This window comes from Malania oleifera, chromosome 5, assembly GCF_029873635.1.
Source record: "Malania oleifera isolate guangnan ecotype guangnan chromosome 5, ASM2987363v1, whole genome shotgun sequence".
In the NCBI taxonomy this organism is placed as follows: domain Eukaryota; kingdom Viridiplantae; phylum Streptophyta; class Magnoliopsida; order Santalales; family Ximeniaceae; genus Malania; species Malania oleifera.
The window spans coordinates 5872205-6016383 of record NC_080421.1 but is presented as its reverse complement, the minus strand read 5'-3'; the positions used below and the strand labels follow the sequence as shown (position 1 = coordinate 6016383).

At 36.7% G+C, this 144179-nt stretch overlaps 6 protein-coding genes across 8 annotated transcripts in view; 4 read left to right on the top strand and 2 right to left on the bottom strand.

Moving 5' to 3' along the window:
• LOC131155360 (uncharacterized) overlaps nt 1–4403 on the bottom strand; it is an 8308-nt gene extending 3905 nt beyond the window's left edge. The window contains exon 1 of the mRNA XM_058108432.1: nt 3876–4403. Within this exon, the coding sequence (XP_057964415.1) occupies nt 3876–4350 (475 nt within the window). The 5' untranslated portion in view covers nt 4351–4403. The remainder of the gene's footprint in view (nt 1–3875) is intronic.
• A 1215-nt stretch (nt 4404–5618) lies between these two features.
• Nucleotides 5619–10641, bottom strand: LOC131155359 (probable alkaline/neutral invertase B). Of its 3 annotated transcripts, none has more exons than XM_058108430.1 (5): nt 10288–10641; nt 8585–9073; nt 7601–8032; nt 6652–7210; nt 5619–6185 (listed from the first exon to the last, which is right to left on the bottom strand). In XM_058108430.1, the coding sequence occupies exons 2-5, from the start codon at nt 9011–9013 to the stop codon at nt 5890–5892; spliced, it is 1716 nt and encodes a 571-aa protein (XP_057964413.1). In that variant the 5' UTR covers nt 9014–9073; nt 10288–10641; the 3' UTR covers nt 5619–5889. The 3 variants fall into 3 exon arrangements, with proteins under 3 accessions (XP_057964413.1, XP_057964412.1, XP_057964414.1); XM_058108429.1 differs by having other exon boundaries at nt 8585–9044; nt 10288–10561; XM_058108431.1 differs by lacking the exon at nt 5619–6185 and having other exon boundaries at nt 6553–7210; nt 10288–10567.
• A 51297-nt stretch (nt 10642–61938) lies between these two features.
• On the top strand, nt 61939–72283 carry LOC131155215 (DNA-directed RNA polymerase I subunit RPA12). Its single transcript, XM_058108193.1, has 6 exons — nt 61939–62107; nt 63144–63279; nt 64908–64948; nt 71518–71601; nt 71700–71756; nt 71869–72283. Exons 2-6 carry the CDS (start codon nt 63162–63164, stop codon nt 71944–71946), a joined length of 378 nt encoding a protein of 125 aa, XP_057964176.1. The 5' UTR covers nt 61939–62107; nt 63144–63161; the 3' UTR covers nt 71947–72283.
• Nucleotides 72284–73680: 1397 nt separating this feature from the next.
• Nucleotides 73681–116059, top strand: LOC131156202 (uncharacterized). Its single transcript, XM_058109715.1, has 10 exons — nt 73681–74028; nt 74185–75847; nt 76475–77956; nt 78183–78568; nt 79399–81170; nt 82242–82683; nt 114431–114593; nt 115201–115304; nt 115451–115542; nt 115649–116059. The coding sequence occupies exons 1-10, from the start codon at nt 73793–73795 to the stop codon at nt 115723–115725; spliced, it is 6417 nt and encodes a 2138-aa protein (XP_057965698.1). The 5' UTR covers nt 73681–73792; the 3' UTR covers nt 115726–116059.
• A 1731-nt stretch (nt 116060–117790) lies between these two features.
• On the top strand, nt 117791–118667 carry LOC131155949 (uncharacterized). The gene has a single exon (XM_058109403.1). The coding sequence runs from the start codon at nt 117993–117995 to the stop codon at nt 118377–118379; it is 387 nt and encodes a 128-aa protein (XP_057965386.1). The 5' UTR covers nt 117791–117992; the 3' UTR covers nt 118380–118667.
• Nucleotides 118668–132109: 13442 nt separating this feature from the next.
• LOC131156676 (translocon-associated protein subunit alpha-like) lies at nt 132110–140901 on the top strand. Its single transcript, XM_058110540.1, has 8 exons — nt 132110–132354; nt 132932–133096; nt 133200–133250; nt 133534–133622; nt 139426–139503; nt 139672–139875; nt 140255–140326; nt 140544–140901. Exons 1-8 carry the CDS (start codon nt 132294–132296, stop codon nt 140592–140594), a joined length of 771 nt encoding a protein of 256 aa, XP_057966523.1. The 5' UTR covers nt 132110–132293; the 3' UTR covers nt 140595–140901.
• Nucleotides 140902–144179: the final 3278 nt, after the last annotated feature.

Below are 144179 nucleotides of genomic sequence, written 5' to 3'. Positions count from 1 at the left end.
GTAGTTTTAAAAACTGAGGAGTTCGGTTCCGTTTTCAGTTTTGGCAATAACCGAACCGAAAAAAAAACCAAGTACACCCCTAGTTGCATAGCCATATCATTAACACCAATCAACACCAAGATTTGCACATTGGTATAACTGAGGGGTTACAATCATCAAATTAGATACGAGTTAAGGTCACGCAACCATCATTTTTTCATCGAGTTAAGGTCACGCAACCATCATTTTTTCATTCCTTTCTTTCATTCTTTCATTTTACTTTGGAAGAAGAAACCTCTGAGAAACCATAGAACTGGTATGAAACACTATGAGAAATTTACATAACCTGAAAAATCCAATAGAACTAGCAAATAGAATACAATGCTAAAAGCTCTTGTAACTCTTCTTTTCCTTTTTCTTTTTCTTTCTTTTTTGGGAAACGTTCAAAGCTCATATAACTCTTAATAATACTGATTTCAAAAGTTGTCAAAACAAAAATATATCTACAGATTCAAACACAGATTACAAAGATGACATATGAGAGACCCAAGGCTTGGTTTTGGTTGTCGTATTACAATATCACAAACATAAAATCAAATTCTACACCAAGAAAACAACCAAACTTTTGTAATCCTCAACAACAACAACAACAAACCAAACCTTAAGTATTAGTAAGTGGGGTCAGTTACATGAATTTTTTTTCACCAACTTACACGATTATGGGCAATTTCCTCCGACAAATTCAAGGCTATTAAATCATTATTCACTATCTCATTCCAAATTACTTTAGGTCTAACCCTACCCTTTCTACTGCTCCTTACAGAAACTAACTCAACTCACTCCTAACCGGCGCACAATTTGGCCCCCACTACTAATGTCCCAACCATCTAAGTCATCTCTCCCTTATCTTCTATAGGGGTTATGCTAACTTACCACAAATATGTTCATTCCTTAATTATCCTTTAACATTATACCACTCATCCACCTTAGTACTCTCATCTCAACAACTTTTACTTTTTTGATATGTTATTTCTCATCTGACCAACATGCTAATATATATAGCATAGTCGAGTCTGTCTTACAGCCGTCATATAGAACTTTCCTTCTAATTTTGAAGGTATTCTATGATCACACAATATGCTTGAAGTCCTTCGTTTTACCCAACCTGCTATAGCCCTATGCATTGCATCTTCAATTTCTCCTTTAGCTTAGATAATTGATCCAAGGTATCAAAATCTACTAGTGTTATTGAATTATTGATCATCAGGCATCAAGTTTAACCTTTTCTCCAATATTCCTCCTAATATAAGAAAAATTACATCATATATTTTATCTTATTTGAGGGCGGGCCTTAGATTAACAGTGAGGTTGCTATTTTAAGACCGGTTGGTCGTGAGTTCAAGCCCAAGGAAGTAGTCTCTTTGCATAAAAGCAAGGGTAAGGCTATGTACACTGTGACGACCCTCCCCCTACCATAGCAAAGCAAGAAGCCTTGTGGCCTGAGATGCCCTTTTATATTTTGTCTTATTTCTCCAAGTTTTAGCTTTTGTAATGTTCAATAATAAACAAATGCGAATACTCACTGAAGTATTGACATATAATTAAGTTGCCTAGAGAAACAACCAAGCCTCTTAAATTCCATTATTGAAAGTCAACTACATGATTACTCTTCTTTTGCTACTCCACACAATCTAGGGGCAAGGCTGTCAAATTCTTACTCACTATCTCTATACATGTTATTCTAAGTCCTACCCTCCCCTAGCTCACTACTCATGTATGTTATTGGCACTGTGACCCATCTCCAACCATCTTAACAATTCTTCCCTTATCTTCTACAAGTGCCATGCTAACTGCCCACAATGTGTTCATTTGTAAATTTATATTTTAAAGGTATACCACTCATCAACCTTAGCATTCCCATTTTGGAAAATTTTACCCTTTATTTTGGGATATTTTGCCTCTTACTTGCATGACATTTTGATCCATATACCGCAAATAGTGTTACAGCCATAGCACTTCTCCCTTTTACTCAACATGCTTCAATTTTATGCGTTACATTTTCTCCAATTTCTCCTTCAGCTTCGATAACAGATCCAAGGTATCAAATTTACTAGTGCTAATCATTTCTTAAACAAGTTTATTACTTTTTTTATCACAAAAAAGTTAAAACAAAGAAAGCAACACCAAACCGTGGAGCTCCAAAACCAAGTTTAATATTTTCTCCAATAATCCTCCTAAAATTTTATAAAACTACATAGAGAAATAGAGACAAATAATTTTTCAACTACTTTTTCAAGCATACTAAATTTCAATAAATATAAGAGGGAAGAAATAGAATTCAACTCAACTTGGACAAAGAGTCATCTTAGACTCCATTGAACAAATGGATAATTTTGTTTCCTTGGCTCTTTAATGTGAAGCTTCAAGATTCAAAATTTGATATCTCTTAGTTATGAAAGCTGAAGGAGAAATTGAAGAAGATTTAATGCATAAAGTTAGAGCAAGTTGGGTAAAACAGAGAAGTGTTTCGGCAATAAGACTAATTACATTATATGGATCAGAATGTTGGGCAACTAAGAGGCAACATATCTAGGGGAGGAAAAAGGTAAATTTTGCTTAAATGAGAATGCTAAGGTTGATGAGTCATATAACTTTAAAAGATAAATTTGAAATAGGAGTTATGTTGAGCATCAAAATTATCTTGTTGAATCTTGAAGCTTCACATTAAAGACCTAATGAAACAAGAGCATCCATTTGTTCAATGGAGTCTAAAATGACTCTTTGGTTAAATTAAGTTGAATGTTGTTTCTTCCCTCATATATAAATCATGGAAGCCTTCATATGGTTGGCCCATCATAACAAACCCCTATTCAAGGAGAGGAGTTATTTGTAATAAATAGATAGCTTTTTTCCTCATCCAAACAGGAGCTATTTGTAATAAATAGGGGGTTATTTAAGGAGAGGAGAAAAAAACAATTTTTAAAAAAAAAAAAAGGATAAAGTTGAGTTCAAGGAGGGTTAATTTGCCTCCCTAATTTAAGAGAGAGTTATTTTGCCTCCTCTAATTTGAGAAGGGAGTTAGTTTGAGGAGATGTATTTATGGGTCCTTTTTGAGTCTTTCTAGATGATGACAGAGTCTGCATTTTGGATGCTCTTGTATTTTAACTCTTCCACAATAATGAAATTCTCCTACTATCTTCCCCCATGGATGTAAACTATAAGCCAAACCACGTAAACCTTGAGTCTATTCTTGCGTTTCTCTTATATTATTTACTTATTTCCCACTTATTGTACTTCTAGCCCTACATATATATAAGACAGAAGAAACAACATTCAACTCAATTTGGCCAAAGAGACATTTTAGACTCCATTGAACAAATGGGTACTTTTGTTTCCTTGGGTCTTCAAAGTGAAAAAAAAAAAAAGAGTATTACATGCAAATCAATTTCAATTCAAGAAATAAATGAAATAAAAATCGCCAAAGCAATAAAAGCACTGGAAATATAAAAAGTAGGCTACTTGCAGCAATCCGGAATCATAATGCAATGTAAATTCGACGATAGAAATGAATAATGAAAGTAATTTATAGGTCAGCAATCAGCATGATATCGACAGCTAATACAGCGTATCTGCAGCATTACCCAGTTCATCTCCACGATAATTGGGTGCAACACACTCTTCAGTGAAGCTAAAAATTACCCTTTTAAAATAAAACAAAAAATAAAAACACAAATTTTCAAAAAGAGACTGAAATCTACAGTAGACAAAGAAACCCTAAGTAAGACTGTAAGAGAAAGAAAACCGGAGATGCAATCAAGAAAAAGAAAAAACCGAAATATCACACAGCAACAGTAATTCTGCTATCGTTTTGTGCTTTGGTCAATTAGATATTTTACCAGCACAAGTTTTCTCCTTCATGAGCTTGTAGATGAGCACGCAGATTCCGATGGAGTGAACAGCTTCAGCGGCAACGAAGAGGTTGTCGTGGTCGTGGACGATGAGGCGCAGCAACACCAGCGCCGCCATACCGGAAACCACCGCCAGGAAAGCCTTCACCTTCGGAGGCTGCCTCCTTACCCACGCTGACACCGCGTGAATCGGCCTTCTCGGTGCCTTCATGATTTCTTTCTCCGATGGCGTAGAGGTGAGAAACCGAGGGAAACCGAGAGAGAGTGCGTGCGAGAGATCGATTAGTTTAACACAGGCGATGAATAGATGGATGGAGTGGAAAATTGGGGAATGAGGAGAGTGTTTGGGGGGCGAGAAAATTTTGGGGCTTTGGGAGTATCTGGGACCAAATGGAGTTGGACTGATGCACGTTTTGTTGCTTCTGGTGTTGGTGATGGTAGTTGACCAATCGCGACCGTCCATCTTGTCATGGTCCCACTTTTATGTGGGGGCTCGCTTGTGAATCATGCACAGCCATTTTTTTTAAAAGCCTATAACTCCTTTTTTATTGGTTAACAAAAGACAAGGCATAATTTTATTTTATCATATTTAAATAATAATTATATTCTTTTCAAAGGATAAATTTGTGATTTTATCACAAAAATAAGAGATAAATTTTTTTATTTAATACATAAAGAATGAATATTGAGTGCCAATCGTATTTTTTTAATTATCAATAATATTTTTTTAGTAAAATGGTATTGAATTGGGTTTTAATGATAATCATAATAAAAATACATCATTAATTTTTTTTTATTACATAGGAATTCCAGCAACCAACAAGCCCTTCAGACTCCCTCGTGCGGCACCAGACCTACGGATCAGCATCCTTCGCCCCCAGGTCTCGCTGATCAGGATAAAGTTCGAAATGCGGGCACGATTTCCGTACATCAATTGGACGTTCGGCCAACCTGACCCCCAGGATACATCTCCATTACCATCTACGATCCCCACTGACTCACAGACAACTCTCACCATCCACGATTCCCGTTGACTCACAGAAAACTCTTTATATAAATGCATCGTATTAATAATCTTAAAAAAGAAAATATTCGATCCTAATTAATCACTCTTTAATGCCTCTCATTGATGCTTATGTCATTTTTTTTCATCTTTTTACAACTTGGTGGGCAATACATTTGCATTTTCACTGGTAAATTAATTTCATTGAAATTTCAACCAAGTTCTCCTCGTATATTCGGACACCTCTGGTCTCGTCTTTCAAGCACTAAGGAAATCACTTTTTGAAATATGCATGATACATAATAAAATAGAATATGAATTCGCTATAACAAGATATGTATAGAATAAAACAAATATAATAAAATATGAATAAGGAACACAAGCCCACCCCACAATGGAGTTATCATCATAAATTCAAGTTGATCCTTTGTGCTAACTAAACTTCTATAGAATATAGTTAATTATTCTCAAACATGGTTGCATCCTAGGAAGAGAAAGTATACAACCCCATCATCATTGCAATACACTAAAATAAGAACTTTCCTCAAAAGATAAGAATACCTTTTATTGCTTTGGCGATTATTCTTTATTGCTTATGTAGTTTTTATTTCCTTTATTTTACTTTTTCGATTTGGATTGTATCCACTACTTCTTTGAGAAAAATAATAACAATAATAATAAAAGTACACTCTCCCAAACAAAGCAAAGCCAAGCCAAACAAAACCACAAGAGAGGAAAGGTTTCCATTTGTTGAGTTGTTCCCAAAATAATTGTTTGGCTAAAGCTGAAAGAAAGATAGGAAGCTTATTAATGCCTTTCTAAAAAAGCATGAGTACCCATTTGTTTGCTGCCTATGCTTCATGCACCTTATTAGTGGCAAAATGGTCCCAACCTGAATCTCCATTTCAGCTCCCTTTCTCCAAATCATCTTAGCAGAACATGTTTAAAGCTGTAATGGGCAAGTGGATACAGGAAAAGGAGAAGAAGAAGATGACTGTCTCAGGCAGTCCATGAAGCTGATCTTTTCATGAGGGGTTTCATCTGTCTGTCCTCTTCAATGGACACCATACCCACATGAGATGGGTCTTCAAGCATCATCTTTGCCACCAAGTAGCCAGCGATCGACCAGGTCTGGGATTTTCGAGCTTGTTTCCCAATGTATCGACCGAGCTTCCCGTCGTAGTATTCGGGCCAGTTGTCTTTTAACAACTTGGCTTCTGCAAGTTCGATGGCCCGTCTTGCAATTTGTGGGCGTCCAGTCTTGATACATGCAGCAGTGAGGAGCCATAGTAACACTGGATCCATGACAACAACCAAAGATCATGTCAAAAGGGGATTGGAAATTTTTATGGCCAGAATATAAAAAAAAAAGAGTTTCTACTTTCTAGCACTTGAAATTATTATATAATTATCGATTGTGGATATTGACAATTTGGAAGAATTGTCATGTCAGGTATTCAATAGGACTGGGACACATGAAAGTTTTAGGAGCATAGTCAAGAAATTAAAAGTTCATGAGCATTGAAGATTTGTTCTATGGCCATTGCACCAATTAGTTAGCATGAATCAGAATCTATTAGAAACACATTCTATCAAGCTGAGTGCCATGTCATAAATATAAAATTTTCAAGTAAAATTGTGATTATGCAAAAAGTTGATACAAAAATTTGTTCTTGGATTGACAGCTCAATTAAACAGTGTATTAGCAGTTTCGAATCAATCTTGGATTATGCCATAAGAGCTATCAATGCAGAAGTATACCTGGCCAAGACCCCCCATTGTGGTAACTCCATCTGGTATTTTTTGGGTCACATCCCGTAATAATCCGCCATTCATGGCCTTCTATGGCTGGATAACAAACCTTTAGCGGCATTTCCCCCACCAATTCTTCCCACCGTGATTCTATAAGATCCATAATTGCAGTGGCTTGTTCTGGGGTTGCCAGAGACGATAGAATTGCTATACAATTGCCCAGGCAAAACCAACGAAAATCCATTCTTGCAGGGCTGACATTCCCAATAAAATAGCCACCACGAGATGGCATAAAATCAAAAATCCATTCTGGAAGAGAATCAGGTATTACATTGAACTTGTTAACTGCAGTGTGAGAGTACTCCTCTGTTTTATATCGATATATGTCGTTCAGCTGCTTCAAGTCAAGCCAAAAATAACTTCTCATATGAAAGGTTAAGGCATGAAGGCGTTTAGCTATTCGCTCCACAAACTCCTTCCCTTCAACATCTTGCTTAAGCAAAAGCGAAGCACATCTTAAAGCCATAAAGAAAAGGGTTTGTATCTCAATGGGATACCCATAAACACCCTGACAGCACCCAAAGAAAAAAGTGAGACCAAAATATTCTAGAATAGCTTGCAGATGAACACGGTTATAAACACAAAGCATCATACTTAGAAGTTAGAAACCAGTAAATCAACAAGAAGCCATTGAGCAGATACAGTATATGCGGGGGATTGGAACACCCACCCACACACACACACAGAAAACCCTTTTTTTATCTTTCTTTATCCACTAGGTGTCATAGTGTTCCTTCTCCCCCTTCTTGGATTGGAAGGATGGAAAGCCATGATACTGTTAAAACAACATCATCTCATAATATAAAGTGCTGGAAAACAGTATATAGCAAACTTCATCCAAGAGTGTCTGCATCAAAATGGCTAACACAACTATGTAAAAGAATTGCAAGAAACTCACCATTCTACGATCAATCATACAGCATCCATCGGCACAGAGAAGTGTTGGGAATGTGTCAAACCCCTCAGAAAGGCATAAACTTAGAATAAGCCGCATACCCTTTTGGCATTCAGGTAAATCAGCCAAGGAAGAGTCTCCTGTCGATTTTGTGTATGCGCGAAGCAATATAATCCACCAAAATCCAGAATCGACAGGTGCTACTCTTCCTATTGCACTCTCTCCAAAATCAGCCATCAAAGTTTCATAGTTCCTGACTGGGTCATGTAATACCTTGAAACTAGCTGGCATCACTCCTTCTCCTAGCTGGAAGCGATCAATCTTTTTCTCCCAAGACTGAAGTCGAAGAGTCTTTAAAATAAAATTCTTGACGATTTCTGGCTCCCCATTCATCAGAAAAGCAAATGCACTGGGGACAAAATCTCTCACAAACACCTATCCAGACAAAAAGAGTCAGTGACCGTAGTGGACCAATTTCACTACCCCTAATTTTAAAATAAAATAAAAGAAAAAAAAAACACGATTGATAATTAATAACAAAGGAAATCTACATAATTTTTTTCAAAAAAAAAAAAATGTTGTGCACAGAAACACTTTTAAGTATCTGAAAAGGTTTGACATTGCCAGAGGGGAGTCTTAACACAAACTAAATGGAACGATGAACTGGATAACATAACTCACAGATTTTTTTCAGCTATCACAAATGAATTTGTTCTTTCTACCAAAAATAAGAACTAGCTGTTAAGTCATTTGTGTGAGCATAGCTAGGTTCTAAGTGTGGTACATCACCTCTCCATTAAAAAAACATGTGTATGCATGTGAACAGTCCCCGATAATAAAGATACTCAAAAATATTAGCTAATGAACCTTCAGTTTGTTGATTCGTCCCAAAATCCAACATAATGTTCTTTCAAATTGTTGTAAATAGGAAAGCCAACACAAAGATTCTAGCTATTTCACATAAGGAAACAGAATCAAGATGTACACCTGATCATAGTTAAGATTCTCATCAGAACTGTCTAGTGCAGCAATAGTCCCCACTGGTCGACCACGGAAAAACACCAAAGAACGCCTCAAAGCATCCCAAGCTTCAGCAACCATCGGATGCGGATCAAAACCCATTAGTGACCTTGGTGTATTAAACCCAGACCTTCTACCCGGAGAAAATACATTATCGAGATGGTCCATTGCTCGAGAAGAATTCTCCGCATTCCGCAAGGAGTGACGAGGGGACAGCCCAATGGATAATTCACTGAGCGACCTCTCATCGTATGACCTCTGTCGTTCCATATTTAGAGGTCGTGGCTTCCCCAAAAGCCTCGATAAGTCACACTCTTCGATTTCATCAAGAGTACAAAGAGTATCAATATTCCTAAGGTTTCCATTCTGGGACAGGTCTCCGGATTGGGTAGACATCCCAATTTTTACAAACGTATATAAGAGCAATCTGATGAAGGGGGTTTAGAATTCAAAAATCTGCATTTTTAGTAACAAGAATTAAACCATCTAACAAAAGATACTTACGAAAAAGAATACAATAAGCCTACTCATCAAGAATTTCAGCATCAACAAAACCATGGTAAGATTTCCAAAAACTGCATTTACTAAGGAGAATCAAATCACAAATTAAGAGATATAAGTAAAAAGAATAAAATATGTTCACACATGAATCAGACCATATCAACAAAACCCTAACCAGATAACAACTAAGACCTAGCAGAAGCACTCTTCTTTGTAGCAATAAACAACAATTTACTTCGCATGACACAAACCGATCAGAATCAAAAACCCAAAGCCCTAAAAAATTCTGTTGAATCAAGCATTTACCATTTTGAAAATGTAGATTACAAACATTACATAAGCTCGCTATGCTATTTTGCAGGACTAAGAGAAATGAATCAAATTTTACCATCTTCAAGAAAAGCACTACAAATTTTTTTCATCATTGTTTAAAACTATTCACCACCACCAAATAAAAACCTCCACTCATCAGCTTCTCTTTTCTTTTCTTTTTTTAGTTCAACATGTTTTCTTGACAACCAAACACCTGAATTTCTTCACCCTGTTTTCTTGACAACCAACGAAACACGGAGTTTCCAACAAAACAAGGAGGAAAATTCAAATTTCTTCAACCGGAGAGCTAGAGAGAGTGAATTAAACATCAAAACAAGCAAAAATAAATAAACCAAATCTCACAAACTGGCCTTTGCACGATCAATCGGAGACTACAGGCAACTCAATCGTCAGAGCAAAAATCCCAACCCATCTAAGTTTCAACTGAATCCAAACATCTCCCATTTCGAAAATGCAGACCACAAGAGCACACGAACTAAAAGAATGCGCGGAACAGAAATGAACTAAAACTTCCCATCACGAAGAAAGGAAGCAAACATTTTCTATGTTGGGTCTCTAACCATTTCCTCCTCCCCCACCCCCCCCCCCCCCCTCCCCTCCCCTCCCCCAAAAACAAAAAACTCCACTAGCTAATCCCAGCCCGAAACAAGCAAACAACTCTGCAAATGGCAGAGGATTCCTTTTCTTTTCTCTTTCTCTCACCATGCTTTCTTGACAACCAACCGCAGAGTCCTCAACAAAACTAAGAAGAAAAACTCAAATTTCTTCAACCAGACAGCAAGTAAAGATTGAATTAAACATCGAAACATGCACAACCAAGGAGACCCATTACTCACAAAAACTGGGTGTTGCATGATCCGCGAGAGGCAAGATGCAATTCAATCGTCAGAACACAGAAACCCACGTCAACTTCAGAGTCTTCAACATCAGCAGGAAGATACAGAGCAGCCTCCGGGACCAACAATAATAAAAATATGGAGAAAAGAGAAAGAACCCAAATTCTACAGCAAGAATCCAAATTTATCCAGACCCCAAACGGGGCCGTGACTCACCGGCTGAGGCGGTAACCCTCCGCCGTAGATCGGTAGAGGGTGACCGACAGCTGGGTCACCCATGTTCATCCCAAAGCAGCTCTCCCCACCACATACATAACACATGGGCATGCGAACCTTTTGCGGCTTTGCATTGCCAAATGCCAAAATTTAGGTTTTTTAAAAATATATATAATAATATTATATTTTTGTATATTTAATTCTTTAATTTAATATAATTATTAAATTCTTTAAATGATTTAGCAAATTGTTGCCACTTTTTTATTGGGATCATTGTGAATCAATTTCTTAAACATAATTGTTAAATTCCTTTAACGGTTTAATAATTATTCCATATTAATTGTGATTAATCATATCAAAACATACAATGTTTAGCAAATGTATATATATAATATTTTAAAATTTTAAAATTCCAGCCATCAAAATCACAAAATATATGCTTTTTATAATTTTTAAAATTAAATAAAAGAGTCTTTCGATACCATAAAATTATAATTATAATTTTTTTCTATGAATTTATATAAATTATAAATTTATAATACAGATTTATAATAAATTTTACCAAAATTAATGTAAATTCAAAATCATTTTCTAAATTAAATTATTCAAAGAAGAACTTGAAAAAAAAGTTTGTTCAAATCTCCCAAACTCATTTTGGAATAGGAAAAGACATACAGTTAAACTTCCTTATACAAAAGACTTTATAGAAGATAAATTACCTACAAAAACAATACCTATATAAATGAATTAATAATTACTTGAATTTTGTAAAAAAGAAATACAAGATTTACTTGATAAAAATCTTATTCGAAAAAGCAAATCCCCATAGAGTTGTGCTGCATTTTATGTACAAAATCAAGCAGAAATTGAAAGAGGTGCCCCCAGACTAGTCATTAATTATAAAACGCTTAACAAAACTTTACAATGGATTAGGCATCCAATATCTAATAAAAGAGACTTACTTAATAGACTTAATACTACTTTGGTTTATTCAAAATTTGATATGAAATCAGGATTCTGGCAGATACAAATTACTGAAAAAGATAAATACAAAACTACTTTTACAGTTCCCTTTGGACATTACGAATGGAATGTAATGCCTTTCGGATTAAAAAATGCCCCTTCAGAATTTCAGAACATTATGAATGAAATCTTTAATGCATATACAAAATTTACGATCGTTTATATTGATGATGTTCCTGTTTATTCAGAATCGATTAGTCAACATTCCAAACATCTTAATATTTATCTCAGAATTGTTAAGAAAAATGGATTGATTATTTCCCAAGTAAAAATTAAATTATTCCAAACTAATATCAGATTATTAGGCCATCAAATTTATCGAAACAAAATTACTCTAATTCAAAGATCTTTATAATTTGTTGATAAATTTTCAAATGAAATTATGAATAAAAATTAATTACAAAGATATTTAGAATGCTTAAATTATATCACAAATTTTATTCCAAACATCATAATCCTTATTAAACCATTATTCAAAAGACTTAAGAAAGTTGTTTAAGGATGATGGCCTACAAAACTTTTGTTCATTTACAGAAAGAGAGGTTAATAAATTTTACCAAAATTAATGTAAATTCAAAATCATTTTCTCATTTAAAAATGTAAGATATTTTTTAAAACTATAATATAATCAATTTCTCATTTATGGCTTCCTCCCAATTTTCTTTCTCGCTCCTCCCCCACTTGCGCGTTTGGCAAATTGATCTTTGCGTCTTGGGAAAGGGGGATTTGTTGTTTGGGTCACTGGGTGTTCGTACGGACGAATGGCGACGGATGCGATGTGATGAGTCAGTGCTCAGGGCAATAGAAAAGGAGAGATTTTTGGCGAGGACGTGAACCTCGGGAGCAGCGGCGGCCCCCTTGCGAACTGGCAGACTTCAATAATGCCCGAAAAGCGCCGCAGATCCGACGTGGATGTGGGCTCTCTCAGCCGTCATGCGGCAGTAGGCGGTGGCCCCCGGCAGCATCTCCGCCACCCGTGTCCGCCTGAATGGGCCTCGGATTCTTGAGGGATGTGGTGGGGCGTGGGCTTACCCAAATATAATGATAATAAAATATATATATATATATATATATATATATATTTACACTGCTTTAGAAGCATAAATTTTATATCTTAAATTTAGATTTAAGTAAATTTTAATATAATTTTATATCACATATTATTTAATTCTAATATAACTCTAAAAAGCCAATGTCTCTCTAAATATACATTTTCAAAAATTAAAATCTTTTTCAAATTTTATTTTGAGTTATGTAAAAAAAAAATTGAGATTCTTGGAATTTATTAATTTTACAATTAAGTCCTTCGAAGGATTATCATGGTATTATAATAAAATTTCATCAAGTAATATGGTGTACTCACTGACTTAATATATGTGGGCCCTACCTAAATGTTTTGTGTAGACCTAGTTCATCAAGTCTCATAGACCATAATAATAATAATAATAATAATAATAATAATAATAAATGACACACATTTTTTTGAGATTTTAAAAATTTTACAAGCAAATATAAGATTTGACAAAATACACAAATTAAAATAACAACCACAAAACAACAAAATCAAGCCTGATGTGAGAATAAAAGTTATGGATCAATATTACGAATACCCAAAAATAAATGTACTTTTTTAAAAAAATATTTTCAAAATAGTAAATAGAAGATAATGGAGAGTATAAAATATAATCCCAAAAAGATTTTGCGATAAAAATATGAGTGGGGGAACTTTGATGAGGAAAATAATTTAAGAAGTTTTTGAAACTAATCAAAGTCACTATCTTGACTTATGATGGGGTATTTATAGATTTTCTGAAAATTATGACTGTTAGAGACACGGGGGGTATTTTTTAAATTGTTTAATTAAAAGTTAATTACATTTAAGCCCTTAAAAAATTCAGAACCCAAGAGTTTCGGTCGACCATGTTCAAGGTTCAATCGACCACATTACTAAGTTTAGTCTAAGTTCAGTCGACCAAGACAAATTTGAACTATGGATTTGGTCAACCGTATCAAGGTGATTTTGAACCCTTCGTAGATTCGGTCAACCAAGAGGCTTAGGTTCTGTAAGAACCCGAACTGTGGTAATGGGTTTATATATATAAAGAGAAGGACATTTTGGTAAAAGAGTAGATTCATCGACGAAGCCGGATTTCGTCGACAAAACCTGTGTTCTTCTCGTCGACGAAATTTAGAGATTCGTCGACGAGGAGAAGCCAAGGGGTCTCAGAAAAACTGGCGATCTCGAATTCGTCGATGAGGCCACCGATTGGTTGACGAAGCCAGTGAAAGATTCGTCGACGAAGGCACCATTTCGTCGACGAATTCCCCCGGGTCAAGGGGCTATAAAAGGAAATTCTTTTTTCTTCTTCATTAAGTTTCTCAAATATCTCTCTCTCTCTCTCTAAACCTCTCCCTACTCTCTCTCTCTCTCTAAATTTCTTCACCGATCGTTGATGGAATTAAGAAACGGAAGTTACCACGAGGATCGTAAAAGGATTCTCTACAACTTCTACGGATCGGAATCTCGCTTCGGAGGTTTTCGAGTTTTGGTGAAAAATCGAGGTAAGGCTCAGTTTTCATTTCTGATCTAGTAGTTTTGAAGAGTATGGTCTTGTGAGTATATTCTGTACTGTGATTTGTAGGTTTTAGAACTCGTTTCACTGTTTAGGAGCCTTGGAGTTCAGGATTTGTTATACAGGGTTAAGGTAAGGGGAACTTTGTTTATATTGGTTCTTTTCGAAATCGGACTCCGTGGAACTGTGGTCCACGGTCTTGTATGTGTTTTGGCTACTCATTTGGGGGGATTTAATGGGGAAAACTATGAGTTTTTCATTATTGAAGTTTTGGGAAAAAGGGGGCGACGAGCTGAATCCCAAGTTTTGTTGAAAACCGAGTATTTGTGTGATTTATACTGTAATATTGAGATGGTCGTGCCTTAACTTTGTTTAAACTATATTTTTTTGGAAAACCATGTTTTAGATTACCAAATGAGTGTAGTTTGTTTGGTTATATGAGCATGCATGTGTGTGTGATATGCGGAATTGCTGATGGGACCGCGATTCCAATGATTCCAAGGACTGAGAGTGTCCGGCACTATATTCGAGGGCATGTGTTTATCCCCTACCACGTATAAACACCTGCCACGTAGGCAAGAGTGTCCGGTTCTATATCTAAGGGCGTGAGCCTATTCTAGCAGATCAGGCCGAAAGGTGTGGATCTACTAGTTAGCATCGGTACAATGTCATGGGAGTCGAGGACTAGCCATGTGCCGGTGGTGTCACGCCCCGAACCATGAAATGGAACCCAGGGGTGAATTTAAGTAACCTAACCTGTCTCTGTATCAATTAAAATATTAAATGATACCATATACAAAGAGGGTCCGACCCCGTGGGGTGAATGGATGCCCTATATACATACATACACATGTCTATACTCGTCAAAATACGTAACGGAATACGGTCTTTCTATACATCAAACTGTACCATACCAGAGTCTATACCATACAAGGTTATACCTTCCCACAATACTATACATACTACGGGTGTCTACAAAATCCATCACAACAACCCGGTTACAAAACACATACCTATCAGGTACTAGCAGTAACTAAACACACCCCTCGCTTCTGAATGCTAGGATGCTAGTTTCGGCTACCCGAAAGACCTGAAAAACATTTGTATATATTCGGGGCGAAACACCTCTCAATAAGGGAGAAAACGGGTTATATCAGTGTGTGGCATACCAGTGTCATTTTCATACTTCATAACACATACATACGATACAGTTTGAAACACATATGTACAGTTTCAAAACAAGTTCCATAAATTCCCATACAATTCCATACAGTTCCAGTATTTCCACAAAATCCATTCCAGTTCATACGATACTCAAATACATACAAACATACATATGGTCAGTGTCGTCACACTACTCACAACTGCACAAGTCACCTAGTCTCACAGCGATTACGTTCCAACACATTAAACTACAAAGGTTTCCGACTCAGACCCAATAATGAATTCATTGCTACATATGCAACTACTTAAGGTCACCTGGTCTAACCCCGATTACATTATAATGTGCAAACTACGCTGCGTCAACCTAGGCCCACTATGGTCCGTTGCTACATTCGGTGACCAACCGAATCATACTGATGATATTTCGCACCCCGGATATAGAGTCGGCCACTCTTGCCCACAGTAGTTAACCGTTACAGGGCACAGCGTACGGTAGTTAGCTGCCCCTAGCTGTTACAGCGTACGGTAGTTAGCTGCCCCTAGCTGTTACGGCGTACGGTAGTTAGTCACCCCTAGCCGTTATGACGTACGGTAGTTAGCCGCCCCTAGCTATTACAGCGTACAATAGTTAGCTGCCCCTAACCATTTTTCACAAAACTTGGAATCACTTTGGAACTCACGTTCCTATACATTTCAGCATACGGTAATAAGCTGCCACATAATTGTTTTTCACAAATATCTGGAACAACACACATACATACACACGTACCACACTTATTTGGTTTACGAAAAATCATATCGTTTACAATTTCAAGTATACAGTTTATGCAAATATGGATTACGGTCACCTCAATAATACAGTTTAAACAACATAAACGGTTTTCCACTCAAATAATAAATGATACCTGAAATCCCCAATTTTCCCGAAAACTGTAACCCAAAAATTTCGTGTTTTTATCCGATAGATTTCCCCAAATAAGTAGCCAAAACATACATACAATCGTAGCCTACAAGCTTATCGATCCCGATTTCAAAAATGAACTGATATAAACAGAATCCCCTTACCTAAACCCGAAACCAAACCACGAACTCTACGGCCCTCAAAACTATAAACCGAGACTCCGAAATCTACAAACCACAATACTAAACATGCTTATGATCCATACTACTACACATATACCGAATCACAAATGAAAACCGAGCCTTACCTCGATTTTGGCCCGAAATCCAAAATTGCTCGAACCGAGATTCCGATCCACAGAAGTTGTAGAGAATCCCTCCATGATCTTCGTGGTACCCTTAGATTTCTGATTCTATCAACGACTGACGAGGAAATCTAGAGAGAGAGAGTAGAGAGTAGAGAGAGTTTAGAGAGAGAGAGAAGTTTAGTGAAGAAGAAATCCAAATATCCCTTTTTTAAGCCTTTGACCCACCCGATTTTCGTCGACGAAAAGTACCTTCGTCGATGAAAAATCAAAAATTTCGTCACGGATGTCGGCAGCCTCGTTAACGAAGTCTAATATTTAGAATTTTCCAAACCTCTCGGCTTCTCTTCATTGACGAACCTTTGAATTTCGTCGACGAAAAGTCTACTGCCTTCTTCGATGAAATCTGGCTTCGCCAACAAAATCTGTAGAAGTCCTTTTATATTTTTCGGGTTCTTACAGGTGGTGTCGTGCTTCGCGGGTTGGCTACGGGCCAACGCTGGAATGCCGGACCTGCTTCGAGCTGATGGGGGCGACGACACTATGTATTACTGATCATATGTGTGTATTGTGACGGGGTTGCGTATAAATGGTCGTCGTATGTGTGCGTGTATGCACTGTGTGAATTAGTACTAGAATGCATTTAACTGTGTGTATGTTGCGTCATGATAACACTCAAATGCCACACACCGATATAACCTGTGTTTTTCCTTACTGAGAGGTGTCTCACCCCTACTGTACGTACATTTTTACAGGTCCCTTGAGTAACTGGAACTAACATCCTAGTGTAGGGAGCGTAGTGGCCGGTGTACTGCATTTAGCGTTGGGTAAGTGCTAGAACTGTAATTTGATGGGTTGCCATTTTGGGATGTGTTGGGCACCCAGTTGTACGTTTTTTTAGAGCCATGTTTTGCTCTTGTATAGACTTTGGTATGGTACAGCATATGTTGATATAGAATGACTTTTTTCGCTACGTATATAATTGTGGTTGGATGTGTTTAGGATGCCTGGGAACCCCACGGGGTCGGATCCTCATCCATTGTACTGTATCTGTGATGATTTGTGTGATACAGGGACAGGTTAGGTTACTTTTTCACCCTCGTGTCCCATTTCGGGGTTCGGGGCGTGACAGCTTAGTATTAGAGCTAACCAGGTTACTAGATCTTATAGACTTGGTTAGGCTTAGTTATGAGTACATACTAGAGCATAGGATGTGGATGTGGGTAAATTTGGTTGAGGGTTGTTCGATTGCTAGACCAGGATTTATTGACAGTATTCCATGTTTTTCCTAGGATGATGATTCCAGTAAAAGCAAGGCAGATCATTGATGACTTTTGTGTCGGTGTGATAGGACAGACCTAGACCTGGCAGGGAGTAGTTAACATAATTAGTGTAGATCATTGTGTTGACTATATGTGTTGTAGGGATACTGATAGATTCATATTGCGTTGCAGAATGGAGCCCAAGGATAATAACCTGGGAAGTGGCTCCGAGGAGATTGCGAGTGATGAGTCTCTTTCTGTGCCTTGAGGTTTAACGAGGCAGGTGTTACAGGAGATCGGCGGAGTGTGAGGAAACGCGAGCACTCTCCTACTGCTACGAGGTGCACCATTGAGAGGTTCACATGCATGCATTCTCTGACATTCTCTAGAGGACCCGACCCAATGATAGCAGAGGACTGGATGTAGAAGACTAAGAGGATTTTGGGAGTCCTGCACTGCACAGACAGGCAGCGAGTCCTCTGTGCTACTTTCCAGCTGTTTGGGCAGGCGGGTCGATGGTGGACTGCGATGAGTCTGCTGAAGAAGCAGAGAGTCAGTTCTGAGGAGATGGTGTTGAGCCATTTCAAGGAGGTGTTCTTTGACAGATACTTCCCGGCGTTAGTACGCGATGCGAAGGCAGATAAGTTTTCTGCGCTAACTCAGGGGAGTATGATGGTGCAGGGATATGCGGCACGGTACATAGAGTTATCCTGCTTTGCACCATGTATGATCTCGAGCGAGTATGAGAAGACTCAGAGGTTCGAGAATGGTTTGAGGAAGGATATCCGCAGACTGGTGGGTATGCTTCAGATTCGCGAGTTCTCGGTGTTGGTGGATAAAGCTACAGTGATTGAGACTAGTATCCGAGAGGATGAGGCTAATCAAGAATCAAAGAAGAGGATAATACCTTCTGGTTCTCAGACAAGATCTCTTTAGGGATCGTGGAAGAAGAGGAGTAAAGGCTCGGGTTACCGCCAAAGTACCGAGCGCCAGGACTTTCAGGGGAGCTAGACTGGTGGTCGTTGTACCAGATGTCACATGTGGCATGAGGGTGAGTGCCGGTTATTTAGGGGTAACTGCTACAATTGTGGCCAGCCAGGCCACATGTCTCGTGATTTTCATGCATCGAGGCGAGACGTGCCTGTAGTTAGTGGGAACAGAGGGAGCAACCAAATACCTCGGGGAACCGTTCATACGAATACAACTCCGACCAGAGTATACTCTCTTACTCCAGCGGACGCTGAGCATGCAGGTAACATGGTGACAGGTACCTTATTATTGCTTTTGAATAAAGCTTCTGTTTTGTTTGATTCGGGTGCAACCCACTCCTTTGTGTCTGTGAATTTTATGGGATGATATGGGGTTGAGACCTGAGACATGAATGAGGTGTTATCTGTTACTACACCATCTGGGAGTGTATCTTTCTGTAGGAAGATGTTGATAGATTGCCTAGTGGAAATTCAGGGAAAACTGTTACCGGTGAATCTTGTGGTATATGACATGTCAGGGTTCGATGTCATTCTGAGGATGGATTGGTTATTCTCCAGTTATGCTGTGATTGACTGTTGTAAGAAGATGGTAGTTTTCAGACCTCCTGGGGAGCAGGAGTACGAATTCGTGGGATCGTGTGTGCGTTATGCGCCACAGATTCTGTCGGCACTACAGGCGAGGAAGCTACTCTTAGACGGGTGTCAGGGGTACTTAGCTTGTATGAAGGAACTGCCGCGGGATAAGTTGAGACTCGAGGACATTCGGGTAGTCAACGAATTCCCAGATGTGTTTCCAGATGATTTACCCAGTTTACCTCCGGATCGTGAGGTGGAGTTTGCGGTAGAATTGCTGTCTGGTAAGGCACCAATTTCTAAAGCTCTGTACCGGATGGCTCCAGCAGAACTTCAGGAGTTGAAGGAGCAATTGCAGGAATTACTGGACAAGGGATTCATTCGACCTAGTGTTTCGCCCTGGGGAGCTCCAGTACTATTTGTGAAAAAGAAGGACGGTTCGATGCGTATGTGCATTGATTACCGTAAGATCAACAAAGTGACGGTGAAGAACCGTTACACTTTGCCTCATATAGATGATCTTTTTGACCAGTTGCAGGGGACACGGGTCCTTTCGAAGATCAACTTGCGGTCAGGATATCATTAGGTGAGGGTTAGAACGAAGGATGTAGTACAGACTTCTTTCTGAACCAGATATGGCTACTACGAATTCTTAGTCATGTCTTTTTGGTTAACGAATGCTCTAGCAGTGTTCATGAATCTGATGAACAAGGTTTTCCATGAGTACCTGGATCAGTTCGTGGTGGTATTCATTGACGACATTCTGGTATACTCGAGGAGTACGGAAGAGCACGTGGAACATTTGAGGTTAGTGTACAAATTCTAAGGGAGAAGAAGTTGTATGCTAAGTTGAAGAAGTGTGAATTCTAGTTGAGTCAGATTGCGTTCTTAGGCCATGTGGTTACTGGGGATGATATATCAGTTGATCCTAGTAAGATTGAAACTGTGGTCAACTGGGTAAGGCCGAAGAATGTACAGGAGGTTCAGAGTTTTCTAGGACTGACAGGTTATTATCGTCAGTTCGTAGAAGGTTTCTCTAAACTATCAGGACCTCTAACACAATTAACCAGGAAGGGAGTTCAATTTGAGTGGACCAGTGATTGCGAGCAGTGCTTTCAGGAGTTGAAGCACCGACTGGTTACTACTCCAGTGTTGACCATTCCTTCGGGGAATGGTGGGTTTGTGATTTATAGCGACGCGTCTCTGAAAGGTCTGAGATGTGTGCTTATGCAGAAGGCTAAGGTAGTAGTGTATGCTTCTCGGCAACTGAAAGAATATGAGAAAAACTACCCTACACACGATTTGGAGTTGGCTGCTGTTGTGTATGCACTGAAGATCGAGTGACACTATCTGTACGGGGTGCAGTGTGAGATCTTCACTGACCATAAAAGCCTCAGGTATTTCTTCATACAAAAGGAGTTGAACATAAGGCAAAGGTGGTGGCTAGAGTTGATTAAGGACTACGATTGTACGATCAGTTATCACCCAGGGAAGGCTAATGTGGTAGCTGATGCGTTGAGTTGAAAGTCAGGGCCTACGACTGTATTTGTGGTTGTAACTCAATGTCACATTAGATGGGATTTGGAAAGCTCAGGTATAGAGTTGGTGGTTGGTGATCATCAAGCTTATCTTGCTAGGTTGGTGGTCCAATCGACTTTATTTAAGCGTATAAAAGTCGCGCAAGCTAGTGATACAGAGTTGGCAGAGGTTAGGAAAAAGGTACAGCAGGAATTGGCTACAGAGTTTAACATCTCCGAGGGAGGTGTGTTAAGGTTTGGGACCAGACTATATGTTCCGAATGATGATGAGATCAGAAGGACGATTCTGGTGGAAGCGTATCATTCTATGTATACGGTACATCCTAGTAGTACGAAGATGTATCGGGACCTGTGCGAGACCTTTTGGTGGTTTGGTATGAAGAGGCAGATTGCTCGATTCGTGGAGCAATGTCTGACATGTTAACAAGTGAAAGCTGAACATCAGAGGCCGGCAAGGCCGTTGCAGCCTTTGCCTATTCTGGTGTGGAAATTGGAGCATATTTCCATGGATTTTGTGACAGGTTTGCCACCAACGTTTTACGGGCAGAATGCTATCTGGGTGATCGTGGATAGATTGACAAAGTCTGCTCATTTCATAACGATGAGAGTTAGCTATCCTTTGAGTAGGCTAGCAGAGTTGTATGTGCATGAGATTGTGAGAATGCACGGAATACCGGTGTCCATTGTGTCAAATTGAGATATGAGGTTTACTTCTCGATTCTGGATGAGTTTGCAGGAGGCATTAGGGACGAAGCTTACTTTCAGTATAGCGTTCCACCCCCAGACTGATGGACAGTCAGAGAGGATGATACAGATATTGGAAGATATGTTGCGAGCGTGTGTGTTGGACTTTGGTGGTAGCTGGATACGGTTTATGTCACTTGTAGAGTTCGCTTATAACAACAGCTTTTAGTCTAGTATCAGGATGGCACCGTTCGAGGCTTTGTATGGTCGGAGGTGTCGATCTACCTTATGTTGGGATGAAGTTGGTGAACATCAGGTGTTAGGACCTGAACTTGTGCAGCAGGCATCTGAGAAAGTGGGTTTGATCTGGGAGAGGATTAGATCAGCTCAGAGTCGGCAGAAGAGTTATGTAGATGTTCACCGCCGTGATTTAGAATTCGAGGTGGGGGGTAAGGTATTTCTTCGAATTGCTCCGATGAAAGGGGTGATGAGATTCGACAGAAAGGCCAAGCTGAGCCCGAGGTATATTGGACCATTCGAGGTACTTGAGCGAGTGGGTCCAGTAGCCTATAGAGTTGCATTACCTCCAGCACTTTCGAGGGTCCATGATGTGTTTCACGTCTCCATGTTGAGGAGGTACGTGTTGGATCCTTCACATGTTATTAGTTATGATGAGTTGGAAATTGGGGATACTTTAGCGTATGAGGAGATACCTGTTCAGGTTCTGGACCGTAAAGTTCAGAAGCTTCGTACCAAAGAGATATCGTTAGTGAAGGTATTGTGGCGAAACCACAAGGTTAAGGAAGCTTCTTGGAAACTGGAAACGAAAATACGCCGGAAGTATCCATAGTTATTTTGAGCACTTGTACATGATCGTACTATGGGTTGGGATAGGTGGTTAGTCGTCGAGAGTGTGTGTGTATTGTGAACTCCTGAGACCATTGTATATGTAACCACGGTATTCCTCCGCCATAAGTGAGGGTATGTATGTGTATGTGTATGATGGGACTGCATTGTGGTGATCACCAGTTCGCTCTTGAGTTGTGTCTATATATTCGATTGTATATATGAATTTGTGAATGAGAGATGGCAAATTTTGAGGACGAAATTTTTATAAAAAGGGGAGATTGTAAGAATCCGAACCATGATAATGGGTTTATATATATAAAGAGAGGAACATTTTGGTAAAAGAGCAAATTCGTCGACGAAGTCGGATTTCATCGACGAAGCCTGTGTTCTTCTCATCGACGAAATTCAGAGATTCGTCGATGAAGAGAAGCCGAAGGGTCTTGGAAAAATCGGCAATCTCTGATAAGTCGACACGGCCACCGATTCGGTGACAAAGCCAATGAAAGATTCGTCGACGAAGGCACCATTTCGTTGACGAAGGCACCATTTCATCGACGAATTCCCCCGGGTCAAGGGGCTATAAAAGGAAATTCTCTTTTCTTCTTCATTAGGTTTCTCAAATATCTATCTCTCTCTCTCTCTCTCTCTCTCTCTCTCTCTCTCTCTCTCTCTCTCTCTCTCTCTCTATCTCTAAATCTCTCCCTACTCTCTCTCTCTCTCTCTAGATTTCTTCGCCGATCGTTAATAGAATCGGGAAACGGAAGTTACCACGAGGAACGTGGAAGGATTCTCTACAACTTCTACGGATTGGAATCTCATTCCGGAGGTTTTCAGGTTTTGGCGAAAAATGGAGGTAAGGCTCGGTTTTCATTTCTGATCTAGTAGTTTTGAAGAGTATGGTCTTGTGAGTATATTCTGTACTGTGATTTGTAGGTTTTGGAACTCGTTTCACTGTTTAGGAGCCTTGGAGTTCAGGATTTGTTGTACAGGGTTAAGGTAAGGGGAACTTTGATTATATTGGTTCTTTTCGAAATCGGACTCGGTGGAACTGTGGTCCACGGTCCTGTGTGTGTTTTGGCTACTCATTTGGGGGGATCTAACAGGAAAAACTATGGGTTTTTCATTATTGCAGTTTTGGAAAAAAGGGGACGACGGGCTGAATCCTGGGTTTTGTTGAAAACCGAGTATATGTGTGATTTATACTATGATATTGGGATGACCATGTCTTGACTTTGTTTAAACTATATTTTTTTGGAAAACCATGTTTTAGATTACCAAATGAGTGTGGTTTGTTTGGTTATATGAGCATGCATATGTGTGTGATATGCGGAATTGTTGATGGGACTGCGATTCCAATGATTCCAGGGACTAAGAGTGTCCGGCTCTATATCCGAGGGCGTGTGTTTATCACCTGCCACGTAGGCAAGAGTGTCCAACTCTATATCCAAGGGCGTGAGTCTATTCCGGCAGATTAGGCCGAAGGGTGTGGATCCACCAGTTAGCACTGGTGCGATGTCATGGGAGTCGAGGACTAGCCATGTGCAGGTGGCGCCGTGCTTCATGGGTTGGCTACGGGCCAACACCAGAATGCCAGACTGGCTTCGGGCCGATGAGTGTGACGACACTGTGTATTACTGATCATGTGTGTGCATTGTGATGGGGCTACGTATAAATGGCCGTCGTATGTGTGCGTGTATGCACTGTGTGAATTAGTACTGGAATGCATTTAACTGCGTGTATGTTGCATCATGATAACACTCAAATGCCACACACCGATATAACTTGTGTTCTTCCTTATTGAGAGGTGTCTCACCCTTGCTGTACGTACATTTTTACAGGTCCTTCGAGTAACCGGAACTAGCGTCCTGGTGTAGGGAGCGTAGTGGCCGGTGTACTGCGTTTAGCGCTGGGTAAGTGCTAGGACTGTAATTTGATGGGCTGCCATTTTGGGATGTGTTGGGCACCCAGTTGTACGTTTTGTTAGAGCCATGTTCTGCTCTTGTATAGACTCTCGTATGATACTGCATATGTTGATATAGGATGACTTTTTCCGCTGCGTATATAATTGTGGTTGGATGTGTTTAGGGTGCCTGGGAACCCCACGGGGTCAGACCCTCATCCATTGTACTGTATCTGTGATGATTTGTGTGATACAGGGACAGATTAGGTTACTTTTTCACCCTCGAGTCCCATTTCGGGGTTCGGGGCGTGACAGGTTCGGTTGACTATCTTTGAAGCTCGGTTGACCAAGGCTATTTTGAACTATGAGTTCGATCAACCAAGTTTGTAGAAAAGTGAATTTTTATAGTTCGGTCGACCAAGGCAAGTCAAACTGTTGACTTTTCAAGGTTCAATCGACCCAGACATTTAACACACCAAGAGGTCGATCGACCGAGTTATGGTCAACATTTTGACTCTGGGGCAAACAGTGATTCGGTTGACCATCAGATATGGTTGGTCTACCGAGGGCTTTTAAAATTCCAATTTTGCCCCTAAATTTGACCTTAATTATTTCTAAACCTTTTGTATGATTTTAATGTTCATAAGAAAGGTTTTTCTTTGATTCCCTATGGTCTAACTATGGTAATGTCTGAGCATTCAAATCATATCATGCAAGGTGTATACATTATTATAGACCAGATATGAAAACTAAATGCATTTACAAATTGAAACATGTCTTTTTCTTCTTCTTTTTTGCTCTCCTGTCTTTATGGAATATGTTAGACAATATCGCCCTCTGACATCCATTTTCCCTTGATCTTATGTGTGATATGAAATATGTACCTATTCACGAACTTAAATGCACACATAAGATACACGTTCTTTGTCGGCATCAAAATAGGGATCGGATTCAAAAAGTCAACAATTTCAATTTATATCCATTTAAATAAAAGTTAATATAATTTCATATTACATTTTATTCAAATTCATAAAAATTTAAATTTAGAAATCAAGTTTTAAGAATTTTATATAAAAATAATAAAATTATATATTTTTATATTTTAAAATTTTAAAATTTAATCCCTCTTGCATTTTTTTAAACTAAATTAATTATGAGAGGACCATAATGTTGTCATGAGAGGGATAGGGATCCAACTTTAAAGTATATAAGACAAGATAAAGTTTTCAACTCATTTAGTAATATGATTTATGTCTCAACTTCATTGTAATGGTTAAAGGTGACCTATTATTAATGGAATATATTAAGAGATTTAGGGAGTCTTATTGTAATATAAATACTAAATATTAAAATTTTAAAAAAATAATTTAAAAAATTTAAAATCATATTATAATAATTCATCACAAGCTTTGAGAGGCATTGAATTGAGATAAACTGATACTTGGAGAGATAATGAATGTTATCATATGGCCGAAGCTTTTCTATTGGGCACAACTGTATAGCACTCGTGATTGCATTCTTAAATAATTGTCATGTAATAATGGCACATAATGTATATTGATTTGTGATCTTTTGAGGAACCAATGTATGGTTGTATAATTTCTTAAAAATATACAAAAGTTCAAAATTAAATAACTTATTAAAAAATAATACAGGATAATAAAAAATAAATGGGGATAAACAGAAAGTAACGAAGACAAGTAGAAAAATAAATAAGAAGTGAGACCGAATTTACGTGGTTCAGTTTATACCTACTCCATGGGTGTATGGGATCAGAAATCCACTATGTTATGAAGAATTACAACATATACTTGACTTTTGTACAAATATCTCACCTTCTTACCTTACAAAACATCTCACTTTCTCTTTTCTCTTTTGCTTCTTTCTTCTCTATTTTTTGTGTGTTCTTTTCTTTCTACGTTCTACACTCAGTATTCTACACTTTGTATTTTGCACTTTGTACTCTTAGTTTCTCCTCCTCCTATCTCAATCGGCTAATTCCCTTTATATAGCCGTGGGAGGAGCAAGTAATATATTTAATTATTCTTTTATAATTGAAAGGGAAGGTGGGTTTGTCTGATAATAATAATGGATTCACATGGGAAACATGAGGGAGATTGGAGATGGGGCAGGTGTGTTAAAGACATTTATGGTGATGGTGAGATCCACCATTCATTTCACAACACTCCCTATTGGATGTCACCTATATATTAATTTATCTAGTTAAGATCTTTAAGATGTCTCATTCTGATAAGATGAACAAGTCTCTTGAATGTTGTAGTTGGCAAAGCCTTGGTGAATAAATCATTTATATTATCACTTGATCGGATCTGTTGTACAACTATATCGCCATTCTTCTAGAGTTGATGTGTATAGAAAAATTTTGGAGAGATACGCTTTGTCTTGTCACCCTTTATGTATCCTCATCTCAGTTGAGTTATACATGTAGTGTTGTCTTCATACAAAACTGTTGGAATATCCTTGATTGATTGAAGGCTACAATTTTCTTGGATATGAGAAATCATTGATCTGAACCACACGCATTCTCTACTAGCTCCATGAATAGCTAGTATCTTAGAATGATTGGAGGATGTTGTTGTAATCGTCTGCTTCACTAATTTCCAAGATATAACAATTTTTCCATAAAGAAATACATATATAGTTTGAGATTTAGCATTGTGAGGATTAGATAAATATCCATCATCTGCATATCCTACTAGTTGAGATTTGGAATCAAACGAGTAAAATAGACCCAAATCATATGTACCTCTCAAATAACATAGACTGTATTTAATTCTATTCCAGTGTTGCCGAGTAGGAGCAGAGTTATATCTTGCTAGTAGATTTATAGCAAATGCAATGTCAGGTCTTGTACAATTTGCCAGATACATCAAAGAACTAATAGCATTTAAATATAGTACCTTAGGACCAAATAATTCCTCCCCCTCATCACAAAGTCGAAATGGATCTTTCTTAACATCAAGTGATCACACCATCATTAGAGATCCCAGAGGATGAACTTTATCCATATAGAAGTGCCTTAATACTTTTTTGGTATATTTAGATTGACGAACAAGATTCCACCATTTAAATGTTCAATCTGTAGGCCAAGACAATATTTTGTCTTTCCTAAATCATTCATCTCAAATTCTGTCATTAAATAATTAGCAGCTTCAGTGAGCTCTTCAGGAGTCCCAACTAAATTCAAATCATCAACATAAACAGCAATTATAGCAAATTCAAATTTTGATCCTTTAATAAAAATGCATGGAAAAATTGGATTGTTTATGAATCATTCTTTCACTAGGTACTCACTTAATCGACTGTACCACATGCGTCCAGATTGCTTTAATCCATATAAGGAACGTTGGAGTTTGACTGAATATAAATTACTAGGTTTTGCTTCTAGAAATTCAAATCCTTCAAGGATTTTTGTGACAACCCGAATAAAAATGATATTTAAAATAATAAAGAGAAAGGAGAACTATCAGAGGCCTCATCGACGAAGCCAAATTTCATCGATGAGGAAATACCGAGAGAGGTTTTTGAGCAGACTGAATTTTGTCGACGAGGAGTGGGTTTCATCAACCAAATTATTGAAGGACTCGTCGACGAGATGACGTGGCTCATCAACGAATCCAGTCCTATAAATATCAAAAATCCGAATTTTAACTTCCAAACTAAGCAATCTCTCACCCTCTCTCTCTCTCTCTCTCTCTCCCTTCGGCTCTCTCTCCTTATTTCTTCGATTTCGGGTTGAATTTATGCCAAATCAACAATTTGAAGCCATCATGACTCTCCTGGGGAAGTTCTCTCCAAATCTGCCGGAGTGGATCGTTGGTGAAAGCAAGTTGGAAATCATCCCTAAGTTGAGGTAAGACTTTTTAAGCCAAATTTGGTCTTGTGGTAGTTATAGGAAATGATATACTCATGAAAATACTGAAGTTTAATACTGGGAGTTTTCAATTTTAGGGTATTGATAAGGAAATCCTACGGGTGTTAGATCAGGATATTTTAGTGGGCTTTCTCAGTAGTCAGGTAAAAGAATAAACTAAAATAGTTATTTTTTACGCAAATTACTATTATTTATGAGCAAATTGATTTCTTGAAAAATATGTACGATATTGAATATTATGGAATAAATGCACATTTGGGAAAAATATTGTTATTATGTTGAAACGTGTATATATGTATGAGATGCTAGAAATCATGATTTTTAGAATACAATATATGGTTTTATACAGCAAATATGTGGTATGAATATTATTTTACATGGAGAAATATTATGAAATAATGTTGATATGAATGCTGTATGGTTTGAGAAATTATGAAAGTATACAGTACATTATGCTTCTGACAAATACATGATAAAATGATTATTTTCATAATGACGTATTTATGTATGATTTCGTTATGTTTGATTTCGGCGCGAGGCTGTACTTATGTATGATTTCGGCGCGAGGCCGTATTTATGTATGATTTCGGCGCGAGGCCGTATTTATGAAATTATGAAAGATGTTATATTATCATGTACTATATGTTATCAGAACCCGGATATTAGTTTAGTTCAGTTCAGGAGCATGATACCGTAGCTATATATAGATTAGATATTTATGTTCAGATTAGTGCTAACCACCCCACGAGGGGGTGAGAGATGGATAGTCAATGTGGCTTTCAGTAGAGTGTGGACGTTCACCTAATAGTCCGGACCAGGGTGTGGTGGGCCCATTGTATTTACAGACATTTTTTACTCGGCAGTGGTCGGCCAACCATTATCGGGTCCCGCCTTCGGGCTGCACAACTCTTCATGGGGGTAATACATGACATCAGCTAGCTATTCATCCTGAGTATGTTTTCAGTATTATCAGTTATAACAGATGTTTTATGAACAATATGATTTATTAGCAATTATGAAAGCATATGATAATTCAGTATATTATGATGAATGTTTACAGATATATGAAATGTACTGTATATCTATACTATCAATAAATATTCATGTTGCCACACAGCTGTATTTAGTTTATTTTCCCTTACTGAGTAGTGTCTCACCCCCTGAATATTAAATGATTTTTCAGGAGACCCTGAGAGACCGGCGGGTTGTGGCCGTCGTTAAACTTAGTGAGATACCCCACTCGAAGGGTAAGCCTTGTACTAGGATTAGTAGATTTTTGTGGTATGATCATAGGGTAATTTTGATATTTTGGAGGTTGTATATAACTACAGTATTTTGATGACGTAGTAAACTCTGGTATTATGTAATTAATGATTTGATGAATGTAATTTATTTTTACTGCTGCTTAGGTTTCCGTTGTTATAGGTCAAGCTATCCCCGCTACCCACGGGTTCGGGTTGATATTATTATTATTTATGTTTATTATGTGAATAGTTAAGGGGGTCGTTACAATTTTCATATAAATTTCACTATCCAATGATCCATATAGGTATGTTGTTACTGCATCTATAAGACGCATGCTCAGTCGTTTAGCGACTGCTAACCCAATTAGGAATCTAAAAGTGATTTCATCCATTACAAGAGAATAAGTCTCCTCATAATCAATTATGGGTTCCTGCGAGAAATCTTGTGCCACAAGTCTTGCTTTATATTAAGTAATTTCATTATTTTCATTTCGCTTGCACACAAATACCCATTTATATCCAACAGGTTGGACATCTTCTGGTGTCTAGACTATAGGTCCAAAAACCTCTCTTTTTAAAAGAGAGTTTATTTCTGATGTGATAGGCTCTTTCCATTTTTGCCAATCACTTATATATTGACATTTATCCACAGATTTAGGTTCAAGATCCTCATTACTTCTGGTAGTGTCAGTAGCTACTGCATATGCAAATGTGTTATTGACAACAACTTTATTTCTATCCCACATTTCTTTTGTGTAATGTATTGAGATCTCATTATTAGTTTCAGGTACCTGTCCCTTTTCAAGGAATGTCTTTTCAGGAGTTTCTCTTTAGGGGATTCCTCTTTAGGAGGTCCCTCTTAAGGAGATTCTATAATAGGGATTTCATTTTCAGAAGAAATGGGTTTGTGAATGTCGATTGGATTACTTACCTCTATAACCTCTTTTAGAGGATTTACAGATTTCAATTTTCTCCTTATGGGAGTCTTATCTTTTGCACCAACAAGCCTTCCACGTTTAAATTGCGGCTTAGATTTATTAGCTGGCTGTTGTCCTTCAGGGACATCAATACGTCCTGGAATATTTGCAGCAGGTATATGAGATTTTAGTATTGCCTTGGTATCTGCAAAAGAATCAAGTAACTGTTTTGCAATCCATTGCAAATGTATAATATTTTGAACTTCAAGTTCACATTGATTTGTATGAGAATCTAAATGAGATAAACTCATGGCATTCCATGTGATTTCACGCTGTGCTTTAGGCACTAATTTTTCTCCCCATAATGTAGGGAATACCGTTTCATAAAAATGACAATCTTGAAACCGTGCTTTAAACAAATCACCTATTAAAGGTTCAAGATATCTAATAAGAGAAGGAGAATCAAAACTAACATAGATACCAAACTTACGTTGAGGACCCATTTTAGTTCTTTGAGGATGGGCAATAGGAACATATACTGTACAAAGAAAAATTCTTAAATAAGAAATATCAGGTTTGTGCCTAGAGACTAATTGCATGGGTGAAAGATTATTGTAAGCAGTTGGTCTTATACGAACTAAACATGTAGCATGAAGAATAGCATGTCCCTGAGTAGATATAGGCAATTTGGTTCTTATAATCATAGGTCTAGCAATAAGTTGAAGTATTTTAATAAAAGATTCGGCTAAACCATTTTTTGTATGGGCATGAGCAATAGGATGTTCAACATCTATTTCAAGTGACATGTAATAGTTATCAAAAGTTTGAGATGTAAACTCACCAACATTATCCATACGAATCGATTTAATTGGATAATCAGGAAAATGAGCTTGTATTCGTCGACGAATTTCCTTATGCACTCGTCGACCAATCCCCTGTTTTCGTTGACGAAATCCTGCACAAAATTTCAGGTTGTTACATTCTCCCCTCTTTATAAAATTTCGTCCTTGAAATTTACTATCTGTATCTCCGTCTATACGCTCCATCATTCCATAAAGGAAAAAGGTCTACTTATTTTATTACCTGCCCTCACTTGGCGGAGGAATACCGTGGTTACATTTACGTTTTGGGAAAATTACACATATAAAACCAAAACCATCTACTAACTAAAATCAATACATGTACCTGCAAAAGAAATCTATCTAACTATTATACTTTACCTGAGTACCTCTATACCTCTTGGAACAACTGCGGTTATCTCTGTCTAATCTGCTTCTCGAGCTCCTAAGAAGCTTCCTCTATAGCGTGATTCCTCTACAAAACTTTAACTAACCGTATTTCTTTAGTACGTAAAGTCTGAACCTTCCTGTCCCAAATCTGTACTGTTACTTCATCACATGCCAATGAATCCTTAAGGTCTATCTCTGCATAACTGATGATGTGGGATGGGTCTGGGACGTATTTCCTTAACATGGCAACATGAAACACGTCATGAATACGAGCTAAAGCTGGCGGTAAAGTTAGCCTATAGGCAACTGAGCCTATTCTCTCAAGTATCTCAAATGGGCCAATATACCTAGGGCTCAACTTGCCTTTCTTTTCGAACCTCATAACTCCTTTTAGAGGAGCTATCCTAAAAAATACACGATCTCCCACATCAAATTCCAACTCTCGGCGGCGAGTGTCTGCATAGCTTTTCTGCCAACTCTGTGTTGTACTGATTCTTTCTCTAATCAGTCGGATTTTATCGCAAGCCTGTTGTACTATCTCTAGACCCAAAATTCGTCTTTCACCTACTTCATCCCAAAAAAAAGGAGAACGACATTTCCTGCCATATAATGCCTCGTATGGAGCCATGTCGATACTCGCCTAATAGCTATTATTATAATCAAATTCAACTAACGACATGAACTGAATCCAACTACCTCCAAAATCAAGTACACAAGCACGAAGCATATCTTCCAATGTCTGAATTGTCCTCTCAATCTGACCATCTGTCTGGGGATGAAAAGCAGTGTTAAAAGCTAACTGCGTACCCATAGCCTCCCGAAAACTTTTCCAAAATCATGAAGTAAACCAAGGATCTCGGTCCGAGACTACGGATATTGGTACTCAATGAACACGAACTATCTCCTGAACATATATTTTTGCCAATCTACCATAGAATAGCTGATTTTAATAGGGATGAAATGAGTAATTTTTGTCAGACGATCTACAACCACCCAAATCGCATTCAATCCCTGTCGTACTGGTGGTAACCCTGTAACGAAGTCCATCGAAACGTGGTCCCACTTCCACTCTGGAATAAACAATGGCTGCAACTATCCTGCTGATCTCTGGTGCTCAGCTTTAACCTGCTGACATGTCAAGCATTGCTGAAAAAAGTTGGCTATCTCCCTCTTCATTCCACTCCACCAGAAATACTCTCGAAGGTCCCTATACATTTTAGTAATGTTAGGATAGACCGTGTATAGGGATTTGTGAGCCCCCTCCAATATGGTTCTCCGGATCTCGGTATCTACAGGAACACATAGCCTAATACAAAATCGCAGAGCTCCATCATCTGATAGGTTGAACTCCTCACCTTGACCATCACGTACTCTAGCCATTACTGCTGCCAACTCTGCGTCATCACCTTGAGCTACTTTAATTCTCTCGTATAGTGTAGGTTAAACCACTAGACTGGCAATAATGCCTGAGGACTCCCCTCTACCAATTCTATACTGAGCCTTTCCAAATCCACCAGAATTGAGTGCTGAATCTCCATAGCTACTAGTACGGATCTCCCTGATTTCCTGCTCAAAGCATCTGCCACTACATTCGCTTTTCCTGGGTGGTAACTAATCTTGCAATCATAGTTTTTAATAAGTTCTAACCACCTTCTTTGCCTCATATTCAACTCTTTTTTAGTAAATAAATATTTCAAACTCTTATGATCTATGAAAATCTCGCACTTTCCACCATATAAATAATGCCTCCAAATCTTGAGAGCATACACCACTGTAACAAGCTCTAAATCATGGACAGGATAATTCTTCTTATATTCTTTAAGCTGTCTGGACGCATATGCAATGACCCTGCCGTGCTGCATCAACACGCACCCAAGACCCTTCAAAGAGGCATCACTGTATATTACAAAACTATCCTCCCCTAATGGAATAGCCAATACTGGAGCTAAAACTAACCGCTACTTTAACTCTTGAAAACTCTCCTCACAGTCATCAGTCCATTCAAACTTTACATTTTTCCTCGTAAGTCGTGTTAATGGACCTGATAGCCTGGAGAAACCATCCACAAAACGCCGGTAATATCCTGCTAACCCCAGAAAACTCCTGACTTCCTGAATATTTCCTGGCCTCTCCCAATTCACCACTGCCTCTATTTTACTCAAATCAATTGATACTCCTACTTCTGAGATCACATGGCCAAGAAAAGTAACTTGCCTTAACCAAAACTCACATTTCTTGAATTTTGCATATAATTTCTTTTCCCTCAATATCTACAACACCAGCCTCAAATAATGCTCGTGGTCCTCAAAACTCCTCGAGTAGACCAGTATATCATCAATAAACACAACCATGAACTGGTCCAAATACTGGTAGAACACTTGATTCATCAAATCCATAAAAACCGCTGATGCATTAGTCAATCCAAATGGCATCACTAAAAACTCGTAATGCCCATACCTGGTACGAAATGTGGTTTTCGAAATGTCCTCTGCTTTAACTTTCACCTAGTGGTAGCCTGACCGCAGATCAATCTTAGAGTAAACCTGGGTCCCCTGGAACTGATCAAATAAATCATCGATCCTAGGGAGAGGATATTTATTCTTAATTGTCAATTTATTTATCTCCTTATAGTCAATGCATAATCTCATGGTTTCATCTTTCTTTTTCACGAACAAAACTGGCGCTCCCCAGGGCGACACACTAGGCCTGATAAAACCTTTGTCCAGTAATTCCTGTAGCTAATCTTTTAGTTCTTTCAACTCAACTGGAGCCATACGGTACAATGCTTTAGATATTGGTACAAATCCCAGTAACAAGTTTATAGTGAACTCAATCTCATGATCCGGCGGTAAACCAGGTAATTCTTCTGGAAATACATCCGAGAATTCCCGCACTACTGGTATGTTAGCTTGTCCCAATTCTTCTTTTGACAATTCTTTTATGTATGTGACATACCCTTGGCAAGCCTCCTGTAACAGTCTTCTCACCTAAATAGCCGACACCAGCTGTGGCGAGGCACGCACACGTGAACTCGTAAATCTAAATTTTGGCTCACTCGAGGGTCTGAAAATTACTTCTTTTTTATGGCAATCTATACTAGCGTGATAAATAGCTAACCAATCCATACCCAGTACCACATCTGTTGACCTTATTGGTCACGCCCGGTTTTGATTATGACAAATACTCATTGTATCTAATGAGCGTTTGAGTTTTTGTGCAGGAATCAAGAATGATAAGATCAAGAAGTGCACAAAAGCAAGAAAGGCTTGAAGACAATTTCATAACTCTTAATTGTAATAATGTTCAGTAAAATTGTCTATAATAGTAATTAGGGTTCTTCGGTTTGTAATAAGCACACACATCACAAACATGATTTAATTTGCAAGCTCAAACCGAACCATAGAAAGACCTTAGGGTGAACCTTCGGTCGACCGACGACCAACACCAGACTTTTTCGGTGATCTCAAATTGGACCCCAAAGTGACCTTAGGACACACACATATTCACATATATTTGTTAGGCACTTGAATAGGAATTGTTTGGGTAGATACGGGACCGAAATGCACACTTGGTGCACTTTCGATCGACCGGCCAATTCAGTTTAATTTGGCCCGATCGACCGAAACCGGTCCAGGTCAACTATTTGATCCAGGCCCGGTCGACCGAGCCCTTATAGGTCATTTGACCTCGGTTGATTGAACCACCTGGGAGTCAACAGTTTGACCTCCCGGTCGACCGACCAGATTTGTACTCCAACGACCTGGTCGACCGAAGGGTCTTGGGAGAATTCCCAGCTGTATGGTCGACCGAGCCATACAGTTCAAAAAGGCCCCGGTCGACCGAACCTCGGTGTTTTTGAAAATCGCTCTTGCCCGATCGACTGACCACTCAGTTCAAAATGTCCCCGGTCGACCGAGCTACTTGAGTCCCGGTCGACCGAGACACTTTTGGTCGACTGGACCTCTCGGGTTGTTCCCATTTTTACCGTGGTTAATATTTTTCTAAACAGGGTTAAAATGCCTTAAACATCATTAAACTTTTCTAAAAATACCCTATAGGTCCCCAACGGTCATATTTTCTCCCTTGCCTATATATACAAGTTCATTTGAGAAAATTAAGAAGGAGATTAACCACTTTGATTAGGGAAAATTCTTTGAAAATCCAAAACCCTATAATACTCATTCTTAAGCCTCCTACACTCATACTTACCTTCTCATACAAATTAAACCCTTTGTAAGTTGATTGAGTGCTAGTCTAAGTAGGTTTGCTCTCCCATTCATATTTGATTGTTTTATTATCCTTGAGAGCTAAACCTTGAGTATTCTTAGGGGACTTTATTAATAAGTCTATCCTAAGAAAACCTTGATAGATCTTCTAAGATTTCCACCTCCATTGCAACATCTTAAGAAGATTGTATTTGTATTTTGGTTGCAAAACGTTTTCAAATATCTACCGTGTTATTAATCTTGAAAATATTTGATGAGATATTTGCTAGTGTGATAAAATCTTTGTTGCAATACTCGTTAACTCATATATCTTTTGCTGAATACAAAGATTGAATATCCTTTTGCAAACCCAACTTATACGTTGCTAGAGCTTCATATACATATGTGTATTGAGAAAACTTGTTGATTGAAATATATGAAGTCTGGATGATATCTTTGTTTGAGCACTTAGATTGAATATCCTGTGATACAAAGATCATTTAGGTTTGTACTCTCACGTACGCATTACACTGATAGTAAATCTATTTGAGAGTTGACATCTTAGACCACATTGAGCTTACAAATTATTTCATATTTGTGGTGTATATTATTGCGCGAATTTGGGTACATATCTGCTTTACTTGAAAGCACAATCACTGTACCATTTCAGTATAATACACATTGGTTGTATTTCCAGGCACTGGCCTGAAGAGGGAGACTAGCCCTGGAATAGTCCCGGATTGGCTTAGACCCGATTAGGAAAGCTAGGTGCGTCGTCCTGTTAAGGCGTGTAGGTTGAGGTCAGCCCCGCTAATTGACCTGGTTAAGGTTGAGGTCAGCCCTGTGATAATTTGACCTGGTTGTAAAAGGTGCCGCTCCACCCTTAAGTGAGCTATTAGTGGAATCCTCTTGCTTGCGAGCTTGAGGAGGGGACGTAGGCACGGTTGGCCGAACCCCGATAACATATCGTGTGTTCATTTATATTTCCGCACTTTATATTTACCGCACATGTATGTTATGGGTGAATGATGCGTATGACTTAAATTTCACATTATACTTATATACGCATTTGAAAATTAAATAGGCAGACCCTAGGTTGTGTATATACTGCTGTTTATCCGGTTCAACCTTGGTGATAAATTTTAAAATTCCAATTCACCCCCCCTCTTGGCAATACACCAATTCTAACAATTGGTATCAGAGCCTCGTTGCACTTGACTTAAACGTTTTTGTACAAAGATCACAATGGCTCACATTGGTGTATCCCCATTCGTTGAGGGACAGTCACTTTCCAGTCCTCCAGTATTTTGTGGTGTCGACTACACCATGTGGAAGGTTAGAATGACAATATTTTTGAAATCTATGGACTGGAGGGTCTGGCTTGTGACTGCCAAAGGAAGATGTGCACAAATAAATGAAAATAATTTTAACATGATTAATTATGATGCCATGAACATGTTATATCTTGCGTTAGATTCTGATATCGTTGTCGAGTTTGTGGTATATCAGACTGCACAGGAAATCTGGGATGAATTAGAAAAGCAATATGAAAAATCCCAGGAAACAGAGATGGTAACTCCTCCAGATGATCAAGAGGAGGTAATTCATAAGTTAGACATCAACGGCGAGGTATATGATTCTCACTCTAGCCCATTTGATGGTCTCTATGATAAATGTTGTATTGGGTCATATACTAAATCATCTGCTGATGATGCAGCATATGGTTCATGCAATGTTTACCATGAAAAATCTTGTGATGAATCATATGTTTGTTTGTGTGACATATCAAATGCTGGACCATCTGTTGAATATCATAATAATTTTGATAATGATGATTCATATATTGAATGTTGTAGTTTATTATGGAATGAATCATCTCTTGTGCTTCATCATAGTCTTATTGAGCATGCATGCAATGATTCGTATGAAAATTGTTATGATCATTCTTTTGGTGAATCATGTGCTGATTTGAATATTAAAAGCAGGCTATCACATGAAGAACTGGAAAATACCTTATTGAAAATGCACAAGTTTCTAGTTAGAATCTCTAAGCATAAAATACGTCTAAAGAATAAGAACAAAAGAATAGCAAAACAAAAAAATTTTCATGCTATTCTTAAAAAGAAAAAGGTTGAGAAGATACTGAATATTGCATGCTTGGATGAAGAAACAGATGATTATTCGAAAATTACTCTTGAGATTAAAAATGATACGAATAATCATAATAAACCCTTTGGATCTAAAGAGAGAACTCATTTCAAAAAGGGTTCGGGTTGCTTATATAGAACCAATAGTCTAGTCTCACTAAAGAAAGATGGAATGAACAAGCACAATCCTTCACGTACATTCTATACCTGCTTATTTTGCAAATCTGTGTGGCATACATGGTTTAATTGCTCACTAAGAAGTGTGAAAGGACTAGAAAAGGAAATGAGATGGATAATCAGCGAAGCAAACCTCGTAAGGCCTAAGGAAAGACAAATTGAAATTGAAAATACATTCTTGATACATTTCCTTAGTTCCTAGGCCTAAATTCAGGAGGTTGTGATGACTGTAGGTTTGGAAAGTGGTGTTACTTAAAATGAAAATCTTAGTATACGCACTATCTTATTATACTAAGAACCTCTATCCACTTCCAAATGGACACGGCATGTACGCCCGGTATCTAGGTCAAATTGCTTAACCCCTGCCGTCATGAAAAACATAAAGTTAAGCAGCAGTTGTCCATTGTGCAAAGTTAAATTTTAGGTCTTCGTCTTATATCTCATCCATAGGGAATTATCACCAAACTATGATCATACTCGGTGAATTTTTCATGCATCTTTTGGTTCGTATCCGTGCTCCTCTATATCATCATATCTATAGGATACTCTCCAAATCACCACAGAGCTTAAGTTAAGAAAGGCCTCACATTCCTTAGTGCCTGGTGCTTGAAATAGATTGATAAGTCAATTCTCGGTACGCACCTCACTTGAGCGATATTTCTTCACCAAGAACCCCTAAGGATCATGGTTATGCTATTTCACATCAAATCTGGATCTTAGGGAGAACTCTGGATCAAAAATCAGGAAAAACTAGGAAAATTTACTATGCTCGGTCGACCGAGCACTGCAGTTATAAAATGCCCCGGTCGACCAGCCCATGTTGACTTTGACCCTTCACGGTCGACCGAACCCTCATGAACAAAATGTCTCAGTCGACCCGAAGTCTCGATTTTCCCCTGGTCGACCGAAACATGGCACAATACACCCTTACGGTCGACCGGCCATCCCAGTTCATTTTCGCCTCGGTCGACCGAAAGGTGTCGGTACCTGGGGAACTTCAAGCGTCGGTCGACTGTATCTACCCCTGGTCGACCGAGCTGCGATATATTTGTTGGATCTCTTCATTTTCAGCTCATTTGCGCGAGATTCTTGAGAGACTTTCCATTCCCTTCTTGCATTTCCTAATATCCTAGCCTCACATCATCATTCCCATGGCACACATTGAAGCTCACGATCTTGCACATGCCGAGGATGAGTATTTTCTCTCAGACAGATGCAAGATGCGGTACATACGGGACTTCCGTCCCAAGGAGGTTATACTTGGTAAGATACTCGATTTAGTCTTTATGGGTCAATATTTTCAGAATATATTAGACATGTTCGAGTATCAGGGGTGGAGATCTTTTATCTCCTACCAGCCTGGGGGACATTACCCGACGTTCGTTAGGATGTTCTATGCCAACCTTGGCAATGATGAGAACGGGTACTTCTCCCGTGTGTTGAGGACAGATGTGCGGTTTAACGCACAATATATCTCTGAAGTCCTAGACATTGGCCGTGGTGATTTTCAGTGCCCCGAGGTGGGTAACACCTGGATCCTTGATCAGGGATTTACCGTAGCCACATTCGCCAATCTGACCATGTCTGACCCTGGCATTGCTAGCCAGATCCATCCTCCCCAGTACAGACAGTTCAGCCTAGAGGCTAAGATCGTGCACCATCTGATCACATACAATATCCTGCCCAAGGCGGGATCTAGAGTGCACGTCTCCTTTTTGGATTGCTTCGTCTTGTGGTGCCTCTTTGCTCGGAAGAAATTGGACCTGTTGAGTTTGATTATCCGATGGATGATGGCCAAGACGATTGGCCACCGAGTGATCATGCCATATAGATGTATCCTGAACAAATTGTTCAGAAGCATTGGAGTCACGAGGACGAATGTGGCTTCACTGAAGAGGAGACGACCGGCGGACACCTTCTCTGGAGTGACCCTTAGACTGATGGGGTATGAGCTCGTAGGGAATGTTTGGGCGTCCTCTAGAGTAGCACATGTTGGGGCCCCACAGGAGCCACCACAGCCTCCACAGCCATCGATGGTAGATCTCATGGCTGCTATCTCCGGCTTGTCAGACATGTTCATACAGTTTCGAGGATCAGTACAGTCTGACTTGCAGGATCTTGCATTGTCATCCACTGCACTTCGGCAGGAGTTCCAGTAGCACTCCATCTTCACTGATAGCCACCTTACAGACTTGGAGCGGACCATGACAGCTGGCTTCAGTGAGCTGAGTGATCGCATTCAGGAGATGCAGGATGAGAGAGATCGGATGACGATGGATTTTGATTTTGATGCCGCCGATGGTGGTGATAGAGGAGAGGATGGAGGAGAATCTGACATGATAGAGCCATATGATCAGGTCTACCGCAGCGGTAGCAATCATTCTCCCCAAATCGACATTCACCCGAGTGTCTCCGTCCACATCTGCTACAAATGGCGGGAGGCTAACTGCCCTGAAATCCCCTGTGTTCTACCATTTGTCTCTGGCCTTCTCCAGATCTACCTCCTCTCCAAAGGCCTCAGCTAGGACCCGCCTGAAAACTCGAGGGCGCAGCCCTCTTCCTCTAACTCTGTGTCTCCGTATCTCTAGATAGACTCTCCTCCGCTATTGTGGCCCTGTCAACCAATTCTATAAAATCCTGAATCCTCAGTACCGTCACCTGCTGGTAAATATCACGCCTCAAGTTTCTCTCAAACATTCTAGCCTTCTTTGCTTCATCGGGGACAACATAGGGACAGAAATAAGAGAGCTCAATAAATCTCGCCGCATACTGTGGGACAGTCAACGACCCCTGGGACAGACGCAAAAACTCCTGTACTCGAGCATCTCTAACTGAAGGAGGAAAATATCTATCAAAGAACATGTCCCTGAATCGGGCCCAGGTCATCTGTACTGGTATAACCCTCTACTCCTCCAATAACTTGGTGGCTGCCCACCATCTCTTAGCCTCCCTCGCCAGCCTATATGTAGCATATAAAACTCTCTGCTTATCGGTGCAGTGGAGTACTGTTAGAATCTTCTCTACCTCCTGCACCCAGTTCTCCGTAACTGCAGGATCAGTCGCTCTAGAAAAAGCTAGCGGATTCATCTTTATAAATTTTTCTATGGTACATCCTTGAGCTGAGGATGGACCGTGCTCTTTAGAATTTTGCGCTATCTCAGTCATGACTTGCTGAGCCATACTACGTAGCACAACATCTGAATCCCCACCTGCTGCGCCAAAAGGACTCGCTCCATCATCCCCACTAGCGTGAGCGCTATTGCCTCCTAGGTCCATCTTGCAAACACATAGAACACCGTGTCAAAATTCTATCCTCCTACAGACCCAACTTATTTAACTAAAACTCCAAATCCTCTATTAACTATCCCTCCTGTTCCTAACTCCCAAAATCCACTCCTGCAACCCAAACACATGACTTGTCGACAATTTACTATGATTTTCCTGAAATCATCACCCTAGGAAAAACATAAAAACTATCACGAAATCCTATATCCAGATCACAGAATAAAACCTTAAATCTTTTTCCTATATTTTGGTATTATTTTTCGCTACACTCTAGAGTCTACAGAACCTAGTAACCTAGGCTCTGATGCCAAATTGTAACGTCCTCAAAATTCTTACCATTTATATATATATGTGTGTGTGTGTGTGTGTGTGTGCATCTACATCCATACCAAAGTAGCGGGAACACATTTAATATAACCATTCACATATATACTATACAATACTAAAATCCAATATATACAGACTATAACGATACAAAAATACCCCTCCAGCATCATCTACCCGAAAATATACACAACTCTGTCAAAAACTCACCCTATAACCAGGGTAATCCAAAATACTTTTTATCCGCAAGCCTGATCTGCTCGCCTAACTTACTCACCTGAAAAATGTTAAAGTAAATGGGTGAGTCGATGCTCAGTAAGTAGAAATATGCTATTACTAGTATGTGGTAACTCAGTTAAGGAATACTTTTAAATAGTAACTGAACTGTAATGCAATAAATAATCTGTAAAGCATATCTTTCTTTCACAATTTAAAATATATTGCATCGCCTGTATTTCCTTTTCATATTGATAATATCATACTATTCTCATTATATACTGTAAAACTGTATACATATACATAACTGTGCTTTATCCCTAGGACTTTGTACGTCATGATTTGACCCCTCATGACAGGGTTGTGCGGCCTGTAGGCAGGACTTCATCTGGTTGGCTCTCCAGATAAGTCAATATACTCTATACTACCTCAACTCGACCAAATTGCATCCTCTCCTAAGCTCGGGACTGGTTACTACCTCGTCAAACCGGCCCCCTCCACCCAGCGAACTGGGGAGCTGCATACTCTCCAAGCACGGTTGACGGTACCACACACTATCTGAGATATGTGGTTGCACTCTATCTGTATCCAGCAACGGTACCATGCTCTGTAATCTATATCTATACTGTATCTGTCTGTAATCTTTCCACAGGGATCTGATATTATATACATATATACATATATACTCTTTTACTGTTTTTCATCATGTTTCCAAAATTACCATAACACTATCTTTTTATACTGTAAATACTGTAATCTTTGTATACTGTATTTATAGCATCTTGATGCTACCTCTGTATATCTGTCTGTATACTCTGTCTGTATACTCTGTATGCTATGGTAATAGGAAACATGGCATACTATAACTCTGTATACACTGTTCTGTATAAAGCTGTGATATATATACTGATCTGAATAAAACTGTATACATGTATATGTGTGTGTGTATATATATATATATATATATATATATATATATCTGTTTCATGAAACTATTCGTATAAAAGTTGTATATGCATGTAAATTTCTCTGTATAATCACTATGAATATATATCTATATCTATATATTCTGTATAACTCCATATACTGGGAAGAACTATATAAAGTGTATATACGGTCTATATATGTGTAATCAGTATAGTATGATACATTATAAAAGCTGTATAAATTCTTCATCACATGAAAATCTACTTAGGCCAGACAAGCATTTAAAATTATATTCTATAAAAACTGTATAATAAACTGGTATGAACATATGTCTATAAAATCTCTGTTAACTTTATTTAAAACTCATAACATAGCATATTTCCCTTACCTTAACTCTGAAAAGCCCCTATAAAACTCTGGCTCTATACCCGCTGGGTTCCTAACTCAACATCCTGAAAACATAATTTTTCAGAACAAAACATCAGTATTTTCTTACCTACAACATTTTTTATAACTAAGGGAAAGACAAATACTAAATAAAATGTCTTACCTTGAGATTGGGACGAAATTCAACCCAACTTTTCCAAAGATCAGCTCCGGCATACTTGCAAAGAACTTCACCAGGAGCGTCGTGGTAGCCTTAGATCTTCCATCCGGCGAGTAACGAGCCCGGAAACGAAGTGAGAAAGGCGTAGAGAAAGAGAAAGGAGTGCTGAAAATGATAAAAATCCCGGTTTTTCACTATTTATAGGGCCAGATTCGTCGATGAGACATGTCACCTCGTCGACAAATCCTTCAGTAAATTCATCGACGAAATTCAAAGTAGCCCAAATCCGTCACCTGGTATTTTCTCGTCGACAAACCCTTTATTCGTCGACGAATTTCCTTATGCACTCGTCGATGAAATCCTGCACAAAATTCTGGGTTGTTACATGTATTACCCCCCATGATGGGTTATGTAGCCCGAAGGTGGGACCCGACAATGGCTGGCTGACCACTACCGAATCAAATATGTCTGTAAGTATGATGGGCCTGCCACGCCCTGGTCTGAACTACTAGGTGGACGTCCACACTCTACTGAAAGCCACATCAACTATCCATCTCCCACCCCCTCGTGGAGTGGTTAGCACTAATCTGAACATAAATATCTTATCTATTTAACTATGGTACCGAACTCCTGAAACTGAACTAACTAACATCCAGGTTCTGATAACATATAATACGTGATATTATAGTATCTTTCATAATTACGGCCTTGTGCCGAACATTTCGTAATTACGGTCTTGCGTTGAACATTTCATAAATATGGCCTTGTGCCGAACATTTCATAAATACGGCTTTGCGCCGAAATCATACATACATACGACCTTGCACCGAAATCATACATAAATATGGCCTTACGCCGAACATTTCATATATGTATATCATTTAGAAAATAATCAATTTATCATGCATTTTCAATATCATATGGTACTGTATTCTTTCATAGTTTCTTAAAACATATTCTATTCGTGTCATTGTCATATCATGATATTCTTCCGTTTAAAATAGTATTCATGCCTCACATTTGTTGTATAAAACCATACATTGCATTCTAAAATTATAGTTTCTGGCATCTCATACATATACATACATTTCAACATAGTAACAGTATTTGTCTCAACCGTACATTTCCTTCGTAATCTATAGATATAATACATGCTTTCTAGAAAATAACTTTTTTTATAAATAATAATAATTTGTATGAAAATGACTGCTTTAATTTATTCTCTTACCTGGATATTAAGAAAGCCCCCAAAATATCCTGGTCTAACCCCCTTAGGATTTCCTTATCAATACCCTGAAACTAAAAATTTCCAGTATTACACCTCAGTATTTTCGCGTGTATATCATTTCCTATAACTACCACAAGACCAAATTTGACTTAAAAAGCCTTACCTCAACTCATGGATGATTTCCAACTTGCTTTCACCAACGATCCGCTCCGGTAGATTTGGAGAGAACTTCCCCAAGAGTGTCATGGTGACTTCAGATTGTTCATCCGGTGTAAATCTGGCCCAAAATCGATGAGAGAGAGAGATAGAGGGCCAAATGGAAGAGAGAGAGAGTGAATGGTTACTTAATCTTGAAGTAAAAATCTGGATTTTGATATTTATAGAACAGGGGATTCGTCGACGAGCCACATCATTCGTCGAAGAATCCTTTAATCATTTCGTCGACGAAATTCAGTCCTCGTCGACCAAATTCAGTCGGCTCAAAACCTCTCTCGGTATTTCCTCGTCGACGAATCCTGTCTTCGTCAATGAATTTTCTTATACCCTCGTCGGCGAATCTTGTCTTTGTCGACGAGTCGTCTAATAATTTCCTTTCCCCTTTATTTAATTTACATTATTTTATTCGGGTCGTCACATTCTCCCCTCATTATAAAATTTCGTCCTCGAAATTCACTATTCACGTAGTTTATCATCCTTTAGGCAAAATGGTCTACTTACTTTATTACTCACCCTTACTTACGGCGGAGGAAAACCGTGGTTACAACTCAAGTTTTGGGAGATTACATATACTAAAAGAAAATTCTTCCAAAACTAAATATCTCATACTACCTATACAATTACATGTACTTGTACAAGAAACATTACATATTTGCTCACATTTCAAATTACATTTAAACTTCTGGGAATAGTTGCGGATATTTCTGTTTAATTTGTTCCTCGAGCTCTTAAGAAGCCTCTTTTATCACATGATTCTTCCATAGAACTTTTACCAGAGGAATCTTCTTACTGCGTAATTCTTGTTCCTTTCTGTCCAGAATCTATACTGGTACCTCCTCATAAACTAGCGAGACACTGAGCTCTAACTCAACATAGCTGATAATATGAGAAAGATCTAGGACGTATTTCCTCAACATAGATACGTGGAATACATAGTGTATTCTGGATAGTGTAGGTGACAAAGCTAACCTATAAGCCACCAGCCCCACTTTCTCTAAAATCTCAAATGGACCGATAAAACTAGGGCTAAGTTTACCATTCTTACCAAATCTTATAACTCCTTTTAATGGAGCTATCTTCAAAAATACGTGGTCACCCACATCAAACTCCAAATTCCTGCGACGATTGTCGGCATAATTCTTTTGTCGGCTTTGAGCAGCACTGATTCTTTCCCTGATAAGCCGAACCTTATTGTATGCCTATTGCACCATCTCTAGACCCACAACTCGCCGCTCACCCATCTCATCCCAATACAAAGGAGATCGACATCTCCTACCGTACAAGACCTCAAACAGTGCCATGCCAATACTGGACTGGTAATTGTTATTATATGCGAATTCTACCAGTGGCATGAACTAAGTCCAGCTACCCCCAAAATCTAATACACATGCACGGAGCATATCTTCTAATATGACTGAGGATGGAATGTCATGCTAAACGATAACTGAGACCCTAGAGCCTCTTACAAGCTCCTCCAAAATCGTGACATGAATTGTGGGTCTCGATCTGACACAATAGATACAGACACCCCATGAGAACGAACTATCTTTTGAATGTAAATCTCCGCTAAATGGTTGAGGGAATAGTTGATCTTAATAAGTAGGAAATGGGTAGACTTAGTCAACCGATCTACTATCACCCAAATCGCATTCTGGCCATGTGATGTCAATGGCAGCCCTTAAACGAAGTCCATGGATATGTGATCCCACTTCCACTCTAGGATAAACAACAGCTACAACTGGCCTGCCGGCCTCTGGTGCTCAAATTTTACCTGCTGGTACGTCAAACATTGGGCTACATACTCGGCAATCTCTCTCTTCATACTATTCCACCAATAAAACTCTTGCAGATCCTTGTACATTTTCGTATTGTCGGGATGAACCGTCTACAAAGATCTGTAAGCCTCCTCTAAAATAGTCCTTATAATGTCAGCATTAGCAGGAACACATAATCTAGAACGGAACCGTAAAACTCCGTCATCTGAAATGCAGAATTTCTCTCCCTGACCATCCTGCACTCTGTCTATTACCTTTACCAATTCTGGATCTTCTTTCTGATCAGCTTTAATTCTTTCCTGCAGAGTAGGCTGTACCACTAGGCTGGCGATATATACTGGAAGATTACTCTCTACCAACTCTATACCGAGTCTCTCCAGATCCATAATAATCAGATGTTGGATCTCCATAGCTGCTAACACTGAGCTCGCTGTCTTCCTGCTCAACGCATCAGCTACCACATTTGCTTTCCCTGGGTGGTAACTGATAGTACAATCAAAATCCTTAATCAACTCTAACCACCTTCTCTGTCTCATAGTCAATTCCTTCTGAGTGAAGAAATACTTTAAGCTTTTGTGGTCAGAGAAAATTTCGCACTGCTCGCCGTACAAATAATGCCTCCAAATTTTCAATGCATGTACCACTGCAGCCAATTCAAGATCATGGGTAGGGTAGTTCTTTTCGTATTCTTTCAACTGTCTGGATGCATATGCCACCACCCTGCCATGCTGCATCAATACACAGTCAAGTCCTTTCAAGAACGCATCATTGTAGATAGTATAACCCTCACCCCAAACGGGATGATCAATACAGGTGCTGTGACTAACCTCTACTTCAATTCCTGAAAACTCTGTTCACAGCTGTTGTCCCATTCAAATATGGCATTCTTCCTAGTCAGTCGTGTCAGAGGCTCTGATAAAGCTGAGAATCCCTCGAAAAAATGACGGTAATATCCGGCTAACCCCAAGAAACTCCTAATCTCCTGGACGTTCCTCTGTTTAGCCCAGTTCACCACCGCTTCAATCTTACTAGGATCTACAGAAATTTCGTCTCCTGAGATAACATGCCCTAAAAACACAACTTTGTCGAGCCAGAAGTCACATTTGCTGAACTTGGCATAGAACTTCTTCTCCCTGAGCATCTGCAAAACCTGCCTCAAATGTATCTCGTGCTCCTCATAGCTCCTCGAATAAACCAGTACGTCATCAATAAAGATAACCACAAACTAATCTTAATATGGATGGAAGATCCGATTCATCAAATCCATAAATATCGTAAGAGCATTCGTCAGACCAAATGGCATAACAAGAAACTCATAATGCACATATCTGGTCTTGAAAGCTGTTTTCGATACATCCTCTGCTCTCACCTTTACCTGATGGTAACCTGATCTGAGATCGATCTTAGAATATACCCGTGTACCCTGGAACTGGTCAAATAAGTCATCGATACGTGGTAGAGGATACTTGTTCTTGATGGTCACTTTATAATTTCTCTGTAATCTATACACATCCTCACAGACCCGTCCTTTTTCTTTACAAACAGCACTAGAGCTCCCCATGGAGATACACTAGGTCGTATGAAACCCTTATCAAGTAAATCCCGCAACTGATCTTTCTGTTATGCCAACTCTGCTGGCGCCATTCGGTACGGTGTTTTAGAGATCGATGTCGTACGTGGAAGTAGATCAATAGGGAAATCTACCTCATGATCAGGCGGCAAACCTGGTAATTCATCTGGGAACACGTCTGTAAATTCTTTCACCACAAGTGTATTGATGAGCTTTAATTCATTTTCTGACATTTCCTTTACAAAAGCCACGAATCCCAAACGACCATTCTGGAGCAGTCTCCTTGCCTGGACAACTGAGACCATCTGAGGTAAGGATTGCACTCGTGACCCTGTAAATCTAAATTCTAATTTCCCTGGAGGTCTGAATATCACTTCCTTTGCACGACAGTCTATAATAGCAGAATTAGCTATTAATCAATCCATACCGAAAATGATATCAAACCCGTGCATATCTAGCACTACCAAATTTGCAGATAAAATTCTCCTCTGAACATCAGCTGGACAACCACAGAGCGTCCTACTATATCTCATTGCTGACCCAGTCGGTGTCGCCACTAACAATTCAACATCTAATGATTGCGTTTTCGCCCCACATAATTTAACACACCCCAAGGACACAAACGAGTGTGTGGCACCAGAATCGAAAAGTGTAATAACTTTAAATGAAAACACATTAACCACACCTGTCACCACATCGTCGGCGGCCTCAGCGTCGCCCGACGTCAAAGCAAAAACTTTGGCTGGGGCGATATTCCTCTGCTGGCCTCCATGTGGCGCCTGGTAGCCTCCTCGTGCAGGTTTAGGAGTAGGAGCAGCATCAATTTGTGTTAGACACTCCCTCATCATATGTCCTAACTCACCGCACCTGTAGCAGACACCTCGCCCGACACGACATTCTCTTAGGTGCCTCTTCCCGCATGATGGGCAAGCTGGAGATGGCTGCACACCCTAGAAACCACAATTCCCGGTCTCTTGTCTCTAATTTCTATAATAGCCACCTTTCTTCCACATAGCACAATCAACTCCCTGCTAGGAACCGAAAGGTGCGAATCTCTTCTTCAATCGCTGTTCCTCAACTTCCAACTGCTCACCAATCTCTGCTATAGTGGCTCTATCCACTAATTCAGTAAAATCATGCAACTTTAGAATCGATACCTGCTTGTATATTTCTCTCCTCAGGCCTCTCTCAAACTGTCGTACCTTTTTCACCTCATCTAGAATAATTACGGGGCAAAACGGGATAGCTCGATGAACCTCGCCACGTACTACTGTACTGACAGCTGTCCCTGCTTCAGATTCAGGAACTCCTCAATCTTAGCCTCCATGGACGAGGCTGGAAAATACCTGTCAAAGAATATTTCTTTGAACCGCTCCTACGTCATCTCCACAGGTATAGTCCTCTGCTGCTCTAAAAGTCTTACTGCTGACCACCATCTCTCGACCTCCCCAGTTAGTTTGTAGGTGGCAAACAACACCTTCTTCTCCCCTGAACACTGTAGCACTATAAATATTTTCTCTATCTTTTGCACCCAGTTTTCAGCAACTGCAGGGTCTGTCCCTTTTGAGAAAGTCGGAGGACTCATCTTAATAAACTTCTCAATCGAGCTACCATGGCCTACAAATGGACCACCTTGTTCTTTCGAACTCCTGGCAATTTCTGCCATAACCTGCTGTGCCACGCCGCGTAAAACGGCATCTGAATCACTACCCGCAGCGCCTAGGGTCCAACACCCTCACTCCCACTGGCTTGGGCACTATTGCCACCAAGGTCCATCCTGAAAAACATATAACTTAACTTAAACTTCCTTCTCTATAGGTATCACTCAACTCATATGCTATTTTCTCCTAATTAACTTGTCGTTCCTGATCTCAATTCAAGGTTCAATCCTACAATCTAGATACCCAACCCGATGATAGTTTACAATGACTTTCCTGAAATTGTCACCCCAGGAAAATCACATAAACCACCACGGAAGTCCTGCATCTAGACTACAAAACCAGACTTCTAATCCTCTTATCCTATACCTTGGTATTATTACTGCTGCACTCTAGAGTCTACAGAACCTAAAATCCTAGGCTCTGATACTAAAATGTAACGACCTCAAATTCCTTAACATAAAATGTAACGTAATAAATGGGAAAGTCAACCCAAACCCATGGGAAACGGGGACACTTGTCAATCACAGCGGAAACCTAAGCAGCAATAAACATAAAATCTCAATCATCCAACTATAAAACATAATACCAGAGTTATCTACATTCCCAAAATACTGTATTTATTTACATTCTTCCCAAATATTTCAAAATACACCTAGGATCCCATAACCAAAATAATTCTGATCTTAGTACATTACTTACCCTCCTAACGGCGTAATATATCAATGACTCAACAGCGGTCATGACCTGCCAGTCCCTAAGGGTCTCCTGAAAAATTAATTTAGATCGAGGGTGAGACACTTTTCAGTAAGGGAAAATAAACTAAATACAATTGTGTGGCAACATGAACATTTAAGGCAATTATACATATACATTACATTTCATATTTTCGTAAACGTTAATTATATCATATTGAATAATCACATGCTTTCATATTTTCTAATAATTCATAATGTACATAAAACATATGTTATAACTGATAATACTGAAAACATACCCAGGATGAATAGTTAGATAATGTCATATATTACCCCCCATGACGGGTTGTGCAGCTCGAAGGCGGGACCCGACAATGGCTGGCCGACCACTGCCGAATCAAATATGTCTGTAAGTATAATGGGCCCGCCACACCCTGGTCCAGACTGCCAGGTGGACGTCCACGCTCTACTGAAAGCCACATCGACTATCCATCTCCCATCCCCTCGTTAAGTGGTTAGCACTATTCTGAACATAGATATCTGATCTATATACCTATGATATTGAGCTCTTGAAACTGAACTAAACTAACATCCGGGTTCTGATAACATATAATACGTGATATTATAGCATCTTTCATAATTACGACCTTGTGCCGAACATTTCGTAATTACGGCCTTGCGTCAAACATTTCATAAATATGGCATTGTGCCGAATATTTCATAAATACGGCCTTGCGTTGAAATAGTACATACATACGACCTTGCACCAAAATCATACATAAATATGGCCTCACGCCGAACATTTCATATATGTATATCATTTAGAAAATAATCAATTTATCATGCATTTTCAATATCATATGGTACTGTATTCTTTCATAGTTTCTTAAAACATATTCTATTCGTGTCATTGTCATATCATGATATTCTTCCGTGTAAAATAGTATTCATGCCACACATTTGTTGTATAAAACCATACATTGCATTCTAAAATTATAGTTTCTGGCATCTCATACATATACATACATTTCAACATAGTAACAGTATTTGTCTCAACCGTACATTTCCTTCGTAATCTATAGATATAATACATGCTTTCTAGAAAATAACTTTTTTTATAAATAATAATAATTGGTATGAAAATGACTGCTTTAATTTATTCTCTTACCTGGTTATTAAGAAAGCCCCTAAAAATCCTGGCCTAACCCCCATAGGATTTCCTTATCAATACCCTGAAACTGAAAATTTTCAGTATTACACCTCAATATTTTCGCGTGTATATCATTTCCTATAACTACCACAAGACCAAATTTGACTTAAAAAGCATTACCTCAACTCATGGATGATTTCCAACTTGCTTTCACCAACGATCCGCTCCAGTAGATTTGGAAAGAACTTCCCCAAGAGTGTCATGGTGACTTCAGATTGTTCATCCGGTGTAAATCTGGCCCAAAATCGATGAGAGAGAGAGAGATAGAGGGCCAAATGGAAGAGAGAGAGAGTGAATGGTTACTTAATCTTGAAGTAAAAATCCGGATTTTGATATTTATAGAACAGGGGATTCGTCGACGAGCCACATCATTCGTCGAAGAATCCTTTAATCATTTTGTCGACGAAATTCAGTCCTCGTCGACCAAATTCAGTCGGCTCAAAACCTCTCTCAGTATTTCCTCGTCGACGAATCCTGTCTTCGTCAATGAATTTTCTTATACCCTCATCGACGAATCTTGTCTTGGTCGACGAGTCGTCTAATAATTTCCTTTCCCCTTTATTTAATTTACATTATTTTATTTTGGTCGTCACATGGTTTGACAATTAATTTCCCTTGAGAGCAGGCAGTACACATGAAATCTCTAAACAAAAGAATCTTCTGGTTCTTTAGTGGATGACCATATGTGTGACGACCTGACATTTCCATCAATTTTTTTTTTATTTTACATATTAATATATGATTTATAGTACCTTTCATGAACATAGCTGATATCATCATGGCTCGAAGTGGGACCGTGGCATCTTGTATTCATATAACACCAAGCAGCAGAAGTACATACATATCCAACATATTCCAAAATACAATACTAGAGTACTATAAACCTAGTTGTACACATACTCACATATACATAACATTTTCCAAAAATCCCAAAATATTGTGGGCTCCACAGACCAGCCCAAAACTCACCCCAAAAACTACGCCGACTCAGCACCAACTCTACCTTTGAGCCGGCCCTGCTCGACTCTCTGGATTACCTAAAATGTTTAATAATTTTGGGGTGAGACACCTCTCAGTAAGGAGAAACATGTTATTACCAGTGTGTGGCATATGAGTTAATTTGCAACATATCATTTACATAATACTATATACGATATACATCAAGGAAAACATCTGTATAATAGCACATGCTTATGTCATTTAGAATATGAAAATTTCTGAGTTTTCTATTCAAAAGTACTTCTATCTATAATAAGTAATCTTTGCTTTTTGTGTGTACTATACATAAACATAAATTTGTAAACTTCCCCCTGGAGGGCTATATGTCATGACTTAACCTCTCATGACAGGGTTGTGCGGCCTATAGGTGGGGCTAAACACTGGTTGGCCCTCCAGTGCTAGGCTAACTGTATGCATATCTAGATGCCTATAGTACGAAAGGCCCGCTTCACCTGGTCCGGATGCCAGGGAGCTCACAACTCTACCTGAGGGCACAATCGGCCGTACCATACTCTATTTGAGACATATGGTTGCACTGTCTATACTGCATCACAACAGTACCGTGCTCTGTAAATTGCTATATTCCATCGGGGTCTGATACTGTATAGGAGTATTTCTATATAAATCTAGTTGTTTTACGATGATTCTCTCTTTCTATAATAACCATGATTCTGTATCAATTGTAGACACTATAATGACTATATATCTGTATATTCTGTAACTATAATTCTATATTTTGTATGTCATGTGTAACGACCCGCTATTTAACTGGGGTTTTTTTTTTTACTACAACATTTAAAATGCTCTGATACCACACTGGATTAAACCCAATCATCAACCTTAGCAACGAGAAGCATAAATGAAATAAACATAACCATATGTAATTATATACAATACCAGAGTGGTAAATTGTTTCCCAAAATATACATATATAATTGTTCCCTAGAAATATCCTCAACTGACTAAGGATGTACAAAAATACTCTAAAAAATACTCACTCTAATACCAAGGCAATACTGAGGCCCCTCTATCTGCGAGCCTAATATGCTCGCCTACCTGGATCACTTGAAAAATGTTAAAATAATTGGAATGAGCCAATGCTTAGTAAGACAAAATATGCTATTGCTAGTGTGTGATAGATGAGTTACAATATTATGAAAATTTGTTTCTATAAAATCATGTATAACTGGATCTGTAAATACAATACAAGTAATAGAAACCACTACCATTTTCATGTTGTTTAACATATCAGTATTTTAGGGGTACTATTTAAAATACTTCTAATGTACGTAAGTATATTCTCTATCTCTGTAAATCTGTATATACGTAATAATATCTAAAAACTTCCCTGTGGATAACTGTGTGTCATGATTTAACCCTTCATGACAGGGTTGTGCGGCCCGTAGGCGGAATCTACCCTAACTGGCCGACTAGGGTAAACCACTATACTCCCTCAGTTAGATCGGCCACTCCTGTCACGACCTGCTCATTTTTTCACATTTTTTTTATAATTATAATAATAATACCAACATAATCAACATCATACATTCCAGCTCAGCAGGTCACAATCCACCTGGACCCGTGGGTACCAGGGATATATCAGAACATACAGTAGAAGCCCTAGCAATAGAAAACATACAATAATGTACATCTCAATACCATATATTACAATATACCATAGTTGCTATCATCCACAGTTTTCCCATATACACATTCCAAAATAATATCTAGGGACATTTCCCACAAAATCTAACTATCCTTACAAAAACTTACCTTACGCAGAGGGCAGATAAACAATACTAGCTCAGCGGGGCTTTTCCCACTCTCTTATCTGGGGCTTCTGAAAAGTTTATAAGATTTAGGGACGAGACATCTCTCAATAAGGGAAATAAACTAATACCAGTGTGTGGCAACATGAGTATTATGTGTTCTACATATATCATATATAACATATTCAGTACTGTTTTTCAAATCTGGGAAAACATATGTATATCAAAACATGGTAGAACAGACTGCATTTCATAAGCATATCTGATCTCTTATCATAATAATAATAACGTAAAAACAATTCTGGTAGGTTAGTTGGCTGTTGTCATGTATTAACCCGACATGACTGGGTTGTGTGGCCCGAAGGCGAGACCTGACAATGGTTGGCCGACCACTGCCAAGTCAAACAGTAGTTTGTAGGTCCGATGGGTCTGCCAGACCTAGTCCGTACACCAGGGGCGATCAGCACACTTCTTATAAACCACATTGACCATCTAATCTCACACCACTCCGTACAGCGGCGTTACAACAGATATCATGATCACGAAGACCATGGACACATAGCAACGGTACGGTGCAAGTGCTAGCCTAGACCAAGCCAACAAGGTTTTGATATCATATACATATACTAAAATCGTGATACATGAATATCTCATATCATTAATTATTAAATCAATCATCTCATTTGCACATATACATATATCATGAAAATCATCGGCTCGTACGCCAGTATTACATATTTTATCATAGCTCGGCCCCTACGCCGGCAAATCATAGCACAGCCCGTACGCTGGCAAATCACATCTACAAAGCACGGCACGTAGGCCGGCAAACATAGCATAGCCGGTACACTGGCAAATCACAGTCACATAACACGGCCTGTACACTGGCAAACATAGCACAGCCCGTACACTGGCAAATCACATCACATAGCACGGCCCGTACGCCGACAAACATAGCTCAGCTCGTACGCTAGCAAATCACATCACATAAAAATCTCGGCCTATACAACGTTTTTCCATCATAAAAATCAGTATCATAATCACATTCCAATAAACAGTATTTCATATCATTTTATACTCATGTCACACAACAGATTTTCCACATATTCAACATATGATCATTTTCACAGTATTTTCCAAATATAAATCATATATATATAAATATATTTATTTTTTCCTGAAACCAGATGCTATATATATATACATGCATTTTCTCAAAACAAAACTAGCTTAGTTTATCCCCTTACCTGATTCCTGGAAAGCTTCTAATAAAACTACCCCGCACCCGCAAGGTTCCTAACTCAACACCCTGAAAATGGAAACTCCTAGTATTAAAGTTCAGTATTTTTGTGCATACATCATTTCCTATAACTACCACTAAGTCAAATTCGGCTTAAAAGCCTTACCTCAACTTAGGGATGATTCCCTACGTTCCCAATTCAACACCCCTAGAAACAACATTGTCCATAATTAAAGTTCAGTATTTTTAAGCGTATAACAATTTTCTCAACTGTCACAAATCCAAATATTAAGTAAAAATCCTTACCCTGAATTTGAGATAAATTCTAACTTCGTTTCCCTAACGATCCGCTCCGGCAGACTTGTAGAGAATTTCGCTAGGAGCGTCGTGGTAACTTCGAATTGTCGAACCGACGTAAATCTGGCTCGAAATCGACGAAAGAAAGAGGGAGAATCGAAGGGGAAAAAGAGAGGAGAGAGTTAGCTTCTTAAAGAAGCTTAAAATCTGGATTTTCATATTTATAGAATAGGGGATTTCGTTGACGAGACACGTCACCTCGTTGACGAGTCCTTCATTAAATTCGTCGACGAGACCCTATCTTCGTCAACGAAATTCAGGCTGCCCCAGAACCTCTCTCGGTATTTTCTCATCAACGAAGCCCTGTGTTCGTTGACGAATTTTCTGATGCACTCATCGATGAGGCCCTGTATTCGTCGACGAGTCCTGGCCATTTTCTTGAAATTATGGTTATCTCCCAAAATGCGATGTCGTTGACGAAGTCTACGGCCTCCTTCTGTTTCTGGTTTCCATTTCTCTTCCTTTATTATTTAAATACCATTTTTATTCAGGTCGTTACAACTCCTCAACCCATATCTGATAGGGAGCCTATCCACATCTGGGCACGATCGACCTACTACCATGTATTATCTAAATAGGTGGTTGCACTCTGAACTGAAATATCTGTAGCTACGGTACCATGCTATGTAATTGTATGGTCCAACAGGGTCTGATACTATATAATATATCTCTACTGTAACACCCCGACCCCGAGGGGCCTGGAATATTAACTTTTTACTACTAATTTACAGCGGAAGTAAAATAAACTCAATTATTATTAAACCAGAGCGCTAATTATTCATATTACAATCATTTATTTAAAAAAAAAAGAAAAATTTCACAACATAAATATCTGACATCATACTAATATTTCTAAATAAATCTTATTTTTCTATCTCCACCTGTATGCTTGCTAAGCCTGATTTCCAACATGTTCTTCAGAGTTATCTGAAATAAAAATATGATTGGAGTGAGACGACGCTCAGCAAGTAAATAAGATTATTATTAGTATGTGGCCAAAATGTGTTTTTTTAAAAATTTTGTAAAACAATATTTAATATTATAACTTCAAAACTGTCTCTACAATAAATATAAATTTAAAAATTTTTACATAAAACTTTTACTATCAACTATAATAGTAAAATTTTATAATCATATATTATAATTGTTAAATTAAACTTTTAACTTTAAAACTGTATAAATATTTAATGATAAATATACATATACTTTTCCTTATACGTTTTCTTTAGATTGTCATTTAAGCACTAAAATGATCATTTTCATGTAAACTTACACTTTTCCTTCAAATCATCAGTAACTTTATACACATAATTAACTATGTATAAACATATATTATAAAAATCACCCTTAGGTCTGTTTGCCGTAAGTCATGTTTACCCCCATGACTGGGTTGTGCAGTCCGAAGACTGGATTTAGCTGACTGGCCGACCAAACTAAATCAACGTACGTAAACTTTAAGTGAGATTTTCCTTATTAAGTCTTGGTCCGGAACCAGGTGTGCACTCAGGAGAAATCCACTAACATAAATAACCACTCTGTAAACAGTGTGGGTGCACTATGATCCGTATAAACTTTAAGCTGCGGTACCGAGCATCTGTAACTTTGAACTTTCGTTGCCATAAGGGGTTTTAAAATCATCTTATTATAATTTATGTAATTTAAAATAATATCGTAAAAATCTCATCTTTACTCATATTTTCATAAAAAATGCAACGTAGAAATAAACTCATGCCACACAATTTTTGTGTTAAAAAAATATATATAATTTTTTTTTTTGAATAGAAAGAAATGCTGAAAATTTATCCGAGGGGATTAGAACATTTCTTAACCCAAAAATAGATGCAAGTATATTAAAGATAAAACTTGTATAATTAAATAAGCGTAAAAATAAACTCATGGAAATTTTGTGGAACTAATTAACATAATTGAAATTTACTTATAAAATAAACTCAGGTATAAATTTTTAAAAAAAAAACTAACATAATCAAAATTTACTTACCTTCTTCCTTACGAACACTGTAACTATCTCTAAAAAATGAGATTGAAAAGAGTGGGTGAAAATTCTCTCTCCACCACAAATTCTTTCACTCACTAATCCTTCTCTTTCTTAGAAAATTATTGTGAAAAATGAAGGTTGAGAGCTTCCTATTTATAGAAAAATTTTGGTGAAGAAATAGAATTTATAAAAGTGTGGGGAGATGGGTGAAATTATAATTTTTTAAAAATTAAAGAATGGGCAAGGGATGGACAAGGTATGGGTTGAGTATAGGATGGGGATGGAGGCCATGTGGGAGTGCTTGCCACCATTCCCATTAAATAAATTTTTAATTAACCACTTACCTAATTAATTAATCAATTAGTTAATTAATTATTTTATTATTTTTCTTAATCATTATTATCATTGTTATTACTTTTAAACTATTTTTAGTATTTATTTATTTTATTATTTATTTTTAAACAATAATTAAATTTAAATTTTGAAAACTCATGTGGGCATCACATGGTTTTGTGGGCCCCACACAACTTTGAGACCCGAATGGATCCTACATAACTCGAATAACTCTTATACGATTTTATGCATCCTGCATAACTTTGAGACTCGTGTAAACTTCCATACGGTTTCGGGACTTATGTGGGCCCCACACAGTCTTGTGGGCCCCTCATAGGATACCTATATTATTATTATTTTATCATATATTTCTACAAATTATATCAGTCAAAACATTATTTTATGTACTTATTTACGTATATAAATAGTGTCTTGTGGCTCCGGGACTCATGTGGACCCCACATAGTCTTGTGGGCCCCATATATGATACCTATATTATTATCATTTTATTATGTATTTCTACAAATTATGTCTGTCAAAACACTATTTTATGTATATATACTTATTTAAGTGTACAAACAGTGTTTATCCTATGAAATTCCATTTTGACCAAGCCGACCTCCAGGGAGCGACTGAGCCGCAATGGTTTCTGAGCACTCGCTTAGACAAGGTCTTTCTCAAGCATCAAACATGGAATCAAGGATCCTACAGAAAAACACTTCTGCATTGATATTAACTCAATGACCATTTTTATTATTTTATTATTATTGTGCTTTAATCATATATATATTTTTGGGTCATCACATCTACATATACAACTATCTGATTTACCATGATTCTGAAATAACTGTATTAACCATGACAATGAAATAAACTGTAACTGTGTCAACTGTATTTCTAAACTAAACTGTAATATGTAGGTCATGGTACTCGAAACTGTATAATCATGGTACTGAAAATTGTATAATCATGGTACTGAAAACTGACATTAATTTAGTCTTTCCCTTACTGAGCTGTGTCTCACCCCTACTTTACAAACTATCTTTTCAGGAAATCCTAGAGATCGGGTCTAGCGGGCTAGATGAGCCGATCTAAAGGTGTAAATTTATGTAGGTAGTGTGTAGATAGAGATTTCATTTTTGTTTAGTTTTATGGGATGTAATTATGTATTAATGAATATATTTGTGTATAAAGATAGTTAGAACTCTAGTAATGTAATTTGAGGATTTTGTATTTTATTTTTGCTGCATATATGTGTTTTATATATGATGAACAAGGTATTAGGTACATAAACGTCACTAAAGTAGAACTCTGAGCCCACGTGGCGGGTCGGGGTCATTATAGAAGATCTCACATCTCTCACCATAATGATAATGCCTCCAGATCTTTAGAACATATACCATTGCAGCTCACTCTAAATCATGTACCGGGTAGTTCTTTTCATATTTCTTGAGCTGTTGAGAAGCGTAAACATAACCTTTCCATGCTGCATCAACACACTCCCGAGTCCCTTATGGGACGCGTCACTGTATATAACAAAACAATTATCTCCTGATAGAATAGATAATACCGATGCAGTGACTAGCCGCTGCTTCAACTCCTGGAAGCTTTGCTCACACTCGTCGGTCCATTCAAATCTCACATTTTTCCTCATGAGTCGTATCAGTGGACCCCATAATCTAGAAAAGCCATCCACAAAACGCCGATAGTACCCTACCAAACCTAGGAAACTCTTGATCTCCTGTACGTTCCTTGGTCTCTCCCAATTCACCACTGCTTCTATTTTACTCCGATCTACTGATATGTTGTCCCCATTAATCACATGCCCAAGAAAAGTGACCTACCTCAACTAGAATTCACATTTCTTGAATTTAGCGTATAACTTCTTTTCCTTTAATACCTGCAATACTAGCCTTAGATGATCCTCATGCTCCTTAAAGCTCTTTGAGTAGACTAGTATATCATCAATAAATACCACAACAAACTGGTCAAAGTATTGATGGAACACCCGATTTATTAGAGCCATAAATGCTACCAGTGCATTAGTCAATCCAAATGGCATTACTAAAAACTCCTAGTGCCCATACTTGGTTCGGAAAGTTGTCTTCAAAATGTCCTCTGCTTTAACTTTCACCCAGTGATATCCCTATCGAAGGTTAATCTTAGGGGAGACCTGGTTCCCTAGAGCTGATCAAATAAATCATTAATTTTGGGAAGATGATATTTATTCTTGACAGTCACTTTATTTATCTCTCTATAATCAATGTACATCCTTATAGTCCCGTATTTTTTCATCATGAACAGGACTGGTGCTCCCCAAGGTGACTCGCTAGGCCTAATAAATCCTTTATCCATCAACTCCTGCATCTGGTCTCTCAATTCTTCCAGTTCACCTGGAACCATTCTACAGGATGCTTTAGATATCGGTGCTGACCTTAGTAGTAATTTCATGGCAAATTCAATCTCTTGATCTGGTGGTAAACTAGGTAATTTCTCAGGAAAAACATTTGAAAATTCTACGACTATTGGAATATCAACTTGTTTCAATTCTTCCTTTGGCATATCCTTTATATAAGCAACATACCCTTGGCAACCATCCTGAAGCAGCCTCTTTACCTGAATAGTCGACACTAGCTGTGGCGAGGCGCGCACACGTAATCCCATGAATTTGAATTCTTGCTCACTTGGGGGTCTGAAGATGACTTATTTTTTTATGGCAATCAATGCTGGCATAATTAGCTTCCAGCCAGTCCATACTCAATATCACATCGAACCCCTGCTTGTCTAATACGACGAGATCGACTGGTAATATTTTCTTTTGAATGCTCGTTGGGTAATTTTTAAGTACCCTCCTACACCTTACTACTGATCCAGTTGACGTGGCTATTGACAACTCAACATCTAACAGTTGTACTTCAACCCTAGATAATTTAACATATTCCGACGACACAAAAGAATGGGTGGCACCTGAGTCAAACAAAACAACAACTTTATATGGTAAAGTAATAAAAATACTTGTCACAATGTCTTTGCCAGCTTTAATGTCTCTCGACGTCAATGCATAAACCCTTATCGGAACTGTGTTCCTTTGCTGGCCTCCTCAAGGCGTCTGATAACCTCCTTGGAATGGTCTGGGAGTTAGTACGTGAGTCGGTGGTCCCTGACAAAATAAAAATTATACAAATTCAAATTCAAATCCTAAAAACCATATTCCCAAATATTACCTTATATAGTTTTTTAAAATTTTTTAAAAAAATCTATCTTTTTTATAGTTATTATAAAAAATATTTAACATATTTAACAAATTTTGAAACTTTTTTTAATATGAACTTTGAAATTTTTTTGAAAATAAGTTATTTAAAAAAAAAAAAAATTTATAGAAATATTTTTCACAATGACACGCGAGAGCAAGTTTTTTTTTTTTTTTGACATTAGATAAATGACAAGTACTGCCGAGCAAAAAAAAAAAAAAAAAAATCCCGGGTATTTTATCTTCTCTTATGGCTCTCAAAACGACGCCGTCTTGGGCAGCCAGCAACGCAGCGCCTGGGCCTTTTGATACCTAGCAACGCCGTTGGAGCCCTGCTCCGCTGCAGGAAAACCTGAAGACGGCAGCAAACCCCGACAAAACGCCGACGACGCTCCACGAGAACGCCGCTCCCATTTTGATTCGCTAGAGCAGGTTAAGGTTTTAAACCCTCTCTTCTTTTGATTGTAACTTAGTGGAGTTTTTGTTTTTGTTTTTGTTTTTTTTTGTTTTCTTTCTTTGTAGGAAAGAACAAGATGATTCAACGAAGCTTCCATCAAATACGAAGATCATAAAAATTTATTACAGAAGGAATTTACCAGGGAAACAGAGTAACACAAACTATGCTCAAACGTAGTAATACAGATGCTCAATAAAACCTAGGTTAAGAAGCAGTTGCTTCTGCAGGATAAATGGAGTATCCATCAAATATGAAAATCATTGAACTAGTTAAAGAAAAAATTCTGCAGTGTTTATCTTAAGTTTGATGAATTTTTTAGAAAATAATAATGACAGTCGGCAATGGACTCCACTTTTGTTAGTGGTATTATATGATATTTATGCTTAATGATGTGCTATAAGCTTATTTATTTATGACCTTTTGCAAGTCCTTATATGCATTATTTTTTCAGTAGTTACTTTGCGTAGTTTATAAAATCTTACAATTTTCTGGTTCAGTATCCAAATTGGATTTTATGATCCCCAACTGATCCTTGTTAAATCATCAAATATTAACATAGTGAATTTTATACTCTTTCTGTCCTTAGGTCCAATTTTCTTCGTTTAAAGTCCAAAAAAAAAAGAAAAGGAAATTGATGTGATGGATCATTAATGGCTCCATTTTAAAATTTAAGTGCTGAATTATATTTTTGTTTACTACAATGCTGCAACGTCAGACAATATGTTTAAATTGGTATTCATTGTTATGAAATTGTTTGTCTTTTGAAAACAATTGGTGTTCTGTTTACTCTTTTGATTTTTTTTTTTTAATTCAAAAACATGACAATGCTACTAATAAAAATGTTTGTTTTAAAAATTCTTTATTCTGGCATTTGGACGAGAAAATGGATAAAGCATCCTGCATTTATGAATTTTTTGAGTTCCCAGTGGAATGATATTCTAGAAAAAAATCTGGCTCATATACATTTCTATTCTTAGTAAATTTCTGTGGGACTGTATCTTCTGCCAACAGTTTGTCGGAGGGTATATCATGGCATATTGCAGAAGGCGAGATTTCCTCTTTTGCAAGTTTTGTGGGACAATGCTTTCTTTCCCTTCGACCAAGCATGCTATATGTCCTCTGTGCAAGTCAAAGCAAAGCTTAAAGGGTATGGCCATCTGTCATTGTAGTTCTTAATTTGTAATTTGTTCTCAATTTGTTGTCCTAATGCTTTAAATAAATCATGAGTCCTATATCTTTGTATTTTTTTTAATTGTTTATTTAATTTGAAATTTATCATTGTCTGATGGATGCAAGGGCATTTGTGATTTTAATTAATCAGTATTCAGTATAAACCAGCTAGCAGCTGATTTTTCTTAAGAGAAAAATGATTTATGTATCATACCAAAAAAACAAAAAAATCTTATATTGAATTTATTATGAATGTTGTGATCAGAATTGTGCAAACGTTGACGACATGCCACGCTTAGGGCAGAGGGATTTTGCAGTGCTGCTGGAACATTTTTATGTTATCCCTTACTAATGTTACTGGTGGAAGGTTTTCAGTTTGACTAGGTAAATAGTTGTTGTGTGCTGGGTTGAATCTTATAGTTACTAAATCATTTTGAAGCATGTGAAGTGTTTTAAATTGATCTCAGTTCTAGAAATTAAAACTAATAGATTTAAGTGCTTCTTTTTAGATGTTATACTGTGCTTTATTAGTTATATCCAACTACGTATCATTGGTGAAGGTTGGAAAAGTTATTTGATATCTAATTGAGAAAGCATGATCCATGGATTTCAGATTAACCAAAAACTTACCTCTATTTAGTGCCTGATCAGTCATCTTGATGCAAGATGCATTTGATAAATGTGTTTGGACTAGTCGTGATTCAGCTGCGGAAAGTTATATGACAAGTCATAGTTCTTTACTCTAGTCCAATGACATGAGTATCACATTCATTAAGTCATGATTTTTGTTTCTGTCTTTTGTATTTATTCTTTATGATTCTTTTATGTGTCCATTATCAGATTAATATAGTTGTCATGTTGGTCATGTAAAATTGTCTAAAGCGCCAAATTGTTATATTATTGCCCTCTTAATGAGAGGTTATCCTGAGTTCCTGACTTAAGGTTATTATGAGAGCAGCAACAAAGACATAAGTATTTCTAAGTGGGATTGGCTATATGAGTCATTTTTTTTTTTGGGGCTAGTTTGCATCTTCTAAAAGTTACATGCTTTCAAATTGTTTATTATAATCTTGATTGATGTTATTTTTGCTGTACGCATGCTCCTTTTTTTTCTCCACTTTAATGGTCGGCATAAACTTATTATTGAAATTGCGTTTTTATTTTACCAGGCATATGCATGTTTTTATATTATTTTATGTTTTTTAGTCTTTTTTCCTTTTTTTTTTTGTTTGGGGAGGGGGGGGGGGGGCGGGGAAGGGTGCGAAAATGGAGCAATGCTTGTCTTTTATTTTTTATTTTAAATGTATTTCTTAGCCAATATATCTATCTGGTTGCAATTTCTTGTACTCAAAATTGCTTGCTGGATTTTCGACATGCTTTTGAAAATTTGTTCTCTTTCTTCGTTTCAAACTAAAAATTGAAACGTTATAGAGGTTTATAATGATTCTGTTTGATAGTTTTGTTATCATTGACAAGCTGGCAGTTCCCTATAGGCACAGAGATTTCTCTATATTGAATTGTTGGTTTTTTCTCATTCCTCTGTTATACTTTTCCTTGTATTGTATTTTGACGCATTTTTCTTTGTTATAATTTCTGTGTTTCCAGAGATTGCTGGAAAGGAAACATGTTACACTGCTACAGCCGAGGTATGACTTCAGAATTGGTTGATTTTGCTTTGATGAGAAGTCAATGTGCCTTGATAACGGCTATAGCTTGAACTGCATGATGGGAACAAACAATGTGATGCACTCTATGCACAGAGACATATATGATCTATATGTCTATACATTGCTAGAATATTAATAACAAAAGGGGTAAATTTTGATTTGTGTTAAAAAAAAAAGTTGCATAAAAAAAATTTTCAGTGTGAATAAGACAATCCCCTTTGGATGTGGTAGATAATGGAATAGTAATGCCATGTGTATCTGTTAAAAGAATTTTGTAGAGCTTTTTTTGTATAGCATTATTTAAGAAAAGAAAAATATATTTGTTCTTCATTGATTTGCACAAGATTTTGAGTGTACTTTCAGTTACTATGTTGAAGTAGGCAGTATGTATCTAATTTATACAAGCATACAAATATATATGCAATGCATATGTGCATTGGACACATATTTACACATGCACATGATTCTAAAATTCATTCATCTCCTATCTAAAGTCATTTTGCATTAATAAAGCTTATTTACAGTCTTTATTTTACATTTTATACACACACACACACACACACACACATATGATATCTTGTAAACTTAATCCTTTCTGTTCTACTAAATGAACACGAATTACATTTTTGGAGTAAAACTGTGAGAACTTCTAAAAACTAAGGGAAAAATGGCCATATGTATCAATCTTCTATTTGATTTATATTTTTGAAAAAACATTTACCTCCAATCCTTGTTGAATAAACTTTTAGGATTTGTGGGCTCTGTCGCGACGTTCCCGGATGCGAACTTGGGACAAAATGGTGTTGGTTTTAAAAATAATTTTCATGGAAAATAAGGTGTGATGGAGTCGCCACTAACATTTTAGTGTTAGAACACTTGATTACTAACCAATTAAGGGTAGAATTGGTCTGCATTATGAGAGCAGGGGTCGGGAGCACGGTTACGTGAAGGGAAGGTACGAGTACCCCCTGCACGCCCGTTCTTTCGAACGGTACCTAATTAATTAAAAATTACCCCAAATTTATTTCAAAAAGTCTTTAATTTTACTTCCCTTGTGAATTTACAAAATGCAAATAAATAAACAATATGTGAATAAATGAATCACACAAATATGTACATAATATACATATTCCCTCAGAACCGGGGTATACGAAGTTTAGAAAGCCCATACCCTTTTGTTGCAATCATTGGGAAGAAAATCAAGAAAATATTTTTACAAAAATAGCTCCCAGAATTGCTTCACAAACTCCATAGAATTTTTCGAAGTATCAAATAGTATTTTCCAAATCTTCTGGGAGGTTTTAAAACTCATCCGGGATGAACAGATTTGCAAAAACAATTTCTTGACCTCAAAACATTTTTTTTGGGTTTTCTCTAATTTTTTTAGATGTTTATGATTTTTTCATATTTTTATCAAATTTCTAAACAATTAAATAACATAAGGACAATTAAGGAAAATGGTGAGAATCAAGTCAGAAATATTTTTATGATTTTTCCGGGTTTTTGAATTTTTGCGATTTTTCATATTTTTTGGACTTTTTAAACAATGAAATACAAAAAAAATGAATGAATAAAGAAAATAAGAAAACCGGTTTGAACCTGGTCCAGTGGGTCTGCCGTGAAAGTGTTCGAGGTTGTGTGTTGTGATTTTTGCAGGGAAGATTGCCACTGTCAATATAGCTTACGATCATGTTAGGTACCGCTGAGTATTTAACCGGCACCGGAACATTCATAAGCAAAAATATAAACAAAGAAGAAAAATGATAAATAAAAGTGTGAGAGGCTTTGGGGCGGACTCGCCAATGGAAACCATAAGATCTCACGACGAACACCCAATTGACCTCTTGGTGTCAATTTTAGCTACGACCGTTTTGGTGAGCCAAGATCAAGGGCATTGATCGCCCTAATCTCGGCACATGTAGCCGTGTGGTGGTGTGTGTTAATGTGTAAGTGTGTGCAAGCGTGCGTATAGAAGTGTGTGCATGAATGTGTGTACAAGCCGGTGTGTGCATAAGTGTGTGTAAGTAAATAAATGAGTCAGTACACAAATTAGTAAATGGATTAGTATACGAGTTAGTAAGAGTTAGTATATACAAGTAAGTAAATGGGTTAGTATACAAGTTAGCAAGAGTTAGTATACAAGTAAGTAAATGGGTTAGTATGCAAGTTAGTATGCAGGTTAGTATGAGTTAGTATACAAGTAAATAAATGGGTTAGTATGCAAGTTAGTATACAAGTAAATAAATGGGTTAGTAAGAGTTAGTAAGCAAGTAAATAAATGGGTTAGTAAGAGTTAGTATATGAGTTAGTATATAAGTTAGTAAGTGTGTGAAAGGGTGCGTAATGGTTTGTGTAGGGGTGTTAGTGAGTTGCAATAACCACAGGGAACTCATGTCAAACACTTGATATATGCATCCAGGCCATCATCAGGGAAACCCTGCGCCCAGGTATTCAGGCTGCACACGGCCACACAACAGGCGAAAAACCCAATGAATCAAACAATCACCCAAAGAACTTCAGAGAAAATGCAAGGCCAGCAATACTCAAATGCACGGGAGAACAAAACCCCAGAAACCAAATGCCGACCTAGGTGCCCTGTGATTCCATAGCTGAGAAGAGGGGAGAAGAATGAGAGAGCAGAGAGCCGTGCTTGTGAGAGATGGAGGTTGAGAGAGACCGTGAGGGGGATGCCAGAGTTGGTGAAGGTTGGTGGTGCCGGCGTGGCCTTGCTGTGGTGATGTAGAGGAGGTAGCAGCTGCTGTTTGATTTGCTTGCAGCAGCAAGTGGGATGGGAGTTGCCGAGGGTGAGCGTGATGACCAGAGATGAGATGGAGCAGGTTCAGAGCATGGAAAATGGTGGCCTGTGTGCTGGGATCGGAGAATGGTGAATCGTGACGATGGGAGATGCCGTGGAGGTTTGGGGAGATGAAGACTGATGCGGATGAGAGCTGTTGAGCCGTGTGGGGTGATGATGAACAGTCCCCCTGTGCGTGAGCTATCAATGAAAGACTCCCTGCTGTGTGTGCCCCCTCTCGTGGAAGAAAAAAAAAATGAAGAAAAACTCTCTGCCGAGTGAGAAGCTGAGTGATGGATGGATTGAGAGCTCTGTGAGAGCACTGCGGTGGTGGCGTACAAGATTGCTGATGGCGCTTGCAGGCGGTGGTGGAGTTGGAGGAATGGCAAGGGTGAGAGAGGGGAGCTGGGTTGCGAGGGAGAGCCTGCAAGAGAGACCCGGAGAGGGGGTTAGGGAGAGAGAGGAAGGTAACGGAGGAATAGTAAAAATGCAGAATCCCCCCTGCGTGTCTGTGAACGGTGAAATGAATTCCCCCTGCGCGAGTGTGTGCGCTGAGAGATGGAGAGGTGAGGATGGAGGCTGGTGTGGTGGCTCACGGCCGAGGGTGGTGGTGACGATGGTGATGGTGTGAAGATGGTGATGAGGGAGAGAGAGTGCCTGAGAGAGGGACATCGATGGTGAGGGGAGTCTCTGCTAGGATGACGAGTGAATAGTGAAAATCAGGACCCCTGCTTCACTTGCTGCGTGAACAGTGAAAATGAATTTCTCCCCCACGCAGTTCTATTATTGGGGTTTGGGAGTGAATCGGTTATGCACATGCTTTTCCCTTTATTATTATTTTTTTTATTTTTGAATTTCTTATATATTTATTTTTTGTTGTCCAACTTTTGTCTTCCCAAAAGGAAAGTCCCAGGTTTTTTAAAGACTTGATTCCCGGCAATAAAAGGATCTGAACTCAAATAAAATAAAAGGGATTCAAATTAATTTTTTAAAATTAAAGGGACTCCCTCACAAATAACCAAAACTTGATTTGGGAATAATCAGGACTTGTTTTTGACAATAAACCGGGACTCAATTTTGAACTAACCGGAACTCTCGTTTGAAGTAAAAGGACTCAATTTTGAAGACTTGGGACTCAAGGACTTGATTTTGAAAGGGACTCATTCGGATCCTCCCATTTATGGGAATAAAGTCAACTTTAATTACGCTGAGTCTTCCTAAAACGGCCCGGTTAAAATTGGGGTGTCTATAGGCTCAGTCAAAAGATCACTATTTTTCTTGCAATGTTGCTACTTGCTACTTTATCTATCCCTGTCGTGTGGTTGGGCTCGGGCTAAAAACTTCTGCTTCCTGATGGAATTTTTTCCTCCATCTGCCTCCCTCCCTCTCTCTCTCTCTCTCCTCTCCCTCCCTCCCTCTTATGAACATTCAAATTTTTTTTTTATAATCCTATCATTGATGTTGTAGTTTCTTTTGAAAGGGTCACTGTCTAAAAAATATCTTCATATTGAACTAGTTTGGACTAGAAAATGAAGACTGGGATAGATGGACGATGTTTGCCTAGAAAATAGGAAATGAACAATTCTTCATTAGATGGTTGAAATATTGAAAGCTAGTTTCTTCCTCTATATCTTAGGACAAAAATTATTTTAACCATAATTTATGAGGATGAAATTGAAATATTTTAATTTTAGGGAATTAAAGTTGTGACAGCTCTATGCATGGGGCCCAAATTTGTGTTTTAACCTATTTATGAAAATAAATTTGAAAATTTTTGAGGGAGCAAAATCATGATTCACGACAGGCCCTTCCCCCCTCCTCTCTTTCTCCCCAACACAAACACACAGAGTATAACCTCCAGTAACACTTGATTGTCAACAAATTTGATGCCACCTTTTCTTGTGAGGCCCATGTGGCAATACAAATAATCCCAACCTTTATATAGAACACTTTCTTGTTCCTAACTTGATACTAATAAAATTTGGGCCCAATCTGATGAGTTGGTCAATGTAATAAGAAAAATTACTTCTGTTTTTAGATTTTTAAAAAATATTTTAAATTTTTTTTCTCTCTCTTAATATAATTCCCTTTTTTCAATGAAAAAAACTATTTTCTTAAAAATACTCTTTTAAGTTAAACAACATAGATCAAGCCCCATCATGAGACGGAAATTTGACCATCATTAACATTCAATTCAATGTTCAAGATCATTTTCTGTGGCTTCAGGTGGCTGTAACTAAAAATTTATACCTTCATCTTGGTGGAGTGCATGCGTGCCTGCATTTGCCCACAAACAAGCAACAAACACAACCATAATTATTATGCAAACTATGCACTTAACTGTTAATAAGTTCTATCATCAAGTCAATGTTTTTAGATTTGAGTGACGTGTGGGGAAGCTATCATGATTTTACCCAATTTAAACTTGGAAAATTAACTAATCAATCCTTGAAGACAAATCATATGTAGTTTTACATAACCAGTTGAATGAAAGGCAGAAACACAGCTTTTTATTGATAACAATATTCTCAAATTTATGGTCAAGTTCATACCCACTTTGCAAATAAATGAATTATTGGCAAATGTACATGCCAAGTTAAGTTAATGAGGTTGAATCTCTCTTGTAAAATATTTTATCAGTTATGGTCAACTGTACTATTTAAATGGTCTATCATTGTTAAAACTAATTAATACCGACGCATATTCTTTTCACTAGTCTTACCCCCCGCGGGGGTGGGGGAGGGGGGATTCAGAGCATCAAATTGGTGTTGCACTTTTTAGCAAAGCAGCAGATAATGCAATGCAGCGATTAATTTATCAAATCAGCTTTCAGATGTCTTCCCTATGGTTATTTAGGATGATTATCCCCTAGGTGCATGGGGTTACAGGCACAATGGGAAACTCAAATCATGAGGGTCCAGGTAACAAATGTGAGCAATTCCAAGCAATCTTTCTATCCAGGAACTTGGGTAAGGAGAAGAAAGAAGAGAGACAGAAGTTGAACCCTGGGCATTTTTATGCAGGTCTTATTCGGCCATTGCAGGAGGGCTTTAGTAGAATAGTGTAACAATGGGATCTCAGGACTGCTATTGTTCTCATCCTCTAGGAACCTTTAAGTCATGATTGGGGCCTTTGAATACTTTATCAAAGTTCTGTTCTGATCCTTTATTTTTGCTTTTTACCAGCTGAGATTTAACTTACCAGAGTTCAACATGTTTATAGAGTGGGTAATGTATGGGCTGATTGTAAATTATACTCAGGACTTGCCTTTGCTAAGAAAGAAAGATGTAATTTGGAACTCAGGTCCAATTGTCTCTTTTTAGTTTGTTAGGGCTTTTGCCCCCACTCCAACTACGAGGAGTATAGAGTAACAGATGCACACACCAAGTTTAATTACATAATTACACTTACAAAATTTACTAGTAAAGAGAAAAATGTTTAGAATAAGACTAGCAAATGTGATATTGATGCGTGACAAATTTCTCCATAATAGGAAAATTTTGGAGAACCTTGGCCTGTTGCGAATGCCGAGAAACCACTGTTTACTGGACTCAACATAGAAAATCTAGTATTTGAGCATCTAAACCCTGTTTATATGTTTTGTCAACTCTTGGTGAACGAGTTTCTTTTTTGCAGTATGCATGAGATTCAAATTTGAGGCCTGTTTCTTTTGTTCACTTCTATCTTGTACTAAAATTCATCATGGTGTTTGACTGTCAACTTTTCCCCCCCATGTGTCCATGTTCTGCTGCAGGATATAAGAAGAGAGCTGAACATAGAGCCTCTTATAAAACTGGACGGAATTAAGTTTGACGAAGTGAAGGTTAAAAAATCGACGGTAAGTACAATTCATTCTATCAATTTTCATTTCTGGGAGATGCTACTGTTCTGGTATTCAATGTTATTTATTTTTATCGTATTGAACTTGTCCAACAGACAAATCAGGCATGTCCAAATTGTAACTACACCAAAGCAGAGTATGAAGCCAGACAAGTAAATCTCCTGGCACTTATTTGTACATTATTTGAATTTAACTTGCAACTGTGATCGGCTTGGTCTTTGTCTGATCATTCATGCTTGAAATCTTTCTCCCTATGTTCTACAGATGAGATCTGCTGATGAAGGGCAAACAATCACCTATACATGCCTCAAATGCAATCACAGATGGAGAGAGAATACTTGAACTCTCCGTTGTGCATTCCCTGGTGATTGGGTTGTTGGCTTTTGAAGATTCACCAGTTTTGAGAGAGTCATTTTATCCCTTAATTTAATTTTGTCCGTAAACCTAAAGAGCACTTCTCATTATTGCAAAAAAATTTCTTTCTGGAAGATATTTTCATTTGTTTGCTTATATATAATATATTATACACTTAGGGTGGAAAAAAACATTAGGTACCCTTGGTCTATATTTAGAAATGATAGATCGCATCTTTCTTTTCAATAGTAAAGGGAAGAAGTGTAATTTTCCCTCATTATATAACACAGCAATTTTGCTTTATTTTATTTACCAATTTGCTGCTCGAGCTAGACGCGTATTATTTATTCAATATATATATATATATATATATATATATTTATGCAAATGGATGCGATTGGAAGTACGATCATTGTTTCCACCAAACACAGTTGCAAGATAGATTTTGAGTTTTTGAATTTTGATTTGTATACTTAGAATGAAGTTTATATATTTATGCTAGATTTTGTTTCAATTTACACAAATCTAAATTTAATCGTGTCTAAATTTTTTGAAGGTTATTTTGCAATTTTCGCTAAAAAAAGAAGTGCACTTAAAATCACATATCTGCATTCCAAACTTCAAAATTTCATAATATGGTTCCTCAACAAAGTTTCAAATGTAATTCATATACTATATTATCTTCTTAAATTTTAATGTTCAAGGGTATTATAGAAGGTATGGCTTGACAATTAAAAATGAAAAAGATAATTACAACGTTGTGTTTGATTTGTGTAACATCTCTAGCATTGAACAGGAAGCAAGTATTGTATGAAACTTATTTATAATTTTTGTTCGTCAAAATCAAATTTGAAATTATACTTATTGATTTATTATAGCTATGCTAACTTCTAGCTTCAACAGCTTGCATTTTTTAGAGTTTTTATTTTCCTTACCTCTCTCTAATTGTCCATTTGATTCCGCAGAATAGCTATTTATTGGAATACGACAGTATTTATTATATATTCTCAATTATTTCATTTAACATGTAATAAGAAATGAATAAATATCCTATGATAAAGTTTGGGATTAGTTATTTTTTATTTATTCTTTCTAATGGATTTATAAAATGTTTCACATTATTATTTACTTTAGAGCGACGACATAATTTTTTATATAACTAATTATAACTAACTTACGAAACTAATCTATTATTGAAAGTAGACATTCCACAAAACAAATGTAATCTAATTCTTTATTTGACAAATTTCCTCATCCAACAACCACTTTCATTTTATAAAGTAAGATAAAATTCAAAAATATTTAATTATCGAATGTACTTTTTGGATATAAATTGCTTCCGATTAAGATTTACAAATCAAAGAAAGGACAAACTTGATATAAGGAATTTTATTTTGTAAAATATTTAAAAATTGCCTTTAAGAGTATGAATTTCGAATTTTAAATTTATATTCAAATAGTTTTAGACAAATTAAATTTATTATTATATTATATTTTGTTCAGATACACGTAAATTCAAATCAAGATAAGAAATTTGTGTCAGTTGCTTAACTTTTAGATTGGGTATTAAAAAAATTAACCTACAAAGTGGACATGGGTGTATTAAAATAAAACCTACCCTCTTTTGCAAATTAGGCATAGTTTTATCTTAAAATGCTGACGTGGCGTAATAGGACTGGTTGGGTGTAAAGCTTGCGATGCGTGCTCGTTCCAAATGAACTTTTCTCCGATAAACCCTCGGGAGCCTGTCACGGTTGAGACAAAAACCCACCCCTCTCCTCGCCCAACTCCAACAGCTCCCCTTGCGAGTTGTTACAGACTGAGCAACTCCACAATGGCCGACTCAGAAGTAAAACACTCGAAGAAGAAAAAGAGAAAGCTAAGAAATCCTCAGGAAGATAAAAAAAGGGCTTCGAAAACCCCCCGCGCCGATGCCTTGGAGAAAGAGAGAGAGCCAATGAAAGAGGCCGTACAGAGAGAAGAACCAAACCACGAGCTCGAAGAAGGTCGTCCATGGAGGAATCTTCAGTTAATATTGTCAATCCAGGACAGAGACCTAGATGTTCAAAGGTAATCTGATAATCTTAATCTCTCCCACCCCGTCTTGGCTTTGTAGAATTACTATTTGACTAAAATGTGGATTTGGCGCTGCCGGGTTTCAAAATATAGTTGCTTATTTAGTGGGTTGGGGTTTTTAAGTCTGAGCAATGTGGAATTTTGATGCAGGAAAGTAGAACTTGCTTATGATTTCGTGAATTTGAGAGCTAATGAACAAAGTGAAGACAGTAATCAAGGTTTTGAGACACTGAGCATTTCACGCCTAGTTGTTTTTCTTAATAAATGGGTACAGTCATTGTTGATTTCTTCAGCAAAGAAAATTAGGGTTGGCGGGGATGAACCTCGGTCCAAGGTTATTGGGTCCTGTTTGGATTTTCGCTGCTGGCATATTTTCAAATTTTGCTTGGGGGAGTCTTTGAAATGGAAGGTTTCCTTGAGCTTCTCGCGGGATCTTTTACGGGCTATTTGCTGCATTGCAAGCAACGCATTGTCCTTGATAAATGATGCATCCGTGCATTCAAAAAAATCATTGTTTATTGGTGAAGGATTTGAATTGTACAGCATTGCTCTTGACTGTGTTTCGTTGGTATTCTCATCCTGTGCTGGGGTGTTGAATCCTAATTTAGATTTATGGATTTTGACTGTTGATGCTGTGGTTGAGGCTGTCTGCAAAATTTATGATGATAATCTTGGTGGTGGAAGTTCTGAGGCTTTTGTTACGCGGTTGTCATGTTTGGTGCTAGAGGCATTTGCCAAGTTCTTGAGGGTCCACCCATGTCGCAAAAATGGATTTCGTGATTTTATAGATACACTTATTCCGCCACTGCTACATTTGTTGGATGTGTTGCATTTTCAGGTAGATGGCAATAATTCTGGGCAGAGAAGAAGCCTACAGAATTTAGTTCGGGAAGTTTTGTCTCATGGGTTATTTCATCCTGCTCACATGGATGGATTCCTCAGCATACGTAGTATGGAAAAGTGTGTTGCACCCAATGATGGAAAACAGAAAGACACAAAAACAGTTATTGTAAGTTATCATAGACATCTATTTGGTAGGTTGGAAAAAATTGTGGCTGGCAAGAATGTAGTGGCATTAGGAGGCATAAGAGAGCTGTTTCATGTGTTTGTTGATGTAGTAAAAAGGCAAAAAGGAGTTTCAGGACTACCTGAAGGTTCTAAGATGATAGGGAAAGATGGAGGTTCAAGGTGCTTGGATGACAATACTTTGCCTAAAATGTTTAATGGGAATAGTGATTTTGTAATACAGAAGCGTTCTCATGCAAGTTATTTGAAAGCAGAGACACGGAAAACAATTTTTGATTTCTTTGTAAAGATTATGGAGCCTTTGTTGCAAGAGATTAATAGTTATGTTCAAGCTAAACTGGATGTTGGACCCTTGTTGTGGGATGTTCACTGCATAGTCAGATCTACCACTAAGTTACTTGCCAGCTTTATGCATGAGAAGATATATGTGCGAACGGAGGATACCTCTGAAGGAACTTATCTTAATTTCTTGAAGGCGGGTTATGATTTAATTATGTCATTTTCCACTAAAATAAATGAAATTTGGCTGTTGACATTTGATGCTGATAATGGAACCCATATGGAAACATTAAATTTAATAGCCAAAGAACTTATTGTCGCTGTCAGGTATTTCTTAGAAATTGAATATGAGGTTGTTGGGAATGATTTGGATAGGCTATGGCTTATGATGCTGTCATATTTGGTCATTGACCATTCTTTGGTGAATGCACGAGATCGATGCATGTTAACTTCAGAAATAGTGGACCTTGGATGCCAGTTGATTAATCTATATGGCGAACTTCGACAGGTTAGTATGGTACCTTCTTGTGAGATTTTTGGCAGACTTTTAACCTATCTGCGACATGAGAAGGTTGAATCCATGGGCTAAAATGTTGCTTTTATAAAATTATTGATTATTAGTTATCTAAAAAGTTTCAAGTTGTAGTTTCAAACCATACTTATCTGCTGTTTTCTGTCTATCAAGTCAGTAAATTTGTGCATGTGTATGTATGTGTGTGTCTATATATATATATACTCTTCTCTCCAAATGGTGGGGAGTATCCTTCTTTTGTGCAATTAATTACTCTCTTTAATTTGCTGAGTTGGTTAATACCCTTATTCCATTCAAATGTTTTTTTGTTCTTGAATGTGTTTATTTTTTTAAAAGAGTCCAATAAATACACATCTTAAATTCGCATCCTTATAATAAAAAATGTTATTCATTTATTTGATTGTGTAAAAAAGTTTAGATGAGTTATTATTTGTTTTATTTTTCAATTCAAAATTTCTGGGATTTAGTGTTTGGGTTTTGGAGGCCAAAGAGATCCTCTTGTTCTGCTTTTAGATATATAATTGCTTTTCCTCTTAAGAAACTGTTTGTTTTGAATCATGGATAGTTTTCATGTTTGGTGCTTATAATTTTGAGCTCTTGTAGGTGAATATTACTATTTTTTCACTCTGTAAAGCGGTGAGGCTTTTAGTATTACGTGAAAGCAATGGTGAAAAGAATTGTTCCAGATACTTGTCCTGCACGAATTCTTTATCCTATGAAGCTTATGCAAAATCAATGGGAATGCTATTGTGCTCACAACAGTTTAGGCTTGCCATTTACAATGCTATGAAATCTGTGCCCGAAGGACAAGCAGGTGGATGTATTCACCACCTAACAATGGATATTTCTGAATCCCTAGAATGGCTGAAAATTAGTTGTTCTGTAAATACTCCAGCAGAATTTGGTGAATTGAATGTGAAAAATTGTAACATGCCGGACTTTGATCTCCAAGCAGAAATTTTGGGAAGAGTGTTGTCTGAAATGTATACACTAGTTCTTGATTCACTGACGGCCACCCCAGGGAACAGCCATGTTATCGGCATTTCTATAGAAGGCCTGATGACAGTATTACGCCCCAGCTTGAGTCATCTGGTTGCACAGTGGCCGGATGGTGTTGATGTGAATAAGTTCCTTTTTTCCATCACTGGAAGAACTCCAAATAGTAGAGTGTTTGGATGCAAAAATGACTTGCAGACTTTTGGACAGTCAATGCACTGGGTTTTTCTGTTCTTCTTTCGATTGTACATGTCCAGCAGAAGTTTATATCGACAAGCAATCAGCCTAGTGACTCCAGATGCTTCAAGAAAGATGTCGGCAATAATGGGGGATTCATATACTGCCTACTCTGGAAGGGATTTGATGGAGAGGACTGATTGCAAAGATGAAGGCTATTTCTTTTGGATAGCTCAACCTTCAGTTTCACTCCTCACTGTCATACGATCCATTTTGGACATTTATTCTCAGGATGGTGATCCAAGTTGCGTGCCCTTGATTTATGTGCTGCATGCTTTGGCCTTACAGAGGCTTGTTGATTTGAATAGGCAGATAAGGTCTCTTGAATATTTAATGCAGAGGAATGATCAACTGGTACAAATAAAGTTGATGGATGATACTGATGTGTCTCTATATAGTAGAAAAAGGAAAAAGTGGAAAAGAAGTATTTCAGCTTTCAGGGAAGAAGCTGCAAGTTTGACAAGTTTCATGATGGATTACCTCCCACTTGTAGGTAAAAAGAAATCATCTAGCTTGGTTTGTAATGGTGTAGTATCTAATAATGTAAATACTCAGAATCCATGCGAAAGTGATGCATGGGATTTGAATATTTGTACTGTAAATGAGAAGTCATTGCCTGCTGCAATTTGGTGGATTATTTGTCATAATATTGATGTTTGGTGTGCTCATGCTGCAAAGAAGAAGTTGAAGATGTTCCTTTCACTTTTAATCTCCAATTCCCTTCCCTATCTAAGAAGCAATTTTGGGGTTGTTGGACTGCAGAAATTCAGTGCACCTGTCCATTTAAGTAATATCACCATCTGTCAAGTTTCATATGAACTTCTCAAGGACATGGTTCTGTATGAACAACGAGTAAGGCCTTCATTTAAAAAAATACAAATAAAAATTTCTGCCACTTCTCTATCTCTCTCTCTCTCTTGCACGCACGCACACACACATCGTTTTGTTTGTGAGTTTTTGTTCGTTTATTGTGTTTTCACATATGTTTGTTTCTCATATACTTTTCTTAGTAACCTACTTTTGTATTTGTGGGTGGAAATTATTACTTGCATGTATTCATTATTTCCTTTTTTACTAGCTTGTGCGCAGATATTTTGCATCAAGATTTTGCCGCATTCTGGAGAAGATAATATTAGAAATATTTTGCGATTCTTCATATGGAGATGTTGATTTCAATTCACCACCTAGTTGGCAAAAAGTTTTAAGCACTCTTGACAACTCATCAGCGGTTTTCTCCGGCAACAAGCCTTTTTCTCATGGATGTTCTTTGCTGGAAAAACCGAGTTCCAGTTCATGTAACAAGCTGCCTGAAGAATGTTGTCAGGAGCACAAGGCTCCTGCTGTAATCAGCATGGAAATCAAAACATGTCAGAGTTTGCTTAGTCTTTTGTGTTGGATGCCGAAAGGGTATTCAAGTTCTAGATCATTCTCACTTTATGCTACTTATATTCTTAACCTTGAAAGGTACACTATTCTCATCTCTACTCATCAAGCTAGAGGCCAATGCACAAATTTATTTGCAGGCGAAGCTTATGTTGTTTGTAAATTTTCATAATATATGTACATGTCATAGAATTGGAAAACAATAAATAAAATAAGAAGTGAGAATTCTTAAATTGCTTTTTTTTTTTTTTAACTGTTTCAATTTTAGGCATTGTTGTGAAACACAACTTAGGGTTATGTGTACAAACACAGAAAATTGAAAGAAAAATAGAACAAAACAAGAACGCAATAGTTTGTGTGGTTCGGCAGTGCACCTACGTCCGTGGAGTACCAATCCTGTTGAGTCAAGTCAAGCCAACATAGATTGATACTTGTTTTAGAACTCAAGCTTGACTCAGCTTGGTTTGCCTACAAGTGAGTACTGAGCTGGAGTTGGAGCACAACTTTGATGCCTATTACTATATTGTGCACATGTTTACATTGATACTATATATATAATGAAATAAGAAAAGTACATTTTGGCGTGCAAGCGTGCTGAGTCAAGTTCTTTTGAAAATTAATCTCAGCATGTTAAGCTGCTCAAGCAGCTCAACATTGAATAGGTTGGGGTTATGCTGAGGTGGGGGACAAATCGAGTTTGAGTAGCTTGTTAGCTGGATGGACTCGCTTACACAGTTACACTGCTGTGCATGCATCCATGTGTGTACACACACTCTTTGACCCTAAGGAACACAGTATAGGTTATGGAAGTTATTATTTTATCATGGTTAATGCTGCTTTTGGTTTATAATGATGGACTTGTCAAGCACATCAGCAGATCTCATTAATATGACTGATTCTGTGCTTTTCAGGCTTGTAGTTGGCAGCTTATTAGGCAGTCCTAGTGCATTATACTTGCATCATTATGAGCTTGTCAGACTGTTTGTATCCTGTCGGAGGGCCCTGAAATATCTAATAGTGGCATCTTGTGAGGATAAAATGGAAGGTAGTCAATCCCCAGTGACTCAAATGCTATCTGAAGGCCCCTTGCCTGGTTTGTGGCTTTCAAAGTCAGTACTTGCGGTGGTTGGAATTCAAAATGCGTTTTCAGAAGATAGTGCTAGTCAAGTAAAACATTTGATCTTCTCATTGATGGATAACACCTCCTATGTATTTTTGACATTAAACAGAGCTCATTCTAGTCTTGCGGTTCACCATCTTATGAATGCCAAAAAGCCTTGTGATGAGCAACTTGGTTTTGGTACTCTCCATGAAAAGAGTTGTTTAATTGAATTGGATTCATGTTTGGACGACTCTGAAGGTATTGATGCATGGAAAACTGTGGTCTTTCTTGCCAAAACTTTGAAGGAACAGATAAGTATCTTACTTGTTCCCCTGAAGAATTCGATCTGTGATGCTGAAAGAAAGGGACTTGTCAGTGTTCTGGATTTGAATAAACTATCTTCTATAATTTCTTGCATTCAAGGGTTTCTTTGGGGTCTGGCATCTACCATCAATCGCGTAGAAGCTAAAAATTTTAATCTTAAAATTAAATTGTTTGGAGGAAAGTGTGAATCGATCTCTGAACTCAACAGTTGTATAGATGTGTTTGTAGATTCTTTTTATTTTTTGTCATGCATGTTGTTTCTTGATAATGGTCAATTGCCTGAAAACTTAGACAATGTTCAAAGTTTTCCCAAATCAAACCATAAAAGTGCTTCATCAGCTGCAGAAGAATCTTCACTTACAGCCCCTGCTGGTGAGAGCAACATATTATGCAGAAGACAACAATTCAATTCAGAAATTTCAAGCAGATGCTCAGCGTCATTTGACATTGACAATGACACTGAATCTTCTAGTGTCTGGAGGAAAATGTTTCAGTCAGACAAGGGAGAATGTGCTGCCACTCTTTTGGCTGAGTCTGATATATTTGAGTTGCGACGTGTAAACATTCATTTTCTGCTAAGCTTGTTAAAAGGTGAAAATCCTGAAGCAGCAATTTTACTCAGACAACTATTTATTGCCTCTTCAGCAGTGCTGAGGCTTCATTTGCTGATCTACTCTACTCCCTTGTTATCAAGGTTGGTGCCTACTTTTCTTGGCTTTTCACAGTTCTTGTTATTGGAGTTGTCTGATATGGTTGATGAGCCCCAACCATTTTCTTTTGTTTGGTTAGATGGTGTTTTAAAGTTTCTGGAAGAACTAGGGGGTCATTTTCCTTTAACCAATCCTGCTCTTTCTAGAACTATCTATGCCAAGCTGATAGATTTGCACTTAAAGGCCATTGGAAGATGCATTTCTTTACAGGGTAAAAGAGCTACTTTGGCATCTCATGACATGGAGTCGAGTGCTAAGACGCTTGATGGCCATATAGAATCGCATAAGTCATTTCTTTCTCAGGGGCTTCATTTTATAGATGAATTCAAAACCAGGTTGAGGATGTCATTCAAAGAGTTTATCAAAAAACCATCAGAGTTGCATCTGTTGTCTGCAGTACAGGCTTTAGAGAGAGCATTAGTTGGAGTGCAGGAAGGCTCCTTGATGATCTACCAGATAAATACTGGAAGTGCTGGTGGGGGAAAGGTTTCCTCATTTGTTGCAGCTGGCATTGACTGCTTGGACTTGGTTCTTGAGTTTGTTTCAGGTAAAATTATATAGCATATCTCTTCGCTGCTTGATTGAAGATAACACAAATATGAAATTATCATTTCACTACATGCACTAAGGTCAATGAAGTAAGTGTTGCACAAATTGTTATTTGACTGGTGGAAGCTTCATATCAAAGAGGAGAGTCAATTTTATTATCTGTGGACCGTAGCATTTTAAATGTGTCTTGGTTGCATTCAAAGGATCACTTTAGGTTTTCCATGAATTTGCATCATCTTTATGCTTATCCAACTCTTGGTTAAATATTCAAACAATATATTAGCGTGTGCCAGTTCTTTTATTTTACTAATATTCTATATAAAATTACATGAACTTGTTTATTCTTGTAATGAAAGAAATGGTACTTTGAGAATTCTATGGAAGACTAAGGGCAAATGGCATATATGTATACAGTTGCTTATTTTCTAAATAAATTGATCAAAACCTAATGCTTGCCATATATAATGTAATTATGTACATTTTTATTTTTGTTTAGGCCTGCCATGATTTTGTAGGAATTTTGGTATTTTTGTGAAGCTGTTGTGTTATACCTGTGTTTGATGACGTATCTAAGTTTTACAATTTGCTAAGATATACTTACATGACATGGTAGGAGACTGATAAGATGGCCATGGATGGATTACTGGTAATTGTTTAGACTCTTTAATGAAAGAACCATAATATTTTCTGTCGATAAGGCCTTGTTGTGTTGGGTGGAGTTGATTACCAACATGGTAAATTCATGCCAGAAACAGAAGTATTTTGAAACCCAAATTGGATAGTTCACATTTTTTATTGTGATTTTGTAGATTACACTTTTTTTTATCAAATTAATAGACAGAAGATAAAGATCTATTTTTATTGTAATTTATATGGATTGAAAATAATTTTTAATAAAATAACTGTTAGCCGAAGATATGAGATGCTTTCAGGACATTTTTATGAAGTTTATACTGTATTATCTCTTTATTTTTACACTTAATTATCCAAAAATTGACTTCCAATCATTGCTGCACTAGTTCATGAATCAAATTGGAAGGTTGGTTCTGACTGTTGGCTTGCTTTGTAGGACGCAAACGCCTGAATGTGGTTAAAAGACACATTCAAAGCTTTATCAGTTGCCTCTTCAACATAGTTCTGCACTTGCACAGTCCGTTCATATTCTATGGCAAATTAGAGCATAAAGGGGGTGTAACTGATCCAGATTCAGGATCTGTCATTCTAATGTGTGTTGAGGTACTGACAAGAATCTCTGGAAGACATTCTTTGTTCGAAATGGATTCCTACCATGTGGCCCATTCCTTACGTGTACCTGCAATGCTTTTTCGTGATTTCCATCAACTTAGACTTTCCAAAGCTCCAGCTACATCTAATTCTTTATCTTCCTCGGATAGCCAAGACTGCAATATTCTAGCAAGTGAGAATTCCTGTACTGTGGATCGACGATTCTTGATATACCTATATGCTGCATGTTGCCGACTACTGTACACTGTCCTTAAGCGTCACAAAAGGTATTTGCAGCGTTTACTTATTTTCTATGTGAAAAATGATGTCCTGCATTCTCGGAAGCTAGAGAAAGTTTATGAAAAGCATTTGATTTCATTTTTGAGTTTTTCAATCTTCCTATGATCCTAGAACTGATTATCTGACATATCTAGCTGTCTGGTTGCTGATATGTTGAGAAGAAAAATAAGTTTAGATTTTAGAGTACAGGTTCTTAGAGGGGAGGACTTTAGCCTTCCAAATAGTATGGTGAAGTTGAAAGAACATGTCAACATGAATCACATGCTCAAGAGAAAAACGATTTAACAGAATACAACCCTGAAGAATCTAAAACCAGGACCAACAATCCCTCCTACTTTTATGGCAAGCCTCCAACAACAACAAAAAAAATAGAATTCCTCCACCTCCCTAGTATTGAGAAACCTACTAAAATGGAAATCCCAAGAGAAACTTGCTCACTTGGGATAAAAAAAGAAGAAAGGACACCATTATGCAACCAGGAAAGAAGATACAAATGAGGAAAAAGAAATGAAAAGTGTAGAATCACCCACCCAATTATCTTCTCAAAACCAAATGCTAGAATTATCACCCACAACAAATTTGGTACAAGGAACACAGAGATAATAGATCTCTATTCACTTCTTATCTTTTTTTAGTGTGTGTAATGTATACAAGTATCAGTAATCCTCTGGAGAGATTGATGTGTGACTTCCCTAGGTTGGGTTTCGAGGAGAATAAGAGATATTATGTCGTTAACTGGGAGGTATTTAGAAGACCTAAATATGAAGGGGGATTGGGGCTCCTTAATATGCTTTCTAGAAAGTAAAAACGTCTCTGTAATTGGAAAATGGATTTGGAGGTTCCCCTGAGCTTAATTTCTTATAGCACAAGGTTATAAAATGTATGGTGTTCATCAGGATGGGTGAGATACTAGAGGAAGTGACATTGTTATTCGCCCCTGGAATAGGTTTCTTGTCTATTCATTCCTCTCACTTGTTTCAGGGTGAGTAATGGCAGAAACGTTCAGTTTTTGGAGGATTTTAGGTGAGTGCTGGTTGGAGATGATGGTTCCTTTGCCTGTATAAGCTTTCCGCCTTGACAATGCACATGTCAGATCTTTACTTTCTTTTGAGGGGGCTTCTTTTTCTTTGGTGTCTTCACTTTTTCAGGAATCTGAAAGAGTGGTCGACGAGCTAATTTCCCTGCTTAATGCTCTGAATCATTTTGTTTTTGGGGATGAGAGGGTATGGAAGGGTCAAGCTCAGGTCTCTTTTCTATGATATCTTTTTTGCTTCACCTAAAACTCCTTTCCACAAATTTTTCCCCCCTTAGAGCCACACCATTTGGAAGGCAAAGGTACCTTTTAAGATTCGGACCTTCAGCTGGACTGTGACTCTCAATATGATTAACTCTGATTTTTTACATATTAGAAATCCCTTTAAATCTCAATCCTGATATCTGCATGATGTGTTGTGAGTCCAATGAAACTAGCAATCACCTATTCCTTCATTTTTGGGTGGGAAACTGTGTTCTTTTTCTCTTGTTTCAGTGAAGCTTGGGTGGTGCCTTGAGTTGCAGGCGATTTCTTTCTAGTGAATTATTGGGGTTTTGGCATGAGCACAAAGGAGTTTTATGGTGTTTTGCAGTTTTTGTTATCCGGTGGACCCTTTGGATTGAGAGGAGTGAGAGAACCTTTAAAGATCGCACAACACCTCCTAAGCTTGTTATGGGGAATAGAGTTGTGTTCTCGGCTTCTGTCTGGGAGCATTTGTTCAAGTATCTTTTAATAACCTTGTGCCAAAGGGAGCACTTGTAACGCCCCGACCTTTTATACGGCCCCAAAGTGCTACTACACCTGTCTTTGAATGAACATACATATACCACCCGCCCTTAATAGGGACATACGGGTGTTTCATACTGATATCTAATCTCATGCACAACAGAAAACATAAACATTCATATGGAATATAATAAACAAAACCTAGAGGTTCTTACTGTATCCTCAAATACATACGATCGTTCTTAAACATAACATGTTCTTACAATCTCCAAAAGATATTCTGAACTGAGTCTATAACATATACAAAACGCTTACGTAAGCTAAAATCAAAATGACACTCCAAGTTCCTTTTGCAACTAGGACCGACGTCCTATAGGACCTGAAACAAAGGTTGTAAGTTGGGGTGAGATGCTTCTCAGTAAGGTGGAAAATATTACGTCAGTGTGTAACCATACATATTCAAACCAGTAGAAAGCAATCACATATGTAGCATATTCTCAATATTGTAATATAGGAGATACATATATATATATATATATATATATATATAAATATTTCCAGCGATAGATAATTTGGCATCGTTGCAAGCGAGAGTTCTCGAGGTGAGGGTAGGGTACAAGCCCATACATTGTACGATCCCTCTGCCCGGTACTCAAACCTGTGACTTTGCCTATTTTAGTTTTTGAATCATTTATATGCATATTTTGAACACTGTCCAACTTAGAAAAATAATAACAAATGCCAAAACTACCCCTTGGCTCGGGTTGTGCAATTTATTATAGTCCGACTGGAACCACTTGATCCATTAATCTACCAGTGGCACACTCCAAATTCAGCCAACTATCTCGATACCCACACTGAAAATCAGATGTGTGGTTGCATTGTATCCAGTATAAAGCAATAGAACCGCGCTTAAGTTTTTTAAGGCTTAATATAACGTTGAGCTTTTTAAGGCTCTCTTATAACGGTGAGCTTTTTAGGGCTCTCATATAACGGTGAGCTTTTTTAGGCTCTGATAGTAACAAGCTGCGGTTTCAAATATTATATATACAATTTATGATAAAACGAATTAACTTGTTTGAAATTCACAAATCACCTATACAGCTCTAGTATTTTTACAACCTCATTCATTCATACTATGGTATAAACCGACACACAAACTCCTGGTTTAACCCTTTTTACATAATAAGCTCGGTATATAATCGGTACTTGTTTTCCACATTTTTAGATAGTAAAATGGAACTCCAGTTCCCATAGTTCATATACGTATTTAAATAGATTCACATATTCCATTTCATATCATATGTCACTTGTTTGGTCAAAATCCGCTATATAGCATATAACTCGATAAATATCATTTAATGGAAAATAAGGGGTTCAAGCATCTCTTACTTTAAGATTAATACAAATAAAGAAAATTTGAAAAGTTTGGAGATTATATGCCAAAACCCTCATTTTTACCAAAATCGTAAAATCGGCATTTTTATCCGGTGAAACTTCTCAAATAATCAGTCAATACGTGCATATAAACATAAGCTAACTTTTTAGAGGTTTAGTTTTTCTAAAAAGATTGATGTAAACAAATCCCCTTACCTTTTTTCGAATTCCGAAATACGAACTATACGGCTCCCAAAACAGCGAACCAAGTTCTCAAAACCTATAAACTGAAGAACAGTTTTCAACACAATCCTATTTACTACAGATCTATCGAACCAAAAACGAATTTAGACCCTTACCTCGATTTCGGGGTGAAACCCGGAAGTCCTCAAGACGAAGATCCAATCCGCTATAATCGTAAGGGTTTTCCCCCTGATCCACGTGGTAACGTCGGATTATGGATTCGGGTGACGAATAGCAAATGATCGAGGAGAGAGAGAGAGAGAGAGAGTTAGTTTTGAGTTTCTTAAGCCTTAAGCAACCAAAAATGATATTTATAGATCCCTTGACCTAATCAAACTTGTCGACGAATGGTGTCTTCGTCGATGAGCCACAGAAGGCTCTTCGTCGACGAACCTCTTTCCTTTGTCGACGAACCCTTGTCCGATATTTTTCCTGTCGATCAGGATCTCTTCGTTGTCGAGGCTCTGAATTTTGGCGATGAACCGCAGAAGGACCTTCGTCGACGAAGCCTGCTAAAATTACCTTTTTACCCTTTTTCTTATTTTACGGGTTTGGGTCTCTACAACCCTCTTTTAAGGGAAACCCCCAAAGCCATTTACCCATTAAAGTGGTGTTTTTAGGCACTACATTTCCAAGACACAAACCCCCTTTTTTCTTAGACCTACAGACAACCTCCCAATTAACCAAATGACCCTTCTTTTCCCCAATCCCGAATGAAAGGAAATCTCTCCAGATTCTCTTGGTCTTACTAGCTATTTGAATTCGAAAGGAGATAAATAGTAGAGATACTAGAAAGAGAAACCTGAATAAGTGCAGCAACCTAGAGAAATAGCACCCTTTTGACCCACCTAAATGTTTAGACACCTCCTCCACTGGGTCCCAAAACTTCGCAAACCTCGGTGATGCAGGGGCAGCGTCAAAGTTTTGTAGCTATGGAGAAATTAGAAAAGAGGAAGGGGATGGGTGAGAGGAGTGATGTAATTGGTGTAATCCCAAGAGGCGGGGATGAATTGGATTTTTAAAATTTTCCCTAAGTAAATTTAAAATCGCAGCCAGTATTGCACAACGTAGGGTCTTTCTAAGTGACAACAAACCCCAATAAAATTTAACTGAGTAGAAGTATGAAGCAACTAAAGCAATCTCAGTGTTTCTCAAACATTCACAGTAGTTAAAATATAAACATTCAAGTGCGGAAATTTAATAGCATAAGGAAGAGAAAGCACAACACGATATAAGATCGTCCTTGCCTCAAGCTCACAAGCAAGAGGATTCCACTAATGCTCGCTTAATGAGTGGAGCAACACCGATTATAATCTCCTCTCCTTATTGGGCGAGGAATACCCCAGCTCACATTCACATGGTTGAGCCCAACCTATACAACTACACCTTACAGGATGATGCCCCTAGTTCTCCTAATTGGGTCTGAACCAATCTGGTGCATACCTTACAGGATGGTGCAAATCTTAGCTTTTCTAACCGGATTTGAGCCAATCCGGTGCTCTTCTAACCGGGTCTAAGCCAATCTGGTGCACATTACAGGCCAGTGCAATCCTCTTCAGATGATCACACGCCGGGAAAACAATAATAATAAAAATTTTGTGTACAAATAGAAGTGCTGCTTTACTAAGCAGATATGTACAACAATAAGCGCAAATGCACTCTCGTATGATGTGAGTTAAAGCTCAGCAGAGTCTGTGTATTTTTCAAACTAAGTTTGCAATCTTTGAGAATGATGTATCTGATAAAATACCTGAAAGCTTAATCCCTAGAAAAATATTTCTCCAAAGATATTTTTGAATGAAAGTGCAGGAGAACCTAGGGTTTTGCTTTTAAAACAAATTTTGCCCAAATAAAAATAAGAGACCTTTTCAAGCAAATATATGTGAATGAAAATATGCTCAAGCTGCTCTTAACCTACCTAAGGATTTTCTCAAGAAAAATATACTTCAAAATAAATATAGGAGAAGCCTAGAGTAATTTGCTCAAAAGAAATTTTCAATAAAGATAAATGAGCTTTTGAAATCTTGCAATGGATGTGCAAGATTCTCAGGCTATATAAAGTTTATTCCCAAAGATATTTATCAAATAAAATATGTGGGAGAAACTGCAATCTTACTCTCAAAAGATTTTGAAAAGAAAGGATTGAATGAAAGTGAATGATATATGTTCTGAAAAATAAATGCTCTCCAAAAGAATATTTTCAAATAATGAGTGTAGGAGAGTATAAAATGAATGAATCTTAAAAAATATTTTCAGAGGATTTTTCTCTCTAATCTCTGCTTAAAAAATTTGTTATGAGGGGGAATATATAGAGTCTAGAAAAAAATGACCGCTTGAGGACACGCTCGGTATTTTTCAATTTATTTAATTAAAAATTAAACGTGATTAGCGCTGGAAAATAACTGAAACTTGAGAGGTTCGGTCGGTTGACCCTAGCGTCTGTCGGCTAACCTCTCACAACAGATTTGAATTTCAAATAGGGTTCAGTCGGTTGTGGAAGGTGCTGGTTGGCTGAGCCAAGGGCGATTCCGAACCTTCATAGGTTTGGTTGGCTAGCCTTAAGGCTGATCTGCTGGTTCTTGAGGACCGGCTGGCCGAGGTGTTTTTGAACTAAAATGGTCGGTCGGCCGAGGCTTCCTAAAAGGTCAAAAGTGGAGGGACGGTCAGTTGGTCATTTTAGTTCATTTTGGGGATGGTCGCCCGAGCTTGACCAAAACTACCATCTTGCCCTCAAGGCATGGTCAGTCGGCTGAGGTGTTTAAAACGTGACTAGGTCGGCCGACCGAGGTCTTTGTAAAACCCAAGTTTGGCCTTGTCTTTGTCCCTAAGTTCATTTTAAAACCTTGTATGATTTTGGTATTTTTAGAAAAGGTTTTTCATGAACGTGTTGGATGCCTAAGGTCAGTCTACGGTCATTACTGAGCTTCCATTCGCATCATGCATGACATGCATTATGCATTATTACTGGCCCAAATTTAAAACAAAATGCATTACAAATGAATAAAAATTTGTCTTCTTCTTTGCTTTTCTGTCTTCCGTGGAATATGCTAGATGATGTAGACTTTAAGATCTTTAGGCTTCCATTTACCCTTTGTCTTATGTGCATGTCAAAATATAAACCTGTTCAAGCACTTAAAAACACATAAGATCCTTGTGCTTTGTCAGCATCAATGATTACGCGTCAAAATTGCGTAGTTGGGCACTTTAATCCGGTCTTTACGGCTTATATTTTTAATTAAATGTCCAATTATGTCTAATATTTTAACAAAGTGTCGAATTTAGTATTCTTGAGTTTCATTGCACAATTTATGAATTTTTGGTAATTTTTTGTCGTAGGAAAAGTCCCGGGAACCAAAACTGACACTTGTTCGTAATTCATGCATAACTTTTCCGTCCGAACTCCGATTGAGGCGATTCAAATTTCTGGAGAAATAGGAAAGGATTATCTACAACTTTCGTGTTTTGAGTTTTGTGAGAAACTGGCTTCACAAGGGTCAAATATTGCAGTGAACAGAGAGCAAAAATGTGACCCGGCCAAGCAAGTTTCTCACAAAACTCAAAACACAAAAGTTGTAGATAATCCTTTCCTATTTCTCCAGAAATTTGAATCGCCTCAATCAGAGTTCGGACGGAAAAGTTATGCATGAAATACGAACAGGTGTCAGTTTTGGTTCTCGGGACTCTTCCTGCGACAAAAAATTACCAAAAATTCATAAATTGTGCAATGAAACTTAAGAATACTAAATTCGACACTTTGTTAAAATATTAGACATAATTGGACATTTAATTAAAAATATAAGCCGTAAAGACTAGATTAAAGTGCCCAACTACGTAGTTTTGACGCGTAATCACACTTGCTAATCTCTAGCAAATGACGTGAATGAATCTCAGGGCGGTGCCTACAACTTCAAACTCCAGTGATCATGAAATCAATGCACATTCTCCAAGGCACATCACTCATGCAAGTTTCATCATTTATATGTCATTTAAGTGCAGTATACTCACCTGAAGTTAATTAGTGGCACATTCAGAGTTAATGCAGTCATATAAGTCTGAGTATAAACAGGTAGACTCTCGAGGTGTGTGTATGTGTGACTCAATACACCTAGGATACCAGTGGACACCTACAGAACGGTCGCTTTGACTCGGCCTAACCGGTATACCCTCAAAAACACTCAAAAAGAAAGAAGTGGGTTCGCTCATTATATGTGAGGAGGAGTGTTGCGATCAAACATCCCACATAATAAAAGGAACAACGGTAAATGTACGGGGTGGACTAGTCTGGAAAGGATCTAGCCTATCTATGAGGTGTCGGGTCCTTCACCTTAGCATCTTCTCACCTACTCGCCACATCCAACCGAGACCACCCTAGATCAACTTATTCACAAACTTGTCGTGAACACATCTGAGGCATTAACTGGTTGAAGAATCTTCGTACGTAGAGAACATGTGTTGTGTCTTTGACTTTTTGTGATATTTCTGTGGAGCAGACATTAGCATTTCATTTCACACGCATTTTTATTTCTTATCGTTTCTTCTGCTCATTCTTTATTTTTCTGCCTTTTCTTGAACAATTAAGACAATCATTACACTTCGTTTGTTATCTTCATACCATCAACGGGAATTGAGTTCGAATAGTGGTCCATGAACTAAGTCTGTCTCTAGGGGTGGCTCAGCCTTCATATCTTGAGTAGGCTACAAGACCTAGGTTTCTATCTCCCCACTAGAAGTCACCTCTAGGCTAGCAAATCAAAAACAAAGACTAGTGTACAAGGAATCATCCAGAAAAAAGAGATTTGAGTTCCATGAACTCTGATTTGATATTAATGCTCAAAAGGATGATATATAGCTCAAGGATATCTCACAAGGTGTCATAGTCGCCATGAGTGTTCTCTCAATGCTCACAGGAAATCCTAAGTGCAATGAATCACGTGAGTGTGTATTCAACCTCGTGAGATGTCATGTAAATACAGAAAATTATATAACCAAATTAACACGAATGTATTACCAATCAATTATTCATGGAGTCATAAGATCATATAAAGAGAAACTACGCATAAATGACTCAAGTGTGTAGTTCTTAGGTTATATGCAGGTATGTGAAGGGTACGAGTCAATGTTAAGCATAGCATAATTCAATGTAATTCCTCACTACTCTTCCTTTCTTTCTTTCCTTCTTTTTGATTTTTGATGATTTTTTGTTTTTTTTTTTTTAAATATAAAACCCAGTACATATACGTGCATAGTGTCACATGCAAATGCTCACCCCCCAACTAAAATGGAACATTGTCCTCAATGTGAAAACATAGGGGAAATAGAAAAACTGTGCACGGGAAAAGTGGGGCGTACCTGGATGAAGAAATAATGGAAAAGGAAAACTGAACTAAAGGAAATTGTACCTATCAATAAACTAAAAATAAGATAGAATGAAACAAAATGAAAACAAAGGAAAGCAAAACGTCACAGTGTGTCTGGAGGAGGCTCAGGAGGAATTTCGTCCGGTGGGTGCAGATTTATAAATTGAATTGGCGGGTCTCCAAATTTGAGTCGCCATAATGCATCAGCTTTGTTATCTGCACAGAAGTTATCTATGACTAAATCAATACTTCCCACAATATCAGACAACACATTTTCAAATTGTCTTTCTTGTTTTAACAAGAAAGGATCCTTATCCAGTATAGTTTCCAGGAAATATACTTCTTTAAGAACCAGCCTTTGAGGAAAAGTTTTCGGAACAATTACCTTTGGTTCTTCAGAAGCATCAACATTAAAATTTGTACCTGGTTCCTTGAAGGTTAAAGTCTCACCATTCTGCTCAACTTCTTCATCTGGTGCACCAGTCACCCTACCATAGCTGAGATTTGCTTCGACATTGCAATCATTGACATTTGCTTCAATATAGGATGACGGTTCCATGATTGCAATTTGCACTTGAGTATCTGGCTGGGGTTGAAATTGGGATTCATCTATCTCCAAAGCATTCAATAATGTGTTCAGCCTAGTCAATTCGGTGCTTATCTCGTTGATGGCTTGAGAAGTTTTAGAATTGATCACATTTTGGCTTGCTATGAATTGTTGCACGCTAACGGCTAGCTGCTGTATGGAATCTTCCATTTCCCTTCTTTGCATTGGAGGAGGCTGATTTGCAAAGTAAGAGGGTCCCGAGTCTTGGCCAGATGCTGCATGAGGAATGTATTGACTTTGTCCCTGGGGAGATGGCTCCACTTGGTCATTCGTCCAACTGAAATTTGAATGACTTCTACAACCTACATTGTAAGTATCAGAATAAGGTTCATAAGAAATCTCAGAAACCATATACACCGGGTTAGACTGATCAAGCAAAACTTCCTTAAGAGCATGAATAGTTGGACATGCATCAGTCGCATGCCCTGGATCCTCACATATGCTGCATTTTTTAGAAGATGATGGTAAAACATGCATTTCATTTACCTTCTTAAGCTCAATGGAATCTAACCTTTTGGACATCAATGCAAGTCTAGCAATCAAATCATCTACTTCTTCCAATTGATACTTACCACCCCCACTAATACATTTTTGTTTTTCAGATCTATCATACACATCAGAGACATCCCAAGATTGGGCGTTTTCAGCCAAATTATCAAAATAGTCAAAAGCTTCTTCGGGCCCTTTATTGAAAAACTCACCATTGCACATTGTTTCTATAAATTGTCTCATCTTTGGTTGCAACCCCTCATAGAAAAAACTGATAACCCTCCAATTCTCATACCCATGGTGAGGACATGCATTTAAGAGGTCTTTGAAAGGTTCCCAACATTGATAAAATGTTTCCACATCCTTTTGGAAAAAATTCATGATTTGTCTTTTCAAAGCATTAGTTTTTTGCATGGGAAAAAATTTCTTTAAAAACTTAGTTTGCATTTCTTGCCAAGTCCCAATGGATCTTGGCCTTAAGGAATAAAACCAGGTTTTTGCCTTGTCTTTTAAAGAAAAGGGAAACAATTTCAGTCTTATTACCTCTTCAGTGCATGTTCTATCCATGAATGTGGAACAAACTTCTTCAAACTCTTTAATATGCAAATATGGGTTTTTAGATTCAATGCCATGAAAATGAGGTAACAATGGAATCATCCCAGGTTTAAAATTAAAAGCATTTGGATTCAAAGGTAGAATAATGCAAGATGGGGTGCTGGTCCTAACAGGTTGCAAATATTCTCTGAGTGTCCTATTAGGGTTCTCCATATCATGAGGTTCATTTTCAGCCATGATGCTACGCGTGTCAGATGGTGATTCAAGTGAAACAGGTTCACTCGATGATGAGATGGATGAGTCTGTCCTGACTAGTCTAAATGTGTTATCTCTAGCCCAACTAGTCATACAAATTCAGTATAAATGCAATAAAAGCAAACAGGTCAAAGGAGAGGAAGTAGATATCACCCAAGCTGTGAAGACGTTCACAGCTCTATAACACCTCTCTGAAATCTGAGAAACACTTCAATGACACCAATTGGTCCCCGGCAACGGCGCCAAAAACTTGACTCGTTCTGAGTTGTGCTTCCAAGTGCAGAAGTGTCAAGTTGTATCAAGGATGAGTCCAGGATCGTATTCCACAGGGACTACTAAGTATCAAAGTGTTTATAAAAGTTTAGTGAAATCCTGTTGCTGAAAAATGGGTTTTGAAAATCTTTTTTGTCTTTTACGATTTTGAAAAAAAATAGTAAACAAAGTGAGAGAAGCTTAAGTAAACTATCAAAATGAAACTGAAATTTTATCAATTTTCCAAAAATGTAAATCTAATAACGCAACCAAAACTAAATAGATTAACTGAAACAATTTTACCAAACACTCGGGTTACGGTTCAACGTCTGTTTGCTTCCACCGTTTACTAATTTCCTAAGCCTTGCTCATTTTCTTGTTAATCCAATCAAGGCATTAATAAGATGAAATTTTATTACTAACGATCGAGTAAATTGGCCACATCCAAACGGAAGAAAATAAAAACTCTTATTACGCATCAACCGAATTTTATGTAAAAATAAGTTGATTAAAATCCTAGATTAAATCAAGGTTTTGATGTGCCTAACGTCAACAACAAAACAAGAAGTAAGAGCTAGTGATTTATCAACGATTCCTTCAATTTTCGGTTTTAACCAAATAAAAGTTTAACAATGATATCATAGGATAACTAATAAACCATGGAACGCAAACGACATCGACCCACAACCCGAGTTACCGAACTTAGCCACTCATGCTTGCAATAGAAAAAAAATGAAAATCCTACGTCTAATCAAGCAAGTATCAAAATACTCGTTAACTAAAGACAATAACTTTGAACACGAAATTAAAACACGCACCAATAAAAACTCAATCAAACACATACGTAGACAATAAAAACCGAACCTTTAACAAAATTATGAATAAGAAAAAATAATTAAATTAATACGAATAAAATTTATTGCTAAAATTACTTGAGAATTCAAATACTTAATTAAAATAAAATGCAACTAAAACAGTTTTTTTAAAAAATCCAATCTTTCAATTAATAACTAAAACAATGAAAATAAACAATCTTAATAAAAAAAAAAAGAAAAAGAAAAAGAAAAGAAAAGAAAAGAGAGAGAGAGAGAGAGAGCAAAATATCCAGCCATGGAGGTCTTCGGGTGGCTGCAGAGACTCGGGGCTGCTGTGATAAAGCTGCTCGGGTTGCTGTGATGAAGGCTGGAACAGGGGAGCTCCGGTTGCTGCTGTGTTTGCTGGAGTTGCAGCAGGAACAGCTGCTGTGTTTGCTGGAGTTTCAGTTGGTGTCGCAGAGGAGAAGGTGAAGCTGCTGCGGCTGCTCTGTGTGGCTGGTGCGGGAGAAGATGCTGGCTGCTGCTGTGAAGGAGATGCTGCTGGTGGTCTTCACGGGGGCTGGCGGCTGTGATGGCTTCCAGTAGCAAGAGGGGGGAGCTGGTTCGTGGGCTGGAGAAGAGACACGGCTGCTGTGGCTTAGAGAGGTTGCAGAGGGTAGAGCAGAGGGGCAAGAATAAAAGAAAACTGAAGTAGGAGAAGAAGAAGAGAATGAAGAAGAAGAAGAAGAAGAAGAGGGAGAAGAAGAGGAAGATGGAGAGCAGCCCACAGGGCTGTCTGCAAAAGAAGGGAGAAAAGAAGAATAATTTAAAAGATATTGGGGGAAGCCCTAGACCCGGTTTGCATAATTTAAAATAAGCAGTATAGCTCAGGCATATTAAGAAAAGAAGACACACTAATTTTATCATGCATTTAGTCTAGGCATTAAAACACAGATGCTCGCAGCTCAGATATTTTTCAATTTAAGCTCGCAACTCAGATATTTTTCAATTTAAAATTATTCTCCCCCTTAAAAAAACATTTCAAATAATTTTTCATTTTGCTCAAAGAAATTCTCCCCCTTTTGGCATAAGCAAAAGGGCTATGCTAAGTAAAAAGAATTTATTATTTAAAAAAAAATTTCTTAGCAAAATAGAGAAACTCTCCCTTTTTGACATTTTAGGCTCAGAAAAATTCTCCCCTTTTTGATGAAAACATTTGGGCATAAAAACATATATATAATTGGGCATATATAAAAAACTTTTACTTTTGATTTGAAAAATTTTCAAGAATACATACACAACAGTATAACTGGTTCATAAGAAAATGAAAGACATGATACACAAAGTTAGACCAGAAATAGCCACAAACCTTTTGCAGTTCAAGTCACATCATATGACCCGTAAAAGATTGGAGTTATAAATGTACGGCACATGATGTTACATGTAGGTTTGAGCATAAATTTAGGCTAACTAGTTCGCATGTATTTTCATATATAATCAACAGACCAGTTATGCAATATAAACAAACAAAAAATAAGGCAAGAGATAAAGGGTTTTAGGTTTAAAAAAAAATTTCTTGCCAAAAAGGAATATCCCCTTCGAGATATTCAAAAAGTACTGGGGACGATGCTTGCTAAAAAAGAAACTTTAATATAAAGCTAAAGCAAGCATAGTTTTTCTAGTTAAGCAATACAATCATACTTCATAATATAACTAGAAAAGGACAACCATATAGATCCTAAAAATTTAACAATCAAATGCAAGATCATATGGCTACACAAGATGACTATGGCTAAACAACATATTTCAACTTAAGATTTTCAATAAGATTATCACAATTAAACGTATGCCATAGTGAATTCAAAACATATCTAAGCTAAACTATTGGTGAGCGTAATAAGATGGAAATTTATTTTAGATGCTCTCCCTTTTGATTTGAATCCTAGCTTAGATGAATTGGCATGCTTATACTAATCAAGGATTAATTTTATTTAGTGTGCGAGCTAGTATAAGCAATCGTTTTGAAACTTTCTACACAACTAAATGAATATTTATCAACTATATTTATCCCTGATCAGTATAGTCGTCCCTATAGGCAGCAAATGCATCAGAAATAGATGTTAAGGCATACAATAATGATCATAATCAAGAACAATTCATATTTGTTTATAGACCTTTAAGAGCGGGATATGATGTTCAGGGTTTTTAGAAGAGCTTCAGTATTCAAAAAGTTAAGCACGATGCATATGAGTCCTTGAAGTTCTTTCTCTAAGAATGGAGCTTATGCTCCCTTGAACATTCTTAGGCATGCATTTTCAACTGAAGATGAAGATTAGATTTTCATTTTACATTCACTCATTGTTTCAAAAATATTTTAGCATGCTTTTTATCATAATCGTTCAAGCACATGGTTTATGAATTTTGATTATTTTGGGAAATTTCGTTATTTTGGGAAATTTCTAACGAAATTTCAGCAACATGCCATTTGTAAATTAAACATTTTCCCATTTTACCATGTACCTGAAACCTGGTTGTTATCATCACATAAAACAATTTAAGCATATAACAACCTAGAATATCTACCAGCATGCAATTTACATCATTACATCAGCCATGCAGGTGGCTTTCAATACAAGCATGCATTTCAGTAGACAATCAACAGTTCTCATAAAATATATACTATCCATCAAAAGATAATATGAACAATAAATAATAGTGGATAGATATGAGTTCAGTGCATTGTTGTTTTTCATTAAGGCATATGAGCATAAAATATGATTATGAGAGCATTTGATAGAGTCATGAAATTTTAGAGAAAAATGCTCCCCCTGAGTTATGTACTTTACCAACTTATGCCTTTTTCCTTTTTATTCTTCAAAGTTCTTAGCCAAGTGTCTAAAGATTTTCAATGATTTAGACCTAACTTTGAAGGCTTAGGCTTAGAGGACCAAAAAGTCACAATGAATATTTCTTCAGGATCATAAGCTTACTCTGCCTCTTTTATCATGAATTTAAATGCGTGAGAGGCACAAGTTCGAATGGCTTCTAATTTTAACTGTTTGTGCATAAGTCTCTTATATATATGTACCTCCATCAAGATTGAAACCTACAACAATCTTCTTAGCCATTCAGCTCATTCACAAGCTCTAATTGATTTGATTTGATTTAAAGTTTGAGAGCTTATGAAGCGAGATGTGAGAAATACTCTTAAAGATTAAATTTCTATTGAATTTAGAAGAGTATTTAGAGAAAGCAGGACAATTTTTTCAAAATATTTTTGTGATGGTAATCATGTCCAGACGACTTTGGCAAAGAGCATTTGAGAGTATGAATTTCTTAAACACTGCTCTTTGGACATTTCTAGTTGGCCATTACTGAAGGGTATCCTCTAAATATGATCCCGATTTAGAACAAGGATACAATCTAATGAATATGTAAAATCTTTACCGACTGTGATTGTGGTATGGTAAAGATTTCTTATGGAGGATATGAACCAAAATAGAGACTTTTTATATTTGAAGTTCAAAGGGAATATTTTGATTTAACAATAAAACTTGAATTTCTTAGTGAATGCCTCTAATTTTGATTGCGAGAAGGATGCTTTTTAATAAGCACCAGAAGAATAAGGAATTTATGATTAATAGTGCTTAAGCCTAGAGTGATGACTATCATTTTGATCAAGGCTTTTATGTTCAGAAATGAGTTTAGGGATAAATGAAATATAACAAGATGGATCCCCTAAAACTCGAATTTGTGCAATGGACAAAATATGCTTAAGTTGATATTTTTATATTTAAGCATGGGTTAAGCAATAAGAATTATATACCAGACACAATTGCCTTGTCCATTTGGAAGTGGATATCATAGAGCATGCTTCTGAGATTTTTTTCAAGATAATAATTTATGGTTTAAATCTCATAAATGAAACGTTTCAGATATTTTAGCTGATTATGCCTTGAACCTTTGCTTTGAACAATACGGAGGAATGATATTAGATATGTATAGACAAACGTCCCATCTAAGCAGGTGAGATACTCATCCCTTTCCCATTCAAAATTAGTATGCTATAACCAATAATTTTACATTTTCACCAATCAATATGATATGAAGCGTTTGGATTGGATATATTACTTGAAGTTTTGTATTGGCTAGTTTTTCAGGATTCTTAGTATACAAAATTGTGTATAGTGGATGCATATACTAAGTTTTTACATTTTAGGCACAAACCACTTCCTAAGCCTTTTAGTCATTACTACCCCGTATAGCTAATCTTATGCTCTAAGGAAGAATCTAATAATTATTTAATTCTATTTGAATCCTTCCTTCCTCAAGTCCTAAGGGGTTTGCTTTCATGATTACCCATATCATCTCTTTGTCCAAGCCTCTGGCACTTCTAGATAGGCAATTATGTTTAATGTGCCCCTTCCTTTTGCAGTGTAAGCAAGTATTGTATATACGAGAATGATTATGCTTACTAATTCTATATTTAAACGAAGAGGCATGACTGTGGGATTCACGCGATGAACCCTTTTTGAAGGAATTATTTCTTTTAGCTCCAAAGGATTCATTTGTTTTATTCTTTTCACTTGCAACCTTTGATATTATATCGGGATAATATATCATTGTTCTTTCCAAGCAAGTGATTTTCAATATCTTATCAACCTTTTTCTTTTCTAAGGCGGCATGATAATCTTTTAAATTTTTAATTGTTCTGCCAGCCTTTTATTTTCATTCATCAAAAATGTTTTCTGCTTAGATATTCTAACTAGAAATTTATGCATTTTAAATAAAGCCCTTTCTAGTTTTTCGGAGGAAAGCATGCTCTCTACAGCAAAATCAATACATGATTCATTACAAGATATATCACAATAATCACATGAATCATTGCATGCAACATCAGCAGTATTATCATTAGATTCGGCAGATGATTCAACATATGATGTATAGTAGCATTTAGCACAAGAATCATCTATAGAGGTAGAGATAGAATCATATATCTCCTCGTCTGTTAATGCTATAAGACCGCACCTTACTCCATTTTGATCTTTCAAGCTTGGGGCCTTAGGAGTGGTGGTCTCTTCTTTCTTAGGTACTCCATACCTCCTATCCAACTCTTCCCATATTCCCTCGCACATTTACATGCCATAATTTCACGAAAAATATTAGGATCTAAAGCACGATAAAGCATATCCATGGCATTTGAATTTGCATACGCTAAAGTAGTATCATTTTCATTTGTTTGCATACAAATTCCTTTAACAGTTATTTGCCAGGCCCTCCAATCCATTGATTTTATAAAATATGCTCGTCCTTATTTTCCAGGCGGTGTAATTGACACCGCAAAATATTGGAGGCCTAGTAAATGATTGTCCCTCATGGAATGGGGATACACCAATATGAGCCATTACGATCTTTTGCAAAAACCTTTAAGTCTAGTGCAACGAGACTCTGATACTAATTGATGTAATTGGTGTAATTCCAAGAGGGGGGGGGGTGAATTGAATTTTTAAAATTTTCCCTAAGTCAATTTAAAATTGCAGTCAGTATTGCACAACCTAGGGTTTTTCTAAGTGACAACAAACTCCAATAAAATTTAACTGAGTAGAAGTATGAAGCAACTAAAGCAATCTTCGTGTTTCTCAAACACTCACAATAGTTAAAATATAAACATTCAAGTACGTAAATTTAAGTGCAGAAATTTAATAGCATAAGGAAGAGAAAGCACAACACGATATTATTTCGGGGTTTGGCCAACACTGCCTACGTCCCCGCCTCAAGCTTCAAGCAAGAGGATTTCACTGATGTTCATTTAACAAGTGGAGCGACACCGATTACAATCTCTTCTCCTTACTGGGTGAGGAATACCCCAGCTCACATTCACAGGACTGAGCCCAACCTATACAACTACACCTTACAGGGCAATGCCCCTAGTTCTCCTAACTGGGTCTGAATCAATCTGGTGCACACCTTATAGGATTGTGCAAATCCTAGCTCTCCTAACTGGGTCTAAGCCAATCCGGTGCACGTTACAGGCCAGTGCAATCCTCTTCCGACGATCACACGCTAGGAAAACAACAATAATAAAAATTTTGTGTACAAATAGGAGTGCTTCTTTACTAAACAAATATGTACAACAATAAGCGCAAATGCACTCTCGTATGATGTGAGTTAAAGCTCAGTAGAGTCTGTGTATTTTTCAAACTAAGTTTGCAATCTTTGAGAATGATGTATCTAATAAAATACCTCATAGAAAAATATTTCTCCAAAGATATTTTTCAATGAAAGTGCAGGAGAACCTATTGTTTTGCTTTTAAAACAAATTTTGCCCAAATAAAAATAAGAGACATTTTCAAGCTAATATATGTGAATGAAAATATGCTCAAGGTGCTCTTAATCTACCCAAGGATTTTCTCAAGAAAAATATATTTCAAAATAAATATCAGAGAAGCCTAGGGTAATTTGCTCAAAAGAAATTTTCAATAAAGATAAATAAGCTTTTGAAATTCTGCAATGGATGTGCAAGATTCTCAACTATATAAAGTTTACTCCCAAAGATATTTATCAAATAAAATATGTGGGAGAAACTAAATCTTACTCTCAAATGATTTTGAAAAGAAAGGATTGAATGAGAGTGAATGATATATGTTGTGAAAAATAAATGCCCAAAAGTGAATGCTCTCCAAAAGGGCGATTCTAAACCTTTGTAGGTTCGGTCGGTTGGCCATAAGGCTGGTTTGCCGGTTCTTGAGGACCGGTCAGCGAGGCATTTTTGAACTAAAATGGTTGGTTGGCTGAGGCTTCCTAAAAAACCAAAAGTGGAGGATCGATCAGTTGGTCATTTTAGTTCATTTTTGCCCGAGCTTGACCAAAACTACCATCTTTCCTTTAGGGCATGGTCGGTCAACTAAGGTGTTTAAAACGTGACTAGGTCGGCCAACCGGGGTCTTTGTAAAACCCAAGTTTGGTCTTTTTTTTGTTCCTAAGTTCATTTTAAAACCTTGTATGATTTTGGTATTTCTAGAAAAGGTTTTTCATGAACATGTTGGGTGCCTAAGGTCAGTCTACGATCATTACTGAGCTTCCATTCGCATCATGCATGACGTGCATTATTACAGACCAAATTTAAAACAAAATGCATTACAATGAATAAAAATTTGCCTTCTTCTTTTCTCTTCCGTCTTCCTTGAGAGCATGGTCAGTCGACTGAGGTGTTTAAAACGTGACTAGGTCGGCCGACCGGGGTCTTTGTAAAACCCAAGTTTGGTCTTGTTTTTGTTCCTAAGTTCATTTTAAAACCTTGTATGATTTTGGTATTTCTAGAAAAGGTTTTTCATGAACATGTTGGGTGCCTAAGGTCAGTCTACGGTCATTACTGAGCTTTCATTCGCATCATGCATGACGTGCATTATTACAGACCAAATTTAAAACAAAATGCATTACAAATGAATAAAAATTTGTCTTCCTCCTTTCTCTTCCGTCTTCCTTGGAATACGCCAGATGATGTAGGCTTTAAGATCTTCAGGCTTCCGTTTTTTCTTTGTCTTATGTGCGTGCCAAAATATAAACCTGTTCAAGTACTTGAAAACACATAAGATCCTTGTGCTTTGTCAGCATTAAAAACAGGGATCGGACTAAAAAAGTCAACAAGGAGATGCAAGGGGAAAAATTCACATTCAAATCGAATTCAAATTCATCAACAACTGCCTACATCATGACTTTCACACTATTTACAAGAAAGCCTAAACCCATAAAATTACATGCATACCCGTAAAACTACATGAATTACAAACTGAAGGATTTTTAAGAAGAAGAATAACCATTCTTGTTGAATTTCAAGAGACATGATTACAATATAAATAGTAGAGGAAGGCCACCAAATTAGGAAGGCCACAAAATCAGCAAATCAAATCACCACAAAATTAGCAAATCCAATATGTAGATCTCTAGGCTAGAAAACAGGAAACTAAAAACTACTAGAAACTAAGATAGTAATTTCAGATTTAAAAAAAATAGAATTTCCTAATTTATTCCCTATAAATCTGACACCCCCCCTCAAGTTGGAGCGTAGATATCTATCATGCCCAACTTGCTTACAAAGAGCTCAAAACTAGGTCTGAAAAGTCCTTTGGTGAAGATATATGCTAGTTGTTGAGTAGTAGGAACAGAAGGCATGCAAACAACTCCACTATCAATCTTCTCTTTTATGAAGTGTCTTTCAATCTCTACATGCTTCGTGCGGTCATGTTGTATTGGATTTTGAGCAATACTTATGGCAGCTTTGTTGTCACAATACAACTTCATTGGCATGTTCACTGGAATTCACAGCTCTTCAAGAATTCTCTTCAGCCATAGCATCTCACAAACTTCGTTAGCCATAGCCCTAGATTCTGCCTCGCATTGTTCCTTGCAACCACATTCAGTTTCTTGCTTTGCCATGTGACCATATTTCCCTAGACAAAGTACAGTATCCTGATGTGGATCTCTTATTAATAAATGAGCCTGCCCAATCTGCATTAGCGTATGCCTCTATGTTCTGCTGTGTGGTCTTCTGGAAGAGTAAACCCTTGCCCGAGGTACTTTTCAAGTATCTGAGAATCCGATAAACTGCTTCAAGATGTTTATCGTAGGGTGAATGCATAAACTATCTTACCAAACTCACAACAAAAGCAATATGGGGCCGTGTATGTGATAAGTAAATTAACTTTCCCACCAACTTTTGATACCGAGTTGTATTCACTGGATCACTTCCTTGTCATCTCCAAGGAGTGTTTGCTGGCCTACAACCGCTCATCCCAGTCACCTTAAGGAGGTTAAGGACATACTTCTGTTGGGAGACAACAATCCCTTTCTTTGATCGAGCAACCTCCATTCCAAGGAAATACCTCAGAGATCATAAGTCCTTGATCTCAAATGTTGATGGGAGGGAAGTCTTCAATCAGTTCATCTCAAGTACGTCATCTCCAGTGAGAATTATATCGTCTACATACACAATCAGTATCGCTATCTTCCCATCATGTAAATGTCTTATAAACATCGTATGATTACCTTGCCCTTGAGTATACCCCTTACTTTTAACAAACTGAGTGAATTTCTCAAACCAGGCTCTTGGTGACAGTTTTAACCCATATAAGGACTTCTTCAGTTTGCACACCTTTGTGCCAAACCTTTCACCAAATCCTGGAGGGGCATCCATGTACACTTCTTCCTCCAGGACTCCGTTAAGAAATGCATTTTTTACGTCCAAATGTTATAAAGGCCAGTCATGATTAGTTGCAGGTGACAAAAGAACTCTTACAGAGTTTAGCTTTGCAACTAAGGCGAATGCCTCCAAGTAATCAATGCCATAGGGCTGAGTGAATCCCTTGGCAACCAATCGAGCTTTATACCGTTCTAGAGAACCATCGGATTTATACTTGACTATAAACACCCATTTGCACCCTACAATTGTCTTTCCTCTTAGTAGATCAACTAACTCCCATGTGCTATTTTTTTCAAGAGCTTTCATCTCCTCGAAGACAGCCTCCTTCCACTCAAGAACTTTTAGAGCATCCTGCACAGTATTAGGAATCTCCATACAAGACAACTATGAGGTAAAAGCATGAAAAACAAGTGAGAGATTTTCATATGACACATAATTGGACAATTGATGTTGGGTGCAAGACCTCACACCTTTCCAGACAGCAATGGGAAGTTTAGAATCATCGAACTCAGGATTGGAACCAGACTCGGGTTTAGAACTAGAGGGCTCAGAACTCGAAGACGAAATGGATTGAACATGAGGTAAAGGCTTGGTGAGGACATTGCCTGGAGGGTTTACGGATTCTGTACAGTGCAAAGGATTGGAAGACCCTTTCTTTGGAGTTTTCCTTTGTCGTGAGTAGACAATGTCAAATGGTACCAATGCTTTGGTGTTTTTTTTTGTTTCTCCTTTGTTAGTCATTATAGGATCATGAATATCATGAGATGGCACTGCAAGAAGACCTGCCTTTTGGTATCAAAAAAACTTGACTCACTTTCTCCTGGTATAATAAAGCTTGGGTTTTCATGTTGAATAATCAAAGTTGGAGAAGGATCATTTTGCAAATCTTCAATCAGGAAAAAATCATGAAACAGAGCCGAATCTTTGTTTTGGTTCCTCCCTGATGATGAGGTGTAAAATAGGGACGTAATTCAAAGAATGTAACATCCATGATAACAAACATTTTTTTGGAAATGGGTTCAAAATATTTATACCCCTTTGAGTGGGAGCATAACCAACAAACACACATTTTGTGGCTCAGGGTTCAAGTTTTCCTTGATTATGACTATGAATATGAATAGAAGCGGTACGACCAAATATATTTAGTGGTAAAGAAGAAGACGGCCAATTTGTTGGATAAAACTTATGAAAAACATCAAAAGGTGTTTCAAAGCTTAAAACCTTATTAGGCGTTCAATTTATGAGATATGTAGCAGTAAGAACGGCTTCACCCCAAAGATATTTAGGTACCTGATTGGTAAAAAGCAATGCCCAAGCTACTTCCAATAAGTGTTTGTTTTTTCTTTCAGCCAAACCATTTTGTTGCGGAGTGTGAGCACAAGAACTTTGATGAACAATTCCTTTTTTAAGAAAATATTGGCCCAAAATGTTTTTGAAATATTCTCGGCCATTATCACTCCGCAATATTTGAATATTCTTTTGAAATTGTGTTTGCACCATGTTGCAAAAATTTTTTAAAATTGCTTCCACTTCAGATTCTTCCTTTATCAAATAAACCCAACTTAATCTCGTGTGATCATCAATAAAGGTCACAAATCATTTTTTGCCAGAATACTTAGATGTTCTACATGGGCCTCAGATATCACTGTGAATCACAGTAAATGGTATAGTTGGTTTGTAGGGTTGGGTGGAAAAGGATGCATGATGATGTTTAGCAATCTGACAAACTTCACATTGAAAAGAAGATGAACTTTTATTCCGAAATAAATTGGGAAACAAGTATTTTAAATATTGAAAACTAGGATGGCCTAACCTATAATGCCATAACATGATATCATTATCTTTGAAAACAGAAACAGAATTTAACCAAGTACTTTGACATTGTCTACTCGAGTTAGGTCCATCGTCAAAATAATAGTCCATCTTTTTTCTTGAAACTCACAATAAGAAGAGTAGAAATTAGCTTGACATTGATGATCAGAGGTAATTTTACTGATGGACGACAAATTGCAAGACAAATTTGGAACGTGGAGCACATCATGGAGAGTTAACAACGAAGTGACTTTGATAGTTCCTATCTAGGAAATTACCAAGAGTGAACAATCTGCAATTTTGACCTTTTCATTACCTGCACACAGACTATAGGATGAGAGCAATTTGGAGCAACCAGTCATATGATCAGTTGCGCCAGAATCAATTATCCAAGAATGAACAGAATTAGGAATAACACCCAAAAACGCAGTAGCAAGAGAGTTACCCTTTTGTACCAAAGAACAAGATGGGGTTAAGGACAGTTTTGGAGATTGAAACAATTTGTACAGGTGCTCTAATTGCTCCTTGGTAAAAGGGACTGCATCCGAGTTGGTAGAAGGCTCTTGAGTCTCTTCTGCAGTGGCTTGGTGGGTGTGACTGTCTTGTTTAGATTTTGGCTTCCAATTTGATGGTTTACAATGAAGCTTCCAACACATCTCCTTCGTATGCCATGGTTTTTTGCAATGCTCGCACCACGGTTTCTTATGCTTGTCGTTGTCAGAATTAACACCTCTTGACACAAGAGCAGAGCTCTCAGGTTCCAGGTTAAAACCAGGTTTGGTGTTGCGCAGCATGATTTTTCTCCTCGACTCCTCACGTCTAACTTCAGAAAAAACTTCCCGAATAGGGGGCAATGGCTTCCTGCCATGGTTTTAAATAAAGGCCGCGGCCGTTATGTAATGGTTTTTTGGGTTGCCGATACCGTTACACAACGCGAAATCGGTGAGAAGAAAAATCATGGCCGTAGCGGCCGTTACGGACCGCGACCGTTATGTAAAGGCCGTTACGTAACCGCTACAGGACCGTTACACCAAAACTTTTAATTTATTTTTTACTTTTTCTTCTCACTTTTTCCCTCTCTTTCATAAATCATTCTCAATATACCAAGTGGCGAGAGGGGGGAAAGATTATAATGAGGATGACAATGATACAAATTGAATATTTCTTTAACTACTTAAAATAGATGCATTAATTAATAATTTGAAAATACTAGTTAGGAAAATATTTTATTTTGATAATATTAGTAATGTGATATTTATGTTCTATATTTATCAACTTCAACCATCTTTCTTTTCTAGTTATTTTATATTTGTATTATTTGTATGTCTTATGTGTCTGATAGATTAATAGAGTGTATAATGTATTTTGTTCTATTAATTAATTTAGCACACATAAGAGATCATCACAGATAAGAACAATGAGAAGTATAAATACACACGCACGTAGTTTTTCTATCAATGGTGGTTTAAAACAAATGTAAAGTTGTTGCCCTTACCAAATAACTTAGTTACTCGAACTAAAGGATCCAAAATACACTAAAACTCTTTTTAAGAAGGGCTAAAAGCTTAAAACATGCAAGTATGCTAATATGCACAAGGTTGTGCATGCGTTAAGAAAATTCACGGCCGTTACACCCGCTTCCCATTATGTAACATCCACTACTCCCGCTTCCCATTACACCTATTACCGTTATGTTATGCTACCCGCAACTGCGATTTAAAACCATGCTTCTTGCTGAGAATGCGGCCTCTGACCTTGTCCAAACTCCGATTAAGACCGGCTAAAAACATGTAAACCCTGTCGTTTTCCTCTCTCTTCTTGTGGCGAGCGTGGTCGTTCAAATTCTCCCAAACATTATCATTAAACTGATCAAGTTCCTGCCATAATGTTACCAATTCGTTGTAATAAGTAGTAACATCACGATCATTCTACTTGGAGCTCCAGAGTCGAGTTTTTAACTCAAATATTTGAGAAGAATTCTCTAGGTCCGAATAAAGATCTCGAATGGCCTCCCAGACGTCTTTAGTAGTGGGAAGAAATAGGTGGCTTCTTGCCGAGAATGCGGCCTCTGACCTTGTCCAAACTCCGATTAAGACAAGCTAAAAACATGTAAACCCTGTCTTTTTCCTCTCTCATCTTGTGGCGAGCGTGGTCGTTCAAATTCTCCCAAACATTATCATTACACCGATCAAGTTCCTACCATAATATTACCAATTCGTTGTAATAAGTAGTAACATCACGATCATTCTGCTTGGAGCTCCAAAGTCGAGTTTTTAACTCAAATATTTGAGAAGAATTCTCTAGGTCTGAATAAAGATCTCGAACGGCCTCCCAGATGTCTTTAGCAGTGGGAAGAAATAGGTGAGGTTTTCCAATGGCTGGTTCCATGGAATTGATGAGCCAAGCAATAATAAGAGAATTTTCGGACTGCCATTTTTTTAGATCAGGGTCACCAGCAGTAGGTTTCGATATTTTGCCAGTCAAATGCACTATTTTGCCTCTACCATCGATCGCAAATTTTACGAACAGAGCCCACTCGAAATAGTTGTGCCCATTGAGTTTTGTAACTGTGAGATAAAGGGCTGAATTCTGGGAACAGTAATCAGCAGATGCAGACCTGGGAGGAATGGTGGGATTGGGCAGAATGGTTTCGGAATTACCTGGAGAGCCGGTAGGATTTCTTTGGGCGCCAGTCATTGCCAACTTATACGACATCATCAGAATAAAGAACAAAATAGAAAAAGAGCATGAGGCTCTGATACCATGAAGGACTTTTGAGAAGAAGAATAACCATTCTTATTGAATTTCAAGAGACACGATTACAATATAAATGGTAGAGGAAGGCCATCAAATTAGGAAGGCCACAAAATCAGCAAATCAAATCAGCAGATCTCTAGGCTAGAAAACAGGAGACTGAAACTAAAAGAAATTGAAATAGTAATTGCAGATTTAAAAAAAATAGAATTTCCTAATTTATTCCCTAGAAATCCAACACAAACAAACCCCTACTTTATGCAAATACTGCAAACAAGCCTCCAAATACACATAATCTATCTTAATTAAATTAAACACATAGGGGTAAGGCTGCGTATACTGTGACAGCCCTCCCCTTACCCTCGCGAAGCGGGGAGCCTTATGGCCCTGGGACACCCTTTGGAGGATCAAAAGGGAGAAGCAAACTTGGACTTTTTGAAAGCCAGCACTTGAATGAGACAAGAAACCATGTTTCATTGGCAGCAACATAGACTTTACTTGAGAATTAGCATCAATGACCTCATTGGGGATGACAAATCCTACAATAGGAATGTTTGAAAGACTTTGGGCGTCTTCAAACACATTTGTTGCTTGCTTGTAGTGTCTGCTCTACAATAGGAGTAACTTTGACATGATCAATAATCTCATATTCTTTGTCCTGGTTGGTTCATTGCCTGTCGCTGGATCCTCTAGTCTTACCCCTGAAATGGTCCAGCAAATGATTATGTCAGCTTTCTCCGCCTTGGGGCTTCAAGGTAATACTTCGCATAAGTCTTGACTTATTGATTTTGCTGCATCCAATCATATGACCAAATCATCTGATGCATTGTGCAATGTTCGTCCATATCATGGTTCGTCACAAATTCAGGTAGCTAATGGGAGTCATTTAGCTATTAATGAAATAGGGGATATCAATCCTTCATTCAAAGATGTTTATGTATCTCCTGGACTGTCTAATAATCTTATTTCGGTTGGCCAGTTAGTTGAAAAAATTGTGATGTCCATTTTTCTTGTGATGGTTGTCTTGTGCAGGATCATGTGTCGAGTAAGATACTTGCGAAGGGGCCTAAAGTTGACAGCCTTTTTCCACTGCAGTTTTCTATTCCTAGTAGTTTGTCTTTGACTTGTGTGATAGTTAATACTCCGAGTAAAGTATGGCATAAACGTTTGGGCCATCCAAACTCTGTTGTGTTGTCTCGTATGTTAAATTCTGGTTTGTTAGGCAATAAAAAACATGTTTCTAAACACTTGTCATTTGATTGTTCAGTATGCAAACTTGGTAAGAGTAAGACTCTGTCGTTTTCTTCTCAGGGTAGTCGTGCGGAAGAATGCTTTGATATTGTGCATAGTGATGTGTGGGGCATTTCTCCTATAATTTCTCATGCTCGATATAAATATTTTGTGACATTCATAGATGATTTCAATCGGTATACATGGGTCTATTTTCTTCAGGCCAAATTTGAGGTCCTATTTGTTTTTCAGAACTTTGTCGCATATATTGAGAACCAATTTTCTACATGTATTAAGATGTTGAGGTCCGATTCTGGTGGAGAGTACATCTCCCACGAGTTTCATGATTTCTTACATCACAAAGGAATTGTCTCTTAGCATTCTTGTCCTCATACTCCTCAGCAAAATGGGGTGGCAGAACGAAAGAACCGACACCTCTTGGATGTTGTTTGCACCTTATTGCTTGAATCATTTGTCTCGTCTAAATTATGGGTTGAGGCATTATCTATTGCAGTATACTTAATTAATAAACTGCCCTCTCAGGTCTTGAATTTTGATTCTCCTTATTACCGATTGTACCATCAACATCCAAGCTATCTTAATCTGCATAATTTTGGATGTGTTTGCTTTGTTCATTTACCTCATCATGAATGTCACAAACTCTCTACTCAGTCTGTTAAATGTGCCTTTATGGGTTATAGTATTTCCCACAAAGGTTATGTTTGCTATGATTCTTGTGCTAACAAATTTTGTATATCTCGTAATGTTGTTTTCTTGGAGAATCAATGTTTCTTTCCTACACATGTTAAGTCGTGTCTGAGATTAGTATTCTACCTTGTTTTGATGAATTGCCATCTCATTCTGATCGGTTCAAACCCGGACTTGTGTATACTTGACATCGACCAACTCTGCCTCTTCTCGAGACTGACCCTTCATCTGAAACTGTTCCGACGACTTCTCCTGAGATTGACATGACATCCGAGATAGGTCCAATCAGTTCTCCCATGCCTCCTGAGCCTACTCGAGTTTCACGTCCTCTTGTTCGATATGATGATTACCACACTTCTTTTAACACTACTTTGTCGTCTATTTCCATTCCTACATGCTTTTCAGAGGCTATTAAGCATGAATGTTGGCGAAAAGCGATGGATGAGGAACTTTAGGCTCTCTAGGACAATCATACTTGGGATATTGTTCCTTGCCCCTCTACTGTTAAAGCCATTGGTTGTAAATGGGTTTTCTTGGTTAAGCTTCGCTCTGATGGGACTCTAGATAGGTACAAGGCACGCTTAGTTGCACTTGGAAACATGCAAGAATATGGGGTGGACTATGAGCAGACATTTGCTCGTGTGGCAAAGATGACTGCAGTGCGTACGATTCTTTCGATTGCCGCCTCTCAAGGCTGGCCACTTCACCAGATGGACGTAAAAAATTCTTTTCTTCATGGTGATCTCAAAGAGGATATTTACATGAGTCCTCCTCCAGGTTTGTTTTCTTCTTTGTCTTTCGTGGTATGTAAGTTAAAGTGATCTCTCTATGGCTTAAAACAAGCTCCCCGAGCGTGGTTTAAAAAATTCAGGTCTATTTTGCTTCGTCTCTCCTCTGTTCAAAGACAATATGACTCTTCTTTGTTTCTATGCAAGACTCCAACTGGTCTCGTTCTCTTACTTGTATATGTGGGTGATATTGTCATTACTGGCACCGACTCCAACTTGATTGATCACCTTAAGCAAATCTTCAGGCTTCTTTTCATATGAAAGATCTTGGTCCTCTTACATATTTTTTGGGTTTGGAAGTGCACACAAATTCTTTAGGTATATTCTTGAATCAACGCAAAAATACCCAAGATTTGATTGGGCTAGCCGGTCTTCAAGATTCGCCTTCGGTGGATACTCCTATGGAAGGTCAATTAGAAATATTGAAGTGAGGAGGTTGATCTTCTTTTTGATCCCACTGTGTTCCGACAGTTGGTAGGGAGCTTGAACTATTTGGCTATTACTCGGCCTGATATTTCCTTCGCTGTCCAGCAAGTTAGTCAATTTATGCAAACTCCTCGCCACCTTCATTTAGTTGCTTTTCTCCGTATTATTCGATATCTTTGGGGGTTACCTGGTCGTGGGTTGTTCTTTCCAACTGGCTCTTTGCTTCCCCTTGTTGCTTATAGTGATGCGGATTGGGTCGGATGTCCTGTTAATTGGCTGTCTATCATGGGTTGGTGCATGTTTCTTGGTGATTTTTGATATCTTGGAAAAGTAAAAAACAAGCTCGTATTTCTAAATCCTCTACTGATTCCGAATACCAGGCAATGTCTACTACATGTTCAGAGATTGTCTGGCTTCGTGGGCTTCTGGCTAAGCTTGGTTTTTCTCAATTTGATTCTAACTCCTCTTCATGTTGATAATACTAGTGCCATTCAAATAGTTGCTAATCCTGTTTATCATGAGCGTACAAAGCACATTGAAGTAGACTGTCATTCTATTCGAGAAGCCTTGGACACTCGGATTATATCTCTGCCTCATGTTTCTTCTCACCTCCAAATAGTTGACATCTTCACGAATGCTATGACACGACAGCACCATCAGTTTCTTGTGGGCAAATTGATGCTTCTAGATCGGTCAACATCAATTTGAGGAGGGATGTCAATCAGATATAGTGCCATAATTAGTCTCTCTATTTATGGCATGATTTTATATTATTGCTGTAGATATTCTGTGATTAGTAGGCTGATTTTAGTTGATATTCTGTAATTAATAGGCTGATTGTAATTGCCTTATTTAGTCTCCTAGATTGCTGTAATTGCTGATTTTCAGCCTTGTGACTGACGTTTCTATTTACTATATCATACAAGAACCCTCACAAAGAAAGGTATTCAATTTAATTGACAATCATCCAACCAAGAACCAAGGAGTACTTGGCCAATCATCATAGGTAGGATATCACACCAAACATTAGCCAAATATTAGGGATTCAAGGGGGCCAACGGCTGGAATCGTTTTGGCTGGTGCGTGACTGTTCCAGTGATCAGAAGGCAATGAAATTACAGGGGAAGGGGCGTCAGGGTGTTCTGTCTTTGATGGTGTGGGTGGTATTGCAGGATGGTGGCTGGAAAGTAGTGTTCGAGCAAATGGGGACACAGCTGGAATTTCATAAAAAGATCAGAAGCTGCACAACTGCTTTTTCGGTTTTCTTTTTTTAATTTAAACTGAAACTTCAGAACAGAAATGATGAGATGAGAAAGTAACAGAGAAGGTGAGATTTATGGAGATAAAGGAAGAAGAAGAATAAGAAGAAGAAGGGTGAAAAACAGAACAGAGAAAGAAGGGAGGATTAATACAGAACAGAGAGAAGAAAGAAGGAGAAAGGGAAGAAGAAGAGAAGAGGAGAAGAGTGAGGGAGAATGGATGGACTGAAAGCTAGAGAACAAGAAGAGAAGAAAGAAGAAGCGGCAGATAGGGAGCTAGAAGTTACAGAACAGAAGAGAAAAGGAAAGGGCAGGGCAGAAGAGAAGAGAGAAGGGGATGATGGGGGGATTGAATGGAAGAAGTTGGGCAAATGATGCAGGAGCAGCATCAAGGTTCTGCAGCCATGGGGAAGTTAGAAGAGATGAAGGGGAAGGGAGAGAGGAGATACCACGGGGAAAATTCACGTTCAATTCTAATTCAAATTCGTCAACAATTGTCTACATCATGACTTTCACACGCTATTTACAAGAAAGCCTAGACCCATAAAATTACACACATACCCCTAATACTACATGAATTACAAAGAAACCCCTACTTTATGCAAATATTACAAACAAGCCCCCAAACACACACATCTTAATTAAACTAAGCACAAGTAAACTACTAATTAAACCCAACAATTGTCAATCCAATTCTTTTTAAGTAGTCTCCAACATGGATCTTCCCAAGGTCTTCTTATCCTACATCATTTGGATTACCATCCAAAGGGACCCCTAAATACATCAAAGGCCACTCAAATACTACATCCCACCAAAGAAGCTGACTCCGAAGATATATTAGAACTAAGACAATACCTGCAATCCACTCTTCCCAAAATTTATTTTTAAACCTGAAACTCTCTCAAGAAGTTGCAAGGTAGCAAGCATATTCAAAAAAACACTCTATGATCACGTAAGAAAAAAATAGTATCATCTGAAGATGTGACACCATTACCCCCCTCACCCCCACCCCAATCTCTTTAACAAGACATCTTGCCACAGCCCTATCAGCCAACCTGCTCAAGACATCTACCCAAAAAAAGAAGAAGGAGAAAACGGATCCTCTTTCCTAACACCCCTCAAATCCCTTAAAACATACCTATGGTTCTCCATTAATGATAATGGAAAATGATGTATTTGACAAGTTCCCCTCATCCAAGACCTACATCTCTCACCAAAACCCTTCCTATCAAAGATCTTACCCAAATAATTCCAACTAGCTTATCAGAAGATTTTTCAATATCCAATTTAAACACAAACCCTTCTCTTTCCTCGACGAACATCGTCCAAGACCCCATTAGCTATTAGAATAGCATCTACAATCTGTCTACCCCCAACAAAAGCACTCTAGGCCATTCAGATATTTTAACTTTTCCTCTGTTTCCTTCATTCTCTTAGCAAGTAAATAAAGGGCGAGAGATGGGATGTAAATCATTTTGTTCTCTTACAAGTTTTTTCTGCTCTGTATATGCACCTGCAAATCTTTTTATTATTACCATTTTAAGTACTTTTTTTTTCCTTATTAAATGTAAGTGAAATGTTCTCATATCAATGTTCAGAAAAATCTAGCTGTTAGCTTTTAATTATTATTGCTATTAACATGAAACCATTTGGTAATTTCAGTGATCTCTATGTATGCTTAATTTTTTATTTTTTATTTTTTTGACATTTAAGTATGCATTAGGTTTTCTAGTTTCCCTGTTTCATTTCTTACCATACATGCATGTTCTATGCTGCCCCCATCCCTTCCCTCGCTCTTTCTATTGTTCTATACTTCTAAGTTTGAGTGTGCATTATATGTTTGAATTAGTAACTGTTGCTCAATTTGTAGTGAGTGCGAAAAATGCATTGCCCTACTTGAAGAATCAGTTTGTGTTCTCCTTCAGTCTTTGGAGATGGAGGGGACTGATTCAGATGTCAGTAAAGGTGATTTTGTGTGGCAACTGCCAGACGGAGTAACGTGTGCATCATTTCTGCGAAGGATTTATGAGGAGGTATGTGAGGATGGTGCAACCATGTTATTTGTGATGGGCATGCGTCTTGATTATTTAGTCTTTCAATTGTTGCTTTAAGAAAAATGAAAACATGCATTTTCAAGTCATTGTTGTTGGGAGCCTGATTCTCTTCTGACATGGAAGATATGCCCTTTTTCTAGGGTCAGTTTTTTGGCACTTGGCAGCCAAAATAGCAGGCTGGATCAGGACACTCCAGTTGTTTTGGCATATTAACGTGCTGCCTTCTCTTGTGTGCTGGATCAGCTGTCATGCTGAAGAAACCTTACATGTAGAGAACTGTTATAGAACAATAAACTGGTATTTATAGCAGGGATCTCCAAAACTGCTATGGCATCCCTTAGCCTATTGTAACTTTTGTCTATAGTGATCTTTTGATGCACTTTTGGGTTTATAATTCAGAATCCATTGGTGGGCACTTGCTGGTACTTTTTAATATGTGGTTATAGATATTAGATTTCAATTCAAACTTTTCACAAAGACTCGTATTAAAGGATAATAATGCTTTATGTATTTATGATGGCTCATCTTTTCTTGGATTTTTTTTCCCAGGGGTCATTTGATCTATCTTTTGTTATTCTTTTTTCAGATAAGACAGCAAAAAGATGTCTTTGGTCGACACAGTTACAAGTTTTTATCTAGTTACATATGGATTTATTCAGGATATGGTCCCCTTCAAACAGGCATTAAAAGGTGGTGATTAGGTTCTCATGTTCTATGATAATTGTCATTATTAATATCATCAAATGATGATCTCTGGATTTGGATCCTTTCTGTTCTATTTATAATTTCAGACCTCATGTAACAGTAAATGAAACCCTTCAAATTTCAATTCGCAGGGAAATAGATGAAGCTTTGAAACCAGGCGTGCATGCTTTAATAGATGCCTGTTCAAAAGATGATCTTCAACGTATTCATACTTCATTTGGAGGTAAGCAATCTCAACCTATCTGGGGTATGAGGACTTCTAGTGAGAGAATCATGCCTTTCTCAAGTCTCTTCTGACCCCTTCTCTCTTTTTTTTTTGTCCCCTGCAGAGGGTCCTTGCCGAAACAGACTGGCTACATTGCAACATGATTACAAAGTGAATTTTCAATATGAGGGCAAAGTTTGATTTGGATGTTTCCCACCTTATATCAGCCAAAAATGGTCTCTTTTATTCCCGAGACTGGGGAGATGTACATTGTGATATTGTTTTTGGTAGATGCAGGTTATATTGGATTTATTTTTTCTCTCTGCTGTCAACAAAAGAGTGTATAGAAAACGAAGACCATTTCATTCAGCTGAAACACACCAAAATTCCCAACTAGCTTCAAGTCCAATGATCAACTAATGTGTATATACAGGCAGTTAGGTTTGTATCATTTTTATATTTCATGTGTAAAATGGCTCTATAATCAATTTTGAAATGCATATTCTGATGTTTAGAAAATAAAATCCCATCTCTTTAATGTTTGGGTTTCAGGCTGGTTGATTTTTGCATTGTTGATGCAAATGAACTTATAAATTGCTAAATCCATTGGTTTGGTTTGTTCTGGTTATACCCTTTATCTGGAGTTTTTTAATGGATGGATATTGGAGATCGTTAGGACTTGTTTGCTTGCAAAAGATAGATTTTATCTTTTATATTTTCTGTTTAGAGCCTTCTTAACCCAGGATAGCTAAAAGGTTGAGATCTGGATTTGGCCGCCTAAATCAAACTCAAAAAACCCTAGTGAGAGAATAAGGGGCTTAATCTTTCTTCCTTTTCCTTTTTTCTTTTTTCTTTTCTTTGGGTCCAATTCAAGAGAAGAGATGTTTTCTTCATACTTGTACACATTTACGTTACAGATGGAAACAAGTACCTACTGCCAACCATAGAAAGCAAAACAATGCATGTAGAATGAAAATGACTTCAGGCTGTGTTTAGTCATGGAGTTCAAATTTAAAGCTTAGAAAATGTCTATTCTCTCTCTCTCTCTCTCTCTCTCTCTCTCCAAAACAAAAATCCTGATTTTTTATGAGGGTGGATTCTACTCAATGGATGAACTGTTGAGAATATATAATTCTATTTTTTAAAAAATTATAAAATTTTCAAGTTAATTTCTTTTTAAATGGGTTTTTTTATCGAAAAAAGAAAAAAATAGGAATTTTATATCTGATATTTAACTTTAAGAGTCGAAATTAAGTTTGACATTTCAAGCCAAAACAGCTCCCTATTGGTTAAAAAGTTTGCTGCGTCAAAGTTGCGTGTTCAAGATTTAATGTGCCTTCTAATTTTACAATCTCTTCTTGGGCGCGTGTGGAGCAATGTAAGTTTGAGGACTTGGTACTTGCAACTTTTAAGCAAAGTTATATGCTTTTGAAAGTATGTGTATGAATATGAAAAATATATTTAGAGTTTTCTTGACCTTCTTGCAAATATTAATGAAATGAATACAAGATTAAAATTTAAGAGAATCTATTATGGTCTTGATTCAATTTTGGAAAGGCATTATTTGATTTAGTGATCTTGTTCTATAAAATGAGCCTTTCAAGGTCTTCATGGTACGGGACAATGTGGGATTGTGGCACGATTCCGAATTAAATATTCTAACCTTGTGTTTGGGAGAAAGTTTGGATTTGGATTTGTCTAAATTTAGATAAAATGTAATACAAAATTATATTAGCGCATTTGGGAGGATAAATTTGGAAAACTAGATTTGGATTTAAGTGAATTTAAACAAATTTCAATATAATTTTACACTACATCTTATTCAAATCTAATACAACTTCAATTGCAAGACCTCTCCAAATACAGAGTGAATTTTATTCTAATTCACACAAATTCAAGTTCAAGTTTCAAAAAATCTATATTCCAAGCACAACATATTTTTAAAATAATTTTTAATCAACAGATAAGAATGACAGACAGGTTTCTAAATGAATGGTACACAATTTTTCCTCGTAGTTATAATATATAACTAATAATTATTGACCGAAGAGTATCAACCACATATTATCTATTTGATTATTACATAGTAACCTACGCAAATCAAACAATTGTCAAGTTAAACTACATAAATTATTAAATAATAGATTACACTTACTACTATTAATAATAGGGCAAAAATCGTTGAGGGTGCATTAATAATTTTCAGCAGACAAAGACAACAAAAATAATAATACCTAAGTAGCTAGTTATTACACACTAGTCCTTCCAATGTGGAATTTTATAAATTGTGACATGATTAAATTTCAGTGGTCACCACATTCACCACAACCAAAAAAAAAACAAACCATCAAGGGCGCATTAGTAATTTCTCAAAGCTGATAAAAACAACAAAAACATTAATAGGGTATTATATATATTGAAGCAAAAGTAATTAGTAAAGCAGTAGAGCTGAAGCGCGTCATATCCCAATGGACTATGGAAGAAGAAGATCTTCCTTCTTCGATGGATTCACTCTGTACCCTCTTCCCTACCCCGTCCTTCTGATTCTCGCCGTGATCTCAATTTTTCTGGGCATCCAGTGGTTCTCCGACTACGAGTCCGTCGTGGAAGCCGCCGAGGAGCAGACCAATTGGATCCTCCTGGCCACGCCGGTGGTGCTGATCCTCCTCGTCCGGTGGCTCTCTTCAATAGAGGACCCCGGCAGCTTCTTCAGGTACTCTCCCTACGACCGCCGCCGCCGCACCCACCACCTCCAGCCGGAGGGAAGCTCGCCGTGGGGAGTGGCCGCCCTCATCCTCCTCCTCCTCGTCTTGGTGCAGTACCAATCTGCTTTTCATGATAGCTGGTTTTTTTAATTATATATATATATATATATATATATTTATACATAGATATAGAATTACATCTATATGAATTTATATATTTTATGTATATGATTTGTATTTTTGCATAAATGGGTTGTGTTTAATTAGAAGAGATAGGTGATTAGTTAATTGGGTGTTGTGAAAAAATAGTATAGTGAGGGGCTGTGTTTGGATTGTGGGAAAATGTTCATTAAGATTTTGTTTTTGTTTCTTTTTCATTTGCAATTAAGGAGGATATGCTATGAATATATAATTAAACATCATGTGGGTGTTTCTTAATTTTGCTTTATGATTAGCTGCAACTTCTTCTTTTTTTCCCCTTATATGTATATATATATTTTAAAAAATAATGAAGGCAATATTTAGATGTATGAAAAATTTAGGCACAAATAATTAGATTTTAAAGCTCATAAATTTAGAAATTTTTTGAATAAATGTGAGTGGCATCACGGCCATTCATTTATTGGATCACATTAATAGAATTGGTAAAATTATATTTTGAAAAAATTTAGAATTTAGATTTATATTAAATTTGGATAAAAATAGTATAAAATTATAATGAAATTTATCCAAATCCATCTAATTTAGATTTAAAATATAAAAATTATGCTCCCAAGCATAAAGCTAATTTCATTTTCCTCGCATATCTACTTTTGACCTCTCAAGATCTGAACGCTAGATGCTAAATAATAAAATTTTAAATTTTAATTATTAAAATATCTTCTATGAAGTAAGAATTTAAATTTATATATTTATTTATTTGGTTAAAACCATCACTACTTTAAAGAAAAAAGAGGAAATGCTTTGTCAATTACAATATTAGGAATTTATTTATTTTTATTTATCTATTTGTTTAGGTTCATAATTCCAAAGTGAGGAACATTATTCTTCTTTAACTTGTGCAATGAGAATGCTTTCTTTCCTCATCACTTCAATGGAAACCAAACACTTGTTAGTGATAGATTAGATGGGGCCAAGACTTTTGACACAAAAATTCATTGGTGGAAGGTCATGACTCACTCATCCACTTGACTTGGTGCAGTGTGAATGAAATAGAACAAGACAAAAGAAGGTGCTACACACCTTTGCCCTTTGAAGTTTGAATCATTCATTCTTCCCTCTTTCATTATTATTATTATTATTGTTGTTATTAAAGTACACTTTCATTAAAAGAAGTCATGTTCAACCCCTATGCATACCTTTTCTAAATTCATTTAATTGATTGCATTTCATATTATTAGGTGTTCTTCCTATTCAAGAATTTAAAAAAAAAAAAAAAAGAAATAGGAAAGGTTATTGCTAATTAATGATACAAATAATTTAGTGTCTTAGAAGACATCTCAATGATCAAAATTTGAGATAAGATTGTTGAAGTTTTTGAGTTTGAATCTTAGAAGAGGTGTTTAGGGATATGGGATAGAAGATAGACCTAAGTCCAGTATGAACTTTCAATTAACGAGAAAAAAAAAATATTGATAAAAAACAATACCCTAATTAAACATTAGGATTCAAATTTTGAACGATACATTCATCTGTAGTCCTAATAAATTAGTTCAAGTATCTAAAGATCGGGAAGATTAATAGTCGAACACACACATATATACACATATTATTAATTATTTGGGCCCTTACAATAATTAATTGACTTTAAAATTATGTTTAGGAGCACAAATAAAAATTAAAAGGGAAATTTTGAGATTTTTAAAACAAGAAAATGCACCAATTAAGAATTCAAAATTTCAAATAAATCAGTGAACCCATCCAAACCTATTTATTACCAACCAAGGGACATGTGGTCCAGTGATATTGGAGCCGTGACCCCTTAGAAGAAGAGAGGGTAGGCCGCTGGCCGTCCTTATCCTGCCGTCTATTCCAAAATGGTTGGTCCAAGTACCTCCCTCTTAAGTTTTATCTTTATGCCTGTATCCAAACAGAAACTGAGGAAAATGACATTTTTACCCTTTAAACTTGAAAAAAAATAAAAAGTAAAAGAAAATCCAAAATATAGTTTTTTTAATGTTTGATTATCAAAATATTTTTTTAGAGAAAATTAAAATATATAGGAAGTTATGATTAAAGTTTTTAGATGGAAAAATTTGAATTTCTTTTCTTTTTTTTTAACTTGATCATTTGGATCTCCAACATAAACAAACCCTTCAAACCCTTTAGGTGATTCTTTGAAATGTATCCTTTGAATGGGTAGGTTGGGTCTCATTTCCTTTCGTCATTAGTTTATCCTCTCGATTTTTGTTTAGTTGATTTAAATTTTTTTGATTTTAGTGTATTTTTTTATGTTTATTTTTTGCTATAAAAAGAGAAAAAAAACTTATTAGGCGACACCGAATCGGAGGAGGACTGCAGCTCCTGCCTAATAAATTAAGAATTGTATAAATAGGTTTTTCTAAATTTTAATCGTATTAGAGTAGTTTTTCATTTTAAGAAAGAGAAAATACAATAAAAATAGATTTTTCCTATTTTTTTAAATAAATAATTTGTATTAAGGATTTTTTTAAAAAAGAATTCATTGTATTTTTTTTTTATTAGTTACTATTTAAAATAGGAAAAAATAGTATGATAAAAAATTAAGGAAAATCTAATGTAAATGAAGTGCGAAATTAAATTTTTATTTGAGTTGTTATATACTTTATTTTCTTTCTAACTTAATTTCTTTGATAATTAAACATGAAAAATTATAAATTTTTTCATAGTTTTTAATAGTATTTTTCTAGTTTCATTATGACCTCATAATGAGATAAATGAATTAATTAACATGGCAAGGTATAGGTCCTATGTAATTCCCCGCGTGCATGTGCCTTGCCACCTTGCCACATTAGTCCGTGACCGTCACGGCAAGTAACATATTTTGTTTCATGTATTTTAATATCTCACTTAAAATTTGTAAAATCAATCTCTTTTTTAGAGTACAATATGTATACATAGGGGTGTGCAAAAATTTTTGAAAAACCAAAAACCAAACCGAAATAGGACCGAAATCACAAGCGGTTCGATTTTTTGGTATTCGATTTCGGTTTTAGTATTAGAAAATGTAAATTTTTTATTTTGGCTTTGGTTTCCAAAATATAATCGAACCGAAAAACCGAAAAAACCGATTTAAATTTAAATTATATGTATAAATCAATAAAATTACTTAATTAGTATGTTAATACACGATTGGTCCATTTAATATTTAGAAATCAAAATGCCCAATACATTTTCAACAACTCTTGTGAAAAGTAATTGTTAAATATTTATAAAATTAGTTAAAAATCGAAAAAAATCATAACAGAACCGCCTAATGTTCGGTTCTCCAAGGGATAATAAATTCGGTTTGGTTTCAGTTTCGATTTCAGTTTCGGTTCTCCAAGGGATAAAAAATTAATTTTGAGAATGTGTTTGTCATTCAAGTACAACCAATTTCATTTTTTCATTTCTCTATTTCTCTATGTATGTATAAGTGAAATATTCCCTTCATTTGAAAATAAAAAATTATCTTTCCTTCGTTTGTAATTTGTGTAAAATGTACGTTGAGAATAAATGAAAATTAATTTATACTAATATCATCAATAATATAATACAATCAATAATAATCTAAACAATACATTAATAATATAAATTTTATTAAATACATTTTGACGTTCTTAATGTATCTATTAAATAATTATTAATGAAATTGTAAATTAAAAATTTTAATATTTTTAATTAAAAATATATTTAAAATTAATTTTATTGTACCCTATAATAAAAGTAAGTCTCCAAATATCATTTATTTTAAACAGATCTAAACATCACTTACAACTTTTAGCACCCTTCTAGTTTCCTACTTATTAAATTCAGCATTTTCTTTTTTTTGAAAAATACTTTTGCATAAGTGGTTCCAAACAATATGGATAAAAAAAATTTAAACCATATTCGACTCATTTGATGTTTGGATTTGTTATAAGTCAGTTTAAATGGGTCGGTACAAATTAATGGATTTTTATTTATTTTGTCAAGTCTGAATGAGTCAACTTATTTAGCATTAATTAATATTCCATATCCCTTGTCACTTTTTCTATGATTCGAACATCAAGATGTCTAAAAATTTGAAAGTAGAGATTTAATGTTCTAAATTATTTTGAAATAATATAATAATTTATCCATTGATTTAGTAATAACAATTAATATGAAAATATATTAACAATATAAATTATTAGGAAATACAATTGGATATTATTGATCTATCCCTCAATTCGGGAATAATTTACTAAGTTTTTTAATGGATTTGGGAGCAATTTCCAAATTTATATTGCAGTTTAAAATTATTAATATTTTTATTTATGAGTTAGTTTCATAATATTAATTAATATATTAAATTATAAATTCATTGGGTCATTTAAAATTTGTAAATCACTTAAATAAATAATTAAGAATATAGATACTCTCATTAATAGAATAAAAATCTATTAAGATGGATAGACATAAATATATACATTAGTTGTTACGTAACCTTAATTCAATAATGATTAAATGTTAAATGAATTAAATATCAAAATTTTGGGGAGGTTTCAAAAAATACTCATTTTATTTATATTATGATTAAAATTATGTTTTCATTAAAAAAAAATCTAATACAAGGATAATAGATATCAACTTATATTAGATACAAAAAAAAAAAAATTGTTATGCTTAATGGTTACAAAATTTTTTAACCAAAATATCATTATTCATTACAAAAATTTAATTTTAAGTTTATATTACAATTTTGAAGTATTGACTTTTTTTTGTGGATCAGTTTGAAAATATTAATTAGATTATTAAATTATAAATTTATTGAATAATTTAAAATTATTTTTTCCAAAAAAAACAACCCAATACTAAAAAATTTCTCCAAATTTTGGTTTGAGGAAAATATTTGAAATGTATGAAAAATGTTCCGGTAGTATTGTTGAGTCCTATATCTAATTACATAGTTAATTTTTGTGATTTGAAATACAATATCCAATTTTTATATTTTTAAAATCTATAATATAATGTGCAGACATCCCATTTTGTCCGAATATTATATAGCCAAACTTGGGAGGTTTTGTTCTTTAATTTAGTTTTTTAGTCGTTTTTAAATACCATCTACTTTGTTGACCCTTCTCCATCCACCTACACACAAGAGAGAAGTTTTGAAATTAATTCATATTCTAGGCATGTTGGGCCCATTTTGGGCTAATTTTGTAATTAAAAGTTCTATATGGGCCCATCATGGGTCGATTTTTGAAAGTGACAATCTTTGGGCTTCAGTTTTTGCCCTTGTCTGCCACCTTGGGCCCGAGGACAGTACTGCGCCCACCCCCTCACCCGCCTTTCCCCGCTCCCCAGTTCTCTTCTCTTGCGGCCCCCCATCACCTAACCAAAGTCTTGGGTTATCGGGCCGTTATAAGTGACGGTACACAAAGAGTTAGGATAAAAGAATATACACTGGAAGATCTATGGATGATTTTTTACTATAATTATAGGTAGGATGAGATACAAGTAGCGCAGATGGGTAAGGTTAGGATATTTTTCTATGTGTTTAGGCCGTACTCAACCATAGATCTTTACATTAGAATTTACATTAATAATAAATTTCAATTTTCGAGAACGAAATTTTTTATAAGTATGGTTTGTGATATGTAACGTGGATTCTATAAATAACACTATTAAAATTAAAATTAAATAATTAAATGATAATAATTAATTAAATAATATAATATAATATAATATTAATATTATATAATAATATTATAATAGTATATATATATACATATGACTCCTGAAGCTTTAGTAAGCTTCAGGAGTACATTTCAAGGAAAACCCCCCCTTAAATCTCTCTCGTCTCTCTCTCCTCCGCTCATCTCCCACTCTCTTCAATTTCTTCTCTATTTCTCGGCCGATTAGAGAACCAAAAATATTGGGTTCCATTCTGCACCATCGACATTTTAATCGAAATGAATTTATCGTAGGAGTGTCGTAGGCACCACTCTTGGGGTAAGGTAAGAGGAATAAATTATGTCAAGAATTTTTATAATTTAACCAATTAAATTGTAATATAAAATTATAGGAATTATATACACGTTTTTCTGAATATTTTGGTATATGGAAATTAAATTTTAGATTATTATTATTATTATGAATTGATTAAATTAGTGGTTGTGAGCTTAAGAATTTTATAATAATAATTATTTTAAAGTTGAACAAATTGAATTAAAGTATATGATTTTGCTGAGTGTTATTAAAGTATGATTTTATTATTTAAATATGTGGCATGAGATTATTTTAGATTATTGTATAAATTAAATTTGTTGAGATCACAGGAATTGTTGATAGTAATGTGGGTAGACCTTCATGAATATGGTACCATGGTATTGTGCAATTGTATCTTTGATGGATATGTTTGGTGATATCAAGGCAAAGGGGGACGCAATCTTGATTATAGGTTGGGACTTAACCGAGGGCTTGCTGGTGGGGGACGGCGAGACGTAACGCCTCACAACGAGTGTTTGGATATGTACCAGATGTGGTCTTCGAAGGATAGATAGATTGCTTGATACGTGAATATAATTCAGGGAGTGAGGAGATAGATATATTGATTTATGTGATTATTTTATGGTTTATTATATAGTATAGAATGTTATTTATATGAAGCACATATTAAATGTTATATATATATATGATACACTAAAATTTATTGGCTACGCACTGATAATAATTTATTCTATCCTTACTGAGAGGTGTCTGACTCTATCCATATCTAACATTTTTCAGATACCACGTGGAAATGATAGTAATCAGAGTGCGTAGTGGAAGCGTGGGGGGGATAGAAGGTCCTTGGTTAGAATTGTTAGTATTTTATTTATGTTTTTGATAACCTTAGAACCTTAATGTTGTATTGAGATTTTTATTGTAATAAAGGCTAATTTTTAGTGCTCTGGTAATTGTTATGGAGATCTTCCACTATTTTGTTATATGGTATTAGAGATTTATTTTAAATAATACTTCGGACTCCAGTTTTGGGTTTGGGCCTTACACCCTCCCTCTTGGGATTACACATAAATTCACTGGGACGCTTGGTTAAACATTGTTGGACCTTTTTGAAACTCAATAAGAAGCAATCGGCCAATCTTGCTAAAATTTTTTCCACCTGCTCGATTCAAGATTAGAATGGCTCTAAATGGTTCCCTAACTCTGGTGCAACATCCCACATGACTAGCAACACCGAGGGTGTGGATCAACCGACTATCCATGCTGTTAATGAACGTGTCATTGTTGGAAATGGTCAGTCTTTAGCTATCTCTCATACTAGTTCCAATTGATCTATTGTTTCGTCTAGTTCCCTTCTTCTATCAAATGTCTTAGTTGTTCCTGACATTAAGAAAAATCTTATTTCGATTAGTCAACTTAATAAAGACAATAATTGTTTTGTTACCTTCTCTTCATCTGGTTTTACCATACAGGATTGGGTCACAAGAACAGTATTGGGAGTCGGAAGATGTGAAAATGGTCTCTACATGTTGGATCAACGTCATCATGCTTTTGTGTCCACTACATCCTCTTCACCGCGAGCCTATGTTCGTTTATGGCATGCTCGCCTTAGTCATCCACATTATCGCATTGTTTCTTCTGTTTCTAGATTAGGATTTATTTCTTGTAGTAATAAATTGGTGAACATTGATTCTGAAATTTAAGTTGGTTATAGACTTGGCAAAAGCCACCGTTTACCTCTTTCTCTAAATGATGAACGTTGTGCCATGCCTTTTGGTCGTTTACATCGTGACTTATGGGGTCCATCACTAGTTCTTTCTTTTGCTGGATATAGATACTATGCAGTATTTATTGATGATTGTACTAGATTTAGTTGGATATTTCCGTTAAATCCAAAATCTGATTTTTTTTTAATACTTTCATCCATTTACAACAGTACATTGAGACGCAATTTTCAGCGAAAATAAAATCTTTTCAGTGCGATGGTGGAACCGAATTTACTAATAATAAATTCTGCTCTCATCTGCACTCTGGTGGTATTGTGCTCCGTCTGGCATGTCCTCACACTCCTAGTCAAAACAACACTATTGAACACAAGCATCGTCATATCATAAAAACTGGCCTTATCCTTATGTTCCATGCGCATGTACTGCTCTCTTTGTGAGTTAAAGCCTTCTCTACTGTCGTCTTTCTCATTAACTGACTCCCGTCACCGTCACTTGATGGCAAAACTCCTTATGAGCTCCTATTTGGCAAGCAACCAGATTACTTTATGCTTCACCCTTTTGGGTGTCTTTGCTTTCCTTATTTGAGAGATTACTCACCTAATAAATCGTCTCCAAAATCTACTCCTTGTGTCTTTTTAGGTTACCGTACCCTTCACAAAGGGTTTCGGTGCCTAGACCACAAGACACATCATGTCTATGTTTCTCGACATTGTCATGTGAAAATTCATGCTCAAATAAATATGGTAACGAGATGTCATGTGTCACATTATCAAAAATCTTGAATGATGTCATGAACCAAAAGCATCCTTGATAGTTATCCTTTACCAGTCATAGTGCTTGTGTGCTCCAAGTCTCTTTAAAATTTTAATTTTTAGTTTTACAAACTAATGAAATAAAATAGGAGCTATGGAACATTTTAATTTGATTAAGAAAACAGTTATTAGTAGCTATAATAGCATTTTGATTATTTCAAAAACAGATAATGTTTAGGGAATCCTCTTTCTATTATTAGAGGTAATTAAGAGTTGCTATTGTAATTTATATGTAATATATAATAGAAGGTAGCCTATTTCATTTTATATTCCTTTTTACTTCCAAGGTTCAAACTCTTGAGATGTTAAGCATTTAATAATTGATGCTGCTATGGTAAGTTTCAATTAATACGTAATGTTTAGTATATAGGAATGGAATTGACTGAGAGTGAAATATAATAAATACTTGTATAACAAAAAATGTTAAATCACAAAATTTGATAGGGAGTAAATACATATATAGAACAGAGAAGGCGAAGACATTAAAAGGTGTAACATGACATTCAATTAAGGAGGAGAAATAAATAGGGCAACTCCTAACTAAAGGAGAGGATATAAATGCATAACCTTTTAAGTTTGTGTAACTCTTTTAAGAATTAAAGACACTTAATATTGAATATTAAAAGGTATCTCCTGTACAAAAGGTGATTCCATGGAAGAGGTAAGGAATCTTGGAATCTTGAACTCAATTTTCATAGTGTTACTATTTCATTTCTCATTTCTTCCATCCTCAAGTATTGGAGAAAATTTTTGGAGTATACTTTCGCTCCTGCAAGCCCTTTTACTTTTCTACTAGTGATCGAGAATATGAATTGATCTTGCAAATTTTTAGTGACAACAAAAATCAATTCCATTTCATTTTTATGCAACAAATAAATAATTATAATGTTAGAAATTTGAAATTATTTTTAGATTTTAATAACTTTTGCTGGTTGTTACCAACAAAGTGCTAGAATTTTATTTTATTTTTTGTTTTTTTGAAAAACTACTTAAGGTTTGTCAACCACAAATGGTTCTCAAGCATCTAGAGAATTAAGATGCCAAGTACCAACTTCAAAAGTTCTTCAAAGTCCTAAACATAACTAGCCTTAACCAAGCCTTCATATTGAACACTAAGAGAAAGGGAGAGTGCTTAAATAAAGACACATCTCAAACAAGATGATGAAGTTACTAATATAAATAGTGCATACTTAAATAATGAGTGAAATATTTATTTAAGCTCTCTCTCTCTCTCTCTAGGTGTTTAGTATGATTAAAGGGCAAGTGTTGGATCAATAAAATTGTTACTCTTTTGTGACCAATTGATCACGAGTTTGAATCCAAATAAACAACCTCTTTGTATAGAAGTAGGGGTAAGGTTGCATACACTGTTACAATCCTCCTACTCTTACAAAGTGGGGAGTCTTATGGTTTGGGAATGTGCTCTTTTACTTAAATAATTACAATATTAAAAATTTAACTCACGAGAGTTGTCTTTTGTCAAAAATTTAAATGGATGATGAGTGACGTATATACGTGGATGACCCAAGACTTGAAGGTTTAAACTTCTAGGTCAAGTTGGTATTTCCACATGAAGACTATCTAATGCTAACAAAGTGTGTGATTAAGGTTAATAAAAATCATTTAAGGTGGGTAGGTAGATTTGAATAGGATCAAGATGTAAGATTGAATTTATGACACATGTAATTCAATCCAAGGCATGTAAGGCATGTGGGTTAGGCTCACTTGAGCAATTGCTTAAGAATTGTACTTCCTTCCATGAGGGAGATAAGTTTCTACTCAAGGGGGAGCTACAAAGAAGACTTACAAGTAACGAGAAGATTATTGGAAATTTCACTTATATAAGTTATCTCACATAAAAAAAATTAAGTGGAGGATGAGTAACCTATATATGGATGAACCTAAGACCTAATGACTCGAGCCTTTAGGTCAAATTGTTATTCACTCATATATATTGAGCCCCCATGAACTTCCCATTGCTAACACATGTCTCACACAAGACGATATGCTAAAGCTACTAATTTAAACCATTAAATATTGTCAAAACTAAGGAAAAATTTTCTTTATTTCCGTCTACTCTAATTACATGGAATAATAGGTAATTATATCTAAGAAAAAATCTAATTTGGGGAGATTTACAATCAAGGCCTTGATATAAGGGATTTACAATTATGATTTTCCCTAAAATCTCTTTAATTAACAACAACTCATGCCAACAAATACAATCAGCACATGATAAATCTCACTCACACATCACAAGTTGTGATTATAGTAACTAAACTAAAGACTTATTCACAGAGTCCACCATGGATGAACTTTGGTAACTTGTATTACATGTACATTTTATTTAGTAGACTTAAAATGAGACGAGTTAGAGGAATTTGGTGACTATGAGATTTAAGAACTTGTTGCGTGTAATTTCAGCTGATTGCTAATTCTATTTTCAGATTTTATTTAATTCCAAACGAGCCACAACAAACACCTAAACATAAACCTGTTTATTTTGATGCGTGTAAGTGTGCTAAGTCTCATCAAGAAAAATATATGTTCATCAATCAATATTCAGCAAAGTATAAACATGTCAATCACACAGTCACAATCCACAAGAACGCATTTACGTGGTTCGGCCCAAAAGTTGGCCTACATCCACGGCAGAAACTCACCTCTAGAGATACTATATTAAATCCGGTGGGAATATATATACATACACAGATTTACCCCTTCTTGGCTTTCCAATTTCTTTTAGAAATCAGCCCAAGAATAATCCAAGAAATCCCTTCTTCGCTCCTGCGAAGAACCCTAGATTTCTCCTTATATTCCTTCCTAAATTTCCCTACAAGAAATTCCTCCCAAGAAACTAGATCTGTGCATTACCTCCTTTACCTGCTCGCGAACCTCCGCTGGAGGTTGGAGATACCCAATGCCGCACCTCCTCCTGCCGGTTCCTTCTCGTGTGCGGCCTCACTCTCCCGCCCGACTGTTGAAGCCTCTCGGTTCTGTAGGTGCTCTCTCGGCTGGGAAGTCTCCTGCTGCTAGGAAGAACTCACGGCTAGCTGTGGAAGAAGACAATGTGGCGTCTCTCTCTCGGTTCTGGAGCTGCAAACGCAAGAAGAAGAAAACCTCTTCTGCCCTTCCGTGTCTCAAGCTGCGAAAACAGAAACTCTCAAAGTCCCGCCCATCTACCTGCTATGTTTTGTATTTACAAGTAATTGACAGGTCAAATTACAGCTATGCCCCCCCATAACAAATAAAACAAAACTAGCCACTCGATCACTGCTTGACATAGACGGCTTGGATTCATTTTCTTAGCTTGACACTAACTAAAATAGTAAAAATGCACTATGTAGTAGGGGTGAGCAAAATTCGGTGAAAACCGAATTAACCGGCCGAAATTGGTCGATTCGGTTCGGGTAAAAATCCCAGTTCGGTCGGTTCGGTTATAATTCTAAAAAATTTCGGTTAATCGGTTTCGGTTCGGTTAAGGGTAAAAAAAATTTCGGTTAACCGAATTATTAATTAATTAGATTTTAAATATAATTTATGAATATAAATTTTGCTTATGTAAGTGCATTAAGGAGTTTAATTAACCTATTTGGATTCTTTGTTCTATGGTAAAATATTATTTTCATTAATAAAATTAATAAATAAGGTATTTAATTAAGTTGGATTTGGTTTTAAAAAAATTTATAATTGTATTATATTTCTAATAATTAATTTTAAATGATTTCGGTTAAAATCGGTTAACCGAATTACCCGAATGGGCAATTCGGTCGGGGTCGGTTCGGTGTCTTTCGTCAATTCGGTCGGTTCGGTTAATGGTTTATATTAACCGAATTTTTCGGTTAATTCGGTTAACTACCCGAATTTAACCGAACCGACCGTTTGCTCACCCCTACTATGTGGTGACCTTACTACGATAGACCTATGACAGACCTCAATTTAGTGAAACATTGCCCAGCCCATACTAACTTAGATTAAGTATAACTATATTCAAATTGTTTTAGGCACAAAGTACACAACTATTGAGGAACAATTTACCTTATAGCATATTTCGATATAATTCTTATGGATCCCTTCAAGACAACTATCAACAAAAACTTTTTCTAAAAATCTCATTTTTAAATAATGATTAAAATTTTGAAAAAATAAAATAAAAAATTAAAATTTATTTTAGTACACTATCTGTGAATGAGTAATATCAACTATGCTAATTATCCGAATATCGTTTTCTATGCATAACTAGACTTTAAAATTTATTCTTTTAGATACTTTCTAAACTATTTTCAACTTCAAAGAGATTTTTTGTCTTCTTTTGTTTTATTAAAATAAAATTGGTAACAACTCTTATTTTTTTTAAAGTATATTTTACGCTTCCTATATGAGATAATAACTTTTACATTGCAGTTAAGTCACTAGACTTTATTGTATTTTATTTTTATTTTAAATTCGAACTCCACATAATAAGATATGAAAAAAAAATTTGAAAGACATTTTTATCTTTATTTTAAATTCAAACTCCACATAATAAGATATGAAAATAATTTTGAAAAAGATGATAAGAGACTATTTGTGATAGGCTAAATAAAATCAATCTCCTCATAATTGGAACAAAATAAAATAAAATAAAATGAATAACCTTACCATTTAAGCAATTTATCCGATAGTGATAAGATACAAGAGACAAGATATCATCAAGTCACAAAATATATCATACAAAACAAATTTACAAATACAATTAAAACATAATTTAATATAAAATAAAAAAATTAAAGTAAAAAGAAAATATATACTATATATCTATATTAGCGTTATTATAATTAAATAACATAATTTTATAAATCAAACAATATATATGAATATTAAATTTAAATTTAACATAAAATTTATTCGTAATATTGCTTAGGCGAAAAATTTTATCAAATAAAAAAAATTGGCAAATCTACTCAATATAATATACTTTTTCAAAAGTAATTATATAGTTTATATGTCAATATGTTGTTTTAAAGTTTTGCTCCATTATATTTTACCTGATTTGCTATGATTTGTCTAATGGGGCATAAATTAAATTAATTAATTAATAGTAAAAAAACAAATAGGGTAAAGGGAGTTCGGGTTCGGGTTCGGGTTCACATTCGGATTCGGATCTCAACCGGATCCGACTCTGTAACCGCCCAACACCAGAACTCTATCACACTTAAAACACTGCTTAAGCTGCGCCATTTTCCAGCAATAAAAGCTTCGTATTTGACCCGGAAAAAGAAGTCATAATCGGATCAATGTTCTGAGCGTTGAAAACCACGCACTCGCCCTCTCCTCTTCCTCCTCCCCAATAAGATCGAAGCTTCTCTTCTCTCGCCGAGGGCCGGACCCGATCTCAAATGGCGATGCTTAGGGTTTTCTTCTTGGCTCTCCTCCTCCTCGCTTCTCCTTTCCTCCAAGGTACTTTTCTCCAGTTCTTGATCTAGATCCGTCGCAATGCATGCGCGGGTTTAAGCTTTTAGTTTCCGCGCCGTGCGATCGCGTGCGTGGGCTTAGGGTTTGTTCTTGTGATCGATTCTGTCTGTGAACTGGCGATCTGATTCCTGTAGGATTGAATTTGGTTTTAGGAGTCTTCGTTTGTTTTTTTTTGGTGTTCGAGCTCAAGTTTACATTTTGCTATGAAATTGTTTGAATTTGATGAAGGAGGAGATGACTGCTGATCGTTTTATTTTCGATAGTGATGTGTTATGATGATATTGGGGGTGCTTCGTGTTTATTCTTGCTGTATTTAGTTCGATTCTCGACGATATGTGGTGAAAGTTGTATGTTCATTATGTATGTATTGATTTATTTTTCGTGTTCAAAATCTATGGGCTTTGGATGGAAATATTATTTCGGAATTGGCGAATTCCCTGTTGGGTACACGATGTTTTCCTGGAAAGTTACTGTAAAGAATCTTTTTTCGAGTAATTGCACTCTTGATTTGATGCGTGCTAGGAGGCGATCGTTAATTAATATTGGCTCTTTTGTTGGGCAGTTGCTAGGTGTCAATCAGAATCTGATGTGGAAGCTGCTCAAGTTGTTGATGAAGGAGGTGATTTAGGGATTGTCGGGGAGGATGCCCAAGACTTTGGCGATGGAAGTTTCAGTCCTGCTTCAGGAGTGGACACCGTTTGTGTTTTCCCTAAAAATACTGCACGACGTGAGAATGCAATCTATCATAGACATCCAGTTATTTCATTATGTTCTTTCCTCAGTTCCTCAGACGGCATGTTTTTTAATTTAGTTTATTTTATTTTAAACAGTGGTGACGGCTGGGGAAGAGACTGAACTACTAGTTGGAGTAAAAAATGATGGTAAATTCTATTATTTCTGTTAGCGTTATTGGTTGTTTGTTGCGATTACATATGTCATTGACTCATTGTTTTCTTTTCATTGTGATTACAACTTCTATTGTTTTTAATTGATTTCTCATTTGCTCAAATAGAGCAATAAGGTTGACTCCTGTATTATATGGGATGTTTTGGTGATTTTGCCTTCCCAATTGAGTGCTCTACCATTATTTTTAAATATTGTGTTGATTGGTTATGACATGCTTAACGCACAGCTTATTTTCTGCTTCGTTTTATGAGAAAACAGCGGAATCAAGCTTGAATGTCATTGCAATCAAGGCCAGCGTACATCTTCCTGCGGATCATCGTCTTCTGGTCCAAAATCTTACTGCACAGGTCAGTCTTGTTTCTGCTTAATCAATTGGATATATAGATTGCACTAGTTATGCCTTCTTTATTATTATTCTCTCTAAATAGACAAGCTGCTGTGATTTGATCTTGGCCACAAAACATGCAAAGAACAGAAGAAAAGGCAAGAATGAATTTGAAAACAAGTGACTTCCATAATTTTCTAAAAGATACATTGTATAGTGGGCTTAATGCTATAACTTGTAAACTTATCTGACTAGTAATTGATTCTGAACACCTGCATGCACACCCTGCTAGTGAGGAATAGTTCTGTCTATTGGCATTCTTTCCGATGATGCCTTCATGATTCATGACTACTAATGTCTCCCACCGACTGGTTCCCTACTGCATTTTGATCAATGTTTTAGAAGGGTTAATTAAGGCTCGCCTTAAGGCAAGGCATGCCCAAAATGCCTTGAGGCTGAATCTAAAATATCAAATCCCGAAAGGCTAACACATTACACGCTGAAGCTTACACATTTGTACAAAATGCATGCCTTTTGCGCCTTGTTACTTGAGAGTTACGCATTTTGGGTGTGCGATTCTCAAGTAAGATTTGGCTAGAAAATATTGATTCCATGTTTATATAAAAAGAATGTCATAATATGAGTTGATTTCTAAAATTCTTGAACATTAACCTTTTAAAAAAAAATTGAGTTGTATCTTAGATCTTGAAAAATAATTTGAACTTTGTACTGTTATAGCTATCTCTTGTCATGATTTATGTAATGAATTTAAGTTAGCAGTTTTTTTAATTTTATTTTTGAATCGGTAAAGGTAAATTTTATTGATAAAAAAGGAATATGTACGGAAAATTCTGAACATACACCGAGCAGAGAGGCCAAAGCTCCCAATCAAAACAAGTAGCATCAGAACTAGGAAAATCTAGAAGCAAATAAAATCAAACCTGGGCATACCCAGGGCACCAAGGCTTAAACAAGCATCATCAAAATTAGGAAAAACCTAGAAACAAGTACAATCAAAACTCATACCCAAAAATCCAAGGGAATGCGAGAAGAGCAGACCGCAAGGAGGCCTGGACCCCCTATTCCTATTCTTACATTTCATAGGATGAACAACAATCCATCCATTCTCCTTGGTCACAAGGGGCTTTTTCCTTTATCTTTAGTCTTTTCATCAACATCAATACCTTGATTTTCTGAATTAGGAAGGGGGACATTACCTTTATCCATTTTCTTTCCACTTTCACTCACCCCCAGCTTGGAAGGGGTAGGAGAAGTCTTTTTTAATTCTTTGGAACCTGCCTTGATAGAACCATCACCAAAACTATTTCCCTTTCCACCATCAGCCACCATTTTCAATTAATTGTCAATGGACTTACAAGAGTTCAAGCAAACATTCAGCGACCCTTCTTTCTTCTTCATACCTTTCTTCTGTTCCTGATCTTTCTTATTCTTGCAATTCACCTCTGCATGACCAAGCATATTGCAGAACTTGCAGAATTTATGCATGTTCTCATAAGACACCCTTTGAATAAAAGACTGATCATTAGGCAAACAGACTTTCACACAACTCTTCAGTTCTTTAGCAACATCAATCTCTACCAATGCCCTGGCAAAGGATATACTTTCCCTATTGGTAGTCAGTTTATCTGCATGCACTAGACGTCCCAAAACAGAGTAAATCTTCCCAAGAGCATTCAATGTCTAGAATTCAAGAGGAAGATTTTCCAACTGAACCCAAACAGGGAAAAAGCTCAATTCCTCATTGTTGAACTGAAATATGTTTGGCAACCTTTTGAGGAACAAAGGCTGACCAAATGCAAGATAAGGACCACTTAGCAGCACCTGAATCATGTCCTCTTCTCTGAAAAATCTGAAAATAATCCAGCCACTCTTATGATAAAAAATCTCAGCCGTAACGTACCAAGATTCAACAAATGCATTAAGAGCACTTTTTCTTGGAAATTTTCCTGCAAAGTAGCCCGCCAAGCAAAATTTCCACTTCTCTTCAGGATGGATCAAGTCTTTATCTTCAATAAGTGCTTCCTCACCTCCCGAATCAAAAACCGGGGGAGCACCACAATTTTCTTGATGTCTATTCTTAGCAAATAATTGAGCCCATGACACCTTCTTATCCCCTTTCATGAAGAACTCTTTCACTCCTCCTTTTAGTGGCACCTTGTGGAATGCTGGAATTTCCATAGCAACTGGTAGCAAGTGGGTGAGCCCCCTTCGGACTCACGCTCAGAATCACTATCCAATTCAGTTACCATCTGCAGTCACTCCATCCACCTGCACATTTTTTTTTCCACTATAAAACTTTAAAATCGTCATTTTAGCTAATCTATTGAACTCATCCATAATCTCAGAAAATTCCTTTTCAACCCACTCATTTCGATTGCCACCTTTAATTTCAATGAAAGTCAGAGCATCTTCAATCTCCTCCAATTCAGGGTCCAGATTTGTTTTCCTTGGGAGCTGATCACAAGTACCATCCGATTTGGTATCTGCATCAAATTCTTCCGAGGAGGAGACCTCCCTCAGCGGAGAGAAACGATTAGCATTTTTCAAAAATGGCGTTCCAGTAGCCTTAGAAGAACCATGGTGTCCCATCTCCACACAGAAAAATCAAGTTACAAATTCCAAGAATCACTGACGAACGAACACCATACCTGCATGCGCGTGGAACTTTAGACCTCACACCACAAAATTTAAATTTTAGCTACTGCAGGAAGGCTGACAGAACGCACGTGAATATAACCAGCATATTGAATGCAATTATGCAACGTTCCACGTCATGAATGTTGAATTTCAAAATAACCCTCACAAACAAAAGAGAACTGAACAGTAGCTCATTGAACCGATCAAATGGGATACTCGGACATCAACTGAAAGAAGAAACTCACCCGAATAGAAAACAACAAAAATCCCAGACAGACCTCCAACTAGTGAGCTAAGAACGAACCAGTTTCTTGTTTTCACAGACTGTTTCGAACTGGACGGCAGCCAGAACAAACGAGAAATCACAGATCTAAAAACTCAAGAGCACTGAATGAACAATATGAACATCACCGAACCAGATTTGAAACGTCAGAAAAGAAATTCCAACTAACAATCCTGAAATAACTCTCCACTGAACTTTCAACCACAAACAAAACTCTATGATGAAACAAGCCGAGGCAGAATCCAATTTCATTTAGAGTGGATCTTTCATCTTGATCTTTCAATAAATCATCTTAACAACAATCGAGAGCCACAATCCCAGCAACCCAAAACTGCAACAGATGAACTCACAGCCAGGGACTCCAATATCAGTGAGATCTAGAATCGCACTCCCACCAATCTCATCAGTCCACCACCCACAGCCACAAATCTATAGAAAATCCATGGCTGAGGACACGAAATCCTTACAAATACCAACACGAAAATTTTCGAATTTCAAGTTTTCCGATGAACAGAAAACAAGAAACTGGAAATCAGCTCAACAAATCACCATTGGAGGTTGAAGCAACCTTCAGCAAATCCAAATCGTGCACCACCAGCAACAGATCCCAGTGCTACACGAAGAAATCAATCACACAAGAGAACTCAGCACCACGGTCATGCGCTTCTCTCTAGAGAGAAGTGAGAGCATCTCTCTCTAACATGACTAAACAATTTTTTTGAATGGCCAACAAGTAGTTTTCAAATTATATTTTGATTTTTTCACATTATATTTTTGATTTTCTTAATTTTTTATTTATTCTTAAAATATATAACTTATTTACATATTTATCTAAAAATAAAATCTCAAAAGGCTTACGCCCCAATGCTTTAAGGCTTACGCCTCGCCTCTTAAGGGGTTAGAGCACCCCGCCTTACGCCTTCGCCTTTTAAAACATTGATTTTGATTATCCTCACAGTAGTTGCTACACTTACATCCTTGGCTATGCTGGTCACTTATGCTATATTGCTGCTGGAATTACTATTCATTGCCTCCACTATAACACCATCATAAATGCTATCATCCATAATATCTATTATGCAAGCTTCCCCTACCACAACTACTAGTGCAAAATGCCTCAGTCTTCAAACTTAGTTCCTGCTACTACAGCTATGTCTAATGGTCTTGGTCCAACTCAGTGGGATATTTGTCCATTTTGGCATGTCAGGCGGTCTTGCCCCCTAAAAGGCGCTTTTAAATTTTGAAGACTAAACCATCTTTTATATTACCAAAATTTCCCTAAAATATGTCCTATGTGGGATTGTGACAGCCTCAATTATTTGGTTTTTGATGCCCTTGTTAGAATAGCCCACACCTTGTTCCGGTTCCATCCACATGGTAGCACCCCTAGGATGGCTTTGATACTGAATATAATGGTCTCGGTCCAATTCCATTATGGCATTTTCTGCTTTAGCGTCTATTGGGCATCATGTTTTTGCCCCCTTGAAGATGCCTAGCAAATCCAAAGGTTGAATCTTAAACATTCCTCATTTGGTCTAGATTTTCCTAGTACATGCTTGATGTGGAATTGTGATTGAGACTTAGCAACTCTCACGTTACCACTCATGGCAACCAACTGTGATTTAATACTAAATGTAATCATCTGGTCTATTTCTGCTACATATTTGCTATACCCATCCCTATTATTTTTTATGGAAGGGTCACCAGATGCCATAAATCTTATGTCATTGCAAAGACATCAACTGCTGTCATTATTGTGTGGCAGTTGTTTAGGTGCTTGAGACAAGCTTATCAAATTTTCCAAAAAAAGGTGTACTGTGCCATAAGGATGTAAAGTTTGATTAATCATGGATTATTCTTGTTTAGCATGTCTGAGTTTGGATGTCCATGGGAGTCTTATACTCTCTCTGTTAATGGTCAACAACTGGGTTTGTAAATTAGGGCTCTGATTTTGGCTTGATGGAGCAGCTGTAGATGTTGGCTCTTGAGAGAGTAAAATTCCCATCAGGTAGGATCTTCCCACTGAACGAGGTATCAGACAAAATAAATGGCTAAGCTTTCCTAGCACCGGGGTTGCATCACTATTGTCATCATGGAAATTGTCACTTTTTACTGCTATGACACCATCTCCAGCGCTCATTTTGGGTAACGACAGCTTTTATTAATGATGCACAATGCGGTTGTCATTTTACATGACTTCATTCTACTATTTTATTAACCAAAGACAACTTTTTGTATGTTGGCTTGTTGCTGTATCAGATTTTGTTGCTTGAATTGCATTAGGAGATGTTTTCAATTTGTTGTTGGAATTTGCTTTGCCATGGGTTACATGTTGCAGATAGTAATTTGTTGCTTGGATTGCATTAGGAGATGTTTTCAATTTGTTGTTGGAATTTGATTTGCTAAGGATTACAGGTTGCAATGAACAATACTTGATGCATTAGCAGCCTAACAGTCAATATTAATGCACTGATATTACTCCTCCAGAATTTTGCAACTGATAATAATTACTGATGGTGGTGTTGGGGTGCAAGAAATTATATGGAGGTTTGTGCTTCCTGCAGGAAAATGACACTAATATCAGCTACTCTGAAAATTATTCAGAGATTAGAATATTCTCTTACTTGATGTGTCACCCTTTTATAATTTGCCAGTCACTTATTCGTTACTTTTAAATATATATATTTTTTCCAGTCAGATGTGTGTCTCTTTATTTTCTACAACATTCTTGCTTTGTGAGTTTTCCAGTTTGCCTCATAGCATTACCTTATGTATCTGCAAAAGCATCTTTTGTTAATACCAGTTTGGATAAAAATTGCATTCTATTCTTCTTTCAGTTATTGTTATTAATCACCGCTTGTATATATTTTAATTTCTTTGTTAGGCTTTTAACAATGCATCAATGCCAAGTTCAGCTCAGGCTTCTTTCCCTTATATTTTTGCCGTAAGCAAGTACTTGCAGGTAAATGTGCTTCTTTTAAATATCATGTGAGATCTATTTGTAATTGTTGTATTAGTATTTTCTACATCCAAGTGTGTGAGAAAAGGAGAATGGCTTTACTTGAGTTCATTTTTATTTTTCCGAAGAAGAAAAATAAACCACTGAGCTCTTTCCGCCTTTCTTTTGCAGCCTGGAATCTATGATCTTGCAGGAACCATTTTTTATGAGATAGACCAACATCCATATCAAAGCACCTTCTATAACGGCACCATTGAAGTTGTCGAGGCTGGTGTTTTTCTCAGCATTGAGTCTGTTTTCCTGTTTACTCTTGGAGTTGCCCTTCTTGCCCTTCTTGGATTGTGGGTATATGGTCAGATACAGAATATTTCTAAGGTATGCACTATGCAGATGACACCATGCATTTATTATTATGATATATACTGATTTTGTACTAAACAAATTTGTTTAGGCTATGATTTTAATTTAATGCCTTATAAAACCATGCTTCTGGGCTGACAATTTTAGTGTCACCCCATCATTTGGAGAGTTCTTTAGCCAACTTTAATACAGTGACTTCAATACTTTATGGAGTTTCCTCTCTTACACTGTAGCATGTATGCATGCGTGTGCCCACGTGCATGCGTGCGCAAGACTATGGATGGAAGATGAGGGAGGTTATGTGACCATGTATATTTTTTTTCAATCTTTCATAAGACATTAATTTTAAATAAATGGCATGTTTCTTCCCATGTGTGTTACTGGTTAAATTTAGAAAACTAAGAGGGCACCAAAGGTGGAAGTTGGAACTGGGACTACAGATGCCTCTCTCGATGAATGGCTGCAGGTACAGTAATTGCTTCACTATCAACTTCCCACAACTTAGTCTTTTACATTTATTTCTTTATTTTTTGGTTTTTTTTTAAATATTCTTGTATTTTTAAAGTGAGATAATTTTTTTTTTTTTATGTTTTAACTTAAAAAATTTCCATATTGAAGTTTTAGTTAGAATCAGAGGACTGTTGCTGATGCCATTCCCCCTTCTCTCTTTTTTCCTTGCTCAGGGAACTGCATACACCCAGTCTTTATCCAGCAAGTCAAAAAAGAAGAAGTAGATCTATATGGCTACCGAAGTTGCTACTAAGCTAGCTGCACGACGTATTTAAGTGAAGGGAACTCTTGTACTTTGCAGTAGGCATTTGGATATTTAAACGAACCCCAGAAGTTGTAGTTTTGGGGAAATTTAGCCTAGAAAGAACTTGCTTTGCTGTTGTAGCATGAGAGTACATTTTAATTTTTTTTTGGGGGGCAGTGCTGAAATTTGCTGCTTTTTTGAATAGCAAAACTAACGGAGATTGAGTTAGAAAAATGTCTTCTAGAATTTTTTGACCATATCAATTTTCAATTGCGATTTAATTATCATTGGCATTGTGCCATGGCAGAAGTTTCAGTTTTTAGTTCTTTTTTTATTTTGTGTCGGGCAACCAGAATGCTCATTATCTAGATGATATTATTATTTCTTTAGGATATGATGCAACATATGCTGCATTGATTTAAGTTAATTAGGGAGGGAAAAAGAAACCTAGGGTTTCTATAGGGCATTCTGTTGGTTTTTGGCAATGGCTTCTGTTTCATTTACCAGTGAACTTTAATTATGCGGCTCTTGCTCATTGTTGCCCTCTACTTTTTTGTGTAAGATTGGGACCTCAAGGAAGATTGTTTCGAAGTGGGTGTAAACTACACAACCCATTAGACTCCTCTCACAGGTCTCATTTTATTTTTTAAAAGTCAGTCATATATTGCTGCAGTTTGGGTAGCATTATTGAAATGTAAACGGAACTCTAGTTTGTAAGCCATGTGTATCTGGTGAAGGAAGCAAGTAGGCTAAATATGATTATAATGAGAAGTCAAGTTTTAGAAGATTGATGAACACTTATCCTCCTTTAAAGAGTTTTGTATGATATAATAATTTTGGCACTATAAAATATCAATTTGAGTTGTCGTACTTTTATTTCTACACTAGGATAGAAATACCCACAAAGTAATAAAATTTATACTAGTATTTACATGATGATAATTCATTTCATGCACACGGTGACACAAAATAAGAGATTATAGGCAAGTATGATGCAAACAAGCTTAACTCATGATACTTCTCCACTAATGTGATCCTTGTCCCTAAAACGTTTATAATTGTCTTTGTTGCTCTGTGTGTGTGTGTGTGTGTTTTTTTTTTTTTTCTCATATGATTTTTGCACATTTTAAATTGTTGTAATTTAAGATACTGCACATTGTAATGATCGTAATTTTGTAAGAGAGGAATGCCAACCTTTTTTCTAACTCTTTGAGATTAGGCAAAAAGAAATGAACTTTTCTTGCGTAATTTTTGAGAATATAGATTTCATGACTTCAATTTGGGTTTGTGCAGATTAAGAAGAAATTTACGTTGTGTTTAGGAGCATAGATTTCAAGTCTTGGATTTGAATTTGGATCGATTTAGATAAAATTCACTATAATTTTGTATTACATCTTATCTAAATCCATACAATTTAAATCTAGGACTTCTCTTAAACACATGGTTAATGTAATTTATACTAACACTTTGTGTAAATCTACACAAATTAAAATTCAAGATATAAAATTCATGTCTAAAATGTAAGGTTATTTTAAAATTACCTAAATTTCTCTTAGGATTTGGCAAAGGCTCCATTTGGAACTCAAAAATATTAGAGAAAAAGAAAGGAAAATATCATGGAATCCACATTTTCATGTTTAGTTATCAAGGAAAATAAATAAAATAAAATAAAAAATATATCAAATTTATGAACAAATTAATTTTATATGTCATTAATATTTAGTTTTTCTTAATTTTTAGACATACTAAAATAAATTTTCATTCTTGATAGTATTTAATAGAGAAGGAAAAATATAAAGAAAAATGAATATTTTTTCTTATTTTCCTTTTCGTAATCAAAATCTTTGATCCGATGTGGGTCGTCCTTAATATTTGATTTTGCGATATTTATGCTCTTTAATGGGCTGTTTTTTTTTTTGTTAACTATTATTAGATGTCTATGTCTTTTTTGACAAAGCTTATGGAATGTTTATGGATTTTTAAAAAATTTTAGGAGAGCTCTTTAAGATTTTGAAATTGCCATTCTATATCTTTTTGGCAAATGTGAAGTTGATTGCATTGATGTGAAACACAAAAAATATAAAAATTGCCTCAAGCTACTCAGTTAAAAATGAAATATGAAGCTAAAAAAGACTCTTCACCAAATCTTAAGAGAGATAAGTATATTTTATCATGCCCAAAAAATGAGTATATAACTCTTGATTAGGTTGAAGCTGAACATAAAAGATATGATAATTACCAAAAATTACAAAAAAGGAAAATAAATTAGGGACCCACCTTTTGATTGTAACCTAACAATTGGGGTAAGAGGAGCTTGACATTTCCTCTCTGTACCACCCACCAAGCACAATATGCTTGATTGCTGCGCTGTTTGGTGTGGCTACAACTGTTGCTGTTGATATGAGTTATAGCTTCTTAGGACTAGTTTGGAAGTTAGAAAATATGATAAAAAGGAAAAAATAAAAATAAAAAAATTATTTATTTATTTATTTTTATTTTTTTTAAAAAAGAAGGGTGACACCTCTATTTATTTATTGATAAACCCTCACTTTTGGCAGAGGAATACCGTAGTTACAAGATAATCAAAGGGAGAAATAAAAAACAAAACTTTAAAAGCCTCCCAAATACTGACACCAACATCCAACCAAAATAGGATTATAAGTCCAATCAAAACAAAACAAAAGAAGGACTTACAATACAAATATCACGCAACAAAACAAACAAAAGATAAATAACATAAAACATAAACCAAAACTAACAGGAAATCAATTAAACATACCTCATATAAGCTGTACCCATCTTCTCCAATTTATACAACCCATTGATAACTCTAGGGAGTTGACTACTATTTATAAACAACTTATTCCTCCCCCTAACACCTTGACGAGCCAAGGCATCTGCCACTTTATTTCCTTCTCTATACCAATGCTTTATCGAAAAGTCTACTCCCTCCAAATTTAATTTCAACCTCCCTTACCCCGGATTTAGCCATCTCACACATTGCATAGTTTTAATTCTTTTATTCACAATTTGCACATAAAAAAAATAAAATAATTTGTTCATGTTTAATTATTAATAAAAATAAGAAATAAAATGAAAAATATATTGAATTAATGAACACATAATTGATTTTATACTTTATTAATATTTAACTTTATTAGTAATCATACTAAAATAAATTTTTATTTTTAGTAGTATGTGATATAAAGAGAAAATATAATAAAAAGTGAGTTTCGTTCTCTTTAGTTTCTTTCTTTTCCTCAACTAAATCACTTGATCCAAACAGACCCTTAAAATTGTGTTCTAAAGGATTTAAATGAAAATCAAGACAATTTGAGTGGTAAATAAAAATGTAATATTTGGATTGTAAGTAACACTACTCTTGTGGTATATATTTTAGTATTAAAAGATGAAATAACTTTATATTCACCCCCTTTCTAAAAATTTCTCCATGTTTATGGTGAGCAAAAAAGGTAAATTGCAATTATAAGGACAATTATATCAAATCTTCGCCAACATATACATGCACACATACATATACACACACACACACACACTCACTCAC

Coding starts and splice junctions, on each gene's coding strand:
- LOC131155359 (XM_058108430.1), bottom strand. CDS start 9,013: ATGTCTACCCAATCCGGAGACCTGTCCCAGAATGGAAACCTTAGGAAT. Junction 8,033..8,584: donor AGAATCTTAACTATGATCAG/GTGTACATCTTG, acceptor TTGTCTGGATAG/GTGTTTGTGAGAGATTTTGT. Junction 6,186..6,651: donor CAATGGGGGGTCTTGGCCAG/GTATACTTCTGC, acceptor TCATGGATCCAG/TGTTACTATGGCTCCTCACT.
- LOC131155215 (XM_058108193.1), top strand. CDS start 63,162: ATGGCATATTGCAGAAGGCGAGATTTCCTCTTTTGCAAGTTTTGTGGG. Junction 64,949..71,517: donor GTTACACTGCTACAGCCGAG/GTATGACTTCAG, acceptor GTTCTGCTGCAG/GATATAAGAAGAGAGCTGAA. Junction 71,602..71,699: donor TGAAGGTTAAAAAATCGACG/GTAAGTACAATT, acceptor CTTGTCCAACAG/ACAAATCAGGCATGTCCAAA.
- LOC131156202 (XM_058109715.1), top strand. CDS start 73,793: ATGGCCGACTCAGAAGTAAAACACTCGAAGAAGAAAAAGAGAAAGCTA. Junction 74,029..74,184: donor AGAGACCTAGATGTTCAAAG/GTAATCTGATAA, acceptor ATTTTGATGCAG/GAAAGTAGAACTTGCTTATG. Junction 81,171..82,241: donor GGTTCTTGAGTTTGTTTCAG/GTAAAATTATAT, acceptor CTTGCTTTGTAG/GACGCAAACGCCTGAATGTG.
- LOC131155949 (XM_058109403.1), top strand. CDS start 117,993: ATGGACTATGGAAGAAGAAGATCTTCCTTCTTCGATGGATTCACTCTG.
- LOC131156676 (XM_058110540.1), top strand. CDS start 132,294: ATGGCGATGCTTAGGGTTTTCTTCTTGGCTCTCCTCCTCCTCGCTTCT. Junction 132,355..132,931: donor CGCTTCTCCTTTCCTCCAAG/GTACTTTTCTCC, acceptor TTTGTTGGGCAG/TTGCTAGGTGTCAATCAGAA. Junction 133,251..133,533: donor AGTTGGAGTAAAAAATGATG/GTAAATTCTATT, acceptor ATGAGAAAACAG/CGGAATCAAGCTTGAATGTC.